Raw genomic sequence first — 144,179 nt, forward strand, 5'->3', positions numbered from 1 at the left:
AGGATATAAGAATTAGCCTGTGAGTGCTAGAGATAATGGGCCAAGCAGTGTTTAAATGAATACAGTTTGAGTGTTATTTCGGGGCATAAGCAAGCCAGGTGGCCGGGGTGCTGGGGACGCAACCCTCCGCTCCAATTACAACACCACATAGTGAGATCCCATCTTTAATAAAACAAAAAGACAAACAAAAGGTGAAGTGGCACATGGCTGTATCCTTGCACTAGACAGACAGAGGCAGAAAGACCAGAAGTTCATGGCCATGGGTCAGGAAGATGGCTCAGGTGTTAAAAGCACTTGTCTTGTGAGCCTAGCAACCTGAGTTCCATCACAGAATCCATGTAGCGTGGAAAAAAAACCCTCCCAAAACTTGTGCACCAACAGCACACCAATGCCTGAGCTTGCTTGTGTACGCAACGGCAATCATAAACCAAGCCTTTCCAAAAAGTTCCTCAGCCAAACCAATCAAACAGAACACCACTGTTTTTCTCTATTCAAGTGAATTTTGTATTTTCAGGTTCTGGTCCCCTCAAGTGGGGTCAGTTTGATAAACTAGTGAACAAACTAAGCTTGGGCTGGACCCGGGGAAAGAAGGCCAGTCTGGCTTGAATCCTCCTGCTTTATTAAAGAAAGTACAGGCACCAGCCCCACCCAAACCAGTGAGCTAGCAGTCATAGAGGTAGAGTCCAAAAGGCTGGACCAGGAATCCTGGGAGCCAGGAGGACAGGAGAAAAGAGAGGCTGAAGATGGAGAACCTGCCCCAGCTTATCTGATCTAGGCCACAGAGCTCATCACTCAAGCGCTGCAGAAAGGGATGGCCGGTGCCTATGGCGCTGCGCTCAAGACTAACAAGATAGGGTGCCCATCCTTTTCCAGGGTGTCTCAGTGAGTATGGCAGTAAGGAAGACGGGGACAGAAGGGAAGATAGCTCGGTGTGTAAAGTGCTTGTCGTGCCAGCATGAGGGACTGAATTAGAGTGCCCAGAACCCACACAGAGGTATGCTGCAGCATGCTCAGGGACCAAGTGTTCCTATGGCAATGTCGGGCAGAGACAGAAACAGGACTGGTGAGCCAGGCATGTGTAGCAGAGAACAGTCATGATGGAAGGGGGATACTACATCTGAGGTTGACCACTGACCTCCACACTGACCTCACACATCTACAAAGTATTTTAAGGAAACAAAGAACGCCCAGGAGCCTTCTTTTCTCACAGAGACCTTGGACAGAATTTTCTTTCTCTTTTTAATACACCTATAAATTGGGAAATACTCAGGGAAGGGGGAGGCACATTCTGGCCAGGGAATTTGAAGGGACTGGACCTTCTGCTCTTTGAAGTAACCTGTCCACTGCCTGTCAGGATGGTGTGAAGAAGAAGGCAGCTGAGTGCCTGAAACGGGCGGAGACCCTCCAAGCACACTTGCCTTGATGGGGACCCTTCCTTGGATGTCAATTCCTGCACTGCCAGCCTCCTCTGCTCCTTTCCTTGGGACACGGTCGTTTTTCCCCTGCTCTTGTTACCCACAGACCTTATCAGTATTAACTGGATCAAGTATGAGAAAACCTAAGACTTCACAGCTCTGACCTGCCTGCCTCCTTGGAATCAGACTTGAACTTCTGGTCCTGCCTGTCTCTGCTTTATGTGAGTGGCATCTGGGCCACAAATCTGTCAGTTCACCCACCTAGACCCAGGGTCTGCAGCCTGTAGTCTGCACCAGACCTGGCCCACTGTCTTTCTTTGTAAGACTGTCAAGATACGAGGGATTTTTCCTTTATTGTGTTTTTTTTGTTGTTGTTTTTGGGTTAATGGTTAGTTAAAAGGAAATAGATTCTTTGACCAATTTATAAATTTTAATGTGTGTGAATAAAGCGAGTCAGAACATAACCAATACCGTTTGCTTATACTGTCTATGGTTGAGTTTACATTGTACCAACTGAGTTGAGTAAGTTGTGCCTAGAAAATCCTGTCTCAGTGTTGTGGCCCATGCCTTTAATCCTGGTACTCAGAAGGCAGGGGCAGGCAGGTATTTATTGAGTTAATTCAAAGTCAGTGAGCCAGGACTACAAAATGAGACCTGGTTTCAAAACAAACAAAAAAAATGCTTAGCAAAGGTATCTCCAGGGAAACAAATAAAGAACAGGCCCAAGGAACTAACTAGTTTTGTTTGTTAAAGAGATAATGAGAGATAAACAAAGCAGGGTTACCTATTTTGAGAGCCCAAGTCCCAAAACCTGAAGTTTACTAAATTGCAGAAGATCTAAGAGGGTGTGGGCTCATCACTGGACTACAAACTGGTGCATCATGGGACGGCCTACGTGGACCGGAATTGGTGGATATGGGAGGCATTACAGAAGCCCGCCGAAACAGGAGATTTCCTGCATGCTTTGCCGGCTCCTGGAAACCTGAGTGAGCTGGGACAGGCCAGCCCCACTGTACCCAGTGTGTACCCGGTGAGTGTTCGCATATTCCCTGAGCATAAGGCAGAATGCTACCCTTTGCTCTCCTACTATTTCCTTTTCTTCTAAATAGCTGATTTCTAGATTCATGTCATCCATCTTCTGATTGTTTGTCCACCTACAAACTTTTGTGTTTATTCATAATATAAGTGTAATGGAAAAATTAAAAATCTTACAGGATCCCCGGTTGCAGTAGGCAGGAAGGCAGCAGAAATGCTGTAGGTACCGAAGCAGTGGTATCAGGCCATGTGGTGGCAGGCAGAGGGTCCTGAGAACAGCTAGTCCCAGGCAGAGACCACTGCTGGTCTTTGAGCAGTGGCTGTTCCCAGGCATGGAGACACGTGGTGAGCGGGCAAGAGACAGAGACATGGATAGGTACGCCATGCCAAGTGAGGTTGAATATTTATTCAGGAGGTTCTGGAGGGGAAGGAAAAGGGGAGAAAGGGGAAGAGAGAGTTGAAAGAGGGGGAAGACAGAGAAAAGATTGAGAGTAAAAGAGGGAGAGCGAGAGGGGGAGAAAGTTGGCAGCCTCTCTGAGAGAGGGGACAGGAAGAGAGAGTGGGGCAGAGGCTGCAAGAAGGAAGGGAATCAGTGTGGCTTGTCTCTTAAAGAGACAGAACATTATATTCCCATCTCTTTTTTATAACAAAATGCAGGAGATTAGCACCAAAGGTTAAAGAAATTGGGGCAGCAGTTTCTCAAGTCTGCTTATTTGTGGTTTTCATCTTTGGGGCAGGGGAACCTGAGAAGGCTGAATGCTGGCCAGATCCTGGCATAGCTGGTCTCTTTTGCACCTGTCTGGTATTTGTGGCATGGAAATGTCTGGTTTCTCTTCCACCTAATAAAGGTATTGTCAGAGCGGAGGACAAAGTTAAATTAAGAAAAATAAATTAGGATCAGGGAATTGAGGGGGGTATATTTAACCTCTTTAAGGTGGACCCTTCCATTGGGCTCCCTGGAACTAGTTTTAGACATATACATTGCATAAACAGTAGCAAATTTATGTCTGAATGACTGTGACAGGTATTTTTGCACAATGAAAAGTATTTTCACGATTATACAAAGCATCATGAGAGAAATTTGAGCTGAAATTTGTTTGATGAGGTTGTATTTTTTTAAACTGACAAAACCTCTCAGCAATGAAACTGCATCAGAGATCTTTGAAAAAGATAATACTTTACTTGAATTACTGATTAGAAAATGGCAAAGAATTTACTTCGTTGGCACCCAGAGCACCCTCAGGGTCCTCCGTGGTTGCAGAAGGTTGCATTTGCCTTTTGCTATTTAGCGCAAGGCCTGCCGGGCTTCAGAAGATCCTATGGGTTGAGAAATCTGTAGGAAGACAAGCCTACATTGACCTGAGCAGCTAGGCTGTTGATTCCAGTAATTCTGTTCATGTCAGGAGATCTTCAGTTTGATCTTCAGTTTGAGATCTTTCAGATGAAAGGCAGTTTGGCCCAGTGAAGATGGACATTGTTGTGTGCCCATTTGTCTTCAGTCTTTTTTTTGTGGAAGTTGAGTGCTGCTGCTTCTACTAGGAGCCAACCTGTCTCTTTTTGTTATGAAAAGTTTTTAATGATTAAATATTTAAATATCATACTCCCCAATCTCTTAGCAGTTTAGGGCATTTTATTAAGTTTAAATACAGTAAAGAATCTGCCTGGAAGGTTGGGTCTATGCTTGACTGTACTGGCTTTTAACAGGTAAGATTTGCACTTGTAAAAAGGCAGAAAGAAGAAAAAGCTGCTTGCAATATAAGGTTAATGGCAGAACTGACAATAGAAAGAGAATAGCTTAATATATTTTAAATGAGGGTTGGAATAAATATAAGGTATTTTCTGAGAGACTTAAAAGTACATACCAGTTTAAAACACAAGACTTGTTTTTTTTCTGAAATGAGATGAAATGAACAATTATAACATTTAATAGAAACATGGGTTATTTAAGTTACATGTATGAAACACACACATAGAGTGAACAGGAATTGTGCAAAGTAGATGCTCTTTGTAGGCCCTACCAAAGGCATGCCAATGCAAAAAACATCATGTGAAAGAGTCAACAAGAGGGATTTAGTGAAAACTGGGGTCAAGGCAGGGTATACTTCAGTTAAGGTGGGAGATCATGGTCACCTGACCTAAATTGGCAGTAAGGTAACAGAGTTAACACTGGAGAACCAGGCAAGGAATACCTCAGTAAAGAGTCCGGAACTTGGTCACCTGACCTAGCTCTCAGCCATGATGGTGGCAAAGTCACCTGACACCAATCAAAATGGCAGCAGTCACATATTGTATGAAAAAGCCACAACTTTTGAGCTGCAGGGATTTTAAGCTTAATAAGATAGACAAAAAGGTGCAATCTGCACTTTTGCTGAGCTACCATGCCACAAACCGCAGAGTGGAGCAAAGGGCTAGAACCGAAAAAGATGCACCATGCCACAGCTGGAATTACAAAAATCCGGGGGACAGAGATGGGTGGCTGCTACCCACAGCTGAAATTGTGAAAACCCGCAAAATACCACTAGGCACACTCTGAGATATCTCTCGACTGTGGGCAGGATGTGAATCAGCATGTGACATTCAAGACTCATGGGGGAGCATCCCTCCAGGCCATGAGTGGTAAGGTAAGGCCTGGCTGGATCCAGTAGTGACTGGAAGCCAGAGAGGTCAGAAGCCATTCTCGGCGGCCTTTTACGGCAAAGAAAAAGAAAGAAAGAGAAGAAATGGGAAAAAAGACAAAGAATCTGAGAGATCCTGGGTCCCTAGTTGAATGTACTTCACAGAGTTTGCAGTGCTAGAGCGGGCTGACTGAGCCCAGGTCAGTCCAAACACAATTTTAGTTAAGGGAAACAACCATAGCAGAAAGGGGGAGACTCACCAATGGAAGCAGGGAAGCTGGTGGTGGGAACAGGAAAAATAAACTGGTTCAGTACCCCAATCTCTGGAGAGCAACTGGAGTAGGAGAGTCACGACACCAAATGTAATGGAAAAATTAAAAATGCTGCAGGATTCTCAGCGGCAGCAGGGAGCAGAAATGCTGTAGGTCCCCAAGCAGTGGTAGCAGGCCATGCGGTGGCAGGCAGTGGGCCCTGAGAGCATCCAGTCTCAAGCAGAGAAGGCTGCCGGTCCCTGCACCGTGGCTGGTCTCGGGCAGGGAGACACATGGCAGGCAGGTAAGAGACAGAGACATGGATAGGCACAACATGCAGAGTGAGGTTAAACATTTATTCAGGGAATTATGGAGGGGAAGCAAAAGGGGAGAAGGGGGAGAGAGATAGATAAATAGAAAGAGGGGGAAAGAGAGATAAAAGAGAGAGAGAAAGAGAGAGGGAGGGGAAAGAAAGTTTGAAGCCTACCCAAGAGAGGGAACAGGAAGAGAGAGTGGGCCAGAGGGTGCAAGCAGGAAGGGAATCAGCGTGGCTTGTCTCTTAAAGAGACAGAACATTACAATAAGGATCCATAACTGAAAGAAAACATGGAACATTTTCTCTGAGGCTTATACTTTTACTTCTGCACTCTATAAACTTTATTATTCAGGACAAAATTATATGAGGAGAGAATAGATTCGACCCTTTGATTGAAAACTATCTAGTTCGTTTATGGTGATAAATTTATCAATTGCCAGTAAATTTCCAATGCTGAAATTAATCACACATATTTTGTAATTTTATATTGGAATTTTTAAGTGTATCAATGTATTATTGACACTAAATGATAGGTCATCAAATTTGGAAAGATTATTTTTGTAAATATAAATACTGCAAATATCTTATATAAATTCAACCCCCGAAAAAGCAATATTAAGTGAATTGCAGTGGGTCAAAACAGCCTTATAATGCAATAAGATAGCCCATTTGTTTTATGGATTCTTCTCTACCTATATACAAAACTGACATTGAGATCTAGTGTAATGGTGTATCTGTTAGTTGAATATTGGCAAAATTAATTTTACTTTTAATACTAAGTAGCTTAATAGAGTCCCTGGTAAGCAATACATTGTATTGAGTTTCCTTGAAACAGCACAAAGGACACAAATTTTGTTTTGTTTATTGAGAAGTGGTCTCATGTACCCCAGGCTAACCTCAAACTCACTATGTGGCTGAGGATGGCCTTTAAATTCTAACCGTCCTGCCTCAGTTTTACAGGTCATGTGATATAGATGTGCATCACCACTCCTAGTTTTATCATGATGGGGATGGAATTCAGAGCTCCTGAATGCCATGGGAATGCTCTACAAACTGAGTTAAATGTCAGCCCAGCAACTCATATAAATTCTCATAATGATTCCCATAACGTATATAAGTCAATTAGTATCAGTAGTTAGAATACAAAGTGTTCATATACATTTGCATTCCAAATATTCACTGATTAACACTGTAGTGCATATTGACAGGTTGATTTGTCCCATATGCCTACTAATAAAAAAAACTTTGTTATCTCTTAACACTTGTAGACACTTTTACAGGGTGGATAGAAATGTTTCCGGCCTCCGTGGAAACAGCAGATGTGGTGACAGAGGTACTCCTGGACCACATCATTCCTTGGTTTGGCAACCCCGTGGACCATCCAGATGGACAATGGGCCAGCCTTCACTTCCAGGGTCATGGAGCTTGGGTCAGAAGCTCTCAACATCTCCTGGAAATTCCACACCCCCTACCACAATCCTCGGGAAAGGTGGAGAGGGCCAATGGACTCATCAAACAACCACAAACCAAACTCTCCATTGAAGTCAGGCCATCTTGGCCCTCACTTCTCTCCAATGCCCTTACCTGCCATTTGAGCTCCTTTATGGCAGGCCCTTTCTTGTTAATCACCACCTCCCAGTCCATACTCTTCCACTGGCGTTGCACCTACCCTACCTCTCCCTTCTGAGTTCCCTCCTCCTTTCACATGCTGACAGTTGTCTCCCTGCCCTACACCAGTGGACCCTAATGCCTCTAAATATGCCCTGTTCTCTCCAGGGGCAGAGTATTCCTCAAACATCTAGCTCTGATGGAGGAGGGTCTTCTGTCTATCTGTTGCTTTCATTGGTTAATTAATAAAGAAACTGCTTGGCCTGATAGGTGAGAACATGGATGGGTGGAGTAGACAGAACAGAATGCTGGGAAGAAGGGAAGTGAGCCAGACGCCATGGAGCCCGCTGCCAGGTCAGACATGCTGAATCTTTCCTGGTAAGCCACCAGCTCGTGGTGCTACAAACATTAATAGGAATGGGTTAATCAAGATGTGAGAATTCGCCAATAAGAGGCTAGAGCTAACGGGCCAGGCAGTGTTTAAATGAATACAATTAGTGTGCTGTTATTTCGGGGGTAAAGCTAGCCATGCGGGAGCCGGGTGGGATGAAAAGCAGGCCCGCAGCTCCTTCTACATAGCTCCCAGTTCTCTTGGATGGACAGGACATCACATGGTAATCCTCACGACCCCCTTGGCTGCCAAGCTTTTGAGACACCCATGCTGGTACCATCTCTCCAGACCCAAACGGGCACCTATTGTGGATACTTGATCTGTCTAGAAGTTAGGAACTTCCACCCTCTGGTTTTCCAAGATGCCATAATAAAGGGCCTATCTGCTCCTTGTCCTGGTACACGCATCGCTGTTGGTACAAACAAGACAGGTAATAACAGTATTTTTTCTCCTAGCCACCTGCCTTCTTACCTCCCTCAAGAAACAGCTGCTGGAGGTCTCCATTAAGGCAGTATACTGGAAGCCTCTCCAGCCACACCTCTCTCTGAATGTGAGCCCACCAACTCTCAACTCTCCCCTCTCCCACATCAACAATGCCCGCAGGAAGTAGCTAAACTTGAACCAGCAGCCCTTTAACCAAAAAGACTGGAATGTTTAGCTGGGGACTTCACCCCAGCTCCCTGGCATTCATTTTGGAATGTTGAGCAGAAAACTCCATTTCAAGTCACCTTCCCTGGGAGTTGCCTCAATCCAAATTCCACCTCCAAGACAACCCACCAAACAGTGACCCTTCCCCAGAGATGCTCGAGGCCACTCCGACAATCTATTTACCCCCCACCCCCCCAAGGAACACCTGGTCTTCCCTTTTCCCTCTCTGGTGTTTATTCCGGTTATCTTTTCTCCCTCTCCATGTTTTTCCTGGGTCCACCCAGGAAACCTGGCATCCATTAAACCTGGTTATTTTTATTTTTAATTCGATCTGATTTGCTCTAATTTGGATTATTGTGTTGGCAGAGACTCTTATTGTGCTGCTGAAAAACTTAACAACTTCTACTTTCCAGGTCTCTTTCAAACTGTGAAATTCCATATTCATCACTGCCCCCACAGAGTAAGCCTCTACAGCGATCAGTGGTATGGTTCTTGTCAAGCATGTAAGAAGGCCTTGGCTCCTGTCCTACCACTATCAAAAGTGTGGGCCATGTGCCTCATGTGCAAATATGTTCCTGGCGTTTCATATTCTGATTCTACATGCTGTGGACTTCTGATTCCTTCTGCAGCTCCTGTTCCTCATAGTTCCGAAAGAAAAGCATACTCCTCACTCACTGTCTAATATGTACATCATCATATTGCATCAGCCCAGGACTTGAAAAACAAAAAGGCCTACCCACAATTCCAAGCAGAGTTTGTTCTTACGTTTCCTGACTGCCCCGACCCGAATAATCACACAGAAACTATATTAATTACAACACTGTTTGGCCAAAAGCTTACGTGTATTCTTATCTATCTCTTATATCTTAAATTAACCCATTTCTTTTATTTTATATTTTACCTCATGGCTAGTGGTTTGTTAGTTGCTTGCTTCTTAGGCAGCTACATGGCATCTGTCTTCTTTAGCAGCTACATGGTGTCTCTCTGACTCTGCCTACTCTCTCTAGATATCTCTTCCAGTCTGGCTATATTCTGCCCTGTCATAGGCCAAAGCAGCTTTATTCATTAGCCAATAAAAGCAACATATATCAAGGAAATCCCACATCACCTCCCCTTTTCTATCTAAACAAAAAAGAAAGTTTTAACTTTAACACAGTAAAATTACATATAACAAAACAAATATCAAGCAAGAATTACAGTGACAATATTTCTTTGTGAATCTAAAGTTTTATATCTAATTTATCTTTTATTATAATTGAGGAAAACTATATTCCTATTTGTCTTCAATTCCAGCAAAGACCCCAGGAGGATATAAGTGAACAGGAAGTGCATTGTAAGCAACTTGCAATACTCTAGAGCTGACAGAGATATCTCGCTGCCTGGACAGTCACCCAAAGTTCTTCTGTACCATTGGGGCATCCATATTCAGTCTACAGGCCCATAGTACAGACTTTTCCATGAAGCAAGAAATTTGAATATCTGTTCTGTCTTATAATGGCAAAGAGCATCAGTTGGTTTATTCTGTGTCCTGTAGAATGTCTGGCAGACTCTTTCATGAAGCAGAAACCCTGAAGGACTGCCTCACCTTCTTTAGTCAAGTTCAGCAATCATTTTTCTATGGGTCCTGCATGTCCAGTTCATACAGCATCCCATCAAGCAGTCCAGGCAAGAGCAGTTTCTTGCCCAAATGGCTATCCTTGTCACATTGAAGGCAAATTCCATGACGAGTTTCTTCAATGCCTATCAATGTCTCTGAAGCAATTGGTGCTGCCAGAAGCAGACATGTCTCACTATTGAGAAAAGTCTAAGTTCTTAAAACATTTTAAATGTCATATTCTGTAGTCTTTAAAGTGTTGAAGATTATCTATTTAACTGAATTATATCTCTATATATCTAGAAAATCTGAATAACATGACTACCAGTCTAACTATTATAAATGGCTAATAATCTGTAATTTTTAATTATACATTACTTTTTTAAATGAGCTGCACAAACACAATACCTTAAACAAGAGCAGAAATACATATATACACTGTAACAAAGTTGACCTTAAATTTGTATCAATAGACCAAGGTCCCTACCAATGCAAAGTATTCATCTCTATATCATATCCCCCTTCAAATGAAAACAAACATTTATAAACAATCATTTTGGGAATTTGGGAGTTGTTTTCTCCAAACTGCTTCCTGCTGTTTGTTGTGCAAAGTATTTTTAGGGTTTATGGAGACCTTTCAGGGGATCTATGTTCCATCATACTACATTAGCATGGAAGGAACTTAAGGTTCTCATCTTCTGTGGGAACAAATGTAGAATCTCTTTTCCAAAGTAACGTATCCTCAGACTCAAATTTTGAGGTCAAAATACCTTTAAGATATATATGTTGCTTTAGCTTAGTAGCCATACAATGAAATATCTCTCTGTTGTTAGTTTATTCACAGTCAAAAAATTTAAAGAAAACACAATAGTATACATAATTCAGACTCTCTGTGTATTTTCCAACCTCGTGTGGCTTTTTTACTCTTAGTTTTTAATATTTATTTTATTATCTTTCCTCCTTAAATCTATGACTGTCTGTATGTACTATTTATATTATTTAACTATCTATACTCTTTTCCCTCTCTTTCCCAAGCCTGTGTATGTTGTTAAACATGCTGTGGCCCATTCAGAGGTTCACTTTTGTCTGAGTCTGTCTTTATTGCATAGCTGTAATCATTTTTGACAAGGAGTACCTTTTTAAAAAAATGGTAAGTGGGCATGGCTAGGACCAACTCCATGGCACTACCCATTGGCTCTGCCCCATACAACATGGTGGAGCGATGTTCACTGCCTCTGCAAGCCATGCTCTCTACCCCAGCTCCAGGGATGCAACAGGTTTATGTTGCCATTAAGTAACTTGTAGCACTCTGTTCACAAACCCCATTTAAGTGTTCCATAGCCGGACCTCCCAAAAGAGCCAGAGACATTTGTACAACCAGCACAAACCAGGAAGATGGCTATGTTTTTTTTTTTTTTGATTTTTTCGAGACGGTTGTTTCTCTGTAGCTTTTTGGTTCCTGTCCTGGAACTAGCTCTTGTAGACCAGGCTGACCTCGAACTCACAGAGATCCACCTGCCTCTGCCTCCCGAGTGCTGGGATTAAAGGCATGTGCCACCACCGCCCGGCAGGAAGCTGGCTTTTAAAAGAAGCTGTGCCTCTGCTTGCAGCCAGCTAACACAGCCTATCTGGAAAAAAAAATGCAGCCACCAAGAAGCTGCACTTGACTCTTGTTTTTGTGGATCTAGAAGCCCTCTTTTTTTCTTAAGTTTTTAAATGTCTTATATGAATTCATACCCCAGATGGTGGGTGCCATTTTGTAAGTGGAGACTGTTTGTTTCCTGGCCACCCAGACCCTAATAATTACACAGAAGCTATATTAATTACAACACTGTTTGGTCAATGGCTCAAGCGTATTTCTATATAGCTCTTATATCTTAAATTAACCCATCTCTATTAATCTGTGTATCACCATGAGGCTGTGGCTTACTGGGTAAGGTTCTGGGCATTCTGGCATCTTTTCCCTTTGGCAGCTACATGGTGTCTCCTTGACCAAGTCTGTTCTCTCTATATATCTCTTCCATCCTGGCTATATTCTGTCCTGACATAGGCCAAAGCAGTTTTCCTCATTAACCAATAAGAGTAACACATACACAGAAGAGCATTGCTTATATACAATGGGGTCTTGAGTCTTTCAAGATAAAACAAAGCATTTTTTGAAAAATACATATGAGAGAAGAGAGACAAATGAATACACTGAGTTAAATTTTGTATGTGAAATTTCCAAAATAAGAGCTTAGTTCTATATTCTAAAAATGAGAGTATCAATTTTCCATTGTGTCTTTTTTTGTGTCTGTTTCTGTCTCTCTTAGGTACACACACACACACACACATACACACACACACACACACACAGAGAGAGAGAGAGAGAGAGAGAGAGAGAGAGAGAGAGAGAGAGAGAGAGAGAGAGAGAGAGCCATTACATTACTGTTTGATGGATACTTGGATTGATTCCATGGCCTGGTTATTGTGAATACTATGCAAGTGCACATGGGAACACGGTAATTTGAATGTGGTACTGATGTTACATGCTTTGCTCATAGACTCAAGAGAGGATTGCTGGGTCATATGATATATCTTGTTTTAACTGTCTGAAGGATGTTCATATTATTTCTCTATAGCATATAATATCCACAGAAGAGGTAAAAAAAAAATACCTTGGTTTTCTCCATAGCATGTCCAGCACTTGCTATTTCCTGTGATTTTTTTTAATTTTTACTTTAAAGCTTTTTCATATATTTTATCATATTCTTCCCCTCCCCCAACTCTTCCCAGAGATGTCTCATGCCCCCCCCTTAAAAAGAAAACAAAACCCAAACCCAAACAAAACAAAACAAAAACCCATAAACAAAGACCACACAGTCTGTTTTGTGTTGGCCATTTACTCTTGAGCATGGGGCCTGCCCTGCAGTGTGATTAATACACTCACTGTCACACCATTAATGAAAACTGATTTGTTTTTCCCAGCAGCTATAAATTGCAAACAGCTTTATAGTTAGGGGTGGGAATTTGTGCACTCTTCACCGTCTCCATCCTAGAATTTTGTCTGGCTTGAATTTGTGCAGGCCTTGTGCATGCTGTCACAATCCCTGTGAGTTCATATGTGCATCAGCTCTGCTCTGTTGTGGTTTTTATATTTATTTATTTATTATCTATTTTTGATTTTCAAGACAGGGGTTTCTCGGTAGCTTTTGGTTCCTGTCCTGGAACTAGCTTTTCTAGACCAGGCTGGTCTCGAACTCACAGAGATCCGCCTGCCTCTGCCTCTGCCTCTGCCTCCCGAGTGCTGGGATTAAAGGTGTGTTCCACCACCGCCCAGCTCTGTTGTGGTTTTTAAGAGTAGCCATTCAACCCATCTGGGGAAGTCTCACATTGTGGTTTTGCTTTGCATTTCCTTATTGACTGGTGATGTTGAGTACATTTTCATATACTTGTTGTCTATGGAGCTCTTTTGTCCATTTTTAAATCAAATTATTTGGGAGTTTTTGTTTGTTTGCTTGCTTTTTGCTATTGAGTTGTGCTAATTCATTGATATTTGAGATATTAACCCCCATGAAGTTTATAATTCACAAATGTTTTCCCCCAATCCAAAGATGGTGATTTTGTTTGTTTGAATATTTCCTTTTGCTATGCATAACATTTATCGTTTGAGGAAATCTTTTATGCTTTTTCTGTCTAAAGTTTTGATGTGATAACTAAAAGTGCTCCAAGAACAAAGTGAGGGTCAAAATTCTTACTTCTACACATAGATGCATAGCTTTCTGAGTGCTATTTTCTGAAAAGACCATACTTTCCCCAGTTTTTTGTGAGTGTGGGGACTGGTTTCTTATTTGTTTTCCCCATCCCATTGATACACACCTTGATGCCGATGCCATACTTTTGTTTGTTTGTTTGTTTGTTTGTTTGTTTGTTTGTTTGAGACAGAGTCATTCTATGTAGTCCTGGCTGTCTTGGAATTCACCATGTAGACCAGCTATGCCTTTAACTCAGAGATCTCCTGCCTCTGCCTCCCAACGCTGTGATTAAAAGCGTGCTCCACTATGTGTGGTACTCTTTTGATCATTATATCTGTGTAATATATTATGAAATCAGAAAATATAATGCCTCCAATTTTGGTTTTCTGTCTCAGGGGAGGGTTTTGGCTATTTGTGGCCCCATGGAATTTTTTTTTTTTTGGTTTTCTTTTTTCTATATTTTAGTAATCAAAATTGGCATTTAAACTCTGTGAGAACGCTTTCCTAACTGAAACACTCATCAGTCATGAATATTGGGTCCAAGGGCCTTGCTTACTGCTCCATAGCTTCACTTGAGCACATAACTGACGTATCCCTAACTCTTGTTATCCTGAAGTGCCTCCCCACTGAAACCAGATAGCCACTGCCCCCATACACATGGTCAGCCTGCTTTTACCAATTCAAGCCCCCCCTGCCACCCCCACAGCCCTTCATGTTCTTGCCTTGTACGTAAATCAATCTTGCTCCAGTCCAGTCCAAGCCAAGAAAAAGCAGGATGCAATTGTAACATCCATAAAATTTATTGAACAGATACATTTACTGAAGTCATTGAAGGCAGGGGGATGACAGCACAGAACTTCCCCCAGCTGTTAGAGGCCACAGGCCCCACCTTTTCCTACTCTGGGATTCATTAGAAAGGATCTCATCTACTGGCCATACTGAGGCCTACTTGCCTCAGCTTCTTCCTTCCCAGGGACCCCTGATACACCGTCTCTACAGAATGATGGCATCTGGAAGTGTTCTTTCTTTTGGGGGAACTCTCTAGAAGAATCACCCACTGTAGGGTGATCCTGAATTATTCTGGACACTGGAAAACACTGAAAGGAACATCTTGCCAAACTGAAGAACTGTTGTCACAAGTAATAACAAAAGTAACAACAAGAGTGGAACATTGAATCTTGGTTCTCCAAGCCCATCCAACCTTAGTCCAGGTCTTCGTGCCCACCCCAGATTGTAATCAGTCACAAGATGAGCATCAGCCAGTCACTGATTGCCATCACCCATAATTTTTGCTGGTTCCAATGGCTTGTCTTGGCATCTCTGTAGACCACCTTCTCAGGTAAGAGCACACACATCTGCAGGGAACAAGCAGCAAGTTGCTGGCCTGTAAGTATATCAAGAAAGCTGTCCAGGAATACACAACACGAGATAGGAGCAGAGCAAATAGGGCCTTGGCTGGCATGGAAGTTCACAACACAAGCTGGGATACGGTAGTGGCTAGCAGGGTAAGTCAGGGACTGATATACTTTGCCTAGGGTGTGATGGATGGGAGAGCTAGTATTAAAGTGTGTATTCACTGAATACCTGGGTCACTGTGAGTAGAACAGATAAGGATGAGATTCCCAAGGCAGTGTCATAAACCTGCCTGGAGATGCTAACTGGGTAGAAGAGCCAGGCAGTCAGGACCCTTATAAGAGACTATTTCTCCCTAATCTCTCCCAGGCCAGGGGGTATAGCAGATATCTGCAGGCCCGCTCCTTTACTTTGGGGCTGACCCTTCAGCAATACTTCTAGGCTGGTACAGAATGGGGTCCTCTGCCTTATGTTCTCCTGCCCAGGCAAGGCTGCCCAGCACCCAGCCGGGCCCTCCTGGACACTCCCTAAGATTACTGCCCATCTGTGCTGGGGTGGGAGTCCCAGGGGGCTCATAGGGTCCTGTCTGGCTTGGGTCTACAGGGCCGTGGTCTGGGTTATGGTCTTCTATCTCCTCCTCAACCTTGTCCTTTGCCTGCTCCTCCACCTCATCTTCTGCCTTAGCACTGGCTCTGCCATCAGCCTGGACAGAAGCCAGATCTCCAGCTTCATCCTCCACCTGGGCTACCATGTTGCTGGCTAGTCTTGCCTCCCATTCCTCAGATTCCCGTATGAGGCCCAACAACTCCAGGAAAGTTGGAGATCTCCCGATCGTTCTTAGCCTCCTCAGAGCTTCCTCCAGAGGCTCAGTCAGGTTAGTCCTGGTGAGCATCTGCCTCAGGCGCAAATCATCCGTGGAGGTTCTCTCGAGAGCCCCTTTCTGGATGGCTTTCTGCAGCAGGACTTCTAGCCTCAACACAAAGGAAGAGAGCTGCTCATCTGGCTGCTGTTTTGCAGTCAGACACTTGATTCAGATGGTGGCCTGAGACTCATTGTCTCCAAATACTCGGGTCAGAGCCTCTAGGCACTCCTCTGCAGTCTTTGCCGGATTCTCTGCTAACAGCCCCTGTACAAGGTACAAAGCAGTTCCCCGCAAGCCCTCCAGCAACCGTCTCCTCTTCTCCCTTTCTGGGACCCTTTGCCATACCCGAAACATGTCAGTGGTGTGGTCTAGCCAGGCCTCAAAGGATTCCTCCCCAGGGGCTGGCTGAACGCTCCCAGAAAACATACCCAAACGCTGATACCACAAGGTATCCACCCAGGGCTGGATTGCCTGACGAATTGACTGGAGCCTGCACACTCTGTCCAGCTCCAGACCTGGGTCTCCAGGTACACTGTCCACTGTCTCCCCCTGTTGCTCCAAGAAGTGGAAAACACGATCAAGAAGCTCCTCGCTGGAGCAACTGGGCACAAAGACCACGTTCCAGGGCCCCCCAGTGCCTAGGATTTCCCTTGGGACCAAAGCATAGTTGACTTCCGGGTCGAGCTCAACCAGGGCTGCAGTGGCATTATCCTCCTCACGAAACACTTTGCCAAGCACAGCAAAGTGGCCCATGGGCCACAGGGCAGCCTGCAGGGACCCTTGGAATTCAGCTTCACTGCAGTCCTCCAGGATGCCCAGGATAAGCAAGCCCCTATGAGCGCTGACACCCATCCACCTGCACCAGTCCTGGAGCATCTCCACCGCCATAATCTGAAAATTTAGCAAAGCTCACACTAGGGGCCGGAAACAGTTTCCCCAGAAGCACGTCAGGTTGGGATAGGAGCCTAGGCTAGGACTCAGGAAGATCAGCCTAGCTCTCCACAGCCAGGAAACAAAAAACGGAAAGAGGAGGTTAATGTCTTCCCCACCCCAGCCCCTTCTCATCCACTAGCCCTAGAGCAGAGGTTCTCAACCTGTGCTTCGTGAACCTTCAGGGTCAAGCGACCTTTTCACGGGGATCTCCAAAGACCGCTGGGAAACACAGGTATTTACCTTATGATTTGCAACAGTAGCAAAATTACAGGTATGAAGTAGCCATGGAATTAAGTTTTATGGTTGTGTGAGGGGGTCACCACAACACAAAGAACTGTATTAAAGGGTCGTAGCATTAGGGGTATTGAGAACCACTGCCTTACATGATGCTTCTGTATCCCACCCCATGCCTCCAGACACAGGCCTTCCCCAGCACCTCCCTGCAGTCCAACCCAGGCAGGCTTGCGGGTTGAGAGGTGATGTGGGAGTGTCATATATCAATCTGTTGATTTCATTGGTTAAGCAATAAAGAAACTGCTTTGGCCCTCATAGGTTAAAACATAGGTGGGTGGAGTAAACAGAACAGAGTGCTGGGAGAAAGAAGCTGAGTCAAGGAGTCACCATGATTCTCCCACTCCAGGCAGACGCAGGTTAAGATCATTCCTGGTAAGCAAGCTCGTGGGCTACACAGATTATAAGAAATGGGCTAGTCCAGGTGCGAGAGTTAGCCGAGAAAAGGCTAGATATTAATGGGCCAAGCAGTGTTTAAAAGAATACAGTTTCCGTGTAATTATTTCGGGTAAAGCTAGCCGTGCGGGCGGCCGGGTGCTGGGGATGCAGCCCGCCGCTCCAAATACAACAGAGAGGGGGTTTGTCAGGGCCAGTAATACCCTCCCAGAATTTGGTACCTTCTAGGAGCAGAATCCTTTCTCCTTCAATCGCACAGCAAGGATTCCCCGGGCTGTTCTCCAGGTTCTCCCACCAGCCAGCTCCCTTGCTCTCTCTAGCCTTATAGCTGCACACTCACGCAGACCAGTGTGCAGATGCAAGATTAATGCTGCTCTCTGCAGTGTAGATTTAGCGCGGGGGTGTGGTGACGCTGGAGCGTGGATCCTCTACCTCCTAGTCCTCCAGAAGTGGACTAGCCAGGCCATTGGTGCAGGAGGGTCACGTGACAGGGCTGTCTCTGCCTGGGACCTCAGGTGACATTACCAGTCAGGTCACTGGTGACGTCATCGGCTACTGACCCCACCCCCCCCACACATACATCTGTGCCCCTGGCACAGGGGACAGAGTGCTCAGGGGTCTCCACAGAAGGGCACCAAAAATCTGTGTTGCCCCCTCCAGCTCTGTTTCCTGATCAAGGCCAGGGAGCAGGGACTCTGAGGGGTTTTGCCCTGGTGAGTCCCTATCTGGACCTAGTCTAGTGACAGAGCTGGGCAAGCAACACCTATTCTAGGTAGAGTCCCTGGAATAGATAGATAGCACATAAGCCCACACACCCCATCCCACCACTCCCCATGAAGCGTGCACCATCTGGGTGATGCCCATCCCAGTGGAAGGGGCTGCAGGCACTTTCACCACTGTGGGGCCTGCATGCCTTCCTGCCCTTGGTGCCAGTGGCCAGCTCATAGGAGGGTCCAGCACTGGCAGGCCTTTCCTGCTCTGCATGCTGTATATCCAGCTTCTTGAAAAGCTGCTTTTGAGATTTGAAGCCCAAACCCTTAGACTTGTATCTTACTGGCTGTCTTTGGGCCAGTCCCTACTGCTTCTTGTGGCAGAAGAGTTTAGAGTTTCCAGGAATTCTGCCTAAATTCATATAGGAAGCACTGTGATGGTGGTGAGGTGTTCAACTTTTCCCTGCTTCCTGTGTTGATAGCCTTCCGGGCTCTGGGGCATGACTCTTTCAGTGTGAGGGTGGCATGGGTGGCCGAGATCCCAGAAGCCTCCCTATGGTTTTAACATCAGTTAGTCCCCACCCCCACCCTCCATATCTTCTGCTGCCTGGGCTAGACATCCACTCAGAGCTGTGCTATCCTGGCTCAAAACAGTTTCAGACCCTGCCAGTCTCATCACTCTGACTCTCTGCAGTCACCAAGAGTCCAGGGCCACATGCACAACATTTCTGCCAGTGAGAGAGAGGGCAAGCAGGTTCACAGAAGGTTATTATGCCTCTGTGTATTCTTTCTTGGCCCCATTTTCTTTCTTTGGGCATCATACTCCGGCCACTTGACTTTCACTACTGTAAAGGTTTCCCCAATGGTGTCCATCTCACTCATACTGACTTGGCTTATTATCGGGGACTCTATTTAGGCTTTTGTCATGTTGGACATATCTGTATGCATCAGAGTGCCCATTTGGATGCCCCTCAGTACTGCCACCAGCATTCTACCTGCCTTCCTGAACCTCTGGCATGGAGGAAGGCTTTGGGGCATTTGACCAAACATGGCGTTGCTGAAACTTGAGCTGTATCCAAGTAGACATCCATTAATCTATTACTGCCATGAGGGGGGCAACCCATGTCCTCTCCCATTAGCAGTGTGGGCGTGCTCATCTGTATCCTACATCCCAAGCAGCCTTTCAGCCTTGACCATTGAACACCCCAAGGGGAGAATTACTATCTCATGCATTGACAAGTGTTTGATATTTCCTTAATAGGTTATGATATTGTGCATCCTCTTACAATTTCATCTTCCACTCCTGGTTCAGCTTCTGTGAATCTCCTTTGCCCCTTCCTCATGCCCAGCTCTGTCCTACAGACGGGTCTTTGGCTTGTTTTCAGGAGAAAGTTTCTAGTGTCAAACCTGACGGTACTCTCATTGTGTACATGCAACCAATGCCCAAACAGGTTACTTGATCTCACACTTGGCCTTCAGTTTGTCGTGTGTGGTTCTCTTTCTTGCCCCTGGAATCTCTTCTTTGATTATATACAGCCTGAAGTCAAGTGCTTTGGGAACAAGAAAAAATTTTAAGTTTTCTGTTACAACCCAACTTTGTCAATTGGCCTAAAGTACCTAATCACTCCCTTACTCAGCCTCCAGAGCCCGCACTGTCTGTTCTCATACAGGCCAGTTACTGCTGTTATGTCTGATATGAGAATTTTCGTCTAATGAAATTCCCTGTTTGACCTGTCATGGATCATACAATGAATACCTTGTCTTCTTTCTTGGTTTGGAGGTAATTTTCCTGTGGTCTTTCCTCAGAGAAGGCTCTCCCTTGGGAACATAAATATTCAGGATGGTCTAGTGTTACCAGCTGGCCCAGTGGGCTTACAAACAGATAATCAACACATTTCCCAGTTTTTAGGCTGGTCACTCCTTTCCCTCTATCCTTCTCTCTGAGAGAGGACTTTGCTTCTTTATAGGGTCATTTTTCTCCCTCTGCTCTAGGACATTGGTAGTGACACCTCAGTTGTCTTCCTTTGTTTCTTCTTTGTACACAATGTCTCTATGTCTCAGCAGTTAGTAGCTTTTCCTTCTCTAATCTTTCCTTTCTTGGTTTCTGGGACACCCCTTCCTGCCTTTGAACTGACCTTCTGCCTCTTTTCCTGCTTCTCAGCTGAAGTTATTCTTCCACCTCTCCACCTCTTTTTTTTTCCCTTCCTGTTCCTTTGTTGGAGCTCAGTATAGTGGGTGATTTCCTAACTGTAGTTCAGAGATGTTCTATGCTGGTAGTGATCCCTCCTCCAGATCTTCCCATGTGCATCAGAATGTCCATTTGGATGCCCCTCAGGCATTTAACAATTGAGATGTTTCAACTAGGGTGCTTCAAGCACCTTTGCATACCTGCTCTTTCCCTGTGCTTCACCCACCTTTACAGATGCCGTCTATCAGGTTACTTCAACAAAGGTGGCAAACATATTCCTTTCCTTTTCTCTCCTCTCCTCTCCTCTCCTCTCCTCTCCTCTCCTCTCCTCTCCTCTCCTCTCCTCTCCTCTCCTCTCCTCTCCTCTCCTCTCCTTTCCTTTCCTTTGTTTTTCCCCTCCAAATACTATTTCTCTCACTACCAAAGGTTATCAATTTTACGAACAAGGACAGCCCTTCTTTTCCATAGTTCCTAGCCTGGTGTCCTACTCTTCATGCCTGTACTCTGACCCCTCTACCTGCTCATCCTTCTTAGTAGCACTTATTTCCATGTCATCACCAGATAAATTATGGAGAGCTCTCTGCTTTTGAGCATTGAGAACTCCCTCCTGGAAAGCAAGCAGGTGCCCTTACTAAAAGGAGCCTTTCCAGTCAAAAATCAGCTTCAAGAAAACTTGTACGTTCCAGGGTAGGAGCATGAGGATTAAAATTATTAGGCAAAAGGAACAGAGATATAGGAGAAATAAGAGACAGAAATAGAACAGCATCGGGAGGAACAGTCAGGGAATACTGAATCCACCTCACTTATTTTCTACAGGCTTATAATTTAGTCCAAAGGTGGAGAGGGGAGATAACAGACTATATTAGCATGACACAAGGAATAGACTTGAATTTTCTGACTTTGGTAGAGGTATCTACTTCAACACTCAAAATACTAATTAACCATACCACAGGTCAGCATGTCTCCTTTGTGGACACACCTGCTGTCAACAACTTTGAGAAAGCAAAAATAAGCTCAAACTCTCTGGCCTTCAGAAAAAGTGGAATGGGCTGACATCTATGTGTGCCCTGACATTTTCAGGATCACATTGCCTTAGATGGCAAGTGAGTCTGTCTTCTGGGTTGTAAGAGCCAGTGGCAAACAAACAAACAAACAAACACACAGACACACAGACACACACACACACACACACACACACACACACACACAGAGAGAGAGAGAGAGAGAGAGAGAGAGAGAGAGAGAGAGAGAGAGAGTTGCTCTGAGCATGGGACTCTCATGAGTTCCTAAGAACAAGGAAGTGGTTTCTGGTGGGCTTGCAGTAGAAAATCCTGAGAGCTAGGACATAATCACTAATCAAGGAGAGCACTATATAAGCTGCCCTGGAACATAATAAATTAGCATTCTTGTTTCAAGAGTGACCTACATCTCCATGTGTTCTTTACTCCCCAGACACTTGCCCGACTGCAGTTCTAAGTGCAGGTGCTATGGTGTGTGTGTGGGAACAGTGGGAAATGAAGACATGAGAGAGATAAAATGATGATACAATTTAGCTAGCTTCAAGCTCACTGGAAATCAGTGGTGGATTGATCGTGCCTTGAAGACCATCTGGCTAGTTTCTCAGCCTAAACAGGGGTGAGTGACCCAACACCCAGAGATGGGAGAGGTAAATTTACAGTTTTCATGTAAGTTAAATCTGCGTTAGGTATTTTGTTACAGCAGCACAGATGGACACAGCAGCCTGATTGTCCAGCCTGGAGTTATGAATATGTAACCCAAGGGCACTTGTTCCTTCTAGCTCAAATTACCAGCCTACATGGTCTGCCTGGCTTGCCCTTTTGTCTTGTGGGGTTCGGTGATAGCTACTTTAGGAAGTCAACCAACATTCATGAACAAGTCAACATCTTGCAAGAAAGAGGTCTTTATTCAAATGCACTTCTGTGCTAGTCACCTCATGGAGACTCCAGGGACCTGGATTCCTGGGTGATGTAGATTCAATTTTCCACAAATCCACACTCATAAGAGGAAGGCTCTGGCTCTTGTTACCTCAGGATGTAACCTTATTGGGAGAGGGTTGCTGGACACTTAATTTAGTTTAGATAGTTTAGATGCGGTCCTACTGGAAGAAGATGGGTACCAGAGCAGATAGGAATTTTGGTCTTGACACCTCACAGCAGCAGAGGCAGCTGTTGACCCAGAATAAGGACAGGAAAACCCTACGTGAGGGGAATGCACATCTTGTTGCTGCTTCAAAGGAAGCTGCGGACCCACAGGAGGGACCAGATTTGACACAGGGCAAGACCCAAAGGAACATAGATTCTAAAACCTATGGGAGTGTTCAGAGAAAGGCTAGACATAGAGCCTCTGGTCTAAATCCCCGTGTCATAGAGGAAAACAACACTGCAAAGTTATTATGACTTTAGTCCTCTTGTAAACATTGTAATTATTCCCAGTGAAAGAAGAAAGGAAATGAGAATTTAAAAAAGAAAAAAGAGAAACTCAGGAAACAAACCAAGTCCAGCACAAAACCAAATAAATAACAACAACAAAAATAATATACTTTCTCCAAAAATTGCTGATCTCAGAGTAAAGTTTCTCATTAAGAACAATTTGCAAGAACTTATAGGCAAAGAATTAAAAACTATATTTAAATAACAGAAAGAAATTAATAATGTAAAATCTGCCTTCATCATCCAGTACTCATTTGAAAAAAAGGTATGTGGACAGGTATGTTTAATCTCAGCACCAGGGAGACAGAGACAGGAGGATCAAAAGGAGCACACACACACACACTCACAAACATGCACGTGTTCAAGCGTGCTCACACACAGAGAGATAAATAGAGAGACAGAGAGAGACACACGCAGAGAGACACACACAAAGAGAGGGGGAGGGTCCTTTGAAATCAGGCTATCCCTAGGGTCACAACATTTCCAACCCCTTCTTTGGCTTCAAAGCACAGCCTCAAAGCACACATGTGTTCCTCTCCTTCAACGTGAGTGAGCAAAGAGGGAGGTAATGGAGAAAGCAATGGGACCTGCCACATCCAAGGCACCCTAGAGAGGACAGGGAGTATGGGGAAGAGTCGGAGATACACAGAGAGACACAGTGTCATCAGGAACCTGGTGTGCTGTCTGGGTGTGTGGGGTCCATGCAGAGAGGGCAAGTCTGCACATAGCTAGCTAATACTCCACCCATAGCTGGTCCAGAGAGGAGACCCCACGGGACTTCTCCACGCTTGGGCACAGGCCACAGAGGGCTAGGCCCGGCCTGAAGCTAACAGGAATTGCCGAATCCATGTAGACAATCTGAAACGTCAAGCACGTTCGTGAACGTTTAATTGGGGGGGGGGGGGGTTCTGTGTGTGGAGAAACACGTATGCAGTGAGGAGCGGTCATAGCAAGCCCCACAGTCTCCCAGATGGTTCTCTTTTGGAGGTGGAGCTGCAGGGGGTGATGGCAGAAAGGAGGAGGCTCCCTTCTAAGGAGTGGGCGCAGGAGGGTCCCTGCCAGCCCCAATCCTGGCTGCTGACCTCTTCTGGGCTGCCTTTAGGATGGTCTTCTCAAAAAGCTCTTTTTCACGATAGTGCACAGGTGGGCCACGCAGGTACTTCTCTTCTGCCTCCTTGTAGCTGAGGTCATCCAGGGCAGCGATGGAGCAGATGATTGCCTCTGGAAGAAGAACCTCCATGGTGAGCCGGACTTGGTCTCCTCTTGCCAGCGAGAGCAGGGCCTGGTCTGCTTCCTTGGATATTTCTTGCAAATGTCTGGTCATGAGATACAACTGGTCCTCATCCTCCAGATAGGTCTCAATGCAGAAGACTTCCCTCTTTGACTTCCAGAGGTCGTCCAGCCACCGGGACGGTTTCCTGCCCTTCACGATGTCCAGCAGGTGCAGGTCGGCACCCTTTCTCTTCACGATGAAGTCTACGAGCTTCTGGTTGGCTCTGTCCCAAGCGGCTCTCATGCGGTCAGGCAGGAGTTTCTTGTGGGGCCTCTTCCCACTGGGGGCGGTCTCCTCCTCCCAGTCTTCCAAGTCGGCATAGCTCACCTTGGGGAAATCAATGCGCAGGTCGCCCTCTTGAATGGCTCTCCTCAGCGGGTAACTGGCTCGGGCGGTGTAGTAGTCCATAAAGGAGCCCCGGAAGGAGCCACAGGCGAGGTCCTCTCTGTAGCGGTCGATCACCGAGAGGCACCAGTTGATGCCCTGGCCGTACACTTTGCTGGCTCTCCTCAGGAGGGAGAATCTCTCCCCACAGTCCAGGAGCTTTAGCTTGCGGAGAGGGACGCGGACACCCCTGCGCTCAAACTGCATGTTGCCCTCGATCAGCAGCACCCTGGCCGTCTTGTCGTTCTTGCTGACACTCTTGACCACCGCCGGCCAGAAAGGGTGGTCCTGGAATTTGAACCAGACCAGCATCCCTCGTTCGATGGTATCCGTCTCCTGGGCAGAAGCCACACTGGTGGCTTGGCAGTCTTCCTGAACTCCAGGGGCTCTCCCCTTGACCCTGGCCTTAGTCACCTTCGAGTGCACTCGAGTTTGCAGTCCCGAGAGCCCACAATGTGCACACAGCACATGGATCTTCCTTTTCCTGCCAGCAATGCGGACTGATCTTCGCAGGATCGGGAGTGGAGGCGCGCAGGCTGCCGATGCCCCCTCTGAGTGTGGCCTCGGGGTCGGCGGGCCGGGATCCTCCTTGTTCTCCGGGAGGGTGGTCTTCCTTTGGGCTAAAATGGCCCGGATCTCTAGGCCGCCACACTGTACTTGCTGCTTGAGAGCTTTGGGCGAGGTAGAGGCGTGCCTCCTCGGTGGCCCAGAGGCAGGTCTATGCTCATTAGCACGGGCACCCTCCCTAGAGGCCCGGGTGCTCAACTTTCTCTTGCCAGGATTATCACCAGCATTTCCTGTTGGCGTCTTGCAGGAACTTGGCCGCGCTCTGGTGCCCCTTAATGTGTTCCCTTGCATTTCAGAGTAAGGGGACTCTACAGCGGCGTGGGCCTGGGCTTCCCCCCCTTGCACTGCAGGCTCATTCCCTGAGCCCATCAACACAGGTCCTGGGCGGCCTCGCTTCCCAGGACTCCTGTGGGAGAGCCCTTGGCCTTTCTGGTTGCGCCCTTGGGAGCGCGGGCGCTGGCATGGGCTGGAGCTGGTCTCCTCTTTTGGAACCTTGGGAGCCACTGTGCTGGTTCTTCGGCCACCTGCCCTTTCTCCCTGATACAAGCGGGTTCCCTCGCCCAGAACATCCAGGGCCACCTTGAGGGCTCTTCTGTATGCCCTGGTCTGACCTGGTGGGCCACTGCCCTGTGACTCCTTTCCGGCCAAGGAGGCGATGGTTACGATTTCAGACTTGGTTAGGGGCCTCGCCTCTGTGCTCCTCACTCTGGTCTTCTCACCAACAGAGAGAATTTGGACCTCCAGGAAAGAGGCCCCTCTCCTCTTACTATGGGCCGAGGTCCTGGGTCTGGTCAACACCCTTGCAGGCCACAGCTGGCCCTTCCAGCCACAGAGCACATACTCTGCAGAGTCCATGGCGATGGAACTCTGGGGCTGTTCTGATCAGGGCAGGGTGACCCCCTGCGTTGTGGTGGGCACTGCTCCCTGCTGGTCGTCTCTGTCTGGCCTGGCTCCCCTGCCTGCGGTGCTGTCCTCCCTCCAGAATCTGGTAGACAAGCTCAACCTGAGGGCCTCTCTCAGGGTGATGTGGGCCTGCCCTGTAAGTGTGAGAGAGGGAAGCAGAGCTGCCTTAGGACGGAATTAGCCTTTAGTGGATACTGAAGCAAGAGCTCAGTGAGGTGAGGAGAGAGAAAGCAAGGGGGTGCCCAAAGTCTGTCGTTCCACAGGGATGAGGGTGTGTGCCTGAGAAGATATGGAAGGATCCAGAGCAGATGTGTGACACACGGTCGCCCACCCTGAGGCTGGGGTGGTGAACTTCCTCCCGGAGAGGTGAGTGTCTTTACTTGGCTTGTGTATTTTCCTGCCCATCCAATGCCTTGGGGGCTCCCTGGGATTCCATCCGAGTGGGGGGAGCCTCATTGCTTTCTTTCCTAGGGAGCTAACCCCCCCTGTGCTCCACCCCAGGAAGCCTGTGCACACCTAGTGCACCTTGCCTTCTGCACCAGTATGATACCAGGTTGAGGAACGGTGTGTGTGTGTGTGTGTGTGTGTGTGTGTGTGTGTGTGTGTGTGTGTGTGGAAATCTTCATGGCGATTTGCATAACATGGCAGGTAAGGATGGTTGCTGTCACTGTCATAGCTTCTGGCCTCCCTCCCCTTCCCCCGCCCCCTCATAGTTTGGTTCTGACCTCTTGCTCCCAACTCCGTGCTGGACCTCGCTATGGGATCAAGTGCACGCTTGGCACAAAGGAGAGCCCCCCCCCCCCAAGGAAAGCACTTCACCGTGGAGAAATGCTTTCTAAATGGCATGTAAGGGAGGTCCTCCCACTCCTCCAGCCTATCGCCGCTGAGATACCAGCCCATTGGGGCGTGGTCTCTCTCCCTTTAAAAAAGCGGCCACTTCCCTCTCCTCTCTCTCTTCACTTCCTGCTCCGGTGGCGACTAGACTCCCTTCCTGGTTGTGCAGAGGGCTGAGGGTGATCTGTAAATATTTTCCCCTTTAAATAAATACCACGCTATTAATCATAATTCCAAACTGGTGTGGCATTGTTTATGACTTACACCTTCATTGGCAGACTCAGTAGTGTCAGATGAGAGCAACAGGGTAAGTGTCGCCATTGGTATTGCCCACTCTCCTGCTGCTGCCTCAAGTCCATGGGCCCTGCACACCCATATCTGCTGGCGATGGGCACTGTTCTACCATCAGATCCCAGGCCACAGAACTCTCCTGCCCACAACCTCTGTGCCATAATGTCAATCCACAGGGTCGTCTTAGACAGACAGGAAATCAAAGCGGCTGTTTGAAGCCCTGGATGGTCACTTGCCCATCCCCTAAGTCCAGAAGGCATGCTTTGAATCTTAAGTGGTGTCCAATCTCATCTGTAGCGTAGCTCTCCCGTCCATGTCCCTCCATTCTCTGCCTCTCCACACAGGGCCTCCCCCGTGCTTCTCAGTGGAGTCTCGTCCCTTTCTGCTTACTGTGAGTGGGTGTGTGTCAGGGGTCTACTCCTTTCCTGACTGCTCTTGCCTTGGGTCCGCGCTTTCCTATCAGCAGTGAGCATGCCATGCATGTCGTGCATGCACTCTGGAAACAAAGCCCACATCTGTCTGATCCTCAGGAGAGGCCCACTGAGGGTGCCGATGACCACACACGGAAGAACCACGGATGGCTCACAAGCCACAGTAGCTCACTGTTCCTGCCAAGACGCAGGCGGCTTCTGTCATTACCGGGCCAGCACCAGGCACAGCGCCTCAGAGCACTGTGGACCCGGGGCTCCTGACGCAGTTCCCTGAGGACCCTGGTCATTTTGGGGACTCCTGTTAGCCCACGACCCCTTCGGTGAGTGTGGGCACCCCGACCTCTCCCTTAGGGACTCCAGGCCTTGCCTTACCCATGGGAATTCCCGACCGGACAGAAATATGGGAGGCAAATGATATTCGCTTCAGTCCCTCAGCCCTCCCCTTCCCACCCTCTGTATCCATAAACACCCGTCGGTAATTCTAGCACCAGATCCCTATTCACTGCTCAAATGTGCAGTGTCCCCTCTGCTGTATTCCCGTTCAAGTCTTACCGACTTCCAATCTGATCTCACAGTGCATAAAGTGGCTCTCAACATGCAGGAGTCTAGGTCTGGCCCAGGCCACACCTGCTGGGTGATGCAATAGTAAATGTGGACTGTGCAATCTGGGGCCCAATTTAGGGATCACCCGCAGTAGTTCTTCCTCCGAGAAATCTGTGTGACCTCACAGGGTTGGCCTGCTCTGATCCAGCCTCCGTGGAGTCCTCGGCCACAGGTATCTATCTGCTGAGGACACAGAGGAAAACACAGGCACCTCAGTTACTTCCGGCTGCCCTCTGCTGGACCGTCTGAGCACATGCTCACCAGCAAGGCTGACTGAGCACCATCTAGCCCAAGGAACCATGCCACCATCCATATGCGGGTACCACACCTCGGGCACGAGAGAGCCCACTGCTCACTCGGTGCCCTTAGCAATCACGGAGGCCCGCGTTATAGTTATAGAATGCAAGCTTTCCACCCCAGGCTGGGGTGCCTGCAGGAGCTTCTGCTTCCCTCAGGCGTGATGTTCTCAGCCTCACACACTTCCTGAGTTAGAAAACATACCCGGGAATATCAAGTTTGTGTTCAAGCCCACATGCCAGGACATCCAGGCAGCATCTGTAACTCAGTCACAGAGAAAAGCGTCTGCACCCATATCAGGCCACGCTCTCCCCGGCATGTGTAGTCCATCTGTGCAGGCCTACTGTGCCATGCGTTAGAAAAGCCCTCCGTCTTCTACAGCCTGCTTAAATATTGTCAGTTTTGCCACCCGGCTCCATCGATTCAGGCATCACCTCTAGTGCACTACCTTCGACAGTTACCTTTGCAATGAAAGCAGCAAAGTCTTCCCCAGAGGTGCACGGAGAAGGGTGCAAGATGGAATCCTGAAATCCCTGTCTCAACACATGCTTTGGCCCCGTGCCCGAGGCCTTCTGTCAAGAACTCGCACACGGTCTCCGTGTGCGACGTCCATTCACGTTTTGTCCAGATGGGAACTTCCAGATGGCTTCCCTCCCTGTGGTGAGACAAACAGACGGGGCCCAGTCTGACGAGAGGGTGCGAGAAGGGCACAGAGCATATTGTTCACACGCAGGGGCCGAGATACAGGGAGAGATGCCGATGATGGGCTGCTGGGTCAGAGGGAAACCCCAGCTGTACACCCTGTAACACAGCCCAGCTGATGCTTAACCCATCTGTGAGCAGAGCAAAGACTCCGACCCGGGCACAAACTAACAGCCGTCGAGGGAACAAACGCTGCCCCTTCTTCAGGTGCTCTCATACCGCACTGACTTTTTTTTTCTTTTTTCTTCTTTTTTTGCCTCAGTCTGCCTAGCTGCGATTAGTGGCCACTTTAGAGGCGGCTGTCTTTTGGAGGCATTTCTTCCCTTCTTGTGTCAGGTCTCCAGGCCAAGAGATCTGGAGACCTCGGCTTCTATCCTCCAAGGGAACTGCCAGTCCTCATCCACGTTTACCTCCTCCTTAAATGCCTTCTAGCTTCTCTCTCTCAGACAACACAAGCTACAACTCTCTCGGGTAAGGTGCCATCGCACCAACACGGCCATTCTGTCAAGAGCACATGTGACAATCATTGCCAAACAGCGACGAGGCAGCCATTTACGTAGGTTGCCGAGCTATCCTTTCAGGGCCTGAAAGGATAAAGCTGGCACCAACGCGGTGAGGTGTCACCCGAGGACAAAGAGACAGGGCTGGCTGAGCACCAGTCCTTGGGGCTTCGCGTCAAACAGTAATAGCCAGAACCTTTCCTGTCCCACGAAAGAGCCAGCACATACCCACGGCACACTCACGGGCCCAGCTCACATTCACTCAGGATGGCTGCAGGTACCTACCTGTGTGCCTCGCGTGTCTGTCTAGTGATCCCACTTCTCCACTCTGTGAGTATCTTTCGCTAATGTATCTGTAACCAGGAAAGAATGGCTTGTCCCCATTGTCATGGCAACCACAGTGTCATTGGAAAAACGTTCTCCCCTAGTAAGTAGCCAGTTCTCTGTAGAAATCAGGAAGGAGGCTGCCTGACTGTTCACTTACATCTCTGTCACCTAGTTCCCCCACCATCCCCTGCAGCTGCACGCATGAAAAAGAGTAAGCATGCACACAACAACAGAAGAAGATGCTGCCTGCCATTCCAGGGTGCAGGGGCCTTGGCGCTGGGCTTTGACAAGGGGCCGGGACAAGGCAAGACAAGAGCTGACAGGCTCCGTTCTACCTTCTACTATAATAAGATCGGGCAGGGGCCAGGTCTGAGATGGACACCTTTTCACCTGACAGAATTTGGAAGGCAGGCACTTTGTCTCTCCAGCTGGAAATAAGTGTTCTAGGTCACTTTGCAACAAATATGGAGGACCGTGAACCTCCAGGAAATCAGGTGGCAGCATCATTCCCCCCACCCCTGTCCTCACAAAAAAAAAAATACATGGTGACTCTCAAGCAGAAAGGAGAGAGAACCCACTTCAAATGGCAGGAAGCTTTGGAAACCTCAAAGCCATGCACAGTGACATATTTCCTGCAGCAGTGGCACACCCCAAAACAAACCCAAACATCAGCCATCTAGGAGAAAAGAAGTATTCAATATCCCCATGTGGTGGAGGCTATCTCATTTAAATCACACACACACATACCACACACCACACAAACACACTCATACACAGACACACTCTCACACAGACACCAAACAATACACACACACACACACACACACATACACACACACACACACACACACCACACCACACCTCTTACACCTGTTTAAGGTAATGGCAGAACAGAGGACAAAGTTAAGTTTAGGGAAAAAAAATTAGGACCAGGGAATTGAAGGGGGTATTTCTGACTGTTTTTTCCTGGAACTCACAAGAATTCTTAGGGTTTGTGAAAAAAGAAGTTTCAGACATATACATTGTATAAACAGTAGCATATTTATGTCAGAATGGCTGTGACAGATATTATTGCACAATGAAAAGTGTTATGACTGTGGAAGACAGCGTGTGAGAGAAATTTGATAACTTGTGTTTATAAAAGTTCACACCTTTATAACCTGCAGATCTTGTATTTGTATTTTACTGGAATTTGTTTGGTGAGGTTGTCCTTTTAAACTGACAAAATCTCTCAGCTGTCAAACTACATCAGAGATCTTTGAGAAGGATGAAAGTTTACTTAAATTACTGATTAAAAAACGAACAGAGAACTTACTTGTTTAGCACCTAGACCTCAGGGTTCTCCGTGGTCACTGAAGGTCGCATTTGCCTTTTGATGTTTAGAGCAGGGCCTGACAGGCTCCAGAAGATCCTGTGGGCTACGAAATATGTAGGCAGACAAGCCTACCTTGACCTGAGCAGCTAGGCTGTCGATTCCAGAGATTCTTTTCATGTCTGGAGATCCTCAGTTCAGATGAAAAGCAGTTTTTCTCAGTGGTCAGCGCTCGGCAGTCGAAGCAAAGTGTGGATGGACGTTGTTCTGTACCCATTTGCTTTCTGTCTTCTTTGAAGGAAGTAGAGTGCTGCTGCTAGGAGCCAACCTGTCTCTTTTTGTTATGAAAAGTTTTTTAATAATTAAATATTTAAATGCCATGTCTCCCCGATCTCGGAGCAGTTGTGGGCCGTTTATCAGGTGGAACTACAGTATAGAATCTGCCTGGAGAGCCGGGCCTGAGCTTGACTGTACCGGCTCTTAATTTATCAGGCAAGATTTAAATTTGTAAAAGGACAGAAAGAAAAAAAAAACTGCTTGCAATAGAAAGTTAACGGCAGAACTGACAATAGTAGAGAACATCTTAATGCATTTTAAGTGAGGTTTGGATCAAATATAAAGTGTTTTTGTAAGAAACTTAAAAGTACATGCCAGCATAAAACATAAGACTTATTGTTTCTGTAGTCTGAAATGAGATGCAATGAACAGACAATTATAACATTTAACGGTAAACATAGGTGCACCTAAGTTACATGTATGAACATACACATAGAGGGAACAGGAATTGGGCAAAGTGGATGTTCTTGGTGCGGCCAACCTAAGGTGTGCCACTGCACAAAACACACAAGCAACAGAGTCAGCACTGGGCGAGCAGACAGGGAAAACTTCAGTAAAGATGACAGGACTTGGTCATCTACCTGGCTCTCAGTTAAGATGGCAGTGAAATCATCTGATCTCAGTTAAGATGATGGTAAGTTCACCTGACCTCAGTCAAAATGGCAGCGGGACATATAGTGTATGGAAAAGCCATGAAATTTGAGCTGCAGGGATTTTAAGTTTAATAAAAAGAGAGACCCAGAGGCGTGATCCGCCCTGTACTGAACCACCATACCACGAGCCGTGGTGGTAGCAAAAGGCTGGAATTGAGAACAGCCGCCTCATGGATCCGACCAATCTTGTTGGCAGCAGTAGCGGTGGCAGGGACAGTTTGAGGAATCTCCTTCCATTTGTTTGTATGTTGACAGTAGTTAGAAAGCTCCCATAAAAGTGGAGCCTGGGGGACACTGGCGGAGTGAGGGAAGGAGCTGAAGAATTAGGACATTAAGGCCTGGGGTCTGAGGGCCTCTAAAAGGCACTCATCCCAGGGAATGGCTGGATTGACGGACATGGATGAAAGCCTGTGAAAATGGTGACGCCACAAGGCCTATAGGGGGACATCTCCCATCTAAAGGCGGGTGACTACGCTTCAGGGCCCGCGAGGTGATCATGGGCCTCGCTTCCACCCTGGAGTGGACAAGGCCCAGAAGGGCTGCCTGGGAAAGCTTCCTGAAGGTGCTAGGGACCCCGAGGCATGAGCAGGACCGCTTGTATGCCCCTGCAGAGACTCGGGGCCTTCCACATGGCTCGTTCAGTACCCTTTGAGCATTCCCACCATTCCGCACAGGTCCTTACTTCCACATGTGGGAGCATTGCAAACAGGGAGCAGAGGTGTTCCAGGCACTTTCAGCCCTTCCTAGGTGAGTTTCCACTTTGTGCATGCACAACCGAAAGCTCCAAGTCAAGTATGCTTCATTGCAGGTTCGGTCTCAAGACGGACCAGCACCAGCCTGGCTCACATATGCTGACATGGTTTTCTATAGAGGTAGAACACTTCCCCATAGTGAGGCCGACCTGGGATGCCGCCCCCTCCCTCGCCCACCCGGAGGACAAAGAGCTAAGGGAGTCTGAGGATTGTGGAGAGCTGCGTCCCTCTGGGTGAGTGAGTAGTTACTGAAACCCAGGTTAGTCTCTGAGATGACGTCCTGAGCCCAAATTCCCCAGTGGAGTGGAGGAGGCCTGGAAGGGCTGTGTGGAAAGCTCTGATAGGAAGCAGGGACTGAGAAGAGTGGGCGGGACGATATGTGTGCTCACAAAGGACCAGGGACCTACCACATGGCCCTTTCTGATGTCTGGGCCAGTGAGACATTCATCCGGGTCCACAGGTCCACAGTTGTGCTGAGTCAAAACACGAGTGTGGGTGTTTAAGGTCCTCCCGAGCCTTAAAGGGAAATTTCCCCTCGACGTGTGCATACGTGTGTGCATGCCTGCGTGCATACGTGCTTGTGCGTGGTTGTGGGCGGGCCTAAAGACATTGGACAGGAGCACGCATGCTCACGCGCCCACGCTTTTCCACAGAGGCCGACGATTTACCGGAAGTGAGAACTAACTGGCTGTGACCACTGCCGAAGGGAAGCCGGGTTTCGGGTCGCCCTCCCGAGGCCATTCCTCTAGGTGAGTGACCAGGTGTTAGGACCCAGGATCTTCCCTGAGGTGGTTGGTGCCTGGCTCCTGAATTCCACACCACATCTCCTCTCCTCATGGCCCAGGTTCCCGGAGGAAAGTCTAGGAATGCTTTGTGAGGGACGCGGGACTGAGAAGAGCGGGACTGAGAAGAGCGGACCAGAAACAGGGGTGCTTGGGGAAAGACTTAGGGACCTCCCCATGGCCCGTTCCGAGGTTTCTGGGCACTTCCGATGTCCTCCGGGACATCCGTGGAGGGCGGGCCTAGGTGAAAGGGGCGGTGGGTGTTCAGGTCCTCGCAAGCCTTAATCCGCTCTATTCCGGGACACGCGTGTGCCACCCCAACACTCAAGTCACGTATGTGTCATTGCCCCGTGGGCCTAGCTAGGTGTGACGCACCTTCGTGGGTGAGGAGGGTCTGTGGGGATCAACGTGAATCCTGTCCTCCTAGGTTTGTGACGAGGTATGGGGCCCCAGGAGAGCCCGTGATGTCCAGAGCCTTGCTTCTGAATGTGACTGGAGGAGGCCAGATTGAGCAGTCTGAGGAAGCTGTGCTGGGGCCCCAGGGCCCGAGGGCACTGGGCAGGGCAGTTTTGCCTGCTGCTGGAGGGACTAGGGACCTTCCAGGAGGCACCTTTTGTACCTCTTGGGCATTTTCCAGATTGGTCCAGGGCAGAGAGCTAGACGGGCGGGCACACCGAGAAGAGGAGGTGCTCTGGGCCTTTCCCACCCTCGATAGTGGGGTCCCGTTTCAGCCATGTGTGACTGCAAGCCCAGAGTCCCTAGACATGATTTCTAGGTGAATCTTACCATGGAAGTGGAAGAGCCTTGGTTAGACCCTTGCCTACCCTCCTTTCCGCTCTTCCAGAATCAGGGATTCTTAGGTTCAGGAAGTGAGGACGAACTAGGTGTGATCCCCCTCGAGTGAAAGGACAGTCTCAGAGGATGGTGGTGAAGCAGGTCCACCTTGGCGAGTGACTGGTCACTAGGGCCCACCATGTGATGTCTGGAGCCTCCCTTCTGCATCAGACTGCAATCAAGGACAGAGGGGAGATCTCAGAAAGCTCTGTCAGGACCGCAGGGCCCTGAAGGAGTGGGCAGGACAGCATGTGTTCTGGTGAAGGAAGTCCTGTCCCTTCGAGCCCCCGTTACTGCAGTTCCCGGACCAGTCGTGTGCACCTTCAAGTCGAGGTCAACACACAAGCTTCCTTACTTGCATGGGTCTAGTCCTTTAGCTCCTTGCAGCAGGCTCATCCATGCATGCCTGCATGCTTCTCCACCTGATCACACATCATCCCATTCGGGGATGTGGGGCCCACTCAGGTGGGACAAGCTTCCCAAGGGAAGAGAACTCTCAGGGAAATGTGGCTGAAGTGTGGTCACGTTATCTGGGTGGGTCCCTCTTCTGAAGATCTGGTGGTTCCAAAATCAGAGTCAGCCTGGATCCACAGTACTTGGTGCTGTATCACCTACCACACACGCCAGGCACTACCCCACCCCCATTCTGCCACACACACACACACACACACACACACACACGCACACACACACGCACACACACAGACAAACACACACACTCTCCTCATGTCTGTGCACCAGCTGGGCCCACATGCGAGGCATCTCTCATGCATAGGAGTTGTTCCAGCCAGTAGGAAAGCATGCTTGTGGAGGCAGGCAATGTCTAGGTGTTACCTTCCTCTAAAGAGAAAGAGGTTTCTGAGGGAAAGGTCTTGGAGTAGGCTCCTCTTGGTGGGTGACTGCTTATTCAAAGAGAAACTGTGTCAGAGTGTGCGGAGGTGATCAGGCTTGTGCCTGGAAGATCCAAACTTGGCCTATGAGGTGACTTGTCGAGGGGCAGATAGAAGGGCCCCCGGGGGCTGCACTTCATCACAGAGGGGTGTGGATCGTCATGGGGCTCCCTACAAATGCCACGGTGAAAAGTGTAACGATCCCCACGAGATCAAAATGAAATCTGTCTGCAAATACCTTAGTTATTTAGCAGATGTTGGTTCAAACTTCTAGAGACTGACCCCAGGTGGGTTGTTTTTGACACGATTAAATAAAGCACAATTTGGGGGAAAAAAATCCTGGTAACGATGATCTCAGTAACATGTGCAGGATGAATATGGAGGCCTGACTACATAGAAACTCTCTTTTTTTTCACTTTTATAAGACCATATTTATTATTTCTCTGGTGTAAACAAAGCATCCATTGTTTCTTTGTCAGCATGTGATCTTGTCACTGTATCTACCTAGAACAGGCTGGTGACAGCCACTCCCACTGTCACCAAACACAGTGTGAGCAAGGGGAGGGGGAGGGGATATTGGAAAGTACCCTGAGATCGTTCAGAACTAAGACTCACAAACACAGTGTGACAATAAAATAAATTACAAAATTAAATAATATTGAATTAAATTAGAATTCAAGTTGAAAGTCCCTGAGTGTAGCTACTTGGCAGCAAACAGTTTACAGGAGATGGAGCTGTGGAGGTGGCTGGGATTTTCTGAAACTCAGGAAACTGCTCCACACAGGGCCCACGAATGTTTCATGGTTCCTCACTACTTCCAAGCCTCTCAGGCATTCAGCTCCAGGTCAGTCATGTATTCTTGCACCCAGGTTTCTTTGGGGTCAGCGCAGATCTGCCGGTTTCTCTTAGTTAGGAAAATGACATCTTGCAACGTACATGTGACCTCTACCACGAAGATGGGTTCTATAGCTTAGGGACCTGGGGTCTGGTGTGGCTCAGTCACGCGGATAGCGTTGAGGTCACCAGGCCGTAACGTCCATGGGCCATCTCCCCTAAGGATGGGCTCTGTTGACCGAGAAACCAAACTAAAGGTGAAGGTCTAGGGAGGGAGAGTCAAACATAATAATCTGGGAGATCCGGGTGTGGCCTGGCTCTGCAGGCAGCACAGATCACCAGGCTGTTAACAGCATCCTCTCCAGGTCTTCTGGTTGGAAAACAGACGTAGGCATCCCTTCTGTTGACGAGACAAGCCTGGGTGCTTACCGTTCCTAGTTCCCATAGTGCTTGTCTGTGAGCGCAGGGGCCTCATGCCCGCTTACAGGCTGTGTGTCACTCCCTGTGCGTGGGTATATTGGCGAACCTCTGCATTTGCCTCCATTGGGTCCTTCAAGGATGTTGGAGTCCATGTGTTGCTTCTGAGACATGCAGACTCAGAGTGGGTAGGGATTTCAGCTGAGTGTTCAGCAGGACTCAAGCGTGAAGTGCAGGGACTTGGCTCCAGTGACCCCATTGGCCGTCAGTGGGCTGGTGTCTGGGTTAATGGCCACTTGGTTTGGGGGCCAGCCCAAGCAGTCCTATCCTGGGGGCAAGAAGTCAGCAGAAAGGGCCGAGACTGAGGGCTACAGGGCTGTGGAGAGCTCTGCATTCAGACAGAAAATTGGGACAGAATGTGATTGGATGTTGCGGGATATCGGTGTCATCCTCCTATCTCCTCTTGGCTGCAGCACAGAGAGTGCCAGGACTCATGGCCACAGCCTGTGCAGTCCGGGTCCCTGTTTCCATTGCGACCACAACATTCTTCTCGGTGTCTTTACTGTCTGTGTGCACCAACATTTCAGGAGTCGTCCCCAGCCCCGCAGAGCCCCAGCCATGTCAAGCAAGGAGCAGAAACATACAGAGAGAAGTGCCAAGCGCCCTAGGGTTGATCAGAATCTCCCACCAGATGACTTTCAGAACCCAGGTCGAGTCACCCCCGGTAACAACTGATATGGGGCATATGGGTGGGGGGATCCTAACCGAGGGGGGACATTCTGCTACTCCTCGACGGGTGGAGCACCGGGGTGGCCTAGTACTCACCGGGTCTTTCCACGGAGTTCCAGGTGTGGGTGTGGGGATTCGCGTGCTGAGAAGTGATTCTCAAGCACGCTCTGGGTTTCTGTCCCCACCCGATGTTCTTCCCCGTGGCTGGGGTGCAAGGGAGTTGGCCTTGGCCAACAGGCCTCTGAAGAACCCGTGGGCCACGGTGGTTTTCCTTGCAAGGCTTGTACAAACACAAGTACCTGCTGTCCCCAGACTCAGGCCTAGTTGAATTTCACCTGGGTGGGACTGGGGTGGGTCATGAGTTCCTGGAAGAGTACTTTAAAACTGCCCTCGGCGATGGACTCTGTGGACCCCAGACTGAAGCTGTTTCCCACGTGGGACCATGAGAACAGCACACTTCATTCACAAAGGTTTATCCTTTCTTCTCGGTGCAGCAAACAATCCGGCGGCTGATACCAGTGAGATGGGCAGCTGTTCCTCAGGATCAAACGTGCAGGAGGCCAGGTGATGTCTTAAAGCAACTTTGGCCTGACCCAGGAGGTAGTTTCAGTGTGGTTTTGTGCAGAAACTTCTGCCCTTTTCTGGGAGACGGCTACAAACGGAGAGTTTGGTGTTTCGTGAAATAAGCCAGCACCAGAGACGACAGTCAGCTGTTTTCTCTCATTTGAGGATCCCAGATTATAAATAGGTCCATAAAATGATATCACCTGAACTCAGAAGGGAGACTGGGGAGAGGCAGGCAATGGCCAATAGAGGGGAAGGTTTGAGGAGTGGAGGCCGACTCTGGAGGTGGAGTGTGGTCACGTGGCATGAAGGTTGAAGAGACACTGCTGGGTAATAGAGGAGGAGTAAGTAGCGGGAAGGGATTGAGGATGGAGGAGAGTGAATACGGCTGTAGTTCACGAAAGACGGCTGGGCACACCTTTATGAAACCCATCAGTGCTGTACAGTGAATGGGCTCCGGTCAGCATGTAGTATACCAACCCCTAGGCTGTCACAACATGACACAAAGCCGCTGCTTGCGGAGAGGAGACTCTTTGTGGAGCCCAGTGCAGTTGAGCTGGGAAGGCCAGGGATGCAGTTTTCATGAGTCATCCAGCACCCAGCCTGAGGTTGGTTTCCTGGGGATATGGCTGACTTTGAGTCACCCACGCTCCAGTAAGTAACCCTTAACCGTGTGCCCATATGTATCTGCAGTGAGCTCTTTGGTTCACTGTGAAAACCTGAATAAAGGAGTAAGACCAATGACCCGGGAGAGGCAAATCCGACTTTGCCTCACATGAGCGCTGGTCTCTCCGAAATCGCGTGCCTCGCCTGCCTTTCCTTCAGAGCGAAGTTAGGATGTTTGTCCTCAGTTAAGGATTCTTGTGTGCATTTTTCCACAGGGAGCCTGTTCAGAAGAGGATACGGGATTTCAAAGGTGTGTTTGAGCAGGTCTTGCTAGTCCAGGAGCTTTCTTTCCGACCCTACAACTCAAGCGTGGTGAGAACGTGGTCGCCTGTCAACAGGACAACAGGAGTCTGTTAACAGTTCTGTCGCTCAGGGGATGGATTTTTATCATCATTATTATTAATTTTTGGAAGAGTAAATTGCCATTGTCGTCTAGGGGCTACCTTTAGCTTAACTTTTCACTAGCTGCTCTGAACAGGGGGATGTTGCAGCTGTCACTGAGGCGGGGAGGGGGGGGGAGAGTGTCCTGCTTCCTGCATTGCACTGGAGATGATGGGCAAGCAGGTTGATCTCTGCTTTTTATCTTACTGCACGAATGGTATGTGGCATTTCGGCAGCTGTTTTTCACCTTCTGAATTAAGTCACTTTTCTGGCTTTCCAAAGTTGCCCTCCTCCAGGAACCCCTGCCCAAGAAGGGCTTGGAGAGCAGCATTTAGGCCGTACACACCTGTGAGCCTGTCAGGGAATGGTGAAGGCAGCCAGGCCGTGGCCCGGCAAGAAGAGTGTCATGGCGTGCGAACGAACATCAGCATCACGCATGCCACACTAGCTTATGGTCTGTCGTCCACGGTAACCAAGTCAGAGTACCACACGCCCCTCAAGCTGAGACAGCTTTTTTTATTACTTGTGTAGGTGACCCTAAAACAGCATTACAAGAGAGACATCGTCAATTCTTTGCCGGTGTATAGAGTCAGTTCATGCAAGCAAGGATGTCCGACAGCATTCCTTCTTTGTGGTACAAATGAACTGCTTGGTTTTTGAGGTTTCCAGAAAACGGTTTGTCAGTGGTGGTCACTCGTCAAAGCATGATGCCCCCGTTTCTGTATTGCTAGCACAGAGGAGGTAGAGGCGGGAGAATCCAGAACTGGAGGTCGTGCTCGCTTACCTCTCAGGTTTGAGACCGGCCTGGGCTACGCAAGAGGCGGTCTAAAATTTAAGAAAAGAAAAATAGAACAAAGAACAAAATGAACACCAGATCTGTACATACTCCTTCCTGTTACCGTGTAGGTGGTATGTCAGGGATGAAAGAGCGCCTCTTCCTGTGGATATTTGATTTAAAGTGATACCATTTCCTTTGTCGACTAGGGGACATTACCCGGTCCTTCCTGGCAAAGAGGAAGCAGTTTGAAAAGGATATACATGCCTCTTTCAGAATCCTGAATGCAAACCTCCACAGTATTTTCAAAGCGCAGCAGAAGTCAAGGTAAAGTTGTGACCGACCCTCTGTAAAGGAAACCTGTACCGCTTTCGCTCTTCCTTCCAAAGTCACTCCCGCCTGCCATTGTGACACTGTGCTGAGTGGAGTCGATAATGGGACCTAGGTAGCACTGCTTTTTCTCTGTGAGCTAGTCCTGTCCATAGCTGGAGGACCGCCCCCCTCGTTTATGCCGCTCGGGTGTGTTAGCTGCAGCAGGACTGGTAAGAGAACAGTTCCTCACCTGTCAGATGACAATACAGATAATGTCCTGTGAGGAAGGCCAGGCCTCTGTGGTCCTCAAAACTGTACCTTTTAGGATGTGCCATCGGCGCTCTCTTTGGTAAATCGTCGTCCCCGCGTGGGGAAATGGTTCTGTGCACTCTTTGTGTATGTGACTCCGAGAAGATGAAGGGTATGTTGCCTTCAGTACACGGACTTGGGCTTTCAGGATCTCTAGGTTACTCCATAAGGGGAAGGGAAGATGAATCTAATTTTAAGCTGGAAATGCAATCTTGGGAAACGTATGCCTCCGAGCATCCTCGGCGTGCGAGAGGGAAGACGCACAAAGTGATGACACTGGTAGCAAATTAAGACAAGTTCTTCTGGGACGAGAGTGATATTTCCGCCTCTCAGGAGACAATTTAATTCATGTCCCCTTTCTCTTTTGCGCCTGGCTCTTGTCTCAAAATGTGAAGTGTGTGCGTCCTTGCCGTAGCCTCACACAGCGTGGCAGTGCTCAGTAATTGTGACTGTGTTTCACAGGCAAGAGCTTCACGCCATGCACTCCCAGATGTTTGAGTCGCTGCATCAGGGGTGGCTGGACGATGTGGAGAGTTCAAGGAAGCAAGAAGATCACCTCGCTGTGAGTGTCGCTCTTAGCTTGGAATAGAGCCACCTTGTCTGTTTCCGAAGTGGCAGGGCTTTGATGCTTTGATGCTGCATATCGCCACGGAAAGGGACCCGACAGGACAGGACAGGACATGAGCATCGGGAGACAGGGAGGGTGGTGCTTGTGTCCCCGAGAGACTGGCCGTCCTCTCCAGCTTGCTTCTTTTTCTGTGGAGGGGTGGTGTGGTCATGGCTTAGGAGCCAGCATAGGAGGGAGGCGGAGTAGGCACTGTTTGGAGAGCGCAGGAGAAGGTGTGGGCTTGGGTGCTCAGAGGGAAAGCTATACCATCCGTGCAGTGCAGATGCCAAAGGTGCAGGACAGGGTGAGGGTGCGGTCCCAGGTAGACTTCTGACACAGTGACGAGGGAGGCAGAGTGAGAGCAGTCCCTGTGGCTGTGGCAGAGCAGGTGGAGGCTTAGCGTTCAGAGGTAGCTAAGTGTTCATGGACACAGAGTAGTGCTGTCTTTGAGGAGTCTTTCGTCCTGATGGATGACAGGGCAGTACTCCCAAAGATGCTGACTTCCAAAAGTAGTGAAGCAGAACCTGGAATCTGAGGGAGATGGAGACAGATTCCAGTCTGGCGGTGAGGAGCATGTTCTCCGGACCCCACTGATTGCCATGCAGCCATAGTCCTGCTGCTTGCTCCTTATGAAAGCTCAGAAAATGAGTCACCTCCCTGCCTCAGTTTCCTAGGAGGGTGAAAGCAGAGCCATGAAGAATCCCCGCCTTTCTAGACTTTGTGTATCGAGTGCTTGCAGTTTTTGACATGTTGCTGTGGAATGTTTGACCACAGGAGCTGCAGTATGTTTGCTATTCGTCTTCCCTGCCCTTCTTATTAGGTCGATAATACAGTTGATGGGATGATGTCACACTCCGGGGAATGACTGATTGATGAAGAACTTTGGGGGGGGGGTTGGGAGAAGGGATTCCTTGGAAGCTAGTCCGTGCCCTCGGTGTCTTAAAAATACTTTATGAATAAACAAAGGAACGTTTTGTGCTTAATTTTGGCAAGTGAGGTGGGAATCCACAGATGAGGTGGGGCTTATGTTAATTTCAAACTGAATAACGATTTTATAGTATTTTTGCACCAGCTAGACGGACTATCTCCCTCTGTGACAGGTCAGGTCTTGTTATGTTGCTTTTGGCACTGAAGGGCATGTCTCAAACGCGTTCTTGAAATGTCAGCACACAAAACATCACGGGAAGCGATTTCTGTGACTGGCAGCAGGGTTGGATGTTCAGTTGTACTGACATTTTGTCATTATTCTCCTACGTTTCAGCTTATAACTTTGAAGCAGATGAAGATTTTACAGAAAGCTATAGGCGATCACGAAACCACGATTGGAAACGCTAAAGATTTATGTGACACATTTTTGAAGGTCTGGTAGATTGCACTTGTCAACAGAACACACCCCTATGCCATGCCACGTGTCTACAAAAGGAGAAGACAGATTGGCCCTTTCTCAGCTTGTGGGAGAAGTAATTAGTTTTGCAGAGCATGATCACACTCTCTTGGGAAAATTTTCCCCACACCTAGGAGCGATGCTAAGGTTTGTTTGACCTGGGAAGCCGATGACAGTGTCGGGGGCAGCTTTCTAGCACAGGAGCTGGTGACGAGAGCTCTGCTTAGAGAGGATCACAGTGCATCGCAGTGATGAGTTATGGACCTCCGGTGACATTGCGATGGAGATTGGCACGTCTGGGGATCCTTCTGGTTTTCTCTGACTGTTTGGATTGGACAGATCAGTGAAATACACAATGGGCAAGGGTAGCTTTTATTTTCTTTCATACATTTATAGTCTTCCGACATTAGCATTGTTCTCCAGTGTTGGTGGTCATGCGTTTCAGCATCTCCCCAAGAGATGTGGGAAATGAAAAAACTGGTAGAGGGTTAATCCTCTTTGAACTGCGAGCTGGCAGTTCTACCCTTGCTGAAGCTCCAGGTCCTAAGTGACCTCTGTATATCCAGGGATTGAAGCAGCGCTTCAATGGGAATTCTTTTTGATGCTCTCATTAAAATGCTCTGTGAAAGATCTCTCCTCAGACCCGACTCAGATGCCCTATCTAAAGTGCTCCATGTGTCATAGTAAATTGAATGTTTTCAGGATGCTGGCGAGGAGCTAGGTCTGTCTTCTCTGAGCAAGTGTGAGTACCCCTGTTGGTACCCTAGTGAATATTCCTAGCACCCCCGTGTACTCCAGGAATGTGCCTATAAGCCCAGAGTGGTGAGGATAGAGACAAAAGGATCCCTGGGGCTTGTGGGACCACCAGAACAGTCAAACTGTAAAGCCTCATGTTTCGTGAGAGACCCTGCCTCAAAACTTGATGTGGTGAGGAGTTCTGGAAGGTGCAGGTATTCCCGAGTGCACACGTATGCTTGCAGACATGTACACGTGAAGGAAATCACTTTGAATATTTATGACCTCTGGTCGCCATACTCAAACACACGTACATGCACACTCTCCTGCACCCCCATGCACGCAGAAATATAAGTTAGTATTCAAGACCTTGAGAGCCACCTACATACATCTAGGCCTTTAGGAAGAGCTTAAGAAAGGGAACATGCAGCTCTAATGCAGCTGAATATTGCCTGGGAGTCTGTTGGAAGAGCCACCCAGAAAGGCTCACTTCTCACTGTGGGTGCTCAGTGTGAGCAGCAGCAGTAGCTCAGAGGGAGCCTTGTGACTGGGTTTCTCTGGCTTCCAAGGTGGTCCCTTCTGCCCTATGCTCTTCTGCCTCTCTCGCTCTCCCTCTGCTTCTCCACCCAGGATTCCCTCCTTTCCAAGTCCTCAGTTCTGCCTCTGAGAGACTGTTGTCCTGAAACACGGCCTTTCCCTCTCCCAGATTTCCCGGTGGCCTTCTTGCTTTGTTCTCTCTGTTTCCTGTCTCCTCTGCACAACACCCTCTACCACACACACACACACACACACACACACACACACACACACACCCCACACACAGACCTTCTTGATAGCTTCACTGGCTGCTTGCTTCTGTCTCTCTGTCTTCACTCCCAGAGTACCAACTTCCCCTGAAGTGACTCCCATTCCCTGCCCATGCTTTGCTTCTGTTTTGTGCCCAGAAAGCACCATGTGCACTGTCTTCCCTAATGTTTTTACTGCTTTCAGTCGCCATCTGTGTCCTTTTCAGCCGCCAGCCCAGCAAGCTCCCCTTCCATACCTGTGTTCAGCTAGTGTGCAGGTCATCTGTTCCTAAGCTGCTCTGGACCCTGGGAATAGGGCAGGGACTGGACAGGCATTTTGCCCTTTTCTGGACAGAGGGCGACACACTTCTTTCTCCTCTGTGTCCACCCCTACAGTGTCCTTTGAGAGAACAGAGGGATTTGAGTCCTGGCTTGAGCTTTCCTTAGACCGAAGGGTCGTGGGATTGCACACTGTGTGTTCTTCGGTGAAAATCACATTCTATGGGCATGGCAAATGGCTCCTTCCTCTGAGCAGCCTTGGGGGTGTCCAGTGTGGGAATCCTTGGGGAATCTCCAATGTGGGCCCATGCCTGGCCTCCCAGGTCTGCCCCACGTGAGGCCTTTAACATATCTCCACCCATTTTCCAGATACGTCCCTTTGCTCTTCTTGTCCCACAATGATACCACCTTAAAATGGGGGACTGGAAGGTTTCCTGAAGTGGAGTAACTCTTTATGTGCTGAAGTAGCCACTGTTCTTACTCTGCATTCCTAACAAGCATCCGTTGGATATGCAAAGTCGGTTCTTTTAAAATTACATGAGGTGAGGTGTCAAGCCAGACTCAAGTGGAGATTTGTTCGTTTGTTTGTTTCAGAAAGCCAAGGACTTGCATGAACATGGCAAAGCTTTCATTGGTGGCGAAGAAAGTGAAGTGAAGAAAGAAATCTCCAAGGCGCAGGACAGAGTTATCATGGAAAGTGTAAGTCGTGGGTCTGTAATGCTGTGTGCCTCGGGATGGCTTCCTAAGGGCAGAGATGGAACAATGATCCCCTAACTCTCCGTTTTCCCACAGCAAGAGCAGGATGTGTCCGTAGTTGAAACGTACCTTCAGTCCCTGGTCCTTACAGCTGTGAAGAAACCTTCTGAAGCTCACCTGGAGGAGGCACAGGGAGCAGTAGCCGTGCCCAGAGGGTGTTAGTAGTAGTCAGTGCAGCTCCTTTCTCTTTACTTTGTTGGTTAGAAATCAGACTGAGACTCTGTTGACCATGAAGTGAACCCCAACAGTTCTGTGAGTAGCAACATTTAAGTGTGGACCCTCCTGACCCTGACATTCTCCCCAGCAGGGCCAGTTACATTCAGGAAGCAAATGTCATTTGATTTTACGACAGGCTGCTTTGGTTCTCTGTCACCTGCCCAAAGTGAATGTTACCTTGCTTATTTCAGGAGGAAATAAATAACGGTGGGATCCGCCTTTCCGTGCTTGCTTTCATTCATTCATGAGGTCACAGAGCCAACTGCATTGCAAATGGGCCTTTACAGGAAAACCAGCCCCACCTGCTCACTCAGACGTACAGTAGAGCACAACTCGTAGTTTCGTGCTCAGATGCACTAGACTGTTAACATGGTTCCCGAGGCAGAGCCAGATCTTCACGTGTTGGCTTAGAGCTTGCAGTGGGGCTCTGGCTTTTCCCAAAGACATCCAGACTCATTTCTGGCATTATTCAACACTGGCTGGAAGATCCCTGCCCTTCCCTTTGGTCAAAAATATTTTATCTGTGAGTGTGTGCATAGGCACTTACAGTTTCAGTATTTTAGGTGGGTGTTCCACGAGCATTTTCTAGTGTTCTCTTTAGAGTTTAATTTTACTCACGTAGTTCTGCGTGTGCGTGCTTGTGTGTTTGTCTGACTCTTGTGTCATTCTCTTACTCTTGTCCTGTGCTGTATCTTTTGAAGGAATCCCGAGAATCTGTGTTCAGTACATTTGACATTTATCTTCCTGGGTGTGTACTTGTTGAGTCTTTGCGAGCATATTCCAAGTGTGTGTCGGTACCAGGAAGGTCAGACTTTAGGCTCAGTTCCCCTAGGGCTTGAGTTACAGGGGGTTGTGAGCTACCCAAAGTCGGCGGTGGCTAGCTGAATCCCAGTCTTCTGGAACCACAGATGGAGCTCTCAACCATGGAGCCATCTCTCCAGCCCTGTTCAGCACACTTGAAATTGCTTGACCTTTTACCCCGGAGTTTGTGAGCTAAGCCTATTCTTTGTGTAGATTACAGAAATGAATCTATGATGGAGAACAAAAGCCTTCTGGGAGGGGAGAGAGGAAGGATGATCACATTCTCCTGTCCTTTCCGTCCTGTGGCTCTGCCTACCACTCTTTGTCCCAAATTTTCATGGTGAATTCTTTTCTAGTCTTCCTTTGAAGGCCAACCTGATGGATTTTTTATTTACAAAAATGTTACGTGTGTGTGCACGTGCACACGTACACAGATAGGACAGAGGATAGACCTTGGGAGTGAGTCCTGAAGGTGTCGGACCTGGAGATTGGACCCAACTCATCAGGCCTGGAGGAACGTGCCTGTTCAGCCATCTTATTAGCCCATTGACTTTACTACCACATACATCCCTCCATCCCTCCTCCCTCCCTCCCTCCCTCCCTCCCTCCCTCCCTCCATCCCTCCTCCCTCCCTCCATCCCTCCTCCCTCCCTCCATCCCTCCTCCCTCCCTCCATCCCTCCTCTCCCTAGTATTCCCTTCCTCCTCTTGTGTTTCACCCTCACCCATGCCGTGTGTGTGAGTGTGTAGGGCAAAGGTTGACACTGCGTATCATCTGTAACCCCTCTTTTCCCAGACAGGATGTGATATTTATTACTGAACATGATTTAGTAGGGTAGAGGGTAGCACCGCAGTAGAAGCCCCGAGGAGTGTGGGGCCCGCCAATGACCATGGGACCAGGATTGGTGATGCAGCTGACCCCTCGGCCATCAGGAACGAGTCACTTCTCAGCGACTGTGTCCTTCAGATCAATCTACATTCAATTTAGTGAAGCCTCACCTCTTTGAGAGAGACAGACAAAGAAGAACTCAGTGAGGAGAACCAGGGCAAGAAAGTGGGAGGAAGGGGCTTAATAACACCATTTGCCTTTGGCAGCACGGAGAGCTTGAACTTGGCTTTATGTAGGGCCTCCATCCGATGTTCCTTATTCTGAGGCATGATTCAGGTGGACGTGATGGCCTGGACAGTGAGACCCCTGGCCGTGGTGACCTGAGGCTTCCTTCCCTAGGGCACAGCGAATACCTGTCTGGGGCCAAGATTGGAGGCGACATTGAGGTCAGAGCTCGAAGAGCCTTCAGAAGATTGTTTCCAAGGTCCCTTTCGGGGAGCCCATACAGGCAACAGGGTGAGGTCACTCCAAACGAGTGTGCTGTTGGCAAGCATTGCACACCAGGCCCCAGTGAGAAGCTGCTGGCAACCATTGCACAGTGGGCCCCGCTGAGAAAGGGGACCTCCCGTGCAGCTTAGTTGGCTGCAGATTTACCTTATCTTTTAAGACACAGTCTCTCAGTGAACATGAAACTCACTGATTTTGTCAGGCGGAGTGGCCAGAGAGTTTTGCGGATGGATCCAGCACTCTGTCCTCCACGCCAGACATGCTGGCTCTAGGGTTTAAGAGTATTGCTGTGCCTGGATTTTCCGTGGGCGCTGGTGATCTGAACTCAGGTTCTCATGCTTGCACGGGAAAACCTAACCCACTGAGCCATGATCCTTGCCCATCTTTAATTTTATGGTCAGTAACATTAGTGTTAGAAATGAATGACATCTGCGGTGCCATTTCGTTCCACGTACACATGTGCATGGATGGTGTGCAGCCTCACCATACTGCTACCTTCTCCCTGCTCTCAGATGCTACATCTCACAAACCTTTCTCTCTTCTCAAGGGCTGGTATTACAGACACTCACCGTTGGCCGGAGATGTGGTATGTGTATGTAACTGTGCGTGTGTGTATGTGTCCGTGTATGTATGTGCAAATGTGTTCATTCAGGTTCCCGTGGAGGGTGTCCGACACCCCAGAGGGGGAGTTATCAGTCAGTCTTGGGACACCAGACAGGGTTCCTGGGATTTGATCTCGGGTCTTCTGGAAGAGCAACAAATGCTCTTAAACTGAGTCGTCTCCACAGCACCCTGTGCTGAGGTTTTCAAAGGTTCTGGGGATCTGAACTCAGGTCTTCATGCTAATTCAGCAAGCATTTTACCCGCTGAGCCATCTCCCCAGCTCCATGTACATATTTGTTTCATAGGCTTTGAACTCAGAAATTTTATCCGTTCCTTGTCCACACTGATGATGCATACAGAACACATTCTGTGACAGTTCTCATTATTTCACTGTGTGGCATCTACACTTTGCAAATGTGGGTCTGCCTCCGGGGGCACATTTCAGCTCCTATCACAGTGTCCCAGTCTGTGGGGAGCAGGAAGATCCTTGTGCTCACAGATCTCCTGGGAAACCAGGAACGTTAAGCATGCAGTAATGTCTTCTCAATGGAAAAGATGTGAGACCTGTTCTTCCATCCAGAAGGCTGGGGATTGGAGGTGATTAATAGCCTGGTGATCTTCACTATCTGTCGGACCAGGCCATATCAAGCTCCTACAACCAGGACCGGAAGGCAGATAGTAATCTAAATGGCTCCTATGAGCAGGGGCTTCCTATACTCCACAACCAGGACCGGGGATACCTAAGAGTCTAAATGACTCTAACATACTTTGTACAGCCAGTGGCTCCCCCAAGCTCCCACAACAATTACCAAAGATACCAAATAGCCCAGATGATGAGTTCAGATCCCCAGAACCTTTGGAAACCTCAGCACAGGGTGGTGTAGAGACGGCTCGGTGTTTAAGAGCACTTGTTGCTCTTCCAGAAGACCCGAGTTCAAATCCCAGGAACCCTGTCAGGTGACTGATAACTCCCCCTCTGGGGGGTTTGACACCCTCCTTGGGAACCTGAACGAACATATTTGCACATACATACATATACACATACATACACATGCACAGATACATACACATACCACATCTAAGGCCAATGGTGAATGTCTATAACACCAGCACTGAAGAAGAGAGACAGGATAGAATCCTGGCACTCAATGGCCTAACGCTCTAGACCAATCAATGAGCCCCATGGTCACAGCGTTACCCTGTGTCAAAATAAGTTAGGTGCCTGGAGTATGTCTGGCTTCCACATGCAAAATCACATCTGCCGGCATATGCACATGCAGTTGTGAACACACGCACACATGCATGCACATGCATTCACGCACATGAGTTCTACATACATGTGATGTGGGAATCCCCTCTGTATGCTCTGAATAGGTTTAATACCGTTGGTTAATAAAGAAGCTTCTTTGGTCAATGACAGGGCAGAATAAAGTTAGGTGAATGCAGGGAGAAAGACGGCAGAGTCAGGCAGATGCCATGCACCTGCCGAAGGAGAAAGACACCGGAAACTTACCTGTAAGCCACAGCCTCGTGGTGATAAACAGATGAGTAGAAATGGGTTAATTTAGGATGTAAGACATAGCTAGGAATGTGCCTGGGCTGTCGGCAAAACTGTGTTGTAATTAATAAAGTTTTTGTTGTGAATATTTGGGTCTGATTGGCCAGGAAATGAACATGAAGTCTCCACTTACACATATGATCACATAAACATACGTACCACATACCAAAAGATCTGCACACTCTCACACACACATATCCACACATGTGTGCTACACATATGAACACATATATATGAACCACATATCAAAAGATTTACACTTGCAAACATACACAGAGGTGGACACATGCATTCAAAAGCAAGTGTGTCTACACATAGAACACATATATATGAAGCACATACCAAATGATTTACACACATCTGCAAACACGCAGAGATGCACACATGCACTCACACACAGGTGTGCCTACACATATGAACACATTTACACATGTACTGCATACTAAAAGATTTATGCATAAACCTGCATACACCATACACGTGTATTCACACACACATGTGCTACACATAGGAACACATTTACACATGTACCACATACCAAAATATTCTCTCTCTCTCCCTCTCCATCCCTCTCTGTCTCTTTCTGTTTCTCTGTCTCTCTCTTTCTCTCATACACACAGGAGTACACACTAGAATAATACAAGATTCAATGATAGGGTAATAGATTTTTCATCTACTACTGATAGAATATCTCAAGTAGGAGATATTCAGTGCTGGAAGCATTACTGAAGGTCCATACAATCACAGATATTTTGAACAAAGGGGGAAGTTCCCCTAGATAATTCACAGTTTAGGAAGTACCATGATTCTGGCCAGAGGGGAAGTTCTCTCATTGACTGTGGAGAAATGAATTCTGCTTGTAGAAAATGAGAGATGCCGAACGCACACTTGTTTTTAATGCTTCTGCACCACAGGACACAATGAGACAAGTGGTCAGGACGAGGAGAGGCCCCATGCAGAAACGTGAGTTAGCATAGGACCATTTTTGTTTAAAAAGGCATGAAACGTTGGGAAGGGAGCGCAATTACATGACTCATACCAGCAAGTCTGAAACAATTCCATATTTATGAAACCAAATGTTTCCAAGTAATGATTTCCCATGGAATATGTATATATATATATATATATGTGTGTGTGTGTGTGTGTGTGTGTGTGTGTGTGTGTGTGTGTGTGTATGAAGGAAACCACAGGATAAGAGTCTTAAGTGTACAGAAGACCTTGTCTATCACTGATGTTCACATACTACGTGAACAATAATTTTGAAACACAAAACATTCTCAGTTACCGCTATCCATACAAAGGAGGAAATACATAAACCACGAGGAAGTGAGCTTAGGCATACTAAGGATCAACTCTTAATGTGACAGGCAGTTGACATCAGGTAGCAGACCACATTGCATTGAAAGACCTTATAAATTTTGTCGGGAAGTGACATTTTCACATACTCGTCACAATACTTACATCTTTTTTTCTTCAGGAGTTTTAATGAATTCTACCAATTTCACTACTTCTGGGGCACAGTCTTTTCAAGTCTACAGGACGCATTCTCTTTGCAGGGTTATCGTCATTCCCATAGGCTCCATGACTGAACAAATGTAACAGCAGTATGCAATGGCAAGAGTGTGCCTCCTTTAACTATTTCTCTGAAGATGACGAGGATGGACCACTCTTGTGCCTTCTAATTTGGTCAAGTTATACTGAGGTACAAGACCCCACTGTATCGACACCAATGCACTGCTAACCATTAATTACGACGCTACCAAGAAAAACTTGCCATTACGACCCGTGGGCTGGAGGATGCTATAGACATTTCTGGACTGCTGTCACACAAATCCTTCGGTTTACTTGGGTTTTAGCAGAAAGGGGTATCTTTAGGAACAGGAGAACACAAGAAGACGTAGTCACTGAAGCCGCAAACCACAAGCAGCTTCTCTCAGAGAATTTCCATGAGAGAATCGCTCCCCTTGTATCGACTTTCATTTCTTCAGAGTATTATGAGAATAACAGATCCAGGAGAGACAGTTGACCAGCAGCATTCTCTTTCTGGCACTGTGAAGCACAAGGACATATTAAACGGACATAATAAACAGTGCTCATCAAGCCTCAGTTTGCCCTGAAAGGCTCAGTACTTACATTCAGCATCAGAAGTTTTATTTTCAAGGTGGCTATTAGACGTCTCAGCTCTTCAATGAGGGAATCTCCCCGAGAATCCCTCAGTATTACAAGTTTCTAAAGTGAAAGAGACATGGGCAGAAATCAGCCCTGGTCATTTTGTTTACAAATGCGAACAGCAATATTTAAAAGGGACTAGATGTGGTGAAAAGACATGGTTTCATTATTCCAAAACAAGCATACAGCATGTGCGACATGGAGATCCATCACCCACCAAAGAAACACAGGCGTTACCACTCCACAACCCACTGCTGAAAGTTCAACCTTGTGGCATTAGTGGGGGGGGGCTCAGGGGAAGGGTGCTTTGCCTACCTAGCATGTGGGAGAGCCCAGGGTCCCACTCCCCACAAATCAAGAATGAAACCCAATGAAAACAGAGAGCACGAGGCATGAGCTCATTGACTGCCACTCACTCATTTCTTTGGGAGCTGGAGTAGCTTGTCGTGTACCACTGAACACCATGAAATTAAAACTCAAGGTTTCCACCCCCACAGTGCCTTCAGTAGTGTGTGAAATAGCACATGCTACATCTAAATGCTTGTGTGAAATGCTGTGGGGGGGGGCTTATAAAACTTCCCAAGACCTCTTCCCTTGGGCACGCCACCCCTGTGACCTGGTGAACAGCCAGCCCAGCCACAGGGGCAAGCGAGTTGCAGGTTCAGTGAGCCATCCTGTCTCAAAAAGATACGAAGGAGAGTTACTGAAGATACACACGGCTGGCTTATGACCTTCACACACACACCCAGAGGAACGTACACGTGCGTGTGCCTCAGTGCACATACACACCCAAGGGAAAATGCACTGTGAGACAAGAACAGACAGTCTGAAAGGCATCAATGCCCTGTACAATACGAACAACTCTGGATGAAATCGCCAAGACAGCAATTCCTCCTTCAAAGGACTCTACCCACCGTTATGTGAACTCTAAAAGTAAAAACTTATTTTGTACTTAGGTTTACATGGAACCTTGACACCATGAGGAAAATGCTGGAAGATGCTCTGGTACCATGGTCTTGCACTGTTTCAGTAAAACCCTGACTGGCCAGTAGCCAGGCAGGAAGTAGAGGCAGGGCCAAGAGAACAGGAGAATTCCAGGAAGAGAAAAGGGTCAATCTTCAGTTGTAACCCAGTCCAAAAGGAAACAAGATGAGAATGCCTCGCTGATAAAAGGTCCCAAGCCATGTGGCTAACACAGACAAGAATTGTGGGTTGAGATGTAAGATATGAGAGTTAATGAGAAGACTGAGCCAATAGGCCAAACAGTTTATAAATAAAATGTAGGCCTCTGTGTGCTTCTTTGGGAATGAATGACTGCGGGACCAGGCGGGACAGAAACCTCTGTTGACAGGAAGATGTTTACAGCTAACTTTCCTAAGGAATAATCCAAAGCTTGGAAGGAACGCCAGAGTATTCAATGTCCCTGTGTGTGGATTGCTTTCAGAATGTACAACAGACCTCCAAATACTGTTCACACAGATCTTTAAATTCTTCCATCCTCTTCTTCTGAATACCCAGAAACTGATGAATAAATTTTTGCTGCTCCTTGAAGATATTCTGTGACACAGACAGTAAAAGATGTAAGAACAATACAGGAAAACTCAGAAATATTACAAAAACGCGACTCTGTATCATATTTATGCAAAACATATACAAGGAAATCACTAGTAATTTTTCAAGCACAATGACCACTTCACACGAGTTATCTAATACTAAAAAATTACCATAGTGATGAGAATCTCATTCATTTAATGGAACGTTTTCCTATGTAACTGTAGCAGCGTAAATAAATGCAGGCAGATTGTAAAGAATATATACAGCTTTAATGAAGAAATAAACTTACAGGACCAAGGTTCCCACGGAGCACAGGAAGCAGAAGGGGCGCACGGATTCCCGAGCGCCCGATTTATAAGTAAACATTCGCCCGAGGCAAGCCCGCCCCCTAAGGGGCTGGCTTAACACTACATCTCCCCCTTTTGTCTAAATAAGACAGAACTAAACCAAATACAACTATAAACAATAATAACAAATGATAAATATAACAAACAATATTGAGAACAAAAGTTTTGCTATACATTCTATCTCAAGGAGTCTAAATAATGTAGAGAGTAACTACAATTATATAATCTTCAACTGCATCAAAGATCTGAGAAGGGAATTAATATTACTTAAAAAATGAGAGATATCCGAAATGTGCAACAAATGACAGAGACAACTGACTACCTGGGCAAACACCCAAAGTCTCGTTTGCAATGTTGAGTCAACCAACTTTGGCTAAGGCCTAACATAGCTAACATACCATTATTAAAGGCAAGGAACTTTCTTAGAACCATCTTACCCTGTCTTGGCAGGATAAGACAATCCTGTTTCATCCACTTAGGGATATTCTATATCTTTGTCAGTAGTTGAGGTATGGGCTTTTCTTAACCCAAAGGCCAGTTCTGCCAAGAAGACAAGCTCCCAGTGGAGTGTCTTTGATGCTCAACGTTCTCTCGGGAGTAGAGTGGCATTACAAGGAGTAATTGTGTCTCATTGGCACAGAATTCTCGATTAGATTAAAGGCCATTTTCTACAGCTCTTCGAAGAGGCTGAAGATTATACTATCTATACTAAATATAATCTCTATGTATCTAAAATACCTGATTAACCTAAAAATAAATATGGCAAGCATATAATTCTCAATACCTATCTAACTTGAAGACTAAAATAATAAACAACTGTGCAATATATGAAGACAATGATCTTCAACTGTAAACAATGTCATTACATATCAAATGTAAACAATGTTATTACATAAATAGGATCAGAGGTAGAAATGTACATTGTGATATGGTAGATGTATCAATACAATATAAGCATACTCTTATACAAAAATAGAGGTAGGCACACTCACATTCAATATTCAATATAACAATGTACAAGAAACAGTACCAATATAATTTTCTAAAAACAGTAAATCACAAATACCAATCATCCCATTAAACCAGTTAATCCCCCCCCCTTTTTTTGAAAATACCCCTAATTCCATAAAGTATCTCCCCATCCCCTCAACCCTAAATCAACCACTAAAAGATGTCCCTAATCCTGCGGGCAAACTCTGTTGGTAGGGGGGACGTCGTCCTCTTAGATTGCTTCTAGCTGACATGGGGGCGACGTTCTCCTTAGGGGACCCTGTGAAAGAAAATGATGGTAAAATTCCCCAAATAACCTTTGACCTAAGAAAATTATAACTAGTCTCTGAGCGTTTTGAGAAGGTCCAGCCAGAGTGTTGTCAAAAATGTGCACCATTCAAAATTGTCTCATGCAGTTGGCACCAAAAAACAGGTCTAATATTAGTGCTTAAAGATATTCATGACGTCATAAAAACCAGATTGAGTTGATGCTGTGGGGCCCCATCTTCATCCTGGAAACTTCAAATATTACTGTAGAAAAATTTGTTGCTTGTTATGGGAAGTTTAAACATTAACAATAAAGACATATACTGACATATAAAGAAAGACACAGATATGAGGAAAGGCAAAGAAAGTTTATCAAGTATACAATTATTCTTATTCTGTCCCATTTCATGGCTCCTGAACTGAGACAGAAACTCTGAAATATCTCTTATCAACAGGCTTGGAATTGAAGAGGGACTGAGCCATAGTACAACTCCAGAACCAGCTCTACATATTCATAAAGAAGTGTTCGATAAAACATATATAAATACAAAAATCAATACTTACAGAATATGTAGAATTTTACTGTTGATCCTTAGTGGGTCGTAACTAGTTTCCATCCATCAGTAATTAAATATTCAGGGTCCCTTAAATTCTTTGAAGATGAGTATTTTCCTGTGGAGATAAGAAAAGGACCCTGCCCCCAACCTAACTGTATTTCTTACCATCAACATGTTCGCCATCCTTGTGAATTAATTGTTATTTATCTTTTCCACGTGGCTTCTCTTCTTCAAACCGAACCTTTATTAATTTTGACGGTATCCACAATTTTTCCTCACCTGTTGAGATAAGGGCAAAACCCCTTTCCCAACGCAGCACATCTCCTGGCTTCCATTGTGAGGTCAGCACATCCTTGAAATAAACTGGTTGATTTAGTTCAGTAGACTTTTCCATTATCCAATGTCTTTCTGCAGCCGTTGTTCCCTTCTCATTAGCATTGAGAAAATTCAAGGTTAACAAAGCATTATGTAACCTATTTCTGGGGGTGTTTTCCAGCCCTTTCTGTTTGTTCAACATATCCTTTATAGTTCAATTTGATCTTTCTATGACTGCTTGACCTGTAGGATTGTATGGTATACCTGTAACATGCTTGATATTGTAATAATCAAAAAACCGTTTCATTTTCCTAGAGACATAAGCAGGACCATTATCTGTCTTTATTTGTGTAGGTATACCCATGATAGTCATGACTTCTAATAAATGAGTGATTACTGAATCAGCTTTTTCTGAACTTAAAGCAGTTGCCCACTGAAAGACTGAATAAGTGTCAATGGTGTGATGAACAATGAACATACTTCATTTGCCAAATTCTGCAAAGTGGAACACATCCATCTGCCAGATTTCATTCCTATGGGTGCCCTTCGGATTATCCCCTGCTGGCAGTGGCGTTTGGTTATAGAAAGAGCAAGTAGGGCATTTCTTTACAATCTCCTTAGCTTGTTGCCATGTAATAGAAAACGCTTTCTTCAAACCTTTGCTATTAACATGATGTTTTTTATGAAATTCAGAGGCTTGTAGCATACTACCAATCAATAATTGATCAATTTCTGCATTGCCTTGTGCTAGAGGACCTGGCAAACACATATGGGATAGGATGTGTGTTATGTCCATAGGGCAAAGCCTGTTCCTGATCAAATCTTGTACCTGGATAAACAATGAGGGTAGTTCTGTATCATCAGGTATAAATTCAGCAGTTTCAATATGTAAAATAACTCTTTCTGTGTATTGTGAATCATTTATTATATTAATAGGTTCTTTAAAATCTCTTAGTACCATAAGAATGGCATATAATTCTGCCTTCTGGACAGAATCATAAGGACTTTGTTCCACCTTACCTAAGTCTTCTGATTTGTAATCTGCCTTCCCTGATTTATTGGCATCAGTATAGAATGTACAGGCTCCTGTTATTGGAGCATCACGGACGATTCGAGGAAGGATCCAAGAAGTTCTCTTTATGAAGTTAAGCCTCTTGCTTTTTGGATAGTTGCTATTAATGTCTCCCAAAAAATTAGCACAAGCTCTTTGCCATGGTTCATTATCTTCCCATAATTTCTTTAGTTCATCAGCAGTGAAAGGCACTATAATTTCTTCTGGGTCTATGCCTGCTCATTGACGAAGTCTCAGCTTGCCTTTTATAATTAACTCAGAGACTTTTTCCACATAAGTTTTCAGTTTCTTACTTGGTTTATGTGGTAAAAAGAACCATTCCAAGATAATATCATCTCTCTGCATTAAAATTCCTGTAGGAGAAATTTTTTATGGTAATATGAAGAGAATATAATCGAGCTCTGGATTCACTCTGTCCACATGTGCCTGTTGTAATTTCTCCTCAATCATTGTCAGTTCCTTTTCTGCTTCAGCTGGTAATTATCTGGGACAGTTTCAATCTTTATCACCATCCAAGGTTGTGTTCAAATAAATTTTTAGATCATGTGCTATCCCAATAGCTGGTCGTAGACTGGAATTGTCTCCTAACAGTCTTTGAAAGTCATTAAGAGTCTGTAGGCAATCTCTCCTAATTTGTGCCTTTTGTGCCTTAATTTTTTGCAAACCTATTCTATAACCTGGATAATTAACAGAATCTCCCTTCTGAATCTTTTCAGGAGCAATTTGCAATCCCCATTTAGGTAAAAGTATCTTTATTTCTTCAAACAATCTGTTCAAGGTATCCATGTTTGAGTCGGATAACAAAATGTTGTCCATGTAATGATATATTATCGATTTGGGAAATTTCTTGCAGATCATTTGCAATGGTTGATTCACAAAATATTGGCATAAGGAGGGGCTATTTAAAATACCCTGGGGGAGGACGGCCCAGTGGTACCTCCTGGAAGGTGGAGAATTGTTGTAAGTATGCACCGTGAAGGCAAATTTTTCTCTATCTTCTTTTTGTAAAGGTATAGTGAAAAAACAATCCTTTAAATCAATAACTATGAGAGGCCATCCTTTTGGTAATAAAGAAGGCAAAGGGATTCCAGATTGCAGATGGCCCATAGGTTAAATAACCATGTCGATAGCTCTGAGATCTGTCACCATTTTCCATTTACCTGATTTTTTCTTAACCACAAATACAGGAGAATTCCAAGGGCTGGTAGATTCTATATGTCCAGCATCTAATTGCTCTTGTATCCGCTGTTCTTTATATATATATATATATATATATATATATATATATATACATATATATATTTTATTGAGAAAAGGAAGAAAAAAACAAGTTTCCACCTCCTCCCAGGCTCCCATTTCCCTCCCCCTCCTCCCACCCTTCTCCCCCTCCTCCCATCCGTCTCTCCCTCCTCCCACTCCTCTCCCCCTCCCTCTCCAGTCCAAAGAGCAGTCAGGGTTCCCTGCCCTGTGGTAACAGAAGCACAATTCTTAGTTAAGGGAGCCACCTTAGGGTTGGCAAGAGACTTGAACCTAGAGTGGCTCCCAGGAGCCCAAGCCGAGGTCCCCAGTTAGTTCCTTGGGCAGCTGAGGATAGGGAACCAGAAATGACCCTAGCCTATGGCAATACCGACGAATATCTTGCATATCATCATAGAACCTTCATCTGGTGATGGATGGAGATAGAGACAGAGACCCACACTGGAGCACTGGACTGAGCTCCCAAGGTCCCAATGAGGAGCAGAAGGAGAGAGAACATGGGCAAAGAAGTCAGGATCACGAGGGGTGCACCCACTCATTGAGACAGTGGAGCTGATCTACTGGGAGCTCACCAAGGCCAGCTGGACTGTGACTGAAAAAGCATGGGATAAAACTGGACTCTCTGTATCAGCTGTTCTAAAGCCATTAACTTTTCCTCAGCTAGAGGCCATTGCTTTGTCCATATTGGTTTCTCAGTCAACCATTTTGGAGGCAAGGCTGTTGGTATCTCTGAAGGGACATCAATTGCTTGTTCTTGTACAGCCTGAATGGCCGGTTTTCTCCGTTTGTAATATCTTTTAATATTATTCTCAGAAATATAGGCTCTAGAAGTAGCAGGAATGCTAATTTTAGTATTCCATTGTTGTAATAGGTCACGACCCCATAAATTCATTGCGATACTGGCTACATATGGCCTTAATTTTCCTATTTGTCCCTCTGTCCCTATACATTCAACCCACCTCGTACTCTGCCTTTCTCGACATAGGGTTCCAATTCCCAGGAGCTGAATATTTACATTCTAAAGAGGCCAATATGGATGCCAAGATTCTGGGGTAATGATACTTACATCAGCACCATTGTCCAGCAGGCCAGTAATAAAAATGCCATTCACGCACACTCTCAGCTTAGGTCTTTGATCATTTATAGAAGTATGCCATAACACACATAACTCAGCTTTTTGATCATTATTGTTTGTAACAGCCGGCATGGGGCTTCCTAATTGTCCTGACGAGGCACGTTCTCTGTAGAAACTGGAAATGACTGAACCATGTTTGCCATGGGGGCCTGTGAGGCCGGTCTCTCACGTTTCCCGTCTGTATCAGGTTGCCTTGTCTATCTCTTGTAGACCTGCATTCATTCGTCCAATGTCTGCCTTTTCCACATCTTCTACATAAACCTGAAGGCTGAGTCCTCCTATTTCTGTTATTTCTAGAAGATGCATTATTATTATTTCTGAAAATCGTTGTTTACAATTCCTTTTCAAATGACACATTTTGCCACAATTAAAACATTTGGTATTCTGGTGTCTCCTTTTACCATTGGAAATTGCTTCTTCTACCCATGCTTCAGTGCCATAGTCAAATGTACCAACATTCAGTGTATGCAAGACCCATTCTTCTAAGGGCGCTTATTTGAGCTTTAAATGCCCCAAAATCTTTTTGCATTCCACATTTGCATTTTCATAAGCCAAAGACTCAATCATTATACGTCTTGCTTCTGGGTCAGATATCCCTATTTGTACAACCTTAGTTAGTCTTTGTAAAAAGTCACTAAAGGGTTCTCTCTGACCCTGTTTAACTCTGACAAATGATTCCATTCTCAGTCCTGGGTCTTGTACCCTGTCCCAAGCCCCGAAGGCTGCTGTAGTACACACTGAGAGTGTGTTTTCATCCGAATTAGCTTGTTCCTGAGGGTCGGAATAAAGCCTTCCACCTAGAATTTTATTTAGGGAAATGTCAATTCCCTTCACTTTTCCTGCTGTTCTAAAAGTCTAGCCTCTTGACTGAATAAACATTTCCATTTCAATTGTGGGCCACTCTCAAGGACCGCAGAGCTCAGCTGAAGCCAATCCGAGGGGGTTGCTCTGCTTGTTGTGGCCCAAGATTTTAGCCTCTCTTTAACAAAAGAGGCGTTCATCCCAAAAGTCATGACAGCATGTTTAATTTCTTTGAGATCACTCATACAGACAGGCTCCCATGTATCTTCCTTGATGACCCTAGAGTTTCTGGAACCAATCACCTTCTCTGTTGTTATTACTGGAAAGGCAGGTAGATCTGTAGGTAGAGCTTTGTGGAAATTGTCCCGGAGGGATTTACCCACAGATGTAGTTAAAATTTGCCTTTTTACCCTTTGCTCTTCTTCATCAGAATTTAAAAATTCCTCAATCTTTTCAATTCTATTCACCATTGCCTTCTGCAATGTCTGAATCTCCTGTCCAGAATTATGTTCCAAAGCCTTCATTGAGGCTTCTAAAGTATGAAGTTTGTCCATTAGTGATAACTTCTCATCTTTGGACATAATTTTTATGTCATAAACCGTGCCTTCTTTTATTGACAATCTTGCCGCCAATCTGTCATAAGCTTTAGACAAAATTCGATTGTCACATTCAGCAGTTTTGATTCTCTCAGTTAATGTTTCAGTTCCTACAGAAAGGGACTGCTGAAGTTTACGATCCAAATCAGCTGTACCTTCTTCCATAGTAATGAATTTCTCCTTAACATCAGCCTGTACCTTTTCTAAATTTTGCTCAGTTAACTGAGTCATGTTAAACAAAGATCTGTTCTCTTCCTGGAGAACTTCAAACTGATTCTTGAGAAGATTGTTGTCGTTCTCAATAGTTTTTAAACATTCAACCTCTGCCTGGATTCGTCTCTTAAAGACTTTATCACATTTATATTATCAAACCTTATAGTACCAAGGAAAACTACGAATCCCAGAAATATCCATAGATGCGGGGTGATAGATACCTCTTGTAAAATCTCCCACATGGTACACTCAAAAAGGCTGTTAAAATCTTGAATAGTAACGTTCTCAGACATTTTATTTATAAAAGAAAATTTTTTTTTTACCTGCAATGACCGGTTCCTGCCAGTGGTGGCGAAAGAGTCCACTTGAGTCCACGTGGCCTAAGTCTGAAATAAGTGACTCAAAAACAAAAGTTGGAGCAGACACCAGGCTGAGAAAGAGCAATTGGGGTGGAAGGGGAAGAGAGAGAAAGCCGCCAAAGTGAACAAGTCAAAGGGACGCATGGCGCAGCGCCGGCTTGCAGGGACTGCAGGGCCTCCCTGCTGCCATCAAGTGACAGGAGCGCTGGGCAGAGGTGGGAGGGGAACAGAGCAGCACTGTGTACTGATGACGCTGTTACAGATGCACTTGTACCACTGTCGGGCAGGGTGGGGCGCACAGACTCGTGGTGCGAGGCCAAATCCAAAGCTGGGGCTAAGTCTCCCGTCCTGTTTGCCAACCTGTGATTCAGAATCTCAGCTGCTTCTAGGAGCAGTGCTGAGAGGGTACAATCTGCGTGAAGAGAGAGACCTCCAGAGGGGATGGTGCCGCTGGCTACCTGCGGTTGCCCCCAGGTGCCCCCGATTCAGAGCGGGTATTCGTAAAGCCTCACTGGGCTCCACAAATGTAGCGGCATAAATAAATGCAGGCAGATTGTAAAGAATATATACAGCTTTAATGAAGAAATAAACTTACAGGACCAAGGTATGCGAGGAGCACAGGAAGCAGAAGGGGTGCGACGGGTCCCCATGCGCCCGATTTATAAGTAAACATTCGCCCGAGGCAAGCCCGCCTCCTAAGGGGCTGGCTTAACCCTACGCGTAACAGTATCTAAAACATTGCTGTTAGTTTCTGAAGACTTGAAAACCCATCCATTAGAGGCTGTCATAGCTGGTGAACCCTCTGTGTTTATAGAAATCTCCCTGAGATGGCCCCAGTGTCTCTCACTCCCTACATAGGAACCCACTCCCTTTTGTTCTTGCCAGTAAGAGTAGAGTCCAAAGCTGGCCTGCTTAACAGGCAAGGATTCTGTAAGACTTACGTCGGATACTGTCCTGGACCAATGTAAGAATGCACATCTAAGAGTCTTTTGAAACCAATTCTGTGAGATGGGGACCTTAAGTATCTCTCCTCTCACACCTAGCAATCTGAGACACAGAGGTAAATTATTTTCCCCAGTGAGCGTGACTAGCAAGGGACTGAACCATGACTGCGTTCCAACTGGTGGGATTACAGAATGCAGGGGCCATACTTCTGCCCACTGGACTGGACGGGGGTAGGGGTCCCCTCCATCTCCCTCCACATCCCAGCCTCGGCCTCCCCACCTTTGGACGTCAGAATCTCCAGGAGGGCAGCTCCATCCTACACCAGGAAGGAAGATTCCCTCAAAGATGGCACTGTTCGGTGTCAGGCATTTATTTGTGCCCCAAAACTCATAAAAACCTCACTCAAATCTCCAGGTTAAAGGAGAGTCAGTCATCCCATGGCCATCACAAATTGAAGCCTTGCCTTCCTCACCTCTGGGAGTGGGCTGGTCTGAACTCCAAGCACTGAAGGCTAAGCCTCCACCTGCTCTGCCGCAGCCACAGGGACTGCTCTCACTCTGCCTGCCTCTTCACTGTGTCAGAAGGCTCTGGTGGGCCTCCTGCTCCTGGTGTCTGCACTTCTTGGGTGAATCAGAAAGGGCTCCCTCTTAAGATACAATCCCATACCTTCTCCTGCACTCTCCAGGCAGTGCCTGCTCACCCGCCCACCCCCCCCCCCCACCTTGATGGCTGCTAACCATCACTGACCTTGTCATCTCTCTGCGTGTAAAGGAACAAACCAGGGGGAAACAGTCAGTGGCCAGTCTCTTGTCACCACATCTACCACCCTGCTTGCCTCCCTAAGTTCTTGTCTCGTCCCTTCCCTCCAGACTTGCTGCAGGAAGCCCTGCTACTTCTGATGCTGACACAATGGATTCCTTGAAAGCTAAGCTGCTTGACACTCACAGTGAGTTTTTTTTTTTTTTTTTTTGCATGTTTCTTGACTTCAGCTGCATCCTCGGATATCTTTCTTTTCAAAGTCTTCATCTGAAGAGAATATTCTTGATAAAGTTTCTGCCTGTGAATGATATAGCAAGGAACAGTGTGATACTCCATCCCAATAGGAAGAAAGTACATTCGAAGCACGACTGACTTGCCCTCACTAACGCTATTGGTGGAGGATGGGGAAATGGCCTCTAAACTATGCAGACAGGGAAAAGGAAGCTGATTGGATTATTTCATTCTACATCACAGCATTTGCTCCTCCCTGCTGAGAGAGAAGTACCTTCCCACGCCTTTGTGCCAGAAAGCTCAGGAAGAACTATTGTTTTACTATCATTCCACAAATATTCATCTGTCTGACAGACACAACTTGTGGTTAGTTCTCTCTTTCTGAAGAACAGGTCCAAATAGCATGCACATTCGCTCCCATCAGAGAATTCTGTGGTGGCCTACCCGCTTGCTCTTCCTCACGCTGTGCCAGTGTGAATCTCGGTACAGTAGCATAGAGAACACTGCTCCTGATAGCTATACGGCTTTGGACGCATGGGATTTTCATTTCTATGGCACCGAACAGAGGCTCAACTGACTGTGGGATGAATGCTTTGAGGATTTCAAGCTCCAGGTGCCCAGCACGTTCACGTGATGCATCCTGTTCCACTGACTCAACAGCAATGTGTCAAAACGGTCATCGTAATTCATGCCTAGGAAATGCAGCTGACTTCGGTGATGATGTGAGGCTATAACATGCCTAAAGAAGTCTACCCTATACACAAATGCCAAGCCAAACACGTTATCCAACTGAGCTTCTGGCCCGTGGGGGTCACGGCTATTCCTCAACCTCTAGCCATCGTGCTTACTAACCAAATGTCAAAGCGTCTGGGATAACAGCACCAAGAAGCAACAACCGTACCTATGCTCGCCCTGGATTTTTAGAATATCCTCAAATTTCAGCTCCAAGGTTTGGAAAGACTCCGTGATGATCGCTGTGAATCTTTCGCTGTTGCCCTGAAGACAGTTCTTATTGGGCTCTGCATAGAAACACATTCTTGAAACCATTACTGTAAAGTTCCGTCAACTTTAGTTTTCTACTTAGAAAACCACTTGCTATTAATAGAGGGAAACAATCTGTCAATGGCAAGAATATCTGCCTCCTTTCTTTCAGTCAAGAATTTCAGTATTTATGACCTTGATGTGAGATTGGAGAGCTGGACTTCAGTGTCTATATATTACAGACAAAACACAGTGAAGGGAACTTAGCAAAACTGGCAAGAAAGGGTTTCAAATCGCTGTGTAATTTCCTCATGGGGCATCATTAAAAGGTAAAATTCAATCAATGTACATATTTATGCTCCAGTTCAAGGACACATTCTGAGGGACTGTTGGGCCGCTTTGTGCAAAACACAACAGTAGTCCGTTTACAAAGATCTCCAAAGGCTCAGAGATTATTGCACAGTCAGATGAAAATACTGTAACTATTGTAGCCATTGGAGCTTTTAGGCAAATTTGACAGGGTAGACACCCTGAATATTCTAACGGGGGAACCACACTGATCGATAAGTCTGTGGTACTGGGGATGGAACCCAGAGCCTTAAGCATAGAAGGCGAGTGCTCTCCCACTCAGCTACCTCCCTATCCTGATTCCTGAAGTTTCCAGAATCGATTCTCTGTCAGAAACCTCTACAGAGCTCCTAGAACGTTCTCAGATTGTAATGTTTTTTTTTTAACTGTTTGTGTGACTGACTTCTGACAGAGAAATTTAAAGCAGGACTCAGTCTGCGCATACAATGGTCCCAGTGCTTACTTCAGCTCCCCACTGCATGTGCCATTCTTTACACATTAAACAGTGGTCAGGTATTTAAGGGAGGCTGGCCACCACCCCTACTCACACACACGCAATGCACACGCACATACGCACAAACACACAGGGAGAGAGAGAGAGAGAGAGAGAGAGAGAGAGAGAGAGAGAGAGAGAGAGAGAGAGAGAGAGAGAGAGAGAGAGGAGACAGAGAGCTGGACTAAAATACAAACAAGTAAAGTAATATGTGGTATTTTGTTTGGATTGTTTTTCGAGACAGGATTTCTCTGTGTAGCTTTGGTGCCTGTCATGGAACTAGCTCTTGTAGACCAGGCTGGGCTCGAATTCACCGAGATCTGCCTCTCTCTGCCTCCCAAGTGCTGGAATTAAAGGCATGTGCCACCACTGGCTGGCTTCAAATGTGATATTAGAAACAGACATATCACTTGTGCGAATCAAAACCTTGAAGACAGATAATTACATCTAATTTTCAAAGATCCCACTGTTAGTAAGTAACAGCATCCACACCACAGGTGTCATGTTCTCAATATTGGCAATTAACGTGAAGTAGAGAGTTGGTAATCTAATAAATACTATTTGACACTGTTTGAGAACAAGGCAGTAAACACACTCTCTTGTCTGCCAAGCGATACCTCCCTCGCCTTGCACTTCTTTGGTTGAAACAATTTTCTCAAATTCCTGATATCTCCTAGAATGTACCTTCAAATTCTTCAAATAAATTCTGTATTTTCTTCCTGCAAAGAAATTACCTTTTTACTTCGATGTACATAAAAGGCCATTCTTGTAGTGAGTGGAAGAAGTGGAGGGTGCCACACAGCCTACATACAATTCACATTTCAAGAACAGGCCACCTTATTCCTGTCAGACAGGCTCTATGACAGGACCCGTACTTTGTTGGAGGCATGAGATTTTCATTCCTTACCACATTGAACATCTGATCTACTGTAGGATGCTGCTTTGAGATCCTTAAGCTCAATGCACCCAAGTACATCCACGTGGTGCATGCGCCTTAGTTGCTGCATTTACTTACTTACTTACTATCTCCGTTTATTCTGTTAGTCTGGCAATCAGCAAGGACCCGCAATATCCCCCAGGTTCTTCCATGCCTCAGCCCTCACTTCTGGGCTTAAAAGCTGGGCGTGGCCACGCATGGCTTTATCTGTGGGTGCTGAGGGCCTGAACTCAGGCTCCTGTGTTTGCACCTTAAGCACTCTTCCACTGAGCCCTCTCTCCAGCCAGACTTTTCTAAATTTATTTCGTGAAAACATGAAAACGTATCACCTGGCCTCTTGCCCTTCTGTTCCAGAGGAAGTACCGTCCTCACCACTGACATCAATGACTTCTCTTCCTGGTGTTTTAAAACAAAAGAGGAAAACTATTTTGAAACAAAGTGTGCTGTTCTCATCATCCCCCACGGAAAGCAGTGTCATTATAGTGTTTCTAGATTCCATAGCCAGCATCTGTTCCTTACACTTTTTCAATAGTCATCCGTGAAATCATGAACACACACACATACATGTCACATATACATCACACACAGAGACACAGACATACAGACACACAGACACACACATACATATCACATATACATCACACACAGAGACACAGACACACAGAGATACAGAGATACGCACACACACACACACACACACACACACACACACACACACACACACACACACCACTTTAGGCTTGACTCTCAGACCAGTTGGTCCAGGCACCTGTACAGGCCTTCCAGAGAGTCACTGTGACCCATGTGCTCCCGGAGAGGCATGTTGACTAGGCATGTGGCAGGTTTCCTGTGTGGCAGAAATTTCAGGTGGGGGAACCTAAAGGCCCCAAGAAGCTTGAACAAGAGTTATTAGCATCTGAAACCTCCTGCTATTCCAATAAAAGTTCATGCACATAATCCACTCAGTGCTCCACCCACCAAGAGATTTTAGGATGTCCCCCGGGGTGGACACAGCCCTACAGGGCCCTTCTGTTTTTGTTGTTGTTGTTTGATTTTTTTTTAACCTTGGGTGATGAAATCTGGGGTCTTGGTGTCATGCAATATGATATGCATGAGCCTTGGATGTGTGCCAGCACTGGCAGGAGCTTTCCCACCCACCAAGAGATTTTAGGATGTCCCCTGTGGTGGACACAGCCATATGGCAGCCCATCTTGTTTCTTCAAACCTGGAGTGATTGAATCGGGGTTCCGGGTGTCATCTGACATGAGAATCAGACCTGCCTCGGATGCGTTTCAGAACTCTCAGGGGCTTTCCCACCCACCAAAAGACTTTAGGACGTTACCCAGGTGGACAGAGCCCTACAAGGGCCTATCTGGCTTGTTGTTGTTGTTGTTATTGTTTCTGGTTTTGTTTTTTACCTGGGGTGACTGCATCTGGGTTCTTGGTGTCATCCCACGTGGGATTCGGATCCAGCCTTGGACGAGCACCAGCACTCTCACGGGCTTTCTTCTCCCCGCTTGACATGGCTAGAATCTTCTTGGGCTAGACAGGACTCCGGTCACTACAGATACCAGGAGGAATTACAGGATGGCAATGGGAACAGGGACTTGGACTCCACAGGATGTGGCCAGATGCCCTGGCACTTGTACTGCAGCAAGGAGAAGGCAAGAGGATGTCACCACAGTTCAGTTCTGCACCATATCTCTATCTGAACGTGGAGCTCTCAGACAAACTACCTCTCAAGATTGGTCCTCTGCTGCCTTCCCGACCCTTGGGTAGGAAAATCCTGGGCACTGCCAGTGTAGGAGGGTCATCTGTCTATGTGTTACTTTCATTGATTAATAAAGAAACTGCCTTGGCCTTTTGATAGGCCATCCCTTAGGTGGGTGGAGTAGACAGAACAGAATGCTGGGAGAAAGAAAGCAGAGTCAGGCAGATGCCATGAAGCTCCGGCCCGAAATGGACGTAGGTTAGAATCTTCCCGGTAAGCCACCACCTCATGGTGCTACACAGATTATTAGAAATGGGTTAATCAAGAAGTGAGAATTAGCCAATAAGAGGCTGGAACTACTGGGACAGGCCGTGTTTAAATGAATACGATTTGTGTGTTGTTATTTCGGGTGTAAAGCTAGCCATGTGGGAGCCGGGCTGGACGAAAAGCAGGCCAGCTTGCCTCATCATTACACACTGCCTCCCGCCTGCAAAGCAAGGCACGAAATGCCCGTGTCTGGTTGGGAACGCCAATGCATTGAGGGCCTACTCAGTCACCTGGGCCACGTCTCCCAGCTCATAAGCTGTCCCACTCAGCCTGCCCAATCCCTGTAGCCCTCTTGACCCCTCCCCAACCTTGCACTCTGGGGCCTTGCTCAGTCCCATTTAGAAGCAAAGCTCCTGAGATCACCCCACAGGTTTCCCTTGGTCCTGCCTCTTTGAGATCCCACTGTCCTGGTGCATGAGCTAAGGAAGGTTCCTCTCGGATCCCTATCACAACTGGGGAGACTCATAGCAGAGTTACTCAATGGCAAATCATCCATGCAGGTATTCTCCCACCCTGGCTGGATCCGAATCCCACCCGAGGCTGGATCCGAATCCCACGTGGGATGACACCAAGAACCCAGATGCAGTCACCCCAGGTAAAAAACAAAACCAGAAACAATAACAACAACAACAACAAGCCAGATAGGCCCTTGTAGGGCTCTGTCCACCTGGGTAACGTCCTAAAGTCTTTTGGTGGGTGGGAAAGCCCCTGAGAGTTCTGAAACGCATCCGAGGCAGGTCTGATTCTCATGTCAGATGACACCCGGAACCCCGATTCAATCACTCCAGGTTTGAAGAAACAAGATGGGCTGCCATATGGCTGTGTCCACCACAGGGGACATCCTAAAATCTCTTGGTGGGTGGGAAAGCTCCTGCCAGTGCTGGCACACATCCAAGGCTCATGCATATCATATTGCATGACACCAAGACCCCAGATTTCATCACCCAAGGTTAAAAAAAAATCAAACAACAACAACAAAAACAGAAGGGCCCTGTAGGGCTGTGTCCACCCCGGGGGACATCCTAAAATCTCTTGGTGGGTGGAGCACTGAGTGGATTATGTGCATGAACTTTTATTGGAATAGCAGGAGGTTTCAGATGCTAATAACTCTTGTTCAAGCTTCTTGGGGCCTTTAGGTTCCCCCACCTGAAATTTCTGCCACACAGGAAACCTGCCACATGCCTAGTCAACATGCCTCTCCGGGAGCACATGGGTCACAGTGACTCTCTGGAAGGCCTGTACAGGTGCCTGGACCAACTGGTCTGAGAGTCAAGCCTAAAGTGGTGTGTGTGTGTGTGTGTGTGTGTGTGTGTGTGTGTGTGTGTGCGTATCTCTGTATCTCTGTGTGTCTGTGTCTCTGTGTGTGATGTATATGTGATATGTATGTGTGTGTCTGTGTGTCTGTATGTCTGTGTCTCTGTGTGTGATGTATATGTGACATGTATGTGTGTGTGTTCATGATTTCACGGATGACTATTGAAAAAGTGTAAGGAACAGATGCTGGCTATGGAATCTAGAAACACTATAATGACACTGCTTTCCGTGGGGGATGATGAGAACAGCACACTTTGTTTCAAAATAGTTTTCCTCTTTTGTTTTAAAACACCAGGAAGAGAAGTCATTGATGTCAGTGGTGAGGACGGTACTTCCTCTGGAACAGAAGGGCAAGAGGCCAGGTGATACGTTTTCATGTTTTCACGAAATAAATTTAGAAAAGTCTGGCTGGAGAGAGGGCTCAGTGGAAGAGTGCTTAAGGTGCAAACACAGGAGCCTGAGTTCAGGCCCTCAGCACCCACAGATAAAGCCATGCGTGGCCACGCCCAGCTTTTAAGCCCAGAAGTGAGGGCTGAGGCATGGAAGAACCTGGGGGATATTGCGGGTCCTTGCTGATTGCCAGACTAACAGAATAAACGGAGATAGTAAGTAAGTAAGTAAATGCAGCAACTAAGGCGCATGCACCACGTGGATGTACTTGGGTGCATTGAGCTTAAGGATCTCAAAGCAGCATCCTACAGTAGATCAGATGTTCAATGTGGTAAGGAATGAAAATCTCATGCCTCCAACAAAGTACGGGTCCTGTCATAGAGCCTGTCTGACAGGAATAAGGTGGCCTGTTCTTGAAATGTGAATTGTATGTAGGCTGTGTGGCACCCTCCACTTCTTCCACTCACTACAAGAATGGCCTTTTATGTACATCGAAGTAAAAAGGTAATTTCTTTGCAGGAAGAAAATACAGAATTTATTTGAAGAATTTGAAGGTACATTCTAGGAGATATCAGGAATTTGAGAAAATTGTTTCAACCAAAGAAGTGCAAGGCGAGGGAGGTATCGCTTGGCAGACAAGAGAGTGTGTTTACTGCCTTGTTCTCAAACAGTGTCAAATAGTATTTATTAGATTACCAACTCTCTACTTCACGTTAATTGCCAATATTGAGAACATGACACCTGTGGTGTGGATGCTGTTACTTACTAACAGTGGGATCTTTGAAAATTAGATGTAATTATCTGTCTTCAAGGTTTTGATTCGCACAAGTGATATGTCTGTTTCTAATATCACATTTGAAGCCAGCCAGTGGTGGCACATGCCTTTAATTCCAGCACTTGGGAGGCAGAGAGAGGCAGATCTCGGTGAATTCGAGCCCAGCCTGGTCTACAAGAGCTAGTTCCATGACAGGCACCAAAGCTACACAGAGAAATCCTGTCTCGAAAAACAATCCAAACAAAATACCACATATTACTTTACTTGTTTGTATTTTAGTCCAGCTCTCTGTCTCCTCTCTCTCTCTCTCTCTCTCTCTCTCTCTCTCTCTCTCTCTCTCTCTCTCTCTCTCTCTCTCTCTCTCTCTCCTGTGTGTTTGTGCGTATGTGCGTGTGCATTGCGTGTGTGTGAGTAGGGGTGGTGGCCAGCCTCCCTTAAATACCTGACCACTGTTTAATGTGTAAAGAATGGCACATGCAGTGGGGAGCTGAAGTAAGCACTGGGACCATTGTATGCGCAGACTGAGTCCTGCTTTAAATTTCTCTGTCAGAAGTCAGTCACACAAACAGTTAAAAAAAAAACATTACAATCTGAGAACGTTCTAGGAGCTCTGTAGAGGTTTCTGACAGAGAATCGATTCTGGAAACTTCAGGAATCAGGATAGGGAGGTAGCTGAGTGGGAGAGCACTCGCCTTCTATGCTTAAGGCTCTGGGTTCCATCCCCAGTACCACAGACTTATCGATCAGTGTGGTTCCCCCGTTAGAATATTCAGGGTGTCTACCCTGTCAAATTTGCCTAAAAGCTCCAATGGCTACAATAGTTACAGTATTTTCATCTGACTGTGCAATAATCTCTGAGCCTTTGGAGATCTTTGTAAACGGACTACTGTTGTGTTTTGCACAAAGCGGCCCAACAGTCCCTCAGAATGTGTCCTTGAACTGGAGCATAAATATGTACATTGATTGAATTTTACCTTTTAATGATGCCCCATGAGGAAATTACACAGCGATTTGAAACCCTTTCTTGCCAGTTTTGCTAAGTTCCCTTCACTGTGTTTTGTCTGTAATATATAGACACTGAAGTCCAGCTCTCCAATCTCACATCAAGGTCATAAATACTGAAATTCTTGACTGAAAGAAAGGAGGCAGATATTCTTGCCATTGACAGATTGTTTCCCTCTATTAATAGCAAGTGGTTTTCTAAGTAGAAAACTAAAGTTGACGGAACTTTACAGTAATGGTTTCAAGAATGTGTTTCTATGCAGAGCCCAATAAGAACTGTCTTCAGGGCAACAGCGAAAGATTCACAGCGATCATCACGGAGTCTTTCCAAACCTTGGAGCTGAAATTTGAGGATATTCTAAAAATCCAGGGCGAGCATAGGTACGGTTGTTGCTTCTTGGTGCTGTTATCCCAGACGCTTTGACATTTGGTTAGTAAGCACGATGGCTAGAGGTTGAGGAATAGCCGTGACCCCCACGGGCCAGAAGCTCAGTTGGATAACGTGTTTGGCTTGGCATTTGTGTATAGGGTAGACTTCTTTAGGCATGTTATAGCCTCACATCATCACCGAAGTCAGCTGCATTTCCTAGGCATGAATTACGATGACCGTTTTGACACATTGCTGTTGAGTCAGTGGAACAGGATGCATCACGTGAACGTGCTGGGCACCTGGAGCTTGAAATCCTCAAAGCATTCATCCCACAGTCAGTTGAGCCTCTGTTCGGTGCCATAGAAATGAAAATCCCATGCGTCCAAAGCCGTATAGCTATCAGGAGCAGTGTTCTCTATGCTACTGTACCGAGATTCACACTGGCACAGCGTGAGGAAGAGCAAGCGGGTAGGCCACCACAGAATTCTCTGATGGGAGCGAATGTGCATGCTATTTGGACCTGTTCTTCAGAAAGAGAGAACTAACCACAAGTTGTGTCTGTCAGACAGATGAATATTTGTGGAATGATAGTAAAACAATAGTTCTTCCTGAGCTTTCTGGCACAAAGGCGTGGGAAGGTACTTCTCTCTCAGCAGGGAGGAGCAAATGCTGTGATGTAGAATGAAATAATCCAATCAGCTTCCTTTTCCCTGTCTGCATAGTTTAGAGGCCATTTCCCCATCCTCCACCAATAGCGTTAGTGAGGGCAAGTCAGTCGTGCTTCGAATGTACTTTCTTCCTATTGGGATGGAGTATCACACTGTTCCTTGCTATATCATTCACAGGCAGAAACTTTATCAAGAATATTCTCTTCAGATGAAGACTTTGAAAAGAAAGATATCCGAGGATGCAGCTGAAGTCAAGAAACATGCAAAAAAAAAAAAAAAAAAACTCACTGTGAGTGTCAAGCAGCTTAGCTTTCAAGGAATCCATTGTGTCAGCATCAGAAGTAGCAGGGCTTCCTGCAGCAAGTCTGGAGGGAAGGGACGAGACAAGAACTTAGGGAGGCAAGCAGGGTGGTAGATGTGGTGACAAGAGACTGGCCACTGACTGTTTCCCCCTGGTTTGTTCCTTTACACGCAGAGAGATGACAAGGTCAGTGATGGTTAGCAGCCATCAAGGTGGGGGGGGGGGGGTGGGCGGGTGAGCAGGCACTGCCTGGAGAGTGCAGGAGAAGGTATGGGATTGTATCTTAAGAGGGAGCCCTTTCTGATTCACCCAAGAAGTGCAGACACCAGGAGCAGGAGGCCCACCAGAGCCTTCTGACACAGTGAAGAGGCAGGCAGAGTGAGAGCAGTCCCTGTGGCTGCGGCAGAGCAGGTGGAGGCTTAGCCTTCAGTGCTTGGAGTTCAGACCAGCCCACTCCCAGAGGTGAGGAAGGCAAGGCTTCAATTTGTGATGGCCATGGGATGACTGACTCTCCTTTAACCTGGAGATTTGAGTGAGGTTTTTATGAGTTTTGGGGCACAAATAAATGCCTGACACCGAACAGTGCCATCTTTGAGGGAATCTTCCTTCCTGGTGTAGGATGGAGCTGCCCTCCTGGAGATTCTGACGTCCAAAGGTGGGGAGGCCGAGGCTGGGATGTGGAGGGAGATGGAGGGGACCCCTACCCCCGTCCAGTCCAGTGGGCAGAAGTATGGCCCCTGCATTCTGTAATCCCACCAGTTGGAACGCAGTCATGGTTCAGTCCCTTGCTAGTCACGCTCACTGGGGAAAATAATTTACCTCTGTGTCTCAGATTGCTAGGTGTGAGAGGAGAGATACTTAAGGTCCCCATCTCACAGAATTGGTTTCAAAAGACTCTTAGATGTGCATTCTTACATTGGTCCAGGACAGTATCCGACGTAAGTCTTACAGAATCCTTGCCTGTTAAGCAGGCCAGCTTTGGACTCTACTCTTACTGGCAAGAACAAAAGGGAGTGGGTTCCTATGTAGGGAGTGAGAGACACTGGGGCCATCTCAGGGAGATTTCTATAAACACAGAGGGTTCACCAGCTATGACAGCCTCTAATGGATGGGTTTTCAAGTCTTCAGAAACTAACAGCAATGTTTTAGATACTGTTACGCGTAGGGTTAAGCCAGCCCCTTAGGAGGCGGGCTTGCCTCGGGCGAATGTTTACTTATAAATCGGGCGCATGGGGACCCGTCGCACCCCTTCTGCTTCCTGTGCTCCTCGCATACCTTGGTCCTGTAAGTTTATTTCTTCATTAAAGCTGTATATATTCTTTACAATCTGCCTGCATTTATTTATGCCGCTACATTTGTGGAGCCCAGTGAGGCTTTACGAATACCCGCTCTGAATCGGGGGCACCTGGGGGCAACCGCAGGTAGCCAGCGGCACCATCCCCTCTGGAGGTCTCTCTCTTCACGCAGATTGTACCCTCTCAGCACTGCTCCTAGAAGCAGCTGAGATTCTGAATCACAGGTTGGCAAACAGGACGGGAGACTTAGCCCCAGCTTTGGATTTGGCCTCGCACCACGAGTCTGTGCGCCCCACCCTGCCCGACAGTGGTACAAGTGCATCTGTAACAGCGTCATCAGTACACAGTGCTGCTCTGTTCCCCTCCCACCTCTGCCCAGCGCTCCTGTCACTTGATGGCAGCAGGGAGGCCCTGCAGTCCCTGCAAGCCGGCGCTGCGCCATGCGTCCCTTTGACTTGTTCACTTTGGCGGCTTTCTCTCTCTTCCCCTTCCACCCCAATTGCTCTTTCTCAGCCTGGTGTCTGCTCCAACTTTTGTTTTTGAGTCACTTATTTCAGACTTAGGCCACGTGGACTCAAGTGGACTCTTTCGCCACCACTGGCAGGAACCGGTCATTGCAGGTAAAAAAAAAATTTTCTTTTATAAATAAAATGTCTGAGAACGTTACTATTCAAGATTTTAACAGCCTTTTTGAGTGTACCATGTGGGAGATTTTACAAGAGGTATCTATCACCCCGCATCTATGGATATTTCTGGGATTCGTAGTTTTCCTTGGTACTATAAGGTTTGATAATATAAATGTGATAAAGTCTTTAAGAGACGAATCCAGGCAGAGGTTGAATGTTTAAAAACTATTGAGAACGACAACAATCTTCTCAAGAATCAGTTTGAAGTTCTCCAGGAAGAGAACAGATCTTTGTTTAACATGACTCAGTTAACTGAGCAAAATTTAGAAAAGGTACAGGCTGATGTTAAGGAGAAATTCATTACTATGGAAGAAGGTACAGCTGATTTGGATCGTAAACTTCAGCAGTCCCTTTCTGTAGGAACTGAAACATTAACTGAGAGAATCAAAACTGCTGAATGTGACAATCGAATTTTGTCTAAAGCTTATGACAGATTGGCGGCAAGATTGTCAATAAAAGAAGGCACGGTTTATGACATAAAAATTATGTCCAAAGATGAGAAGTTATCACTAATGGACAAACTTCATACTTTAGAAGCCTCAATGAAGGCTTTGGAACATAATTCTGGACAGGAGATTCAGACATTGCAGAAGGCAATGGTGAATAGAATTGAAAAGATTGAGGAATTTTTAAATTCTGATGAAGAAGAGCAAAGGGTAAAAAGGCAAATTTTAACTACATCTGTGGGTAAATCCCTCCGGGACAATTTCCACAAAGCTCTACCTACAGATCTACCTGCCTTTCCAGTAATAACAACAGAGAAGGTGATTGGTTCCAGAAACTCTAGGGTCATCAAGGAAGATACATGGGAGCCTGTCTGTATGAGTGATCTCAAAGAAATTAAACATGCTGTCATGACTTTTGGGATGAACGCCTCTTTTGTTAAAGAGAGGCTAAAATCTTGGGCCACAACAAGCAGAGCAACCCCCTCGGATTGGCTTCAGCTGAGCTCTGCGGTCCTTGAGAGTGGCCCACAATTGAAATGGAAATGTTTATTCAGTCAAGAGGCTAGACTTTTAGAACAGCAGGAAAAGTGAAGGGAATTGACATTTCCCTAAATAAAATTCTAGGTGGAAGGCTTTATTCCGACCCTCAGGAACAAGCTAATTCGGATGAAAACACACTCTCAGTGTGTACTACAGCAGCCTTCGGGGCTTGGGACAGGGTACAAGACCCAGGACTGAGAATGGAATCATTTGTCAGAGTTAAACAGGGTCAGAGAGAACCCTTTAGTGACTTTTTACAAAGACTAACTAAGGTTGTACAAATAGGGATATCTGACCCAGAAGCAAGACGTATAATGATTGAGTCTTTGGCTTATGAAAATGCAAATGTGGAATGCAAAAAGATTTTGGGGCATTTAAAGCTCAAATAAGCGCCCTTAGAAGAATGGGTCTTGCATACACTGAATGTTGGTACATTTGACTATGGCACTGAAGCATGGGTAGAAGAAGCAATTTCCAATGGTAAAAGGAGACACCAGAATACCAAATGTTTTAATTGTGGCAAAATGTGTCATTTGAAAAGGAATTGTAAACAACGATTTTCAGAAATAATAATAATGCATCTTCTAGAAATAACAGAAATAGGAGGACTCAGCCTTCAGGTTTATGTAGAAGATGTGGAAAAGGCAGACATTGGACGAATGAATGCAGGTCTACAAGAGATAGACAAGGCAACCTGATACAGACGGGAAACGTGAGAGACCGGCCTCACAGGCCCCCATGGCAAACATGGTTCAGTCATTTCCAGTTTCTACAGAGAACGTGCCTCGTCAGGACAATTAGGAAGCCCCATGCCGGCTGTTACAAACAATAATGATCAAAAAGCTGAGTTATGTGTGTTATGGCATACTTCTATAAATGATCAAAGACCTAAGCTGAGAGTGTGCGTGAATGGCATTTTTATTACTGGCCTGCTGGACAATGGTGCTGATGTAAGTATCATTACCCCAGAATCTTGGCATCCATATTGGCCTCTTTAGAATGTAAATATTCAGCTCCTGGGAATTGGAACCCTATGTCGAGAAAGGCAGAGTACGAGGTGGGTTGAATGTATAGGGACAGAGGGACAAATAGGAAAATTAAGGCCATATGTAGCCAGTATCGCAATGAATTTATGGGGTCGTGACCTATTACAACAATGGAATACTGAAATTAGCATTCCTGCTACTTCTAGAGCCTATATTTCTGAGAATAATATTAAAAGATATTACAAACGGAGAAAACCGGCCATTCAGGCTGTACAAGAACAAGCAATTGATGTCCCTTCAGAGATACCAACAGCCTTGCCTCCAAAATGGTTGACTGAGAAACCAATATGGACAAAGCAATGGCCTCTAGCTGAGGAAAAGTTAATGGCTTTAGAACAGCTGATACAGAGAGTCCAGTTTTATCCCATGCTTTTTCAGTCACAGTCCAGCTGGCCTTGGTGAGCTCCCAGTAGATCAGCTCCACTGTCTCAATGAGTGGGTGCACCCCTCGTGATCCTGACTTCTTTGCCCATGTTCTCTCTCCTTCTGCTCCTCATTGGGACCTTGGGAGCTCAGTCCAGTGCTCCAGTGTGGGTCTCTGTCTCTATCTCCATCCATCACCAGATGAAGGTTCTATGATGATATGCAAGATATTCGTCGGTATTGCTATAGGCTAGGGTCATTTCTGGTTCCCTATCCTCAGCTGCCCAAGGAACTAACTGGGGACCTCGGTTTGGGCTCCTGGGAGCCACTCTAGGTTCAAGTCTCTTGCCAACCCTAAGGTGGCTCCCTTAACTAAGAATTGTGCTTCTGTTACCACAGGGCAGGGAACCCTGACTGCTCTTTGGACTGGAGAGGGAGGGGGAGAGGAGTGGGAGGAGGGAGAGACGGATGGGAGGAGGGGGAGAAGGGTGGGAGGAGGGGGAGGGAAATGGGAGCCTGGGAGGAGGTGGAAACTTGTTTTTTTTCTTCCTTTTCTCAATAAAATATATATATATATGTATATATATATATAAAGAACAGCGGATACAAGAGCAATTAGATGCTGGACATATAGAATCTACCAGCCCTTGGAATTCTCCTGTATTTGTGGTTAAGAAAAAATCAGGTAAATGGAAAATGGTGACAGATCTCAGAGCTATCGACATGGTTATTTAACCTATGGGCCATCTGCAATCTGGAATCCCTTTGCCTTCTTTATTACCAAAAGGATGGCCTCTCATAGTTATTGATTTAAAGGATTGTTTTTTCACTATACCTTTACAAAAAGAAGATAGAGAAAAATTTGCCTTCACGGTGCATACTTACAACAATTCTCCACCTTCCAGGAGGTACCACTGGGCCGTCCTCCCCCAGGGTATTTTAAATAGCCCCTCCTTATGCCAATATTTTGTGAATCAACCATTGCAAATGATCTGCAAGAAATTTCCCAAATCGATAATATATCATTACATGGACAACATTTTGTTATCCGACTCAAACATGGATACCTTGAACAGATTGTTTGAAGAAATAAAGATACTTTTACCTAAATGGGGATTGCAAATTGCTCCTGAAAAGATTCAGAAGGGAGATTCTGTTAATTATCCAGGTTATAGAATAGGTTTGCAAAAAATTAAGGCACAAAAGGCACAAATTAGGAGAGATTGCCTACAGACTCTTAATGACTTTCAAAGACTGTTAGGAGACAATTCCAGTCTACGACCAGCTATTGGGATAGCACATGATCTAAAAATTTATTTGAACACAACCTTGGATGGTGATAAAGATTGAAACTGTCCCAGATAATTACCAGCTGAAGCAGAAAAGGAACTGACAATGATTGAGGAGAAATTACAACAGGCACATGTGGACAGAGTGAATCCAGAGCTCGATTATATTCTCTTCATATTACCATAAAAAATTTCTCCTACAGGAATTTTAATGCAGAGAGATGATATTATCTTGGAATGGTTCTTTTTACCACATAAACCAAGTAAGAAACTGAAAACTTATGTGGAAAAAGTCTCTGAGTTAATTATAAAAGGCAAGCTGAGACTTCGTCAATGAGCAGGCATAGACCCAGAAGAAATTATAGTGCCTTTCACTGCTGATGAACTAAAGAAATTATGGGAAGATAATGAACCATGGCAAAGAGCTTGTGCTAATTTTTTGGGAGACATTAATAGCAACTATCCAAAAAGCAAGAGGCTTAACTTCATAAAGAGAACTTCTTGGATCCTTCCTCGAATCGTCCGTGATGCTCCAATAACAGGAGCCTGTACATTCTATACTGATGCCAATAAATCAGGGAAGGCAGATTACAAATCAGAAGACTTAGGTAAGGTGGAACAAAGTCCTTATGATTCTGTCCAGAAGGCAGAATTATATGCCATTCTTATGGTACTAAGAGATTTTAAAGAACCTATTAATATAATAAATGATTCACAATACACAGAAAGAGTTATTTTACATATTGAAACTGCTGAATTTATACCTGATGATACAGAACTACCCTCATTGTTTATCCAGGTACAAGATTTGATCAGGAACAGGCTTTGCCCTATGGACATAACACACATCCTATCCCATATGTGTTTGCCAGGTCCTCTAGCACAAGGCAATGCAGAAATTGATCAATTATTGATTGGTAGTATGCTACAAGCCTCTGAATTTCATAAAAAACATCATGTTAATAGCAAAGGTTTGAAGAAAGCGTTTTCTATTACATGGCAACAAGCTAAGGAGATTGTAAAGAAATGCCCTACTTGCTCTTTCTATAACCAAACGCCACTGCCAGCAGGGGATAATCCGAAGGGCACCCATAGGAATGAAATCTGGCAGATGGATGTGTTCCACTTTGCAGAATTTGGCAAATGAAGTATGTTCATTGTTCATCACACCATTGACACTTATTCAGTCTTTCAGTGGGCAACTGCTTTAAGTTCAGAAAAAGCTGATTCAGTAATCACTCATTTATTAGAAGTCATGACTATCATGGGTATACCTACACAAATAAAGACAGATAATGGTCCTGCTTATGTCTCTAGGAAAATGAAACGGTTTTTTGATTATTACAATATCAAGCATGTTACAGGTATACCATACAATCCTACAGGTCAAGCAGTCATAGAAAGATCAAATTGAACTATAAAGGATATGTTGAACAAACAGAAAGGGCTGGAAAACACCCCCAGAAATAGGTTACATAATGCTTTGTTAACCTTGAATTTTCTCAGTGCTAATGAGAAGGGAACAACGGCTGCAGAAAGACATTGGATAATGGAAAAGTCTACTGAACTAAATCAACCAGTTTATTTCAAGGATGTGCTGACCTCACAATGGAAGCCAGGAGATGTGCTGCGTTGGGAAAGGGGTTTTGCCCTTATCTCAACAGGTGAGGAAAAATTGTGGATACCGTCAAAATTAATAAAGGTTCGGTTTGAAGAAGAGAAGCCACGTGGAAAAGATAAATAACAATTAATTCACAAGGATGGCGAACATGTTGATGGTAAGAAATACAGTTAGGTTGGGGGCAGGGTCCTTTTCTTATCTCCACAGGAAAATACTCATCTTCAAAGAATTTAAGGGACCCTGAATATTTAATTACTGATGGATGGAAACTAGTTACGACCCACTAAGGATCAACAGTAAAATTCTACATATTCTGTAAGTATTGATTTTTGTATTTATATATGTTTTATCGAACACTTCTTTATGAATATGTAGAGCTGGTTCTGGAGTTGTACTATGGCTCAGTCCCTCTTCAATTCCAAGCCTGTTGATAAGAGATATTTCAGAGTTTCTGTCTCAGTTCAGGAGCCATGAAATGGGACAGAATAAGAATAATTGTATACTTGATAAACTTTCTTTGCCTTTCCTCATATCTGTGTCTTTCTTTATATGTCAGTATATGTCTTTATTGTTAATGTTTAAACTTCCCATAACAAGCAACAAATTTTTCTACAGTAATATTTGAAGTTTCCAGGATGAAGATGGGGCCCCACAGCATCAACTCAATCTGGTTTTTATGACGTCATGAATATCTTTAAGCACTAATATTAGACCTGTTTTTTGGTGCCAACTGCATGAGACAATTTTGAATGGTGCACATTTTTGACAACACTCTGGCTGGACCTTCTCAAAACGCTCAGAGACTAGTTATAATTTTCTTAGGTCAAAGGTTATTTGGGGAATTTTACCATCATTTTCTTTCACAGAGTCCCCTAAGGAGAACGTCGCCCCCATGTCAGCTAGAAGCAATCTAAGAGGACGACGTCCCCCCTACCAACAGAGTTTGCCCGCAGGATTAGGGACATCTTTTAGTGGTTGATTTAGGGTTGAGGGGATGGGGAGATACTTTATGGAATTAGGGGTATTTTCAAAAAAAGGGGGGGGGGATTAACTGGTTTAATGGGATGATTGGTATTTGTGATTTACTGTTTTTAGAAAATTATATTGGTACTGTTTCTTGTACATTGTTATATTGAATATTGAATGTGAGTGTGCCTACCTCTATTTTTGTATAAGAGTATGCTTATATTGTATTGATACATCTACCATATCACAATGTACATTTCTACCTCTGATCCTATTTATGTAATAACATTGTTTACATTTGATATGTAATGACATTGTTTACAGTTGAAGATCATTGTCTTCATATATTGCACAGTTGTTTATTATTTTAGTCTTCAAGTTAGATAGGTATTGAGAATTATATGCTTGCCATATTTATTTTTAGGTTAATCAGGTATTTTAGATACATAGAGATTATATTTAGTATAGATAGTATAATCTTCAGCCTCTTCGAAGAGCTGTAGAAAATGGCCTTTAATCTAATCGAGAATTCTGTGCCAATGAGACACAATTACTCCTTGTAATGCCACTCTACTCCCGAGAGAACGTTGAGCATCAAAGACACTCCACTGGGAGCTTGTCTTCTTGGCAGAACTGGCCTTTGGGTTAAGAAAAGCCCATACCTCAACTACTGACAAAGATATAGAATATCCCTAAGTGGATGAAACAGGATTGTCTTATCCTGCCAAGACAGGGTAAGATGGTTCTAAGAAAGTTCCTTGCCTTTAATAATGGTATGTTAGCTATGTTAGGCCTTAGCCAAAGTTGGTTGACTCAACATTGCAAACGAGACTTTGGGTGTTTGCCCAGGTAGTCAGTTGTCTCTGTCATTTGTTGCACATTTCGGATATCTCTCATTTTTTAAGTAATATTAATTCCCTTCTCAGATCTTTGATGCAGTTGAAGATTATATAATTGTAGTTACTCTCTACATTATTTAGACTCCTTGAGATAGAATGTATAGCAAAACTTTTGTTCTCAATATTGTTTGTTATATTTATCATTTGTTATTATTGTTTATAGTTGTATTTGGTTTAGTTCTGTCTTATTTAGACAAAAGGGGGAGATGTAGTGTTAAGCCAGCCCCTTAGGGGGCGGGCTTGCCTCGGGCGAATGTTTACTTATAAATCGGGCGCTCGGGAATCCGTGCGCCCCTTCTGCTTCCTGTGCTCCATGGGAACCTTGGTCCTGTAAGTTTATTTCTTCATTAAAGCTGTATATATTCTTTACAATCTGCCTGCATTTATTTACGCTGCTACAGTTACATAGGAAAACGTTCCATTAAATGAATGAGATTCTCATCACTATGGTAATTTTTTAGTATTAGATAACTCGTGTGAAGTGGTCATTGTGCTTGAAAAATTACTAGTGATTTCCTTGTATATGTTTTGCATAAATATGATACAGAGTCGCGTTTTTGTAATATTTCTGAGTTTTCCTGTATTGTTCTTACATCTTTTACTGTCTGTGTCACAGAATATCTTCAAGGAGCAGCAAAAATTTATTCATCAGTTTCTGGGTATTCAGAAGAAGAGGATGGAAGAATTTAAAGATCTGTGTGAACAGTATTTGGAGGTCTGTTGTACATTCTGAAAGCAATCCACACACAGGGACATTGAATACTCTGGCGTTCCTTCCAAGCTTTGGATTATTCCTTAGGAAAGTTAGCTGTAAACATCTTCCTGTCAACAGAGGTTTCTGTCCCGCCTGGTCCCGCAGTCATTCATTCCCAAAGAAGCACACAGAGGCCTACATTTTATTTATAAACTGTTTGGCCTATTGGCTCAGTCTTCTCATTAACTCTCATATCTTACATCTCAACCCACAATTCTTGTCTGTGTTAGCCACATGGCTTGGGACCTTTTATCAGCGAGGCATTCTCATCTTGTTTCCTTTTGGACTGGGTTACAACTGAAGATTGACCCTTTTCTCTTCCTGGAATTCTCCTGTTCTCTTGGCCCTGCCTCTACTTCCTGCCTGGCTACTGGCCAGTCAGGGTTTTACTGAAACAGTGCAAGACCATGGTACCAGAGCATCTTCCAGCATTTTCCTCATGGTGTCAAGGTTCCATGTAAACCTAAGTACAAAATAAGTTTTTACTTTTAGAGTTCACATAACGGTGGGTAGAGTCCTTTGAAGGAGGAATTGCTGTCTTGGCGATTTCATCCAGAGTTGTTCGTATTGTACGGGGCATTGATGCCTTTCAGACTGTCTGTTCTTGTCTCACAGTGCATTTTCCCTTGGGTGTGTATGTGCACTGAGGCACACGCACGTGTACGTTCCTCTGGGTGTGTGTGTGAAGGTCATAAGCCAGCCGTGTGTATCTTCAGTAACTCTCCTTCGTATCTTTTTGAGACAGGATGGCTCACTGAACCTGCAACTCGCTTGCCCCTGTGGCTGGGCTGGCTGTTCACCAGGTCACAGGGGTGGCGTGCCCAAGGGAAGAGGTCTTGGGAAGTTTTATAAGCCCCCCCCCCCACAGCATTTCACACAAGCATTTAGATGTAGCATGTGCTATTTCACACACTACTGAAGGCACTGTGGGGGTGGAAACCTTGAGTTTTAATTTCATGGTGTTCAGTGGTACACGACAAGCTACTCCAGCTCCCAAAGAAATGAGTGAGTGGCAGTCAATGAGCTCATGCCTCGTGCTCTCTGTTTTCATTGGGTTTCATTCTTGATTTGTGGGGAGTGGGACCCTGGGCTCTCCCACATGCTAGGTAGGCAAAGCACCCTTCCCCTGAGCCCCCCCCCCCCACTAATGCCACAAGGTTGAACTTTCAGCAGTGGGTTGTGGAGTGGTAACGCCTGTGTTTCTTTGGTGGGTGATGGATCTCCATGTCGCACATGCTGTATGCTTGTTTTGGAATAATGAAACCATGTCTTTTCACCACATCTAGTCCCTTTTAAATATTGCTGTTCGCATTTGTAAACAAAATGACCAGGGCTGATTTCTGCCCATGTCTCTTTCACTTTAGAAACTTGTAATACTGAGGGATTCTCGGGGAGATTCCCTCATTGAAGAGCTGAGACGTCTAATAGCCACCTTGAAAATAAAACTTCTGATGCTGAATGTAAGTACTGAGCCTTTCAGGGCAAACTGAGGCTTGATGAGCACTGTTTATTATGTCCGTTTAATATGTCCTTGTGCTTCACAGTGCCAGAAAGAGAATGCTGCTGGTCAACTGTCTCTCCTGGATCTGTTATTCTCATAATACTCTGAAGAAATGAAAGTCGATACAAGGGGAGCGATTCTCTCATGGAAATTCTCTGAGAGAAGCTGCTTGTGGTTTGCGGCTTCAGTGACTACGTCTTCTTGTGTTCTCCTGTTCCTAAAGATACCCCTTTCTGCTAAAACCCAAGTAAACCGAAGGATTTGTGTGACAGCAGTCCAGAAATGTCTATAGCATCCTCCAGCCCACGGGTCGTAATGGCAAGTTTTTCTTGGTAGCGTCGTAATTAATGGTTAGCAGTGCATTGGTGTCGATACAGTGGGGTCTTGTACCTCAGTATAACTTGACCAAATTAGAAGGCACAAGAGTGGTCCATCCTCGTCATCTTCAGAGAAATAGTTAAAGGAGGCACACTCTTGCCATTGCATACTGCTGTTACATTTGTTCAGTCATGGAGCCTATGGGAATGACGATAACCCTGCAAAGAGAATGCGTCCTGTAGACTTGAAAAGACTGTGCCCCAGAAGTAGTGAAATTGGTAGAATTCATTAAAACTCCTGAAGAAAAAAAGATGTAAGTATTGTGACGAGTATGTGAAAATGTCACTTCCCGACAAAATTTATAAGGTCTTTCAATGCAATGTGGTCTGCTACCTGATGTCAACTGCCTGTCACATTAAGAGTTGATCCTTAGTATGCCTAAGCTCACTTCCTCGTGGTTTATGTATTTCCTCCTTTGTATGGATAGCGGTAACTGAGAATGTTTTGTGTTTCAAAATTATTGTTCACGTAGTATGTGAACATCAGTGATAGACAAGGTCTTCTGTACACTTAAGACTCTTATCCTGTGGTTTCCTTCATACACACACACACACACACACACACACACACACACACACATATATATATATATATATATATATACATATTCCATGGGAAATCATTACTTGGAAACATTTGGTTTCATAAATATGGAATTGTTTCAGACTTGCTGGTATGAGTCATGTAATTGCGCTCCCTTCCCAACGTTTCATGCCTTTTTAAACAAAAATGGTCCTATGCTAACTCACGTTTCTGCATGGGGCCTCTCCTCGTCCTGACCACTTGTCTCATTGTGTCCTGTGGTGCAGAAGCATTAAAAACAAGTGTGCGTTCGGCATCTCTCATTTTCTACAAGCAGAATTCATTTCTCCACAGTCAATGAGAGAACTTCCCCTCTGGCCAGAATCATGGTACTTCCTAAACTGTGAATTATCTAGGGGAACTTCCCCCTTTGTTCAAAATATCTGTGATTGTATGGACCTTCAGTAATGCTTCCAGCACTGAATATCTCCTACTTGAGATATTCTATCAGTAGTAGATGAAAAATCTATTACCCTATCATTGAATCTTGTATTATTCTAGTGTGTACTCCTGTGTGTATGAGAGAAAGAGAGAGACAGAGAAACAGAAAGAGACAGAGAGGGATGGAGAGGGAGAGAGAGAGAATATTTTGGTATGTGGTACATGTGTAAATGTGTTCCTATGTGTAGCACATGTGTGTGTGAATACACGTGTATGGTGTATGCAGGTTTATGCATAAATCTTTTAGTATGCAGTACATGTGTAAATGTGTTCATATGTGTAGGCACACCTGTGTGTGAGTGCATGTGTGCATCTCTGCGTGTTTGCAGATGTGTGTAAATCATTTGGTATGTGCTTCATATATATGTGTTCTATGTGTAGACACACTTGCTTTTGAATGCATGTGTCCACCTCTGTGTATGTTTGCAAGTGTAAATCTTTTGATATGTGGTTCATATATATGTGTTCATATGTGTAGCACACATGTGTGGATATGTGTGTGTGAGAGTGTGCAGATCTTTTGGTATGTGGTACGTATGTTTATGTGATCATATGTGTAAGTGGAGACTTCATGTTCATTTCCTGGCCAATCAGACCCAAATATTCACAACAAAAACTTTATTAATTACAACACAGTTTTGCCGACAGCCCAGGCACATTCCTAGCTATGTCTTACATCCTAAATTAACCCATTTCTACTCATCTGTTTATCACCACGAGGCTGTGGCTTACAGGTAAGTTTCCGGTGTCTTTCTCCTTCGGCAGGTGCATGGCATCTGCCTGACTCTGCCGTCTTTCTCCCTGCATTCACCTAACTTTATTCTGCCCTGTCATTGACCAAAGAAGCTTCTTTATTAACCAACGGTATTAAACCTATTCAGAGCATACAGAGGGGATTCCCACATCACATGTATGTAGAACTCATGTGCGTGAATGCATGTGCATGCATGTGTGCGTGTGTTCACAACTGCATGTGCATATGCCGGCAGATGTGATTTTGCATGTGGAAGCCAGACATACTCCAGGCACCTAACTTATTTTGACACAGGGTAACGCTGTGACCATGGGGCTCATTGATTGGTCTAGAGCGTTAGGCCATTGAGTGCCAGGATTCTATCCTGTCTCTCTTCTTCAGTGCTGGTGTTATAGACATTCACCATTGGCCTTAGATGTGGTATGTGTATGTATCTGTGCATGTGTATGTATGTGTATATGTATGTATGTGCAAATATGTTCGTTCAGGTTCCCAAGGAGGGTGTCAAACCCCCCAGAGGGGGAGTTATCAGTCACCTGACAGGGTTCCTGGGATTTGAACTCGGGTCTTCTGGAAGAGCAACAAGTGCTCTTAAACACCGAGCCGTCTCTACACCACCCTGTGCTGAGGTTTCCAAAGGTTCTGGGGATCTGAACTCATCATCTGGGCTATTTGGTATCTTTGGTAATTGTTGTGGGAGCTTGGGGGAGCCACTGGCTGTACAAAGTATGTTAGAGTCATTTAGACTCTTAGGTATCCCCGGTCCTGGTTGTGGAGTATAGGAAGCCCCTGCTCATAGGAGCCATTTAGATTACTATCTGCCTTCCGGTCCTGGTTGTAGGAGCTTGATATGGCCTGGTCCGACAGATAGTGAAGATCACCAGGCTATTAATCACCTCCAATCCCCAGCCTTCTGGATGGAAGAACAGGTCTCACATCTTTTCCATTGAGAAGACATTACTGCATGCTTAACGTTCCTGGTTTCCCAGGAGATCTGTGAGCACAAGGATCTTCCTGCTCCCCACAGACTGGGACACTGTGATAGGAGCTGAAATGTGCCCCCGGAGGCAGACCCACATTTGCAAAGTGTAGATGCCACACAGTGAAATAATGAGAACTGTCACAGAATGTGTTCTGTATGCATCATCAGTGTGGACAAGGAACGGATAAAATTTCTGAGTTCAAAGCCTATGAAACAAATATGTACATGGAGCTGGGGAGATGGCTCAGCGGGTAAAATGCTTGCTGAATTAGCATGAAGACCTGAGTTCAGATCCCCAGAACCTTTGAAAACCTCAGCACAGGGTGCTGTGGAGACGACTCAGTTTAAGAGCATTTGTTGCTCTTCCAGAAGACCCGAGATCAAATCCCAGGAACCCTGTCTGGTGTCCCAAGACTGACTGATAACTCCCCCTCTGGGGTGTCGGACACCCTCCACGGGAACCTGAATGAACACATTTGCACATACATACACGGACACATACACACACGCACAGTTACATACACATACCACATCTCCGGCCAACGGTGAGTGTCTGTAATACCAGCCCTTGAGAAGAGAGAAAGGTTTGTGAGATGTAGCATCTGAGAGCAGGGAGAAGGTAGCAGTATGGTGAGGCTGCACACCATCCATGCACATGTGTACGTGGAACGAAATGGCACCGCAGATGTCATTCATTTCTAACACTAATGTTACTGACCATAAAATTAAAGATGGGCAAGGATCATGGCTCAGTGGGTTAGGTTTTCCCGTGCAAGCATGAGAACCTGAGTTCAGATCACCAGCGCCCACGGAAAATCCAGGCACAGCAATACTCTTAAACCCTAGAGCCAGCATGTCTGGCGTGGAGGACAGAGTGCTGGATCCATCCGCAAAACTCTCTGGCCACTCCGCCTGACAAAATCAGTGAGTTTCATGTTCACTGAGAGACTGTGTCTTAAAAGATAAGGTAAATCTGCAGCCAACTAAGCTGCACGGGAGGTCCCCTTTCTCAGCGGGGCCCACTGTGCAATGGTTGCCAGCAGCTTCTCACTGGGGCCTGGTGTGCAATGCTTGCCAACAGCACACTCGTTTGGAGTGACCTCACCCTGTTGCCTGTATGGGCTCCCCGAAAGGGACCTTGGAAACAATCTTCTGAAGGCTCTTCGAGCTCTGACCTCAATGTCGCCTCCAATCTTGGCCCCAGACAGGTATTCGCTGTGCCCTAGGGAAGGAAGCCTCAGGTCACCACGGCCAGGGGTCTCACTGTCCAGGCCATCACGTCCACCTGAATCATGCCTCAGAATAAGGAACATCGGATGGAGGCCCTACATAAAGCCAAGTTCAAGCTCTCCGTGCTGCCAAAGGCAAATGGTGTTATTAAGCCCCTTCCTCCCACTTTCTTGCCCTGGTTCTCCTCACTGAGTTCTTCTTTGTCTGTCTCTCTCAAAGAGGTGAGGCTTCACTAAATTGAATGTAGATTGATCTGAAGGACACAGTCGCTGAGAAGTGACTCGTTCCTGATGGCCGAGGGGTCAGCTGCATCACCAATCCTGGTCCCATGGTCATTGGCGGGCCCCACACTCCTCGGGGCTTCTACTGCGGTGCTACCCTCTACCCTACTAAATCATGTTCAGTAATAAATATCACATCCTGTCTGGGAAAAGAGGGGTTACAGATGATACGCAGTGTCAACCTTTGCCCTACACACTCACACACACGGCATGGGTGAGGGTGAAACACAAGAGGAGGAAGGGAATACTAGGGAGAGGAGGGATGGAGGGAGGGAGGAGGGATGGAGGGAGGGAGGAGGGATGGAGGGAGGGAGGGAGGGAGGGAGGGAGGGAGGGAGGGAGGGAGGGAGGAGGGATGGAGGGATGTATGTGGTAGTAAAGTCAATGGGCTAATAAGATGGCTGAACAGGCACGTTCCTCCAGGCCTGATGAGTTGGGTCCAATCTCCAGGTCCGACACCTTCAGGACTCACTCCCAAGGTCTATCCTCTGTCCTATCTGTGTACGTGTGCACGTGCACACACACGTAACATTTTTGTAAATAAAAAATCCATCAGGTTGGCCTTCAAAGGAAGACTAGAAAAGAATTCACCATGAAAATTTGGGACAAAGAGTGGTAGGCAGAGCCACAGGACGGAAAGGACAGGAGAATGTGATCATCCTTCCTCTCTCCCCTCCCAGAAGGCTTTTGTTCTCCATCATAGGTTCATTTCTGTAATCTACACAAAGAATAGGCTTAGCTCACAAACTCCGGGGTAAAAGGTCAAGCAATTTCAAGTGTGCTGAACAGGGCTGGAGAGATGGCTCCATGGTTGAGAGCTCCATCTGTGGTTCCAGAAGACTGGGATTCAGCTAGCCACCGCCGACTTTGGGTAGCTCACAACCCCCTGTAACTCAAGCCCTAGGGGAACTGAGCCTAAAGTCTGACCTTCCTGGTACCGACACACACTTGGAATATGCTCGCAAAGACTCAACAAGTACACACCCAGGAAGATAAATGTCAAATGTACTGAACACAGATTCTCGGGATTCCTTCAAAAGATACAGCACAGGACAAGAGTAAGAGAATGACACAAGAGTCAGACAAACACACAAGCACGCACACGCAGAACTACGTGAGTAAAATTAAACTCTAAAGAGAACACTAGAAAATGCTCGTGGAACACCCACCTAAAATACTGAAACTGTAAGTGCCTATGCACACACTCACAGATAAAATATTTTTGACCAAAGGGAAGGGCAGGGATCTTCCAGCCAGTGTTGAATAATGCCAGAAATGAGTCTGGATGTCTTTGGGAAAAGCCAGAGCCCCACTGCAAGCTCTAAGCCAACACGTGAAGATCTGGCTCTGCCTCGGGAACCATGTTAACAGTCTAGTGCATCTGAGCACGAAACTACGAGTTGTGCTCTACTGTACGTCTGAGTGAGCAGGTGGGGCTGGTTTTCCTGTAAAGGCCCATTTGCAATGCAGTTGGCTCTGTGACCTCATGAATGAATGAAAGCAAGCACGGAAAGGCGGATCCCACCGTTATTTATTTCCTCCTGAAATAAGCAAGGTAACATTCACTTTGGGCAGGTGACAGAGAACCAAAGCAGCCTGTCGTAAAATCAAATGACATTTGCTTCCTGAATGTAACTGGCCCTGCTGGGGAGAATGTCAGGGTCAGGAGGGTCCACACTTAAATGTTGCTACTCACAGAACTGTTGGGGTTCACTTCATGGTCAACAGAGTCTCAGTCTGATTTCTAACCAACAAAGTAAAGAGAAAGGAGCTGCACTGACTACTACTAACACCCTCTGGGCACGGCTACTGCTCCCTGTGCCTCCTCCAGGTGAGCTTCAGAAGGTTTCTTCACAGCTGTAAGGACCAGGGACTGAAGGTACGTTTCAACTACGGACACATCCTGCTCTTGCTGTGGGAAAACGGAGAGTTAGGGGATCATTGTTCCATCTCTGCCCTTAGGAAGCCATCCCGAGGCACACAGCATTACAGACCCACGACTTACACTTTCCATGATAACTCTGTCCTGCGCCTTGGAGATTTCTTTCTTCACTTCACTTTCTTCGCCACCAATGAAAGCTTTGCCATGTTCATGCAAGTCCTTGGCTTTCTGAAACAAACAAACGAACAAATCTCCACTTGAGTCTGGCTTGACACCTCACCTCATGTAATTTTAAAAGAACCGACTTTGCATATCCAACGGATGCTTGTTAGGAATGCAGAGTAAGAACAGTGGCTACTTCAGCACATAAAGAGTTACTCCACTTCAGGAAACCTTCCAGTCCCCCATTTTAAGGTGGTATCATTGTGGGACAAGAAGAGCAAAGGGACGTATCTGGAAAATGGGTGGAGATATGTTAAAGGCCTCACGTGGGGCAGACCTGGGAGGCCAGGCATGGGCCCACATTGGAGATTCCCCAAGGATTCCCACACTGGACACCCCCAAGGCTGCTCAGAGGAAGGAGCCATTTGCCATGCCCATAGAATGTGATTTTCACCGAAGAACACACAGTGTGCAATCCCACGACCCTTCGGTCTAAGGAAAGCTCAAGCCAGGACTCAAATCCCTCTGTTCTCTCAAAGGACACTGTAGGGGTGGACACAGAGGAGAAAGAAGTGTGTCGCCCTCTGTCCAGAAAAGGGCAAAATGCCTGTCCAGTCCCTGCCCTATTCCCAGGGTCCAGAGCAGCTTAGGAACAGATGACCTGCACACTAGCTGAACACAGGTATGGAAGGGGAGCTTGCTGGGCTGGCGGCTGAAAAGGACACAGATGGCGACTGAAAGCAGTAAAAACATTAGGGAAGACAGTGCACATGGTGCTTTCTGGGCACAAAACAGAAGCAAAGCATGGGCAGGGAATGGGAGTCACTTCAGGGGAAGTTGGTACTCTGGGAGTGAAGACAGAGAGACAGAAGCAAGCAGCCAGTGAAGCTATCAAGAAGGTCTGTGTGTGGGGTGTGTGTGTGTGTGTGTGTGTGTGTGTGTGTGTGTGTGTGGTAGAGGGTGTTGTGCAGAGGAGACAGGAAACAGAGAGAACAAAGCAAGAAGGCCACCGGGAAATCTGGGAGAGGGAAAGGCCGTGTTTCAGGACAACAGTCTCTCAGAGGCAGAACTGAGGACTTGGAAAGGAGGGAATCCTGGGTGGAGAAGCAGAGGGAGAGCGAGAGAGGCAGAAGAGCATAGGGCAGAAGGGACCACCTTGGAAGCCAGAGAAACCCAGTCACAAGGCTCCCTCTGAGCTACTGCTGCTGCTCACACTGAGCACCCACAGTGAGAAGTGAGCCTTTCTGGGTGGCTCTTCCAACAGACTCCCAGGCAATATTCAGCTGCATTAGAGCTGCATGTTCCCTTTCTTAAGCTCTTCCTAAAGGCCTAGATGTATGTAGGTGGCTCTCAAGGTCTTGAATACTAACTTATATTTCTGCGTGCATGGGGGTGCAGGAGAGTGTGCATGTACGTGTGTTTGAGTATGGCGACCAGAGGTCATAAATATTCAAAGTGATTTCCTTCACGTGTACATGTCTGCAAGCATACGTGTGCACTCGGGAATACCTGCACCTTCCAGAACTCCTCACCACATCAAGTTTTGAGGCAGGGTCTCTCACGAAACATGAGGCTTTACAGTTTGACTGTTCTGGTGGTCCCACAAGCCCCAGGGATCCTTTTGTCTCTATCCTCACCACTCTGGGCTTATAGGCACATTCCTGGAGTACACGGGGGTGCTAGGAATATTCACTAGGGTACCAACAGGGGTACTCACACTTGCTCAGAGAAGACAGACCTAGCTCCTCGCCAGCATCCTGAAAACATTCAATTTACTATGACACATGGAGCACTTTAGATAGGGCATCTGAGTCGGGTCTGAGGAGAGATCTTTCACAGAGCATTTTAATGAGAGCATCAAAAAGAATTCCCATTGAAGCGCTGCTTCAATCCCTGGATATACAGAGGTCACTTAGGACCTGGAGCTTCAGCAAGGGTAGAACTGCCAGCTCGCAGTTCAAAGAGGATTAACCCTCTACCAGTTTTTTCATTTCCCACATCTCTTGGGGAGATGCTGAAACGCATGACCACCAACACTGGAGAACAATGCTAATGTCGGAAGACTATAAATGTATGAAAGAAAATAAAAGCTACCCTTGCCCATTGTGTATTTCACTGATCTGTCCAATCCAAACAGTCAGAGAAAACCAGAAGGATCCCCAGACGTGCCAATCTCCATCGCAATGTCACCGGAGGTCCATAACTCATCACTGCGATGCACTGTGATCCTCTCTAAGCAGAGCTCTCGTCACCAGCTCCTGTGCTAGAAAGCTGCCCCCGACACTGTCATCGGCTTCCCAGGTCAAACAAACCTTAGCATCGCTCCTAGGTGTGGGGAAAATTTTCCCAAGAGAGTGTGATCATGCTCTGCAAAACTAATTACTTCTCCCACAAGCTGAGAAAGGGCCAATCTGTCTTCTCCTTTTGTAGACACGTGGCATGGCATAGGGGTGTGTTCTGTTGACAAGTGCAATCTACCAGACCTTCAAAAATGTGTCACATAAATCTTTAGCGTTTCCAATCGTGGTTTCGTGATCGCCTATAGCTTTCTGTAAAATCTTCATCTGCTTCAAAGTTATAAGCTGAAACGTAGGAGAATAATGACAAAATGTCAGTACAACTGAACATCCAACCCTGCTGCCAGTCACAGAAATCGCTTCCCGTGATGTTTTGTGTGCTGACATTTCAAGAACGCGTTTGAGACATGCCCTTCAGTGCCAAAAGCAACATAACAAGACCTGACCTGTCACAGAGGGAGATAGTCCGTCTAGCTGGTGCAAAAATACTATAAAATCGTTATTCAGTTTGAAATTAACATAAGCCCCACCTCATCTGTGGATTCCCACCTCACTTGCCAAAATTAAGCACAAAACGTTCCTTTGTTTATTCATAAAGTATTTTTAAGACACCGAGGGCACGGACTAGCTTCCAAGGAATCCCTTCTCCCAACCCCCCCCCCAAAGTTCTTCATCAATCAGTCATTCCCCGGAGTGTGACATCATCCCATCAACTGTATTATCGACCTAATAAGAAGGGCAGGGAAGACGAATAGCAAACATACTGCAGCTCCTGTGGTCAAACATTCCACAGCAACATGTCAAAAACTGCAAGCACTCGATACACAAAGTCTAGAAAGGCGGGGATTCTTCATGGCTCTGCTTTCACCCTCCTAGGAAACTGAGGCAGGGAGGTGACTCATTTTCTGAGCTTTCATAAGGAGCAAGCAGCAGGACTATGGCTGCATGGCAATCAGTGGGGTCCGGAGAACATGCTCCTCACCGCCAGACTGGAATCTGTCTCCATCTCCCTCAGATTCCAGGTTCTGCTTCACTACTTTTGGAAGTCAGCATCTTTGGGAGTACTGCCCTGTCATCCATCAGGACGAAAGACTCCTCAAAGACAGCACTACTCTGTGTCCATGAACACTTAGCTACCTCTGAACGCTAAGCCTCCACCTGCTCTGCCACAGCCACAGGGACTGCTCTCACTCTGCCTCCCTCGTCACTGTGTCAGAAGTCTACCTGGGACCGCACCCTCACCCTGTCCTGCACCTTTGGCATCTGCACTGCACGGATGGTATAGCTTTCCCTCTGAGCACCCAAGCCCACACCTTCTCCTGCGCTCTCCAAACAGTGCCTACTCCGCCTCCCTCCTATGCTGGCTCCTAAGCCATGACCACACCACCCCTCCACAGAAAAAGAAGCAAGCTGGAGAGGACGGCCAGTCTCTCGGGGACACAAGCACCACCCTCCCTGTCTCCCGATGCTCATGTCCTGTCCTGTCCTGTCGGGTCCCTTTCCGTGGCGATATGCAGCATCAAAGCATCAAAGCCCTGCCACTTCGGAAACAGACAAGGTGGCTCTATTCCAAGCTAAGAGCGACACTCACAGCGAGGTGATCTTCTTGCTTCCTTGAACTCTCCACATCGTCCAGCCACCCCTGATGCAGCGACTCAAACATCTGGGAGTGCATGGCGTGAAGCTCTTGCCTGTGAAACACAGTCACAATTACTGAGCACTGCCACGCTGTGTGAGGCTACGGCAAGGACGCACACACTTCACATTTTGAGACAAGAGCCAGGCGCAAAAGAGAAAGGGGACATGAATTAAATTGTCTCCTGAGAGGCGGAAATATCACTCTCGTCCCAGAAGAACTTGTCTTAATTTGCTACCAGTGTCATCACTTTGTGCGTCTTCCCTCTCGCACGCCGAGGATGCTCGGAGGCATACGTTTCCCAAGATTGCATTTCCAGCTTAAAATTAGATTCATCTTCCCTTCCCCTTATGGAGTAACCTAGAGATCCTGAAAGCCCAAGTCCGTGTACTGAAGGCAACATACCCTTCATCTTCTCGGAGTCACATACACAAAGAGTGCACAGAACCATTTCCCCACGCGGGGACGACGATTTACCAAAGAGAGCGCCGATGGCACATCCTAAAAGGTACAGTTTTGAGGACCACAGAGGCCTGGCCTTCCTCACAGGACATTATCTGTATTGTCATCTGACAGGTGAGGAACTGTTCTCTTACCAGTCCTGCTGCAGCTAACACACCCGAGCGGCATAAACGAGGGGGGCGGTCCTCCAGCTATGGACAGGACTAGCTCACAGAGAAAAAGCAGTGCTACCTAGGTCCCATTATCGACTCCACTCAGCACAGTGTCACAATGGCAGGCGGGAGTGACTTTGGAAGGAAGAGCGAAAGCGGTACAGGTTTCCTTTACAGAGGGTCGGTCACAACTTTACCTTGACTTCTGCTGCGCTTTGAAAATACTGTGGAGGTTTGCATTCAGGATTCTGAAAGAGGCATGTATATCCTTTTCAAACTGCTTCCTCTTTGCCAGGAAGGACCGGGTAATGTCCCCTAGTCGACAAAGGAAATGGTATCACTTTAAATCAAATATCCACAGGAAGAGGCGCTCTTTCATCCCTGACATACCACCTACACGGTAACAGGAAGGAGTATGTACAGATCTGGTGTTCATTTTGTTCTTTGTTCTATTTTTCTTTTCTTAAATTTTAGACCGCCTCTTGCGTAGCCCAGGCCGGTTTCAAACCTGAGAGGTAAGCGAGCACGACCTCCAGTTCTGGATTCTCCCGCCTCTACCTCCTCTGTGCTAGCAATACAGAAACGGGGGCATCGTGCTTTGACGAGTGACCACCACTGACAAACCGTTTTCTGGAAACCTCAAAAACCAAGCAGTTCATTTGTACCACAAAGAAGGAATGCTGTCGGACATCCTTGCTTGCATGAACTGACTCTATACACCGGCAAAGAATTGACGATGTCTCTCTTGTAATGCTGTTTTAGGGTCACCTACACAAGTAATAAAAAAAGCTGTCTCAGCTTGAGGGGCGTGTGGTACTCTGACTTGGTTACCGTGGACGACAGACCATAAGCTAGTGTGGCATGCGTGATGCTGATGTTCGTTCGCACGCCATGACACTCTTCTTGCCGGGCCACGGCCTGGCTGCCTTCACCATTCCCTGACAGGCTCACAGGTGTGTACGGCCTAAATGCTGCTCTCCAAGCCCTTCTTGGGCAGGGGTTCCTGGAGGAGGGCAACTTTGGAAAGCCAGAAAAGTGACTTAATTCAGAAGGTGAAAAACAGCTGCCGAAATGCCACATACCATTCGTGCAGTAAGATAAAAAGCAGAGATCAACCTGCTTGCCCATCATCTCCAGTGCAATGCAGGAAGCAGGACACTCTCCCCCCCCCTCCCCGCCTCAGTGACAGCTGCAACATCCCCCTGTTCAGAGCAGCTAGTGAAAAGTTAAGCTAAAGGTAGCCCCTAGACGACAATGGCAATTTACTCTTCCAAAAATTAATAATAATGATGATAAAAATCCATCCCCTGAGCGACAGAACTGTTAACAGACTCCTGTTGTCCTGTTGACAGGCGACCACGTTCTCACCACGCTTGAGTTGTAGGGTCGGAAAGAAAGCTCCTGGACTAGCAAGACCTGCTCAAACACACCTTTGAAATCCCATATCCTCTTCTGAACAGGCTCCCTGTGGAAAAATGCACACAAGAATCCTTAACTGAGGACAAACATCCTAACTTCGCTCTGAAGGAAAGGCAGGCGAGGCACGCGATTTCGGAGAGACCAGCGCTCATGTGAGGCAAAGTCGGATTTGCCTCTCCCGGGTCATTGGTCTTACTCCTTTATTCAGGTTTTCACAGTGAACCAAAGAGCTCACTGCAGATACATATGGGCACACGGTTAAGGGTTACTTACTGGAGCGTGGGTGACTCAAAGTCAGCCATATCCCCAGGAAACCAACCTCAGGCTGGGTGCTGGATGACTCATGAAAACTGCATCCCTGGCCTTCCCAGCCCAACTGCACTGGGCTCCACAAAGAGTCTCCTCTCCGCAAGCAGCGGCTTTGTGTCATGTTGTGACAGCCTAGGGGTTGGTATACTACATGCTGACCGGAGCCCATTCACTGTACAGCACTGATGGGTTTCATAAAGGTGTGCCCAGCCGTCTTTCGTGAACTACAGCCGTATTCACTCTCCTCCATCCTCAATCCCTTCCCGCTACTTACTCCTCCTCTATTACCCAGCAGTGTCTCTTCAACCTTCATGCCACGTGACCACACTCCACCTCCAGAGTCGGCCTCCACTCCTCAAACCTTCCCCTCTATTGGCCATTGCCTGCCTCTCCCCAGTCTCCCTTCTGAGTTCGGGTGATATCATTTTATGGACCTATTTATAATCTGGGATCCTCAAATGAGAGAAAACAGCTGACTGTCGTCTCTGGTGCTGGCTTATTTCACGAAACACCAAACTCTCCGTTTGTAGCCGTCTCCCAGAAAAGGGCAGAAGTTTCTGCACAAAACCACACTGAAACTACCTCCTGGGTCAGGCCAAAGTTGCTTTAAGACATCACCTGGCCTCCTGCACGTTTGATCCTGAGGAACAGCTGCCCATCTCACTGGTATCAGCCGCCGGATTGTTTGCTGCACCGAGAAGAAAGGATAAACCTTTGTGAATGAAGTGTGCTGTTCTCATGGTCCCACGTGGGAAACAGCTTCAGTCTGGGGTCCACAGAGTCCATCGCCGAGGGCAGTTTTAAAGTACTCTTCCAGGAACTCATGACCCACCCCAGTCCCACCCAGGTGAAATTCAACTAGGCCTGAGTCTGGGGACAGCAGGTACTTGTGTTTGTACAAGCCTTGCAAGGAAAACCACCGTGGCCCACGGGTTCTTCAGAGGCCTGTTGGCCAAGGCCAACTCCCTTGCACCCCAGCCACGGGGAAGAACATCGGGTGGGGACAGAAACCCAGAGCGTGCTTGAGAATCACTTCTCAGCACGCGAATCCCCACACCCACACCTGGAACTCCGTGGAAAGACCCGGTGAGTACTAGGCCACCCCGGTGCTCCACCCGTCGAGGAGTAGCAGAATGTCCCCCCTCGGTTAGGATCCCCCCACCCATATGCCCCATATCAGTTGTTACCGGGGGTGACTCGACCTGGGTTCTGAAAGTCATCTGGTGGGAGATTCTGATCAACCCTAGGGCGCTTGGCACTTCTCTCTGTATGTTTCTGCTCCTTGCTTGACATGGCTGGGGCTCTGCGGGGCTGGGGACGACTCCTGAAATGTTGGTGCACACAGACAGTAAAGACACCGAGAAGAATGTTGTGGTCGCAATGGAAACAGGGACCCGGACTGCACAGGCTGTGGCCATGAGTCCTGGCACTCTCTGTGCTGCAGCCAAGAGGAGATAGGAGGATGACACCGATATCCCGCAACATCCAATCACATTCTGTCCCAATTTTCTGTCTGAATGCAGAGCTCTCCACAGCCCTGTAGCCCTCAGTCTCGGCCCTTTCTGCTGACTTCTTGCCCCCAGGATAGGACTGCTTGGGCTGGCCCCCAAACCAAGTGGCCATTAACCCAGACACCAGCCCACTGACGGCCAATGGGGTCACTGGAGCCAAGTCCCTGCACTTCACGCTTGAGTCCTGCTGAACACTCAGCTGAAATCCCTACCCACTCTGAGTCTGCATGTCTCAGAAGCAACACATGGACTCCAACATCCTTGAAGGACCCAATGGAGGCAAATGCAGAGGTTCGCCAATATACCCACGCACAGGGAGTGACACACAGCCTGTAAGCGGGCATGAGGCCCCTGCGCTCACAGACAAGCACTATGGGAACTAGGAACGGTAAGCACCCAGGCTTGTCTCGTCAACAGAAGGGATGCCTACGTCTGTTTTCCAACCAGAAGACCTGGAGAGGATGCTGTTAACAGCCTGGTGATCTGTGCTGCCTGCAGAGCCAGGCCACACCCGGATCTCCCAGATTATTATGTTTGACTCTCCCTCCCTAGACCTTCACCTTTAGTTTGGTTTCTCGGTCAACAGAGCCCATCCTTAGGGGAGATGGCCCATGGACGTTACGGCCTGGTGACCTCAACGCTATCCGCGTGACTGAGCCACACCAGACCCCAGGTCCCTAAGCTATAGAACCCATCTTCGTGGTAGAGGTCACATGTACGTTGCAAGATGTCATTTTCCTAACTAAGAGAAACCGGCAGATCTGCGCTGACCCCAAAGAAACCTGGGTGCAAGAATACATGACTGACCTGGAGCTGAATGCCTGAGAGGCTTGGAAGTAGTGAGGAACCATGAAACATTCGTGGGCCCTGTGTGGAGCAGTTTCCTGAGTTTCAGAAAATCCCAGCCACCTCCACAGCTCCATCTCCTGTAAACTGTTTGCTGCCAAGTAGCTACACTCAGGGACTTTCAACTTGAATTCTAATTTAATTCAATATTATTTAATTTTGTAATTTATTTTATTGTCACACTGTGTTTGTGAGTCTTAGTTCTGAACGATCTCAGGGTACTTTCCAACATCCCCTCCCCCTCCCCTTGCTCACACTGTGTTTGGTGACAGTGGGAGTGGCTGTCACCAGCCTGTTCTAGGTAGATACAGTGACAAGATCACATGCTGACAAAGAAACAATGGATGCTTTGTTTACACCAGAGAAATAATAAATATGGTCTTATAAAAGTGAAAAAAAAGAGAGTTTCTATGTAGTCAGGCCTCCATATTCATCCTGCACATGTTACTGAGATCATCGTTACCAGGATTTTTTTCCCCCAAATTGTGCTTTATTTAATCGTGTCAAAAACAACCCACCTGGGGTCAGTCTCTAGAAGTTTGAACCAACATCTGCTAAATAACTAAGGTATTTGCAGACAGATTTCATTTTGATCTCGTGGGGATCGTTACACTTTTCACCGTGGCATTTGTAGGGAGCCCCATGACGATCCACACCCCTCTGTGATGAAGTGCAGCCCCCGGGGGCCCTTCTATCTGCCCCTCGACAAGTCACCTCATAGGCCAAGTTTGGATCTTCCAGGCACAAGCCTGATCACCTCCGCACACTCTGACACAGTTTCTCTTTGAATAAGCAGTCACCCACCAAGAGGAGCCTACTCCAAGACCTTTCCCTCAGAAACCTCTTTCTCTTTAGAGGAAGGTAACACCTAGACATTGCCTGCCTCCACAAGCATGCTTTCCTACTGGCTGGAACAACTCCTATGCATGAGAGATGCCTCGCATGTGGGCCCAGCTGGTGCACAGACATGAGGAGAGTGTGTGTGTTTGTCTGTGTGTGTGCGTGTGTGTGTGCGTGTGTGTGTGTGTGTGTGTGTGTGTGTGTGGCAGAATGGGGGTGGGGTAGTGCCTGGCGTGTGTGGTAGGTGATACAGCACCAAGTACTGTGGATCCAGGCTGACTCTGATTTTGGAACCACCAGATCTTCAGAAGAGGGACCCACCCAGATAACGTGACCACACTTCAGCCACATTTCCCTGAGAGTTCTCTTCCCTTGGGAAGCTTGTCCCACCTGAGTGGGCCCCACATCCCCGAATGGGATGATGTGTGATCAGGTGGAGAAGCATGCAGGCATGCATGGATGAGCCTGCTGCAAGGAGCTAAAGGACTAGACCCATGCAAGTAAGGAAGCTTGTGTGTTGACCTCGACTTGAAGGTGCACACGACTGGTCCGGGAACTGCAGTAACAGGACTTCCTTCACCAGAACACATGCTGTCCTGCCCACTCCTTCAGGGCCCTGCGGTCCTGACAGAGCTTTCTGAGATCTCCCCTCTGTCCTTGATTGCAGTCTGATGCAGAAGGGAGGCTCCAGACATCACATGGTGGGCCCTAGTGACCAGTCACTCGCCAAGGTGGACCTGCTTCACCACCATCCTCTGAGACTGTCCTTTCACTCGAGGGGGATCACACCTAGTTCGTCCTCACTTCCTGAACCTAAGAATCCCTGATTCTGGAAGAGCGGAAAGGAGGGTAGGCAAGGGTCTAACCAAGGCTCTTCCACTTCCATGGTAAGATTCACCTAGAAATCATGTCTAGGGACTCTGGGCTTGCAGTCACACATGGCTGAAACGGGACCCCACTATCGAGGGTGGGAAAGGCCCAGAGCACCTCCTCTTCTCGGTGTGCCCGCCCGTCTAGCTCTCTGCCCTGGACCAATCTGGAAAATGCCCAAGAGGTACAAAAGGTGCCTCCTGGAAGGTCCCTAGTCCCTCCAGCAGCAGGCAAAACTGCCCTGCCCAGTGCCCTCGGGCCCTGGGGCCCCAGCACAGCTTCCTCAGACTGCTCAATCTGGCCTCCTCCAGTCACATTCAGAAGCAAGGCTCTGGACATCACGGGCTCTCCTGGGGCCCCATACCTCGTCACAAACCTAGGAGGACAGGATTCACGTTGATCCCCACAGACCCTCCTCACCCACGAAGGTGCGTCACACCTAGCTAGGCCCACGGGGCAATGACACATACGTGACTTGAGTGTTGGGGTGGCACACGCGTGTCCCGGAATAGAGCGGATTAAGGCTTGCGAGGACCTGAACACCCACCGCCCCTTTCACCTAGGCCCGCCCTCCACGGATGTCCCGGAGGACATCGGAAGTGCCCAGAAACCTCGGAACGGGCCATGGGGAGGTCCCTAAGTCTTTCCCCAAGCACCCCTGTTTCTGGTCCGCTCTTCTCAGTCCCGCGTCCCTCACAAAGCATTCCTAGACTTTCCTCCGGGAACCTGGGCCATGAGGAGAGGAGATGTGGTGTGGAATTCAGGAGCCAGGCACCAACCACCTCAGGGAAGATCCTGGGTCCTAACACCTGGTCACTCACCTAGAGGAATGGCCTCGGGAGGGCGACCCGAAACCCGGCTTCCCTTCGGCAGTGGTCACAGCCAGTTAGTTCTCACTTCCGGTAAATCGTCGGCCTCTGTGGAAAAGCGTGGGCGCGTGAGCATGCGTGCTCCTGTCCAATGTCTTTAGGCCCGCCCACAACCACGCACAAGCACGTATGCACGCAGGCATGCACACACGTATGCACACGTCGAGGGGAAATTTCCCTTTAAGGCTCGGGAGGACCTTAAACACCCACACTCGTGTTTTGACTCAGCACAACTGTGGACCTGTGGACCCGGATGAATGTCTCACTGGCCCAGACATCAGAAAGGGCCATGTGGTAGGTCCCTGGTCCTTTGTAAGCACACATATCGTCCCGCCCACTCTTCTCAGTCCCTGCTTCCTATCAGAGCTTTCCACACAGCCCTTCCAGGCCTCCTCCACTCCACTGGGGAATTTGGGCTCAGGACGTCATCTCAGAGACTAACCTGGGTTTCAGTAACTACTCACTCACCCAGAGGGACGCAGCTCTCCACAATCCTCAGACTCCCTTAGCTCTTTGTCCTCCGGGTGGGCGAGGGAGGGGGCGGCATCCCAGGTCGGCCTCACTATGGGGAAGTGTTCTACCTCTATAGAAAACCATGTCAGCATATGTGAGCCAGGCTGGTGCTGGTCCGTCTTGAGACCGAACCTGCAATGAAGCATACTTGACTTGGAGCTTTCGGTTGTGCATGCACAAAGTGGAAACTCACCTAGGAAGGGCTGAAAGTGCCTGGAACACCTCTGCTCCCTGTTTGCAATGCTCCCACATGTGGAAGTAAGGACCTGTGCGGAATGGTGGGAATGCTCAAAGGGTACTGAACGAGCCATGTGGAAGGCCCCGAGTCTCTGCAGGGGCATACAAGCGGTCCTGCTCATGCCTCGGGGTCCCTAGCACCTTCAGGAAGCTTTCCCAGGCAGCCCTTCTGGGCCTTGTCCACTCCAGGGTGGAAGCGAGGCCCATGATCACCTCGCGGGCCCTGAAGCGTAGTCACCCGCCTTTAGATGGGAGATGTCCCCCTATAGGCCTTGTGGCGTCACCATTTTCACAGGCTTTCATCCATGTCCGTCAATCCAGCCATTCCCTGGGATGAGTGCCTTTTAGAGGCCCTCAGACCCCAGGCCTTAATGTCCTAATTCTTCAGCTCCTTCCCTCACTCCGCCAGTGTCCCCCAGGCTCCACTTTTATGGGAGCTTTCTAACTACTGTCAACATACAAACAAACGGAAGGAGATTCCTCAAACTGTCCCTGCCACCGCTACTGCTGCCAACAAGATTGGTCGGATCCATGAGGCGGCTGTTCTCAATTCCAGCCTTTTGCTACCACCACGGCTCGTGGTATGGTGGTTCAGTACAGGGCGGATCACGCCTCTGGGTCTCTCTTTTTATTAAACTTAAAATCCCTGCAGCTCAAATTTCATGGCTTTTCCATACACTATATGTCCCGCTGCCATTTTGACTGAGGTCAGGTGAACTTACCATCATCTTAACTGAGATCAGATGATTTCACTGCCATCTTAACTGAGAGCCAGGTAGATGACCAAGTCCTGTCATCTTTACTGAAGTTTTCCCTGTCTGCTCGCCCAGTGCTGACTCTGTTGCTTGTGTGTTTTGTGCAGTGGCACACCTTAGGTTGGCCGCACCAAGAACATCCACTTTGCCCAATTCCTGTTCCCTCTATGTGTATGTTCATACATGTAACTTAGGTGCACCTATGTTTACCGTTAAATGTTATAATTGTCTGTTCATTGCATCTCATTTCAGACTACAGAAACAATAAGTCTTATGTTTTATGCTGGCATGTACTTTTAAGTTTCTTACAAAAACACTTTATATTTGATCCAAACCTCACTTAAAATGCATTAAGATGTTCTCTACTATTGTCAGTTCTGCCGTTAACTTTCTATTGCAAGCAGTTTTTTTTTCTTTCTGTCCTTTTACAAATTTAAATCTTGCCTGATAAATTAAGAGCCGGTACAGTCAAGCTCAGGCCCGGCTCTCCAGGCAGATTCTATACTGTAGTTCCACCTGATAAACGGCCCACAACTGCTCCGAGATCGGGGAGACATGGCATTTAAATATTTAATTATTAAAAAACTTTTCATAACAAAAAGAGACAGGTTGGCTCCTAGCAGCAGCACTCTACTTCCTTCAAAGAAGACAGAAAGCAAATGGGTACAGAACAACGTCCATCCACACTTTGCTTCGACTGCCGAGCGCTGACCACTGAGAAAAACTGCTTTTCATCTGAACTGAGGATCTCCAGACATGAAAAGAATCTCTGGAATCGACAGCCTAGCTGCTCAGGTCAAGGTAGGCTTGTCTGCCTACATATTTCGTAGCCCACAGGATCTTCTGGAGCCTGCCAGGCCCTGCTCTAAACATCAAAAGGCAAATGCGACCTTCAGTGACCACGGAGAACCCTGAGGTCTAGGTGCTAAACAAGTAAGTTCTCTGTTCGTTTTTTAATCAGTAATTTAAGTAAACTTTCATCCTTCTCAAAGATCTCTGATGTAGTTTGACAGCTGAGAGATTTTGTCAGTTTAAAAGGACAACCTCACCAAACAAATTCCAGTAAAATACAAATACAAGATCTGCAGGTTATAAAGGTGTGAACTTTTATAAACACAAGTTATCAAATTTCTCTCACACGCTGTCTTCCACAGTCATAACACTTTTCATTGTGCAATAATATCTGTCACAGCCATTCTGACATAAATATGCTACTGTTTATACAATGTATATGTCTGAAACTTCTTTTTTCACAAACCCTAAGAATTCTTGTGAGTTCCAGGAAAAAACAGTCAGAAATACCCCCTTCAATTCCCTGGTCCTAATTTTTTTTCCCTAAACTTAACTTTGTCCTCTGTTCTGCCATTACCTTAAACAGGTGTAAGAGGTGTGGTGTGGTGTGTGTGTGTGTGTGTGTGTGTGTGTGTGTGTGTGTATTGTTTGGTGTCTGTGTGAGAGTGTGTCTGTGTATGAGTGTGTTTGTGTGGTGTGTGGTATGTGTGTGTGTGATTTAAATGAGATAGCCTCCACCACATGGGGATATTGAATACTTCTTTTCTCCTAGATGGCTGATGTTTGGGTTTGTTTTGGGGTGTGCCACTGCTGCAGGAAATATGTCACTGTGCATGGCTTTGAGGTTTCCAAAGCTTCCTGCCATTTGAAGTGGGTTCTCTCTCCTTTCTGCTTGAGAGTCACCATGTATTTTTTTTTTTGTGAGGACAGGGGTGGGGGGAATGATGCTGCCACCTGATTTCCTGGAGGTTCACGGTCCTCCATATTTGTTGCAAAGTGACCTAGAACACTTATTTCCAGCTGGAGAGACAAAGTGCCTGCCTTCCAAATTCTGTCAGGTGAAAAGGTGTCCATCTCAGACCTGGCCCCTGCCCGATCTTATTATAGTAGAAGGTAGAACGGAGCCTGTCAGCTCTTGTCTTGCCTTGTCCCGGCCCCTTGTCAAAGCCCAGCGCCAAGGCCCCTGCACCCTGGAATGGCAGGCAGCATCTTCTTCTGTTGTTGTGTGCATGCTTACTCTTTTTCATGCGTGCAGCTGCAGGGGATGGTGGGGGAACTAGGTGACAGAGATGTAAGTGAACAGTCAGGCAGCCTCCTTCCTGATTTCTACAGAGAACTGGCTACTTACTAGGGGAGAACGTTTTTCCAATGACACTGTGGTTGCCATGACAATGGGGACAAGCCATTCTTTCCTGGTTACAGATACATTAGCGAAAGATACTCACAGAGTGGAGAAGTGGGATCACTAGACAGACACGCGAGGCACACAGGTAGGTACCTGCAGCCATCCTGAGTGAATGTGAGCTGGGCCCGTGAGTGTGCCGTGGGTATGTGCTGGCTCTTTCGTGGGACAGGAAAGGTTCTGGCTATTACTGTTTGACGCGAAGCCCCAAGGACTGGTGCTCAGCCAGCCCTGTCTCTTTGTCCTCGGGTGACACCTCACCGCGTTGGTGCCAGCTTTATCCTTTCAGGCCCTGAAAGGATAGCTCGGCAACCTACGTAAATGGCTGCCTCGTCGCTGTTTGGCAATGATTGTCACATGTGCTCTTGACAGAATGGCCGTGTTGGTGCGATGGCACCTTACCCGAGAGAGTTGTAGCTTGTGTTGTCTGAGAGAGAGAAGCTAGAAGGCATTTAAGGAGGAGGTAAACGTGGATGAGGACTGGCAGTTCCCTTGGAGGATAGAAGCCGAGGTCTCCAGATCTCTTGGCCTGGAGACCTGACACAAGAAGGGAAGAAATGCCTCCAAAAGACAGCCGCCTCTAAAGTGGCCACTAATCGCAGCTAGGCAGACTGAGGCAAAAAAAGAAGAAAAAAGAAAAAAAAAGTCAGTGCGGTATGAGAGCACCTGAAGAAGGGGCAGCGTTTGTTCCCTCGACGGCTGTTAGTTTGTGCCCGGGTCGGAGTCTTTGCTCTGCTCACAGATGGGTTAAGCATCAGCTGGGCTGTGTTACAGGGTGTACAGCTGGGGTTTCCCTCTGACCCAGCAGCCCATCATCGGCATCTCTCCCTGTATCTCGGCCCCTGCGTGTGAACAATATGCTCTGTGCCCTTCTCGCACCCTCTCGTCAGACTGGGCCCCGTCTGTTTGTCTCACCACAGGGAGGGAAGCCATCTGGAAGTTCCCATCTGGACAAAACGTGAATGGACGTCGCACACGGAGACCGTGTGCGAGTTCTTGACAGAAGGCCTCGGGCACGGGGCCAAAGCATGTGTTGAGACAGGGATTTCAGGATTCCATCTTGCACCCTTCTCCGTGCACCTCTGGGGAAGACTTTGCTGCTTTCATTGCAAAGGTAACTGTCGAAGGTAGTGCACTAGAGGTGATGCCTGAATCGATGGAGCCGGGTGGCAAAACTGACAATATTTAAGCAGGCTGTAGAAGACGGAGGGCTTTTCTAACGCATGGCACAGTAGGCCTGCACAGATGGACTACACATGCCGGGGAGAGCGTGGCCTGATATGGGTGCAGACGCTTTTCTCTGTGACTGAGTTACAGATGCTGCCTGGATGTCCTGGCATGTGGGCTTGAACACAAACTTGATATTCCCGGGTATGTTTTCTAACTCAGGAAGTGTGTGAGGCTGAGAACATCACGCCTGAGGGAAGCAGAAGCTCCTGCAGGCACCCCAGCCTGGGGTGGAAAGCTTGCATTCTATAACTATAACGCGGGCCTCCGTGATTGCTAAGGGCACCGAGTGAGCAGTGGGCTCTCTCGTGCCCGAGGTGTGGTACCCGCATATGGATGGTGGCATGGTTCCTTGGGCTAGATGGTGCTCAGTCAGCCTTGCTGGTGAGCATGTGCTCAGACGGTCCAGCAGAGGGCAGCCGGAAGTAACTGAGGTGCCTGTGTTTTCCTCTGTGTCCTCAGCAGATAGATACCTGTGGCCGAGGACTCCACGGAGGCTGGATCAGAGCAGGCCAACCCTGTGAGGTCACACAGATTTCTCGGAGGAAGAACTACTGCGGGTGATCCCTAAATTGGGCCCCAGATTGCACAGTCCACATTTACTATTGCATCACCCAGCAGGTGTGGCCTGGGCCAGACCTAGACTCCTGCATGTTGAGAGCCACTTTATGCACTGTGAGATCAGATTGGAAGTCGGTAAGACTTGAACGGGAATACAGCAGAGGGGACACTGCACATTTGAGCAGTGAATAGGGATCTGGTGCTAGAATTACCGACGGGTGTTTATGGATACAGAGGGTGGGAAGGGGAGGGCTGAGGGACTGAAGCGAATATCATTTGCCTCCCATATTTCTGTCCGGTCGGGAATTCCCATGGGTAAGGCAAGGCCTGGAGTCCCTAAGGGAGAGGTCGGGGTGCCCACACTCACCGAAGGGGTCGTGGGCTAACAGGAGTCCCCAAAATGACCAGGGTCCTCAGGGAACTGCGTCAGGAGCCCCGGGTCCACAGTGCTCTGAGGCGCTGTGCCTGGTGCTGGCCCGGTAATGACAGAAGCCGCCTGCGTCTTGGCAGGAACAGTGAGCTACTGTGGCTTGTGAGCCATCCGTGGTTCTTCCGTGTGTGGTCATCGGCACCCTCAGTGGGCCTCTCCTGAGGATCAGACAGATGTGGGCTTTGTTTCCAGAGTGCATGCACGACATGCATGGCATGCTCACTGCTGATAGGAAAGCGCGGACCCAAGGCAAGAGCAGTCAGGAAAGGAGTAGACCCCTGACACACACCCACTCACAGTAAGCAGAAAGGGACGAGACTCCACTGAGAAGCACGGGGGAGGCCCTGTGTGGAGAGGCAGAGAATGGAGGGACATGGACGGGAGAGCTACGCTACAGATGAGATTGGACACCACTTAAGATTCAAAGCATGCCTTCTGGACTTAGGGGATGGGCAAGTGACCATCCAGGGCTTCAAACAGCCGCTTTGATTTCCTGTCTGTCTAAGACGACCCTGTGGATTGACATTATGGCACAGAGGTTGTGGGCAGGAGAGTTCTGTGGCCTGGGATCTGATGGTAGAACAGTGCCCATCGCCAGCAGATATGGGTGTGCAGGGCCCATGGACTTGAGGCAGCAGCAGGAGAGTGGGCAATACCAATGGCGACACTTACCCTGTTGCTCTCATCTGACACTACTGAGTCTGCCAATGAAGGTGTAAGTCATAAACAATGCCACACCAGTTTGGAATTATGATTAATAGCGTGGTATTTATTTAAAGGGGAAAATATTTACAGATCACCCTCAGCCCTCTGCACAACCAGGAAGGGAGTCTAGTCGCCACCGGAGCAGGAAGTGAAGAGAGAGAGGAGAGGGAAGTGGCCGCTTTTTTAAAGGGAGAGAGACCACGCCCCAATGGGCTGGTATCTCAGCGGCGATAGGCTGGAGGAGTGGGAGGACCTCCCTTAACATGCCATTTAGAAAGCATTTCTCCACGGTGAAGTGCTTTCCTTGGGGGGGGGGGGGCTCTCCTTTGTGCCAAGCGTGCACTTGATCCCATAGCGAGGTCCAGCACGGAGTTGGGAGCAAGAGGTCAGAACCAAACTATGAGGGGGCGGGGGAAGGGGAGGGAGGCCAGAAGCTATGACAGTGACAGCAACCATCCTTACCTGCCATGTTATGCAAATCGCCATGAAGATTTCCACACACACACACACACACACACACACACACACACACACACACACACCGTTCCTCAACCTGGTATCATACTGGTGCAGAAGGCAAGGTGCACTAGGTGTGCACAGGCTTCCTGGGGTGGAGCACAGGGGGGGTTAGCTCCCTAGGAAAGAAAGCAATGAGGCTCCCCCCACTCGGATGGAATCCCAGGGAGCCCCCAAGGCATTGGATGGGCAGGAAAATACACAAGCCAAGTAAAGACACTCACCTCTCCGGGAGGAAGTTCACCACCCCAGCCTCAGGGTGGGCGACCGTGTGTCACACATCTGCTCTGGATCCTTCCATATCTTCTCAGGCACACACCCTCATCCCTGTGGAACGACAGACTTTGGGCACCCCCTTGCTTTCTCTCTCCTCACCTCACTGAGCTCTTGCTTCAGTATCCACTAAAGGCTAATTCCGTCCTAAGGCAGCTCTGCTTCCCTCTCTCACACTTACAGGGCAGGCCCACATCACCCTGAGAGAGGCCCTCAGGTTGAGCTTGTCTACCAGATTCTGGAGGGAGGACAGCACCGCAGGCAGGGGAGCCAGGCCAGACAGAGACGACCAGCAGGGAGCAGTGCCCACCACAACGCAGGGGGTCACCCTGCCCTGATCAGAACAGCCCCAGAGTTCCATCGCCATGGACTCTGCAGAGTATGTGCTCTGTGGCTGGAAGGGCCAGCTGTGGCCTGCAAGGGTGTTGACCAGACCCAGGACCTCGGCCCATAGTAAGAGGAGAGGGGCCTCTTTCCTGGAGGTCCAAATTCTCTCTGTTGGTGAGAAGACCAGAGTGAGGAGCACAGAGGCGAGGCCCCTAACCAAGTCTGAAATCGTAACCATCGCCTCCTTGGCCGGAAAGGAGTCACAGGGCAGTGGCCCACCAGGTCAGACCAGGGCATACAGAAGAGCCCTCAAGGTGGCCCTGGATGTTCTGGGCGAGGGAACCCGCTTGTATCAGGGAGAAAGGGCAGGTGGCCGAAGAACCAGCACAGTGGCTCCCAAGGTTCCAAAAGAGGAGACCAGCTCCAGCCCATGCCAGCGCCCGCGCTCCCAAGGGCGCAACCAGAAAGGCCAAGGGCTCTCCCACAGGAGTCCTGGGAAGCGAGGCCGCCCAGGACCTGTGTTGATGGGCTCAGGGAATGAGCCTGCAGTGCAAGGGGGGGAAGCCCAGGCCCACGCCGCTGTAGAGTCCCCTTACTCTGAAATGCAAGGGAACACATTAAGGGGCACCAGAGCGCGGCCAAGTTCCTGCAAGACGCCAACAGGAAATGCTGGTGATAATCCTGGCAAGAGAAAGTTGAGCACCCGGGCCTCTAGGGAGGGTGCCCGTGCTAATGAGCATAGACCTGCCTCTGGGCCACCGAGGAGGCACGCCTCTACCTCGCCCAAAGCTCTCAAGCAGCAAGTACAGTGTGGCGGCCTAGAGATCCGGGCCATTTTAGCCCAAAGGAAGACCACCCTCCCGGAGAACAAGGAGGATCCCGGCCCGCCGACCCCGAGGCCACACTCAGAGGGGGCATCGGCAGCCTGCGCGCCTCCACTCCCGATCCTGCGAAGATCAGTCCGCATTGCTGGCAGGAAAAGGAAGATCCATGTGCTGTGTGCACATTGTGGGCTCTCGGGACTGCAAACTCGAGTGCACTCGAAGGTGACTAAGGCCAGGGTCAAGGGGAGAGCCCCTGGAGTTCAGGAAGACTGCCAAGCCACCAGTGTGGCTTCTGCCCAGGAGACGGATACCATCGAACGAGGGATGCTGGTCTGGTTCAAATTCCAGGACCACCCTTTCTGGCCGGCGGTGGTCAAGAGTGTCAGCAAGAACGACAAGACGGCCAGGGTGCTGCTGATCGAGGGCAACATGCAGTTTGAGCGCAGGGGTGTCCGCGTCCCTCTCCGCAAGCTAAAGCTCCTGGACTGTGGGGAGAGATTCTCCCTCCTGAGGAGAGCCAGCAAAGTGTACGGCCAGGGCATCAACTGGTGCCTCTCGGTGATCGACCGCTACAGAGAGGACCTCGCCTGTGGCTCCTTCCGGGGCTCCTTTATGGACTACTACACCGCCCGAGCCAGTTACCCGCTGAGGAGAGCCATTCAAGAGGGCGACCTGCGCATTGATTTCCCCAAGGTGAGCTATGCCGACTTGGAAGACTGGGAGGAGGAGACCGCCCCCAGTGGGAAGAGGCCCCACAAGAAACTCCTGCCTGACCGCATGAGAGCCGCTTGGGACAGAGCCAACCAGAAGCTCGTAGACTTCATCGTGAAGAGAAAGGGTGCCGACCTGCACCTGCTGGACATCGTGAAGGGCAGGAAACCGTCCCGGTGGCTGGACGACCTCTGGAAGTCAAAGAGGGAAGTCTTCTGCATTGAGACCTATCTGGAGGATGAGGACCAGTTGTATCTCATGACCAGACATTTGCAAGAAATATCCAAGGAAGCAGACCAGGCCCTGCTCTCGCTGGCAAGAGGAGACCAAGTCCGGCTCACCATGGAGGTTCTTCTTCCAGAGGCAATCATCTGCTCCATCGCTGCCCTGGATGACCTCAGCTACAAGGAGGCAGAAGAGAAGTACCTGCGTGGCCCACCTGTGCACTATCGTGAAAAAGAGCTTTTTGAGAAGACCATCCTAAAGGCAGCCCAGAAGAGGTCAGCAGCCAGGATTGGGGCTGGCAGGGACCCTCCTGCGCCCACTCCTTAGAAGGGAGCCTCCTCCTTTCTGCCATCACCCCCTGCAGCTCCACCTCCAAAAGAGAACCATCTGGGAGACTGTGGGGCTTGCTATGACCGCTCCTCACTGCATACGTGTTTCTCCACACACAGAACCCCCCCCCCCAATTAAACGTTCACGAACGTGCTTGACGTTTCAGATTGTCTACATGGATTCGGCAATTCCTGTTAGCTTCAGGCCGGGCCTAGCCCTCTGTGGCCTGTGCCCAAGCGTGGAGAAGTCCCGTGGGGTCTCCTCTCTGGACCAGCTATGGGTGGAGTATTAGCTAGCTATGTGCAGACTTGCCCTCTCTGCATGGACCCCACACACCCAGACAGCACACCAGGTTCCTGATGACACTGTGTCTCTCTGTGTATCTCCGACTCTTCCCCATACTCCCTGTCCTCTCTAGGGTGCCTTGGATGTGGCAGGTCCCATTGCTTTCTCCATTACCTCCCTCTTTGCTCACTCACGTTGAAGGAGAGGAACACATGTGTGCTTTGAGGCTGTGCTTTGAAGCCAAAGAAGGGGTTGGAAATGTTGTGACCCTAGGGATAGCCTGATTTCAAAGGACCCTCCCCCTCTCTTTGTGTGTGTCTCTCTGCGTGTGTCTCTCTCTGTCTCTCTATTTATCTCTCTGTGTGTGAGCACGCTTGAACACGTGCATGTTTGTGAGTGTGTGTGTGTGTGCTCCTTTTGATCCTCCTGTCTCTGTCTCCCTGGTGCTGAGATTAAACATACCTGTCCACATACCTTTTTTTCAAATGAGTACTGGATGATGAAGGCAGATTTTACATTATTAATTTCTTTCTGTTATTTAAATATAGTTTTTAATTCTTTGCCTATAAGTTCTTGCAAATTGTTCTTAATGAGAAACTTTACTCTGAGATCAGCAATTTTTGGAGAAAGTATATTATTTTTGTTGTTGTTATTTATTTGGTTTTGTGCTGGACTTGGTTTGTTTCCTGAGTTTCTCTTTTTTCTTTTTTAAATTCTCATTTCCTTTCTTCTTTCACTGGGAATAATTACAATGTTTACAAGAGGACTAAAGTCATAATAACTTTGCAGTGTTGTTTTCCTCTATGACACGGGGATTTAGACCAGAGGCTCTATGTCTAGCCTTTCTCTGAACACTCCCGTAGGTTTTAGAATCTATGTTCCTTTGGGTCTTGCCCTGTGTCAAATCTGGTCCCTCCTGTGGGTCCGCAGCTTCCTTTGAAGCAGCAACAAGATGTGCATTCCCCTCACGTAGGGTTTTCCTGTCCTTATTCTGGGTCAACAGCTGCCTCTGCTGCTGTGAGGTGTCAAGACCAAAATTCCTATCTGCTCTGGTACCCATCTTCTTCCAGTAGGACCGCATCTAAACTATCTAAACTAAATTAAGTGTCCAGCAACCCTCTCCCAATAAGGTTACATCCTGAGGTAACAAGAGCCAGAGCCTTCCTCTTATGAGTGTGGATTTGTGGAAAATTGAATCTACATCACCCAGGAATCCAGGTCCCTGGAGTCTCCATGAGGTGACTAGCACAGAAGTGCATTTGAATAAAGACCTCTTTCTTGCAAGATGTTGACTTGTTCATGAATGTTGGTTGACTTCCTAAAGTAGCTATCACCGAACCCCACAAGACAAAAGGGCAAGCCAGGCAGACCATGTAGGCTGGTAATTTGAGCTAGAAGGAACAAGTGCCCTTGGGTTACATATTCATAACTCCAGGCTGGACAATCAGGCTGCTGTGTCCATCTGTGCTGCTGTAACAAAATACCTAACGCAGATTTAACTTACATGAAAACTGTAAATTTACCTCTCCCATCTCTGGGTGTTGGGTCACTCACCCCTGTTTAGGCTGAGAAACTAGCCAGATGGTCTTCAAGGCACGATCAATCCACCACTGATTTCCAGTGAGCTTGAAGCTAGCTAAATTGTATCATCATTTTATCTCTCTCATGTCTTCATTTCCCACTGTTCCCACACACACACCATAGCACCTGCACTTAGAACTGCAGTCGGGCAAGTGTCTGGGGAGTAAAGAACACATGGAGATGTAGGTCACTCTTGAAACAAGAATGCTAATTTATTATGTTCCAGGGCAGCTTATATAGTGCTCTCCTTGATTAGTGATTATGTCCTAGCTCTCAGGATTTTCTACTGCAAGCCCACCAGAAACCACTTCCTTGTTCTTAGGAACTCATGAGAGTCCCATGCTCAGAGCAACTCTCTCTCTCTCTCTCTCTCTCTCTCTCTCTCTCTCTCTCTCTCTCTCTCTCTGTGTGTGTGTGTGTGTGTGTGTGTGTGTGTGTGTGTGTCTGTGTGTCTGTGTGTTTGTTTGTTTGTTTGTTTGCCACTGGCTCTTACAACCCAGAAGACAGACTCACTTGCCATCTAAGGCAATGTGATCCTGAAAATGTCAGGGCACACATAGATGTCAGCCCATTCCACTTTTTCTGAAGGCCAGAGAGTTTGAGCTTATTTTTGCTTTCTCAAAGTTGTTGACAGCAGGTGTGTCCACAAAGGAGACATGCTGACCTGTGGTATGGTTAATTAGTATTTTGAGTGTTGAAGTAGATACCTCTACCAAAGTCAGAAAATTCAAGTCTATTCCTTGTGTCATGCTAATATAGTCTGTTATCTCCCCTCTCCACCTTTGGACTAAATTATAAGCCTGTAGAAAATAAGTGAGGTGGATTCAGTATTCCCTGACTGTTCCTCCCGATGCTGTTCTATTTCTGTCTCTTATTTCTCCTATATCTCTGTTCCTTTTGCCTAATAATTTTAATCCTCATGCTCCTACCCTGGAACGTACAAGTTTTCTTGAAGCTGATTTTTGACTGGAAAGGCTCCTTTTAGTAAGGGCACCTGCTTGCTTTCCAGGAGGGAGTTCTCAATGCTCAAAAGCAGAGAGCTCTCCATAATTTATCTGGTGATGACATGGAAATAAGTGCTACTAAGAAGGATGAGCAGGTAGAGGGGTCAGAGTACAGGCATGAAGAGTAGGACACCAGGCTAGGAACTATGGAAAAGAAGGGCTGTCCTTGTTCGTAAAATTGATAACCTTTGGTAGTGAGAGAAATAGTATTTGGAGGGGAAAAACAAAGGAAAGGAAAGGAGAGGAGAGGAGAGGAGAGGAGAGGAGAGGAGAGGAGAGGAGAGGAGAGGAGAGGAGAGGAGAGGAGAGGAGAGGAGAGAAAAGGAAAGGAATATGTTTGCCACCTTTGTTGAAGTAACCTGATAGACGGCATCTGTAAAGGTGGGTGAAGCACAGGGAAAGAGCAGGTATGCAAAGGTGCTTGAAGCACCCTAGTTGAAACATCTCAATTGTTAAATGCCTGAGGGGCATCCAAATGGACATTCTGATGCACATGGGAAGATCTGGAGGAGGGATCACTACCAGCATAGAACATCTCTGAACTACAGTTAGGAAATCACCCACTATACTGAGCTCCAACAAAGGAACAGGAAGGGAAAAAAAAAGAGGTGGAGAGGTGGAAGAATAACTTCAGCTGAGAAGCAGGAAAAGAGGCAGAAGGTCAGTTCAAAGGCAGGAAGGGGTGTCCCAGAAACCAAGAAAGGAAAGATTAGAGAAGGAAAAGCTACTAACTGCTGAGACATAGAGACATTGTGTACAAAGAAGAAACAAAGGAAGACAACTGAGGTGTCACTACCAATGTCCTAGAGCAGAGGGAGAAAAATGACCCTATAAAGAAGCAAAGTCCTCTCTCAGAGAGAAGGATAGAGGGAAAGGAGTGACCAGCCTAAAAACTGGGAAATGTGTTGATTATCTGTTTGTAAGCCCACTGGGCCAGCTGGTAACACTAGACCATCCTGAATATTTATGTTCCCAAGGGAGAGCCTTCTCTGAGGAAAGACCACAGGAAAATTACCTCCAAACCAAGAAAGAAGACAAGGTATTCATTGTATGATCCATGACAGGTCAAACAGGGAATTTCATTAGACGAAAATTCTCATATCAGACATAACAGCAGTAACTGGCCTGTATGAGAACAGACAGTGCGGGCTCTGGAGGCTGAGTAAGGGAGTGATTAGGTACTTTAGGCCAATTGACAAAGTTGGGTTGTAACAGAAAACTTAAAATTTTTTCTTGTTCCCAAAGCACTTGACTTCAGGCTGTATATAATCAAAGAAGAGATTCCAGGGGCAAGAAAGAGAACCACACACGACAAACTGAAGGCCAAGTGTGAGATCAAGTAACCTGTTTGGGCATTGGTTGCATGTACACAATGAGAGTACCGTCAGGTTTGACACTAGAAACTTTCTCCTGAAAACAAGCCAAAGACCCGTCTGTAGGACAGAGCTGGGCATGAGGAAGGGGCAAAGGAGATTCACAGAAGCTGAACCAGGAGTGGAAGATGAAATTGTAAGAGGATGCACAATATCATAACCTATTAAGGAAATATCAAACACTTGTCAATGCATGAGATAGTAATTCTCCCCTTGGGGTGTTCAATGGTCAAGGCTGAAAGGCTGCTTGGGATGTAGGATACAGATGAGCACGCCCACACTGCTAATGGGAGAGGACATGGGTTGCCCCCCTCATGGCAGTAATAGATTAATGGATGTCTACTTGGATACAGCTCAAGTTTCAGCAACGCCATGTTTGGTCAAATGCCCCAAAGCCTTCCTCCATGCCAGAGGTTCAGGAAGGCAGGTAGAATGCTGGTGGCAGTACTGAGGGGCATCCAAATGGGCACTCTGATGCATACAGATATGTCCAACATGACAAAAGCCTAAATAGAGTCCCCGATAATAAGCCAAGTCAGTATGAGTGAGATGGACACCATTGGGGAAACCTTTACAGTAGTGAAAGTCAAGTGGCCGGAGTATGATGCCCAAAGAAAGAAAATGGGGCCAAGAAAGAATACACAGAGGCATAATAACCTTCTGTGAACCTGCTTGCCCTCTCTCTCACTGGCAGAAATGTTGTGCATGTGGCCCTGGACTCTTGGTGACTGCAGAGAGTCAGAGTGATGAGACTGGCAGGGTCTGAAACTGTTTTGAGCCAGGATAGCACAGCTCTGAGTGGATGTCTAGCCCAGGCAGCAGAAGATATGGAGGGTGGGGGTGGGGACTAACTGATGTTAAAACCATAGGGAGGCTTCTGGGATCTCGGCCACCCATGCCACCCTCACACTGAAAGAGTCATGCCCCAGAGCCCGGAAGGCTATCAACACAGGAAGCAGGGAAAAGTTGAACACCTCACCACCATCACAGTGCTTCCTATATGAATTTAGGCAGAATTCCTGGAAACTCTAAACTCTTCTGCCACAAGAAGCAGTAGGGACTGGCCCAAAGACAGCCAGTAAGATACAAGTCTAAGGGTTTGGGCTTCAAATCTCAAAAGCAGCTTTTCAAGAAGCTGGATATACAGCATGCAGAGCAGGAAAGGCCTGCCAGTGCTGGACCCTCCTATGAGCTGGCCACTGGCACCAAGGGCAGGAAGGCATGCAGGCCCCACAGTGGTGAAAGTGCCTGCAGCCCCTTCCACTGGGATGGGCATCACCCAGATGGTGCACGCTTCATGGGGAGTGGTGGGATGGGGTGTGTGGGCTTATGTGCTATCTATCTATTCCAGGGACTCTACCTAGAATAGGTGTTGCTTGCCCAGCTCTGTCACTAGACTAGGTCCAGATAGGGACTCACCAGGGCAAAACCCCTCAGAGTCCCTGCTCCCTGGCCTTGATCAGGAAACAGAGCTGGAGGGGGCAACACAGATTTTTGGTGCCCTTCTGTGGAGACCCCTGAGCACTCTGTCCCCTGTGCCAGGGGCACAGATGTATGTGTGGGGGGGGTGGGGTCAGTAGCCGATGACGTCACCAGTGACCTGACTGGTAATGTCACCTGAGGTCCCAGGCAGAGACAGCCCTGTCACGTGACCCTCCTGCACCAATGGCCTGGCTAGTCCACTTCTGGAGGACTAGGAGGTAGAGGATCCACGCTCCAGCGTCACCACACCCCCGCGCTAAATCTACACTGCAGAGAGCAGCATTAATCTTGCATCTGCACACTGGTCTGCGTGAGTGTGCAGCTATAAGGCTAGAGAGAGCAAGGGAGCTGGCTGGTGGGAGAACCTGGAGAACAGCCCGGGGAATCCTTGCTGTGCGATTGAAGGAGAAAGGATTCTGCTCCTAGAAGGTACCAAATTCTGGGAGGGTATTACTGGCCCTGACAAACCCCCTCTCTGTTGTATTTGGAGCGGCGGGCTGCATCCCCAGCACCCGGCCGCCCGCACGGCTAGCTTTACCCGAAATAATTACACGGAAACTGTATTCTTTTAAACACTGCTTGGCCCATTAATATCTAGCCTTTTCTCGGCTAACTCTCGCACCTGGACTAGCCCATTTCTTATAATCTGTGTAGCCCACGAGCTTGCTTACCAGGAATGATCTTAACCTGCGTCTGCCTGGAGTGGGAGAATCATGGTGACTCCTTGACTCAGCTTCTTTCTCCCAGCACTCTGTTCTGTTTACTCCACCCACCTATGTTTTAACCTATGAGGGCCAAAGCAGTTTCTTTATTGCTTAACCAATGAAATCAACAGATTGATATATGACACTCCCACATCACCTCTCAACCCGCAAGCCTGCCTGGGTTGGACTGCAGGGAGGTGCTGGGGAAGGCCTGTGTCTGGAGGCATGGGGTGGGATACAGAAGCATCATGTAAGGCAGTGGTTCTCAATACCCCTAATGCTACGACCCTTTAATACAGTTCTTTGTGTTGTGGTGACCCCCTCACACAACCATAAAACTTAATTCCATGGCTACTTCATACCTGTAATTTTGCTACTGTTGCAAATCATAAGGTAAATACCTGTGTTTCCCAGCGGTCTTTGGAGATCCCCGTGAAAAGGTCGCTTGACCCTGAAGGTTCACGAAGCACAGGTTGAGAACCTCTGCTCTAGGGCTAGTGGATGAGAAGGGGCTGGGGTGGGGAAGACATTAACCTCCTCTTTCCGTTTTTTGTTTCCTGGCTGTGGAGAGCTAGGCTGATCTTCCTGAGTCCTAGCCTAGGCTCCTATCCCAACCTGACGTGCTTCTGGGGAAACTGTTTCCGGCCCCTAGTGTGAGCTTTGCTAAATTTTCAGATTATGGCGGTGGAGATGCTCCAGGACTGGTGCAGGTGGATGGGTGTCAGCGCTCATAGGGGCTTGCTTATCCTGGGCATCCTGGAGGACTGCAGTGAAGCTGAATTCCAAGGGTCCCTGCAGGCTGCCCTGTGGCCCATGGGCCACTTTGCTGTGCTTGGCAAAGTGTTTCGTGAGGAGGATAATGCCACTGCAGCCCTGGTTGAGCTCGACCCGGAAGTCAACTATGCTTTGGTCCCAAGGGAAATCCTAGGCACTGGGGGGCCCTGGAACGTGGTCTTTGTGCCCAGTTGCTCCAGCGAGGAGCTTCTTGATCGTGTTTTCCACTTCTTGGAGCAACAGGGGGAGACAGTGGACAGTGTACCTGGAGACCCAGGTCTGGAGCTGGACAGAGTGTGCAGGCTCCAGTCAATTCGTCAGGCAATCCAGCCCTGGGTGGATACCTTGTGGTATCAGCGTTTGGGTATGTTTTCTGGGAGCGTTCAGCCAGCCCCTGGGGAGGAATCCTTTGAGGCCTGGCTAGACCACACCACTGACATGTTTCGGGTATGGCAAAGGGTCCCAGAAAGGGAGAAGAGGAGACGGTTGCTGGAGGGCTTGCGGGGAACTGCTTTGTACCTTGTACAGGGGCTGTTAGCAGAGAATCCGGCAAAGACTGCAGAGGAGTGCCTAGAGGCTCTGACCCGAGTATTTGGAGACAATGAGTCTCAGGCCACCATCTGAATCAAGTGTCTGACTGCAAAACAGCAGCCAGATGAGCAGCTCTCTTCCTTTGTGTTGAGGCTAGAAGTCCTGCTGCAGAAAGCCATCCAGAAAGGGGCTCTCGAGAGAACCTCCACGGATGATTTGCGCCTGAGGCAGATGCTCACCAGGACTAACCTGACTGAGCCTCTGGAGGAAGCTCTGAGGAGGCTAAGAACGATCGGGAGATCTCCAACTTTCCTGGAGTTGTTGGGCCTCATACGGGAATCTGAGGAATGGGAGGCAAGACTAGCCAGCAACATGGTAGCCCAGGTGGAGGATGAAGCTGGAGATCTGGCTTCTGTCCAGGCTGATGGCAGAGCCAGTGCTAAGGCAGAAGATGAGGTGGAGGAGCAGGCAAAGGACAAGGTTGAGGAGGAGATAGAAGACCATAACCCAGACCACGGCCCTGTAGACCCAAGCCAGACAGGACCCTATGAGCCCCCTGGGACTCCCACCCCAGCACAGATGGGCAGTAATCTTAGGGAGTGTCCAGGAGGGCCCGGCTGGGTGCTGGGCAGCCTTGCCTGGGCAGGAGAACATAAGGCAGAGGACCCCATTCTGTACCAGCCTAGAAGTATTGCTGAAGGGTCAGCCCCAAAGTAAAGGAGCGGGCCTGCAGATATCTGCTATACCCCCTGGCCTGGGAGAGATTAGGGAGAAATAGTCTCTTATAAGGGTCCTGACTGCCTGGCTCTTCTACCCAGTTAGCATCTCCAGGCAGGTTTATGACACTGCCTTGGGAATCTCATCCTTATCTGTTCTACTCACAGTGACCCAGGTATTCAGTGAATACACACTTTAATACTAGCTCTCCCATCCATCACACCCTAGGCAAAGTATATCAGTCCCTGACTTACCCTGCTAGCCACTACCGTATCCCAGCTTGTGTTGTGAACTTCCATGCCAGCCAAGGCCCTATTTGCTCTGCTCCTATCTCGTGTTGTGTATTCCTGGACAGCTTTCTTGATATACTTACAGGCCAGCAACTTGCTGCTTGTTCCCTGCAGATGTGTGTGCTCTTACCTGAGAAGGTGGTCTACAGAGATGCCAAGACAAGCCATTGGAACCAGCAAAAATTATGGGTGATGGCAATCAGTGACTGGCTGATGCTCATCTTGTGACTGATTACAATCTGGGGTGGGCACGAAGACCTGGACTAAGGTTGGATGGGCTTGGAGAACCAAGATTCAATGTTCCACTCTTGTTGTTACTTTTGTTATTACTTGTGACAACAGTTCTTCAGTTTGGCAAGATGTTCCTTTCAGTGTTTTCCAGTGTCCAGAATAATTCAGGATCACCCTACAGTGGGTGATTCTTCTAGAGAGTTCCCCCAAAAGAAAGAACACTTCCAGATGCCATCATTCTGTAGAGACGGTGTATCAGGGGTCCCTGGGAAGGAAGAAGCTGAGGCAAGTAGGCCTCAGTATGGCCAGTAGATGAGATCCTTTCTAATGAATCCCAGAGTAGGAAAAGGTGGGGCCTGTGGCCTCTAACAGCTGGGGGAAGTTCTGTGCTGTCATCCCCCTGCCTTCAATGACTTCAGTAAATGTATCTGTTCAATAAATTTTATGGATGTTACAATTGCATCCTGCTTTTTCTTGGCTTGGACTGGACTGGAGCAAGATTGATTTACGTACAAGGCAAGAACATGAAGGGCTGTGGGGGTGGCAGGGGGGGCTTGAATTGGTAAAAGCAGGCTGACCATGTGTATGGGGGCAGTGGCTATCTGGTTTCAGTGGGGAGGCACTTCAGGATAACAAGAGTTAGGGATACGTCAGTTATGTGCTCAAGTGAAGCTATGGAGCAGTAAGCAAGGCCCTTGGACCCAATATTCATGACTGATGAGTGTTTCAGTTAGGAAAGCGTTCTCACAGAGTTTAAATGCCAATTTTGATTACTAAAATATAGAAAAAAGAAAACCAAAAAAAAAAAAATTCCATGGGGCCACAAATAGCCAAAACCCTCCCCTGAGACAGAAAACCAAAATTGGAGGCATTATATTTTCTGATTTCATAATATATTACACAGATATAATGATCAAAAGAGTACCACACATAGTGGAGCACGCTTTTAATCACAGCGTTGGGAGGCAGAGGCAGGAGATCTCTGAGTTAAAGGCATAGCTGGTCTACATGGTGAATTCCAAGACAGCCAGGACTACATAGAATGACTCTGTCTCAAACAAACAAACAAACAAACAAACAAACAAACAAACAAAAGTATGGCATCGGCATCAAGGTGTGTATCAATGGGATGGGGAAAACAAATAAGAAACCAGTCCCCACACTCACAAAAAACTGGGGAAAGTATGGTCTTTTCAGAAAATAGCACTCAGAAAGCTATGCATCTATGTGTAGAAGTAAGAATTTTGACCCTCACTTTGTTCTTGGAGCACTTTTAGTTATCACATCAAAACTTTAGACAGAAAAAGCATAAAAGATTTCCTCAAACGATAAATGTTATGCATAGCAAAAGGAAATATTCAAACAAACAAAATCACCATCTTTGGATTGGGGGAAAACATTTGTGAATTATAAACTTCATGGGGGTTAATATCTCAAATATCAATGAATTAGCACAACTCAATAGCAAAAAGCAAGCAAACAAACAAAAACTCCCAAATAATTTGATTTAAAAATGGACAAAAGAGCTCCATAGACAACAAGTATATGAAAATGTACTCAACATCACCAGTCAATAAGGAAATGCAAAGCAAAACCACAATGTGAGACTTCCCCAGATGGGTTGAATGGCTACTCTTAAAAACCACAACAGAGCTGGGCGGTGGTGGAACACACCTTTAATCCCAGCACTCGGGAGGCAGAGGCAGAGGCAGAGGCAGGCGGATCTCTGTGAGTTCGAGACCAGCCTGGTCTAGAAAAGCTAGTTCCAGGACAGGAACCAAAAGCTACCGAGAAACCCCTGTCTTGAAAATCAAAAATAGATAATAAATAAATAAATATAAAAACCACAACAGAGCAGAGCTGATGCACATATGAACTCACAGGGATTGTGACAGCATGCACAAGGCCTGCACAAATTCAAGCCAGACAAAATTCTAGGATGGAGACGGTGAAGAGTGCACAAATTCCCACCCCTAACTATAAAGCTGTTTGCAATTTATAGCTGCTGGGAAAAACAAATCAGTTTTCATTAATGGTGTGACAGTGAGTGTATTAATCACACTGCAGGGCAGGCCCCATGCTCAAGAGTAAATGGCCAACACAAAACAGACTGTGTGGTCTTTGTTTATGGGTTTTTGTTTTGTTTTGTTTGGGTTTGGGTTTTGTTTTCTTTTTAAGGGGGGGGCATGAGACATCTCTGGGAAGAGTTGGGGGAGGGGAAGAATATGATAAAATATATGAAAAAGCTTTAAAGTAAAAATTAAAAAAAATCACAGGAAATAGCAAGTGCTGGACATGCTATGGAGAAAACCAAGGTATTTTTTTTTACCTCTTCTGTGGATATTATATGCTATAGAGAAATAATATGAACATCCTTCAGACAGTTAAAACAAGATATATCATATGACCCAGCAATCCTCTCTTGAGTCTATGAGCAAAGCATGTAACATCAGTACCACATTCAAATTACCGTGTTCCCATGTGCACTTGCATAGTATTCACAATAACCAGGCCATGGAATCAATCCAAGTATCCATCAAACAGTAATGTAATGGCTCTCTCTCTCTGTCTCTCTCTCTCTCTCTGTGTGTGTGTGTGTGTGTATGTGTGTGTGTGTGTGTGTACCTAAGAGAGACAGAAACAGACACAAAAAAAAGACACAATGGAAAATTGATACTCTCATTTTTAGAATATAGAACTAAGCTCTTATTTTGGAAATTTCACATACAAAATTTAACTCAGTGTATTCATTTGTCTCTCTTCTCTCATATGTATTTTTCAAAAAATGCTTTGTTTTATCTTGAAAGACTCAAGACCCCATTGTATATAAGCAATGCTCTTCTGTGTATGTGTTACTCTTATTGGTTAATGAGGAAAACTGCTTTGGCCTATGTCAGGACAGAATATAGCCAGGATGGAAGAGATATATAGAGAGAACAGACTTGGTCAAGGAGACACCATGTAGCTGCCAAAGGGAAAAGATGCCAGAATGCCCAGAACCTTACCCAGTAAGCCACAGCCTCATGGTGATACACAGATTAATAGAGATGGGTTAATTTAAGATATAAGAGCTATATAGAAATACGCTTGAGCCATTGACCAAACAGTGTTGTAATTAATATAGCTTCTGTGTAATTATTAGGGTCTGGGTGGCCAGGAAACAAACAGTCTCCACTTACAAAATGGCACCCACCATCTGGGGTATGAATTCATATAAGACATTTAAAAACTTAAGAAAAAAAGAGGGCTTCTAGATCCACAAAAACAAGAGTCAAGTGCAGCTTCTTGGTGGCTGCATTTTTTTTTCCAGATAGGCTGTGTTAGCTGGCTGCAAGCAGAGGCACAGCTTCTTTTAAAAGCCAGCTTCCTGCCGGGCGGTGGTGGCACATGCCTTTAATCCCAGCACTCGGGAGGCAGAGGCAGGTGGATCTCTGTGAGTTCGAGGTCAGCCTGGTCTACAAGAGCTAGTTCCAGGACAGGAACCAAAAAGCTACAGAGAAACAACCGTCTCGAAAAAATCAAAAAAAAAAAACATAGCCATCTTCCTGGTTTGTGCTGGTTGTACAAATGTCTCTGGCTCTTTTGGGAGGTCCGGCTATGGAACACTTAAATGGGGTTTGTGAACAGAGTGCTACAAGTTACTTAATGGCAACATAAACCTGTTGCATCCCTGGAGCTGGGGTAGAGAGCATGGCTTGCAGAGGCAGTGAACATCGCTCCACCATGTTGTATGGGGCAGAGCCAATGGGTAGTGCCATGGAGTTGGTCCTAGCCATGCCCACTTACCATTTTTTTAAAAAGGTACTCCTTGTCAAAAATGATTACAGCTATGCAATAAAGATAGACTCAGACAAAAGTGAACCTCTGAATGGGCCACAGCATGTTTAACAACATACACAGGCTTGGGAAAGAGAGGGAAAAGAGTATAGATAGTTAAATAATATAAATAGTACATACAGACAGTCATAGATTTAAGGAGGAAAGATAATAAAATAAATATTAAAAACTAAGAGTAAAAAAGCCACACGAGGTTGGAAAATACACAGAGAGTCTGAATTATGTATACTATTGTGTTTTCTTTAAATTTTTTGACTGTGAATAAACTAACAACAGAGAGATATTTCATTGTATGGCTACTAAGCTAAAGCAACATATATATCTTAAAGGTATTTTGACCTCAAAATTTGAGTCTGAGGATACGTTACTTTGGAAAAGAGATTCTACATTTGTTCCCACAGAAGATGAGAACCTTAAGTTCCTTCCATGCTAATGTAGTATGATGGAACATAGATCCCCTGAAAGGTCTCCATAAACCCTAAAAATACTTTGCACAACAAACAGCAGGAAGCAGTTTGGAGAAAACAACTCCCAAATTCCCAAAATGATTGTTTATAAATGTTTGTTTTCATTTGAAGGGGGATATGATATAGAGATGAATACTTTGCATTGGTAGGGACCTTGGTCTATTGATACAAATTTAAGGTCAACTTTGTTACAGTGTATGTATGTATTTCTGCTCTTGTTTAAGGTATTGTGTTTGTGCAGCTCATTTAAAAAAGTAATGTATAATTAAAAATTACAGATTATTAGCCATTTATAATAGTTAGACTGGTAGTCATGTTATTCAGATTTTCTAGATATATAGAGATATAATTCAGTTAAATAGATAATCTTCAACACTTTAAAGACTACAGAATATGACATTTAAAATGTTTTAAGAACTTAGACTTTTCTCAATAGTGAGACATGTCTGCTTCTGGCAGCACCAATTGCTTCAGAGACATTGATAGGCATTGAAGAAACTCGTCATGGAATTTGCCTTCAATGTGACAAGGATAGCCATTTGGGCAAGAAACTGCTCTTGCCTGGACTGCTTGATGGGATGCTGTATGAACTGGACATGCAGGACCCATAGAAAAATGATTGCTGAACTTGACTAAAGAAGGTGAGGCAGTCCTTCAGGGTTTCTGCTTCATGAAAGAGTCTGCCAGACATTCTACAGGACACAGAATAAACCAACTGATGCTCTTTGCCATTATAAGACAGAACAGATATTCAAATTTCTTGCTTCATGGAAAAGTCTGTACTATGGGCCTGTAGACTGAATATGGATGCCCCAATGGTACAGAAGAACTTTGGGTGACTGTCCAGGCAGCGAGATATCTCTGTCAGCTCTAGAGTATTGCAAGTTGCTTACAATGCACTTCCTGTTCACTTATATCCTCCTGGGGTCTTTGCTGGAATTGAAGACAAATAGGAATATAGTTTTCCTCAATTATAATAAAAGATAAATTAGATATAAAACTTTAGATTCACAAAGAAATATTGTCACTGTAATTCTTGCTTGATATTTGTTTTGTTATATGTAATTTTACTGTGTTAAAGTTAAAACTTTCTTTTTTGTTTAGATAGAAAAGGGGAGGTGATGTGGGATTTCCTTGATATATGTTGCTTTTATTGGCTAATGAATAAAGCTGCTTTGGCCTATGACAGGGCAGAATATAGCCAGACTGGAAGAGATATCTAGAGAGAGTAGGCAGAGTCAGAGAGACACCATGTAGCTGCTAAAGAAGACAGATGCCATGTAGCTGCCTAAGAAGCAAGCAACTAACAAACCACTAGCCATGAGGTAAAATATAAAATAAAAGAAATGGGTTAATTTAAGATATAAGAGATAGATAAGAATACACGTAAGCTTTTGGCCAAACAGTGTTGTAATTAATATAGTTTCTGTGTGATTATTCGGGTCGGGGCAGTCAGGAAACGTAAGAACAAACTCTGCTTGGAATTGTGGGTAGGCCTTTTTGTTTTTCAAGTCCTGGGCTGATGCAATATGATGATGTACATATTAGACAGTGAGTGAGGAGTATGCTTTTCTTTCGGAACTATGAGGAACAGGAGCTGCAGAAGGAATCAGAAGTCCACAGCATGTAGAATCAGAATATGAAACGCCAGGAACATATTTGCACATGAGGCACATGGCCCACACTTTTGATAGTGGTAGGACAGGAGCCAAGGCCTTCTTACATGCTTGACAAGAACCATACCACTGATCGCTGTAGAGGCTTACTCTGTGGGGGCAGTGATGAATATGGAATTTCACAGTTTGAAAGAGACCTGGAAAGTAGAAGTTGTTAAGTTTTTCAGCAGCACAATAAGAGTCTCTGCCGACACAATAATCCAAATTAGAGCAAATCAGATCGAATTAAAAATAAAAATAACCAGGTTTAATGGATGCCAGGTTTCCTGGGTGGACCCAGGAAAAACATGGAGAGGGAGAAAAGATAACCGGAATAAACACCAGAGAGGGAAAAGGGAAGACCAGGTGTTCCTTGGGGGGGTGGGGGGTAAATAGATTGTCGGAGTGGCCTCGAGCATCTCTGGGGAAGGGTCACTGTTTGGTGGGTTGTCTTGGAGGTGGAATTTGGATTGAGGCAACTCCCAGGGAAGGTGACTTGAAATGGAGTTTTCTGCTCAACATTCCAAAATGAATGCCAGGGAGCTGGGGTGAAGTCCCCAGCTAAACATTCCAGTCTTTTTGGTTAAAGGGCTGCTGGTTCAAGTTTAGCTACTTCCTGCGGGCATTGTTGATGTGGGAGAGGGGAGAGTTGAGAGTTGGTGGGCTCACATTCAGAGAGAGGTGTGGCTGGAGAGGCTTCCAGTATACTGCCTTAATGGAGACCTCCAGCAGCTGTTTCTTGAGGGAGGTAAGAAGGCAGGTGGCTAGGAGAAAAAATACTGTTATTACCTGTCTTGTTTGTACCAACAGCGATGCGTGTACCAGGACAAGGAGCAGATAGGCCCTTTATTATGGCATCTTGGAAAACCAGAGGGTGGAAGTTCCTAACTTCTAGACAGATCAAGTATCCACAATAGGTGCCCGTTTGGGTCTGGAGAGATGGTACCAGCATGGGTGTCTCAAAAGCTTGGCAGCCAAGGGGGTCGTGAGGATTACCATGTGATGTCCTGTCCATCCAAGAGAACTGGGAGCTATGTAGAAGGAGCTGCGGGCCTGCTTTTCATCCCACCCGGCTCCCGCATGGCTAGCTTTACCCCCGAAATAACAGCACACTAATTGTATTCATTTAAACACTGCCTGGCCCGTTAGCTCTAGCCTCTTATTGGCGAATTCTCACATCTTGATTAACCCATTCCTATTAATGTTTGTAGCACCACGAGCTGGTGGCTTACCAGGAAAGATTCAGCATGTCTGACCTGGCAGCGGGCTCCATGGCGTCTGGCTCACTTCCCTTCTTCCCAGCATTCTGTTCTGTCTACTCCACCCATCCATGTTCTCACCTATCAGGCCAAGCAGTTTCTTTATTAATTAACCAATGAAAGCAACAGATAGACAGAAGACCCTCCTCCATCAGAGCTAGATGTTTGAGGAATACTCTGCCCCTGGAGAGAACAGGGCATATTTAGAGGCATTAGGGTCCACTGGTGTAGGGCAGGGAGACAACTGTCAGCATGTGAAAGGAGGAGGGAACTCAGAAGGGAGAGGTAGGGTAGGTGCAACGCCAGTGGAAGAGTATGGACTGGGAGGTGGTGATTAACAAGAAAGGGCCTGCCATAAAGGAGCTCAAATGGCAGGTAAGGGCATTGGAGAGAAGTGAGGGCCAAGATGGCCTGACTTCAATGGAGAGTTTGGTTTGTGGTTGTTTGATGAGTCCATTGGCCCTCTCCACCTTTCCCGAGGATTGTGGTAGGGGGTGTGGAATTTCCAGGAGATGTTGAGAGCTTCTGACCCAAGCTCCATGACCCTGGAAGTGAAGGCTGGCCCATTGTCCATCTGGATGGTCCACGGGGTTGCCAAACCAAGGAATGATGTGGTCCAGGAGTACCTCTGTCACCACATCTGCTGTTTCCACGGAGGCCGGAAACATTTCTATCCACCCTGTAAAAGTGTCTACAAGTGTTAAGAGATAACAAAGTTTTTTTTATTAGTAGGCATATGGGACAAATCAACCTGTCAATATGCACTACAGTGTTAATCAGTGAATATTTGGAATGCAAATGTATATGAACACTTTGTATTCTAACTACTGATACTAATTGACTTATATACGTTATGGGAATCATTATGAGAATTTATATGAGTTGCTGGGCTGACATTTAACTCAGTTTGTAGAGCATTCCCATGGCATTCAGGAGCTCTGAATTCCATCCCCATCATGATAAAACTAGGAGTGGTGATGCACATCTATATCACATGACCTGTAAAACTGAGGCAGGACGGTTAGAATTTAAAGGCCATCCTCAGCCACATAGTGAGTTTGAGGTTAGCCTGGGGTACATGAGACCACTTCTCAATAAACAAAACAAAATTTGTGTCCTTTGTGCTGTTTCAAGGAAACTCAATACAATGTATTGCTTACCAGGGACTCTATTAAGCTACTTAGTATTAAAAGTAAAATTAATTTTGCCAATATTCAACTAACAGATACACCATTACACTAGATCTCAATGTCAGTTTTGTATATAGGTAGAGAAGAATCCATAAAACAAATGGGCTATCTTATTGCATTATAAGGCTGTTTTGACCCACTGCAATTCACTTAATATTGCTTTTTCGGGGGTTGAATTTATATAAGATATTTGCAGTATTTATATTTACAAAAATAATCTTTCCAAATTTGATGACCTATCATTTAGTGTCAATAATACATTGATACACTTAAAAATTCCAATATAAAATTACAAAATATGTGTGATTAATTTCAGCATTGGAAATTTACTGGCAATTGATAAATTTATCACCATAAACGAACTAGATAGTTTTCAATCAAAGGGTCGAATCTATTCTCTCCTCATATAATTTTGTCCTGAATAATAAAGTTTATAGAGTGCAGAAGTAAAAGTATAAGCCTCAGAGAAAATGTTCCATGTTTTCTTTCAGTTATGGATCCTTATTGTAATGTTCTGTCTCTTTAAGAGACAAGCCACGCTGATTCCCTTCCTGCTTGCACCCTCTGGCCCACTCTCTCTTCCTGTTCCCTCTCTTGGGTAGGCTTCAAACTTTCTTTCCCCTCCCTCTCTCTTTCTCTCTCTCTTTTATCTCTCTTTCCCCCTCTTTCTATTTATCTATCTCTCTCCCCCTTCTCCCCTTTTGCTTCCCCTCCATAATTCCCTGAATAAATGTTTAACCTCACTCTGCATGTTGTGCCTATCCATGTCTCTGTCTCTTACCTGCCTGCCATGTGTCTCCCTGCCCGAGACCAGCCACGGTGCAGGGACCGGCAGCCTTCTCTGCTTGAGACTGGATGCTCTCAGGGCCCACTGCCTGCCACCGCATGGCCTGCTACCACTGCTTGGGGACCTACAGCATTTCTGCTCCCTGCTGCCGCTGAGAATCCTGCAGCATTTTTAATTTTTCCATTACATTTGGTGTCGTGACTCTCCTACTCCAGTTGCTCTCCAGAGATTGGGGTACTGAACCAGTTTATTTTTCCTGTTCCCACCACCAGCTTCCCTGCTTCCATTGGTGAGTCTCCCCCTTTCTGCTATGGTTGTTTCCCTTAACTAAAATTGTGTTTGGACTGACCTGGGCTCAGTCAGCCCGCTCTAGCACTGCAAACTCTGTGAAGTACATTCAACTAGGGACCCAGGATCTCTCAGATTCTTTGTCTTTTTTCCCATTTCTTCTCTTTCTTTCTTATTCTTTGCCGTAAAAGGCCGCCGAGAATGGCTTCTGACCTCTCTGGCTTCCAGTCACTACTGGATCCAGCCAGGCCTTACCTTACCACTCATGGCCTGGAAGGATGCTCCCCCATGAGTCTTGAATGTCACATGCTGATTCACATCCTGCCCACAGTCGAGAGATATCTCAGAGTGTGCCTAGTGGTATTTTGCGGGTTTTCACAATTTCAGCTGTGGGTAGCAGCCACCCATCTCTGTCCCCCGGATTTTTGTAATTCCAGCTGTGGCATGGTGCATCTTTTTCGGTTCTAGCCCTTTGCTCCACTCTGCGGTTTGTGGCATGGTAGCTCAGCAAAAGTGCAGATTGCACCTTTTTGTCTATCTTATTAAGCTTAAAATCCCTGCAGCTCAAAAGTTGTGGCTTTTTCATACAATATGTGACTGCTGCCATTTTGATTGGTGTCAGGTGACTTTGCCACCATCATGGCTGAGAGCTAGGTCAGGTGACCAAGTTCCGGACTCTTTACTGAGGTATTCCCTGCCTGGTTCTCCAGTGTTAACTCTGTTACCTTACTGCCAATTTAGGTCAGGTGACCATGATCTCCCACCTTAACTGAAGTATACCCTGCCTTGACCCCAGTTTTCACTAAATCCCTCTTGTTGACTCTTTCACATGATGTTTTTTGCATTGGCATGCCTTTGGTAGGGCCTACAAAGAGCATCTACTTTGCACAATTCCTGTTCACTCTATGTGTGTGTTTCATACATGTAACTTAAATAACCCATGTTTCTATTAAATGTTATAATTGTTCATTTCATCTCATTTCAGAAAAAAAACAAGTCTTGTGTTTTAAACTGGTATGTACTTTTAAGTCTCTCAGAAAATACCTTATATTTATTCCAACCCTCATTTAAAATATATTAAGCTATTCTCTTTCTATTGTCAGTTCTGCCATTAACCTTATATTGCAAGCAGCTTTTTCTTCTTTCTGCCTTTTTACAAGTGCAAATCTTACCTGTTAAAAGCCAGTACAGTCAAGCATAGACCCATCCTTCCAGGCAGATTCTTTACTGTATTTAAACTTAATAAAATGCCCTAAACTGCTAAGAGATTGGGGAGTATGATATTTAAATATTTAATCATTAAAAACTTTTCATAACAAAAAGAGACAGGTTGGCTCCTAGTAGAAGCAGCAGCACTCAACTTCCACAAAAAAAAAAGACTGAAGACAAATGGGCACACAACAATGTCCATCTTCACTGGGCCAAACTGCCTTTCATCTGAAAGATCTCAAACTGAAGATCAAACTGAAGATCTCCTGACATGAACAGAATTACTGGAATCAACAGCCTAGCTGCTCAGGTCAATGTAGGCTTGTCTTCCTACAGATTTCTCAACCCATAGGATCTTCTGAAGCCCGGCAGGCCTTGCGCTAAATAGCAAAAGGCAAATGCAACCTTCTGCAACCACGGAGGACCCTGAGGGTGCTCTGGGTGCCAGCCAAGTAAATTCTTTGCCATTTTCTAATCAGTAATTCAAGTAAAGTATTATCTTTTTCAAAGATCTCTGATGCAGTTTCATTGCTGAGAGGTTTTGTCAGTTTAAAAAAATACAACCTCATCAAACAAATTTCAGCTCAAATTTCTCTCATGATGCTTTGTATAATCGTGAAAATACTTTTCATTGTGCAAAAATACCTGTCACAGTCATTCAGACATAAATTTGCTACTGTTTATGCAATGTATATGTCTAAAACTAGTTCCAGGGAGCCCAATGGAAGGGTCCACCTTAAAGAGGTTAAATATACCCCCCTCAATTCCCTGATCCTAATTTATTTTTCTTAATTTAACTTTGTCCTCCGTTCTGACAATACCTTTATTAGATGGAAGAGAAACCAGACATTTCCATGCCACAAACACCAGACAGGTGCAAAAGAGACCAGCTATGCCAGGATCTGGCCAGCATTCAGCCTTCTCAGGTTCCCCTGCCCCAAAGATGAAAACCACAAATAAGCAGACTTGAGAAACTGCTACCCCAATTTCTTTAACCTTTGGTGCTAATCTCCTGCATTTTGTTATAAAAAAGAGATGGGAATATAATGTTCTGTCTCTTTAAGAGACAAGCCACACTGATTCCCTTCCTTCTTGCAGCCTCTGCCCCACTCTCTCTTCCTGTCCCCTCTCTCAGAGAGGCTGCCAACTTTCTCCCCCTCTCGCTCTCCCTCTTTTACTCTCAATCTTTTCTCTGTCTTCCCCCTCTTTCAACTCTCTCTTCCCCTTTCTCCCCTTTTCCTTCCCCTCCAGAACCTCCTGAATAAATATTCAACCTCACTTGGCATGGCGTACCTATCCATGTCTCTGTCTCTTGCCCGCTCACCACGTGTCTCCATGCCTGGGAACAGCCACTGCTCGAAGACCAGCAGCGGTCTCTGCCTGGGACTAGCTGTTCTCAGGACCCTCTGCCTGCCACCACATGGCCTGATACCACTGCTTCGGTACCTACAGCATTTCTGCTGCCTTCCTGCCTACTGCAACCGGGGATCCTGTAAGATTTTTAATTTTTCCATTACACTTATATTATGAATAAACACAAAAGTTTGTAGGTAGACAAACAATCAGAAGATGGATGACATGAATCTAGAAATCAGCTATTTAGAAGAAAAGGAAATAGTAGGAGAGCAAAGGGTAGCATTCTGCCTTATGCTCAGGGAATATGCGAACACTCACCGGGTACACACTGGGTACAGTGGGGCTGGCCTGTCCCAGCTCACTCAGGTTTCCAGGAGCCGGCAAAGCATGCAGGAAATCTCCTGTTTCGGCGGGCTTCTGTAATGCCTCCCATATCCACCAATTCCGGTCCACGTAGGCCGTCCCATGATGCACCAGTTTGTAGTCCAGTGATGAGCCCACACCCTCTTAGATCTTCTGCAATTTAGTAAACTTCAGGTTTTGGGACTTGGGCTCTCAAAATAGGTAACCCTGCTTTGTTTATCTCTCATTATCTCTTTAACAAACAAAACTAGTTAGTTCCTTGGGCCTGTTCTTTATTTGTTTCCCTGGAGATACCTTTGCTAAGCATTTTTTTTGTTTGTTTTGAAACCAGGTCTCATTTTGTAGTCCTGGCTCACTGACTTTGAATTAACTCAATAAATACCTGCCTGCCCCTGCCTTCTGAGTACCAGGATTAAAGGCATGGGCCACAACACTGAGACAGGATTTTCTAGGCACAACTTACTCAACTCAGTTGGTACAATGTAAACTCAACCATAGACAGTATAAGCAAACGGTATTGGTTATGTTCTGACTCGCTTTATTCACACACATTAAAATTTATAAATTGGTCAAAGAATCTATTTCCTTTTAACTAACCATTAACCCAAAAACAACAACAAAAAAAACACAATAAAGGAAAAATCCCTCGTATCTTGACAGTCTTACAAAGAAAGACAGTGGGCCAGGTCTGGTGCAGACTACAGGCTGCAGACCCTGGGTCTAGGTGGGTGAACTGACAGATTTGTGGCCCAGATGCCACTCACATAAAGCAGAGACAGGCAGGACCAGAAGTTCAAGTCTGATTCCAAGGAGGCAGGCAGGTCAGAGCTGCGAAGTCTTAGGTTTTCTCATACTTGATCCAGTTAATACTGATAAGGTCTGTGGGTAACAAGAGCAGGGGAAAAACGACCGTGTCCCAAGGAAAGGAGCAGAGGAGGCTGGCAGTGCAGGAATTGACATCCAAGGAAGGGTCCCCATCAAGGCAAGTGTGCTTGGAGGGTCTCCGCCCGTTTCAGGCACTCAGCTGCCTTCTTCTTCACACCATCCTGACAGGCAGTGGACAGGTTACTTCAAAGAGCAGAAGGTCCAGTCCCTTCAAATTCCCTGGCCAGAATGTGCCTCCCCCTTCCCTGAGTATTTCCCAATTTATAGGTGTATTAAAAAGAGAAAGAAAATTCTGTCCAAGGTCTCTGTGAGAAAAGAAGGCTCCTGGGCGTTCTTTGTTTCCTTAAAATACTTTGTAGATGTGTGAGGTCAGTGTGGAGGTCAGTGGTCAACCTCAGATGTAGTATCCCCCTTCCATCATGACTGTTCTCTGCTACACATGCCTGGCTCACCAGTCCTGTTTCTGTCTCTGCCCGACATTGCCATAGGAACACTTGGTCCCTGAGCATGCTGCAGCATACCTCTGTGTGGGTTCTGGGCACTCTAATTCAGTCCCTCATGCTGGCACGACAAGCACTTTACACACCGAGCTATCTTCCCTTCTGTCCCCGTCTTCCTTACTGCCATACTCACTGAGACACCCTGGAAAAGGATGGGCACCCTATCTTGTTAGTCTTGAGCGCAGCGCCATAGGCACCGGCCATCCCTTTCTGCAGCGCTTGAGTGATGAGCTCTGTGGCCTAGATCAGATAAGCTGGGGCAGGTTCTCCATCTTCAGCCTCTCTTTTCTCCTGTCCTCCTGGCTCCCAGGATTCCTGGTCCAGCCTTTTGGACTCTACCTCTATGACTGCTAGCTCACTGGTTTGGGTGGGGCTGGTGCCTGTACTTTCTTTAATAAAGCAGGAGGATTCAAGCCAGACTGGCCTTCTTTCCCCGGGTCCAGCCCAAGCTTAGTTTGTTCACTAGTTTATCAAACTGACCCCACTTGAGGGGACCAGAACCTGAAAATACAAAATTCACTTGAATAGAGAAAAACAGTGGTGTTCTGTTTGATTGGTTTGGCTGAGGAACTTTTTGGAAAGGCTTGGTTTATGATTGCCGTTGCGTACACAAGCAAGCTCAGGCATTGGTGTGCTGTTGGTGCACAAGTTTTGGGAGGGTTTTTTTTCCACGCTACATGGATTCTGTGATGGAACTCAGGTTGCTAGGCTCACAAGACAAGTGCTTTTAACACCTGAGCCATCTTCCTGACCCATGGCCATGAACTTCTGGTCTTTCTGCCTCTGTCTGTCTAGTGCAAGGATACAGCCATGTGCCACTTCACCTTTTGTTTGTCTTTTTGTTTTATTAAAGATGGGATCTCACTATGTGGTGTTGTAATTGGAGCGGAGGGTTGCGTCCCCAGCACCCCGGCCACCTGGCTTGCTTATGCCCCGAAATAACACTCAAACTGTATTCATTTAAACACTGCTTGGCCCATTATCTCTAGCACTCACAGGCTAATTCTTATATCCTGATCAACCCATCTCTAGTAATCTGTGTAGCATCATTCTTACTGGGAAAGATTCAGCATGTATGACCTGGCAGCTTGTTTCATGGCGTCTGTCCCATCGAGAGAGGAAGCATAGAGTCTCTGAGCTCACTTACTCTTCCTCCAAGAAATCAGTTCTGTTTACTCCTCCCACCTATGTTTTAACCTATCAGGGCCAAGCAGTTTCTTTATTGCTTAACAAATGAAATCAACAGATTGATATATGACACTCCCACATCACTTCCTGCTTTTCGTAAGTGATGTGGGAGTGTCACATATCAATCTGTCGATTTCATTGGTTTAGCAATAAAGAAACGGCCTTGGCCCATTTGATTGGTTAGAACATAGGTGGGTTGAGTTAACAGAACAGAATGCTGGGAGAAAGAAGCTGAGTCAGGGAGTGACCATGGTTCTCCCTCTCCAGACAGAAACAGGTTAGGATCTTTCCTGGTAAACACACCTCGTGGTGCTACATAGATTATTAGAAATGGGTTAAGAGGCTGGAAGAACTGGGCCAGGCAGTGTTTAAAAGAATACAATTTCCGTGTAATTATTTCAGGTAAAGCTAGCTGTGTGGGCGGCCGGGTGCCAGGAACATAGCCCTCCGCTCCAATCACATCAATGTGGGCCTGGCTATTCTGTAATTTGCTATGTAGACTAGGCTGATCTTGAATTCACATATCTGCCTGCCTTTAACTCCCTGAATGCTGGGATCAGAAATGTGTGCCACCATAGCCAGCTTTTCCATTGTCAAAAGGTATTACATGGTGCTGGAGTGTTAGCTCAAAAGTTAAGAGCACAGGCTGCTCTTCCAGATGTCCTGAGTTTAATTCCCAGAAACAACATGGTGGCTCCCAACCACCTATAATGGAATCTGATCTCTTCTGGAATAAAGTCAATAGAACACTCACAAACATAAAATACATTAATAAATGTAAAAGAGAAATGTTTAAAAAATTAAAAAAGAGAATATCTGTGTAATAATATAACAACATGAAACCCATCCCTTTGAATGATGAATATATGCTAACAATTATAATGTAAACTGTCACATGAACAAAACATCATTGGAACCTTTATTTCAAGCATATTTCAAAATCTATCTAAATAAGGAACCTCAAAATATAACAACTTCTTTGTAGAAGTGCAAATTGCCAAGTATAATGAAAATGTTCAAAGAAGTAGAAAATTCACTAACTATAGTTTTACTTAAAATGCCAGAAGCTACAACTGTAAAGCCATACCAATATGAATCCCTAAAACATGAGCCAGAATGGGAAAAATTTATGGAAAGAAAAAGAGCTATGAGAAACTAAGGAATGCAGAGAATTGGAGAAATATTCTGCTCAAGTAAATATCACGCCAATTGGCTTCTAATACCAAGCAGTCACCCCTGAAACATAAGAAACACTTATACAGACCGATAAAGTTGTAAAGTTGTACTTCTGCATTCAGAAAAATCACACACACACACACACACACACACACACACACACACACACACCTACTTCAGAAGCAGCAATTAATGGAAACAAAGAGACCATAAGTTTGAAAGCAACGAAGAAGGGATATATGGGAAGGTTTGAAGAAAAGAAAAGGGGGAGAGAGAGAGTATAATTACATTATAATATGAAAATAAAAGAGAAGTTATACCTGCAGTTTTTGACTGGGATTAAATATGCATGATTTAAGAAACTCAAACATAATAGGCTGTTTCTAATTAAATCTTTGAAACTTTGTGAAATATCTTTGAGTTGTGACTGCCTTTCAACTCATAAACTGAAACACCGTTTTAAAATAAAGATAAATGAACAGAAAACCAAATCCTTAAATGGCTACATCACCAAGTATTATGCAATTTTAATGGCACTAAAATATTTAAAATAAATCAGTATTCTTTCAGGGTAAGTGTATTATGTGTACTATAAATTTAAAGTCATATTTTAGAATGTTATTTTATAAATTTATTACATTTAATATTCTTAATAAGATTGTTCCAAGTCACTTGCACCAAAATATCTAGAGAGCCATGTAAGGTGGGGTGCCAACTTGTGAAGTTACTCCTGTCATCTTGATGAACATTCAAATCCAGGAGTTACTCATATACACCACTTGAACCTGTTCACATAGCTTACTTATTTCTGAAATGTTTGTTCATCGCATAGGTAACAATGGAACAAACGGAGTCTCCGTGTTTCCTCCATGAGGCACTATCTATAGTTTCTCACTGAACAGAGCAACCTATTTCACCTTTTCCTTTGCCATAAAAAGGATAACGTAGAAAAGGGTCAGAACTCTGAGACTGGAGCATGTTAGGGAGTACAAAGATGAGACAGATTAACTGAGATGGTGGGAAAGAACAACACATGGCTTGTACATGGAATTTACCCTTGAAGCGAAAGTGCAAAAAGTAGTAGAAATAAAATTAGCAAACTGTTTTGGGGCATTTGGGAGTGGGAACACTATAAAATAGTTCTTTTTTTCTATTCTTAAATGTCTTATTTATTTATTTATTTATTTATTTATTTATTTATTTATTTATTTATTTTTCAGGTTTTCTACTTTATTTTCCATTCAAAAAAATTACACTTCCTCAACGTGCCTGTTCGAATGGGAGCTCACCAAATCCAGTTGGACCGGGACTGAAGGAGCATGCGATCAAACCAGACTCTCTGAATTTGTCTGACAATGGGTGCTGACTGAGCAGCCATTGATAAAGGCACTGGGACTAGTTTCTACTGCATGTACTGGCTATCTGGGACCCTAGTCTATTTGGACAAAATAGTTCTTAAACTGCATGATTAATCAGAAAAGTGAATTCATGGCTCCCATTCTCAATAAACTACATTTTGTGGAGGGGAAATAAGATATTTAGAGTCCGTATTATGCAAGAGCGTCTATGGAATGCATCCCTAATTAATTAAAGTCACACTTGACTAAACTACCAAGTATATGTCGGTCATGGGATGTGAGATCTTGAAGCAAAAAGAAATAAAATAAAATAAACGATATAAAATTTTCCTCTCTGACTCCTGAGCTTCTATGAGCTAGAAGACCATAGTTCTTTCCACTGTGTTCACATGCTCATTTTCCTCTGGAATATTCTCTGTCTCCGCATGTCCTTAAAATCATGACCATCCTTCGTATTCCTAACTCAGAGATTCAGTGTTCTCTAAGGCCATGGACCTCTTAAACTAATGATGGGAACTTGTATCCCCAGGTCCTCACTTGCAGTTTTCTACCCCCACTTCCTTAGTTCTCATAGCTAAAAGAGATGATGGTATCTCCAAAATACCCAACTTCACTTCTTCCTAGCCAATTCGCACAATCCACTTGACGTTAAAGACTGTGGTCAGTCATCAAGGCCTGGGCATCATCATAGGCTGGCAGGATGTGAGGCGCAATGTTCTGTCATTTGACACAGTCTGCTCCGATGATTGTGTTGCAGAAGGACAGAACATTTGAGGAGGGGGAAAGTGATTCGTGGAAAATAAATTACCAACAGCAGAAGGGCTGTTAAAAGGAACAGGGACTGCTAGTTTCAAACACTTTTATTTTCTGTCAAGTTCAATATAAGACCTTAGTAAAGACTCTTATGAGCACACTTTTGTGTTCTTCCACAGACAGGAAAGATCACGGCTCTGTCTATCCCATGATTGACGACATATTGGGTTTCAGATTATATTGCAGTAGAGATTTAAAGGATTTTGGCTGCCGAAGAGAAGGTGACTGAGTTTGACTTGTTGGATCCGGAAGGTGCTGGACTACTGGCCCTAGAGTGATGTCTCCCTGTTCCTCCAAGCTCCTTTCTAGCTTTTGTATCGCTTTCCTATCTTCTTGGCTTTACTACTCTACTACCTACCATCCCCTTGTGGCTGGGAACGAGCAACTCCCTATTGCCATGATCTCCCAACCCTTCAACACCTCCCATCACTTCTGCCATTGATAGTCAGCCCATACCGCCCGCCAGCTCTTCCAACACCACCCTCAGAACCTGCCCCTCCTGGCCTGCTGTCCTTATCCTCCAGAGACTTGTTGCTCAAGACCCAGAAGTCCACAAGCTGAGCTGGCTGGAATCTGCTGCTCCCTCTAGCTCCTGCGGCACCGCACCCTCGGCTCTAGCAGCTCAGTCTTGGCTCTTTCCGCCAGACCGCGCAATGCCTGCTGGGTCACGCAGCTTTCGCCTCCATTGCTGCCCAGGAGCTCTGGACTCCAGAGGCTCTCTGAGGCTCGGTTGCCTAGCCTCAGGCTCCCAGCGATTCGCTGTTTCAGGCCAACACCGCGGCACTGCCTTCTCCAGCGGCACAGGAGATGCCAAAGCCCGCAGGACCCTCCAACCGCTCGCCAACCACCATGGCCCCTCAGCAAATAGGTAGCAGTACGCTGAAAGCCTCCAAGGAGGGCGCGGGGAGCTCTTCGTCTCCAGTCCCCTCCGTGGTGGCGATGGCTGCAGCCGAAGCAGGCCAAGCCGAGGGGTCGCTGCTGCTGGTCAAGAGGCCACAGCGGCCCATGGCTCGCCATTCCTTGGTGCACTACCTGAAGGGCCGGGCCCTGGGCTATGAGGGCCACCCGAGGCTGGCGGGCTTCGAGGGCGACCTGTGCAGCTACAGGGCCCTCAGGCTGCCGGAGCTGCTGAGGGAGCGCCAGCTGGCACTTGGCCCCCTCAACAAAGTGTTCGCATCGCAGTGGCTAAATGCCAGGCAGGTGGTGCGTGGCACCAAGTGCAACACGCTTTTTGTGGTCGACGTCAAGACCGACCATATCAGGTGCATTCCTCTGATTAGTGACAGGGGGCCCGACCAATTCCGTGGCTCGCCGTCCTGTGGCATTCATGCTGTGGAGCTGAATCCCTCCAAGACCCTCATGGCCACTGGAGGGGAAAACCCCAACAGCCTGGCCGTCTACCAGTTGCCCAAGCTGGACCCCATGTGCCTAGGAGATTGCCAAGGCCACAGGGACTGGATCTTTGCCATAGCTTGGATGAGTGACACTGTGGCTGTGAGTGGTTCCCGCGATGGCACCTTGGCACTCTGGCTGGTGGATCCGAACATGTTCAATAGCAGCATTGCTGGGCACGAGGATGCGGGCCTTCCAGTATATGCTCACATCCGTCCTACAGATATAGAGGCCATCCCTAAAGTCACTACCAATCCTGGTAACCGCAAAGTTCGAGCCCTTGCTTACAGCAACCAAAACCAGGAGCTGGGAGCAGTGTCTCTGGATGGCTACTTCCACCTGTGGAAAGCCAGGAGCTCCCTGTACAGGCTGATGTCCCTAAAGCTGCCCTACTCCAGGGAGAACATGTGTCTCACCTACTGTGATGAGTTGTGCCTCTATGCTGTCGGATCCCAGTGTCATGTTTCATTCCTGGATACTCGCCAAAGCCAGCAGAACATCCGGCCATTCTGCTCCCGAGAAGGAGGCATTGGTGTGCATTCCTTGAGTGTCCACCAGCATATTGTCACCGTGGGAACAGGTCACGGTTCTCTGCTCTTCTATGACATCCGTGCCCAGAAGTTCCTCGAGCAAAGATCTGTAGCCAGTCCAGACATGTTTCCTGTGCCCTCTGGAAGGAAGCTCAAGCTCACCTGTGGCAGCGGCTGGATCAACCAGAATGATTTCTTAGAGAATTACGCTGCTGGTGTAGATTTCCCCAACGCACTCTACACTCACTGCTACAACTGGCCAGAGATGAAGCTCTTCGTGGGTGGGGGCCCACTGGCCTCAGGCCTCCATGGCAACTATGCAGGCCTCTGGAGCTAAGGTTAGCTGAACTCACAGTATGCATTTATCTTTCTGGTCAGTCTAACTGAACGCTGCCGTTTTCGTTTTCCACATGCTGTTTTAACTCTGTTTCTCTCTCTTTTTTTCTTTCAGGCAGAGCGGGCCCTGATTAACCGGTGTATTTCTTAGCAGAAAGAGAGGAGAAGACAGATGGAGCTGACAGAAGTCGCTTTGAGAAATTTTCTGCACCTCTCCACCATTCTTTGAACTGTTCATACAAATACTTTCCACTAATTATTAGCTGTGCCGTCTCTGAGTGAGTGATCCATATAGTCTCTATGTGGAAGAAAACCCCTGTTATAATGTTAGACGCTTGTATGTGTTGTGTTATTTTACTATTAGCTGGTTTAAAGACACTGCTTTTAATTTTCATCACGTGTGTGTGATATATGAACAAGATTTTCTAATAAACAGAGTTTAGACATTTCTTCTGGAGCGCTAACCATAGTTTTATTGCATTGTTCCGATTATAACATGCATTCCATGTTGCAGATTGCGTTCTTTTGGAAATATGTCACTCGTGAACTGTGATCATGGTGTATATAGTTCGTATGTTGTTGGTGAAAAACACACTTTTCTGAAAAGTTTATTATGTCATAGAATCTTGTGTATCAGAATCTCAGTTGATGAGGAAGGTTTAGGTATTCAAGTGGTCAAGTATTCTGCTAATTTGAACTTTCAAATTTAATCCAAAAATCGGTATTTTTCTTTCAAGCCTTATCTTAGTTTTATGCTCTGTCTTCTTACTAATCAAAGAATGTACTTGTTTTCACTTCTTGCCTTAGTACTGTCAAGACTTGTGGATATATTTGAATGTTTGTGGTTGGAGTAACTTACACAGAGTTTCAGTGCCATCATTCGATGCAGGGATATTAAGTATAAGTGTAGAATGTATAGGCGAGAGGGCAGAAAACACACTGCTCTAAGGTATAGACTGGATATTTTTGCTGTTGCTATTTTTCCTCACAAATGTTATATTTGAGCATGTATAAACTTTCAAAAATCTGCCTATAATTTAAGTTAAAAGAAAAAAAATGCAAAGAAAGAAAACGAGCCCATCTAGCTCACTGTGAAAGAAACGCCCCTCTTTATAAGCTCCAAATTAATTAGATTTCATTTTGTGAACTTCAAACTTTCTTACTTAAAAGTGGAATATGTGCGTTACCAAAGCCTCTCATTCTGTGCCTCTAAAGGTAATAATATGTGATTGTGACAATGCTGTATGATTTTCCAATAGAGGAGCTGGGGATTAAAAAAGATAGGTCTGAGTGAAGAACTTTGCCATTCACATTAACAGAGGTAGTGGGATGCTCTACAGGTGCATTGGACTTGTTCTTAGGTGAGAATACTGAGAATGATAAAGCAGCCAGGCCTTCCTCAAAACTGGCCAGGATAGGTTAGCCCAGGATTGGTATTGAGCCACGTTTCCTTTTCCCTAAACATCTGACATGTATTTTGGATTGGTGTTGACAAACTACATGCTGTTCAGTACCAAACCTAAATTGCTGAAAAGAATTACTTGTGAGTTAGATATACAAAATAGTCAAATTTTTGTTTATAGAGATTATGCAGGTTCATTCCGCAAATTATAGTTTTGCTACACATCTGTGCAGTTCTTTTGCTTGCATGTATGGTTCCAACTCTCTTATAAGTGATTTGAGAGCAGAGATTGTAAACTGCCATCTTTTATTTCTTTATTTGTGTACCAAGGCCAAACAAAGGCAATCAGTTATTATTTACTGATTTTTTTTTGCCAATGGAAACCTGCACTTCAAATTGTAATAAATATTTGCTGTTGCATAATAAAGAACCTTGCTGGGTGATTCCCTCTCCTGTTTTTCTTTAAAATTTCCCTAATACATTTTCAGGGCATGTTGTAGAACTTCATCCATTCATAAATAAAGTAATATGTGATACTTAGAAGATGAACAAAATTTTACTTTTCATTTATAACTGGACATTAATCCTTTAAAATAAAAATATTGAGATTTGAAGATTTCTTTAAAACGATTGGTTTGTTTTACCAGAAATGTATTTGAAAATTTTAGAATATAGGTTTTTAATTTAGAAATAATTTATATAGGTAATTAACTTGAAAAAAAATTTTCAAACTATAAGCTGCCTATTGTCTTATAAGTAGTAGGGTATTGGGGTGTTCAAGAGAAATAAGTTTGGAAATACAGAAAAGGAATCCTTCCACACTGGATGAGATTTAAAATAAACAATAGAAGGTAAAGATTTAATCTGAATTCTTCTCTGACTTGATTCCTTTTTTTCGTGTAGGGGGGGGGTTGTTTATTAGGGGAAATGGAATGGTAAAAGGGGGAAAGGTCTGAGTGACCAATTCTGGGGACAGGGGTAGCAGAGGAGAAGAGAGAGTCAGAGGCAGGAGGGGAAAGAGAGAGAGAAAGAGAGAAAGAGAGAGAGAGAGAGAGAGAGAGAGAGAGAGAGAGAGAGAGAGAGAGAGAGAGAGAGAGAGAAAGTGAATGTGAACTGAAGATGCTCTATGTGCCTGTAGCTGAGGACATGTCCTGTCAAGATGCTGAGAGTAGGCCAGTACAGATACATGAATACTAACAGCCTAGCCTGGGACTAGCTCCTAGGCAATCCTTAACCTCAATGTTGGTCTCTACCTCCAGAGTCCATCTTCACTGGGCCAAAGTACCTTTCATCTGAAAGATCTCAAACTGAAGATCAAACTGAAGATCTCCTGACATGAACAGAATTACTGGAATCAACAGCCTAGCTGATCAGGTCAATGTAGGCTT

The 144,179-nt window shown here is 46.5% G+C and overlaps 4 protein-coding genes and 3 pseudogenes across 4 annotated transcripts; 4 read left to right on the forward strand and 3 right to left on the reverse strand.

Annotated features, from left to right (window-relative positions):
• Positions 1–23,794: 23,794 nt before the first annotated feature.
• LOC121441058 (PWWP domain-containing DNA repair factor 3B-like) lies at positions 23,795–25,869 on the reverse strand. Its single transcript, XM_041642190.1, has one exon. It carries the CDS (start codon positions 25,867–25,869, stop codon positions 23,821–23,823), a length of 2,049 nt encoding a protein of 682 aa, XP_041498124.1. The 3' UTR covers positions 23,795–23,820.
• Positions 25,870–47,310: 21,441 nt separating this feature from the next.
• Positions 47,311–47,487, reverse strand: LOC121441083 (annotated as a pseudogene).
• Positions 47,488–51,499: 4,012 nt separating this feature from the next.
• LOC121441061 (X-linked lymphocyte-regulated protein 3C-like) lies at positions 51,500–67,357 on the reverse strand. Its single transcript, XM_041642194.1, has 6 exons — positions 67,252–67,357; positions 63,976–64,093; positions 63,024–63,141; positions 53,135–53,233; positions 51,641–51,736; positions 51,500–51,556 (listed from the first exon to the last, which is right to left on the reverse strand). The coding sequence occupies exons 1-6, from the start codon at positions 67,355–67,357 to the stop codon at positions 51,500–51,502; spliced, it is 594 nt and encodes a 197-aa protein (XP_041498128.1).
• Positions 67,358–67,454: 97 nt separating this feature from the next.
• On the forward strand, positions 67,455–84,197 carry LOC121441062 (X-linked lymphocyte-regulated protein 3C-like). The gene is made up of 6 exons (XM_041642195.1): positions 67,455–67,608; positions 71,616–71,733; positions 72,568–72,685; positions 82,459–82,557; positions 83,961–84,056; positions 84,141–84,197. Exons 1-6 carry the CDS (start codon positions 67,455–67,457, stop codon positions 84,195–84,197), a joined length of 642 nt encoding a protein of 213 aa, XP_041498129.1.
• A 4,010-nt stretch (positions 84,198–88,207) lies between these two features.
• LOC121441084 lies at positions 88,208–88,384 on the forward strand (annotated as a pseudogene).
• Positions 88,385–109,776: 21,392 nt separating this feature from the next.
• Positions 109,777–111,851, forward strand: LOC121441054 (PWWP domain-containing DNA repair factor 3B-like). Its single transcript, XM_041642188.1, has one exon. The coding sequence runs from the start codon at positions 109,777–109,779 to the stop codon at positions 111,823–111,825; it is 2,049 nt and encodes a 682-aa protein (XP_041498122.1). The 3' UTR covers positions 111,826–111,851.
• A 7,084-nt stretch (positions 111,852–118,935) lies between these two features.
• Positions 118,936–120,279, forward strand: LOC121441063 (annotated as a pseudogene).
• The last annotated feature ends 23,900 nt before the right edge of the window (positions 120,280–144,179 follow it).

The sequence above is a fragment of the Microtus oregoni genome, unplaced genomic scaffold, assembly GCF_018167655.1.
Source record: "Microtus oregoni isolate MIOR12 unplaced genomic scaffold, Mior012 000073F_001, whole genome shotgun sequence".
In the NCBI taxonomy this organism is placed as follows: Eukaryota; Metazoa; Chordata; class Mammalia; order Rodentia; family Cricetidae; genus Microtus; species Microtus oregoni.

Excerpts from the sequence above, each read along its gene's own strand:
- LOC121441058 (XM_041642190.1), bottom strand. The coding sequence starts at position 25,869 with ATGGACTCTGCAGAGTATGTGCTCTGTGGCTGGAAGGGCCAGCTGTGG.
- LOC121441054 (XM_041642188.1), top strand. The coding sequence starts at position 109,777 with ATGGACTCTGCAGAGTATGTGCTCTGTGGCTGGAAGGGCCAGCTGTGG.
- LOC121441061 (XM_041642194.1), bottom strand. The coding sequence starts at position 67,357 with ATGTCAAGCGGGGAGAAGAAAGCCCGTGAGAGTGCTGGTGCTCGTCCA. Across the intron at positions 53,234-63,023 it reads AAAAAAAACTCACTGTGAGT|AATATCTTCAAGGAGCAGCA; the intron begins GTCAAGCAGCTT and ends TCTGTGTCACAG. Across the intron at positions 51,737-53,134 it reads TGTGTGAACAGTATTTGGAG|AAACTTGTAATACTGAGGGA; the intron begins GTCTGTTGTACA and ends CTTTCACTTTAG.
- LOC121441062 (XM_041642195.1), top strand. The coding sequence starts at position 67,455 with ATGTGGCCAGATGCCCTGGCACTTGTACTGCAGCAAGGAGAAGGCAAG. Across the intron at positions 67,609-71,615 it reads GCTGCCTTCCCGACCCTTGG|AGCCCAATAAGAACTGTCTT; the intron begins GTAGGAAAATCC and ends GTTTCTATGCAG. Across the intron at positions 71,734-72,567 it reads AAAATCCAGGGCGAGCATAG|GCAGAAACTTTATCAAGAAT; the intron begins GTACGGTTGTTG and ends TATCATTCACAG.